The 104415-nt window shown below is 42.3% G+C and overlaps 5 protein-coding genes across 5 annotated transcripts; 4 read left to right on the top strand and 1 right to left on the bottom strand.

The window, feature by feature from the left end:
* Positions 1 to 32097: 32097 nt before the first annotated feature.
* On the top strand, positions 32098 to 71750 carry SMG1 (SMG1 nonsense mediated mRNA decay associated PI3K related kinase). Its single transcript, XM_053470643.1, has 63 exons — positions 32098 to 32292; positions 37240 to 37403; positions 38321 to 38473; positions 38950 to 39086; positions 39577 to 39635; positions 40281 to 40494; positions 40855 to 40980; positions 41350 to 41422; positions 41885 to 41982; positions 42368 to 42541; positions 42820 to 43044; positions 43291 to 43392; positions 43743 to 44012; positions 44218 to 44348; positions 44941 to 45102; positions 45494 to 45612; positions 45989 to 46076; positions 46288 to 46389; positions 46939 to 47079; positions 47514 to 47713; positions 47987 to 48183; positions 48302 to 48463; positions 48889 to 49043; positions 49465 to 49604; positions 49686 to 49884; positions 50162 to 50271; positions 50576 to 50723; positions 51275 to 51434; positions 51754 to 51874; positions 51974 to 52222; positions 52355 to 52639; positions 53002 to 53146; positions 53359 to 53497; positions 53843 to 54073; positions 54694 to 54871; positions 55019 to 55180; positions 55380 to 55600; positions 55921 to 56075; positions 56590 to 56812; positions 57120 to 57366; positions 57491 to 57720; positions 58086 to 58334; positions 58439 to 58577; positions 58698 to 58807; positions 59178 to 59396; positions 60013 to 60203; positions 60446 to 60618; positions 60973 to 61252; positions 61544 to 61816; positions 62179 to 62413; positions 62545 to 62771; positions 63101 to 63251; positions 63470 to 63659; positions 63846 to 64315; positions 64450 to 64587; positions 65081 to 65233; positions 65323 to 65502; positions 66298 to 66522; positions 67373 to 67584; positions 67677 to 67783; positions 68385 to 68564; positions 69034 to 69140; positions 69545 to 71750. Exons 1-63 carry the CDS (start codon positions 32213 to 32215, stop codon positions 69620 to 69622), a joined length of 10962 nt encoding a protein of 3653 aa, XP_053326618.1. The 5' UTR covers positions 32098 to 32212; the 3' UTR covers positions 69623 to 71750.
* A 6763-nt stretch (positions 71751 to 78513) lies between these two features.
* On the top strand, positions 78514 to 84011 carry ARL6IP1 (ADP ribosylation factor like GTPase 6 interacting protein 1). The gene is made up of 6 exons (XM_053470473.1): positions 78514 to 78630; positions 80903 to 81036; positions 81732 to 81851; positions 81934 to 82051; positions 82388 to 82472; positions 83451 to 84011. The coding sequence occupies exons 1-6, from the start codon at positions 78517 to 78519 to the stop codon at positions 83567 to 83569; spliced, it is 690 nt and encodes a 229-aa protein (XP_053326448.1). The 5' UTR covers positions 78514 to 78516; the 3' UTR covers positions 83570 to 84011.
* Positions 84012 to 86100: 2089 nt separating this feature from the next.
* On the top strand, positions 86101 to 87205 carry LOC128502235 (uncharacterized). The gene is made up of 2 exons (XM_053471992.1): positions 86101 to 86216; positions 86308 to 87205. Exons 1-2 carry the CDS (start codon positions 86101 to 86103, stop codon positions 87203 to 87205), a joined length of 1014 nt encoding a protein of 337 aa, XP_053327967.1.
* Positions 87206 to 88347: 1142 nt separating this feature from the next.
* LOC128502234 (transcription factor Adf-1-like) lies at positions 88348 to 95031 on the bottom strand. Its single transcript, XM_053471991.1, has 4 exons — positions 94895 to 95031; positions 89668 to 89809; positions 89002 to 89155; positions 88348 to 88885 (listed from the first exon to the last, which is right to left on the bottom strand). Exons 1-4 carry the CDS (start codon positions 94937 to 94939, stop codon positions 88348 to 88350), a joined length of 879 nt encoding a protein of 292 aa, XP_053327966.1. The 5' UTR covers positions 94940 to 95031.
* Positions 95032 to 98540: 3509 nt separating this feature from the next.
* On the top strand, positions 98541 to 103649 carry RPS15A (ribosomal protein S15a). The gene is made up of 5 exons (XM_053471179.1): positions 98541 to 98669; positions 99975 to 100112; positions 100213 to 100292; positions 100654 to 100739; positions 103192 to 103649. The coding sequence occupies exons 2-5, from the start codon at positions 99980 to 99982 to the stop codon at positions 103283 to 103285; spliced, it is 393 nt and encodes a 130-aa protein (XP_053327154.1). The 5' UTR covers positions 98541 to 98669; positions 99975 to 99979; the 3' UTR covers positions 103286 to 103649.
* Positions 103650 to 104415: the final 766 nt, after the last annotated feature.

The raw sequence follows: 104415 nt of genomic DNA, 5'->3' as shown, positions 1-104415 counted from the left end.
AAAACTTTATTCAGCTCCCACTAGGAGCAGACAGCGTCCGCTTGCTTTGCGGCCGGGGAGTAATACTAAAGTACAGGTCGGACCGGAGGCTGCCTGATGGTCCTGACAGCCTGTGGCTCGCGGATTGCCGCTAGAATGTGTAGAATTTTCCAGGGCCCTGACCCTCCGCGACCCACTGAAGGCAGGGTCGCGACCCACTTTTGGGTCGCGACCAGTGTTCCCTCTAAGCTGTGTGGTTGTGTGCGCGCGCACATAGCTTTTTAAGAGAGCGCACACTTCCAAATATTGTGCGCACAACAATTTTTATATGAAATAAGAAATATGCTTCTGATTTGGGGGTGGACATAGGCACAGTGGAAAGGAAGACAGACGAGGTTGAAGGAACCAGGGGTACAGTAGAGTGGCAAACAGGCATGGTGGCAGAGGATAATCCCCAGGGTGTCAGAGATACAAAGATATAGACATGGTGTGGTAATATGGAAGTAGTCAACTCAACATGGGCATTTGTAGGAGAGAAAGAGCCAATTGCTGCTCAGTTGGATTTATTTATCAAAGTTTTGTCCAGAGGTTCCTGAAAGCAAGTACAAAGTTTGATTTATTCCTTTAATTTTTGGCATTTTCTGCATCTGGAAACATTTTCTGTGGCCCTTGGTGGATAGACAGATTATAGCCGTACATTCTGAATTAGATTCCAGACTGGTTGGTTCATCTACAAAAGGACACGTCAATTTTAGGGGGTGCAGTTTTGCTTAAGAACAATTTAAATGAGAATAGTAGTATGGTGCCTCAGAAACTTCATATGTCATAACAAAGTTAATTTCTTCTGCCTCAAAGCACCCAGCCCAGTCCCTACACACGGTATGAATTTACTCACTAAAAAGTCAAGTAGTCAGTCACGTTAAAGCACTCGCATGCTAACATTTACTAATAATTTATTTGTTTGCATGGGGGCCTTCAACTTTTGCGAGTTTCAGGCAAGGGCATACAAGTTCAAAGGTTTAAGGTTCGCGCTGTCACCATGGCTCAATGATTTGCATTTTGTGTCATTCACCAACATCATCTTTCGGATTCCTAAGTAGCTTTGACTCACAAGCAAGGAAAATGCATTGACACACACTTGTTCACACGGTTGCTTTCAGGTATGTAGGTGCATGTAAGTACTACACTCTACAGCAGAAACAACTATTTATGTGATGTATAGAGGCTAATTGTCCATGAGCTGTGGTCTATGTAAACCTAATAAAACTGTTGTAAAAGTGACTGTAACTACTGGGGCAACTTCCATGCCTTCATTCCTACGTGTTCAAAATTGCTACTCCTTGCAAGAAAACTTACATCGACATATCCTGCTATCAGGTCAACTCACCCTTCACCCCCACTGTCAATTCCAACGTCCATGTGTTTAGGAACAAAAAAATACAAACTAGGGTACAAATTTCAGAACACTTCCAATTACTTCTAACGTTAATAACGTAATGTCTAACGTAGGATGTTGTCCGCTCCAGCATAGTAGAAGGACTACCTTGTAACAGTAGATGTTGTTTGAAAATGTTCTTGTACAAATTGATGTGCTTTTTGGGCACCAGCTGTCTTTAATAAAACAGTAACAAGAGCACTCTCAATTCCTAGAAAACACGATTGCTCAGTAATAAGTAATTCCAACTTGAAAAGGACACTTGATTTCTCATTGGGTATTAGACAGTATCTTCAGTATACCTACCTGCGTAAGAGATGCAAACATACACTAAACTGGTACATGTTTTTGAGGTCTAGATGTTACATATAGGGAGTTTTTCCACTTAAATTTAAAGTAGATCTGCAAAATCTGCCATTTTACAGTTCTGTAGAGTAAACAAACCTATGTAATAGCATTCACAAGCTGAAGTAAGACTGAAACACATATGTACTAGAAAGTAGAAACCCGATGTGCATATCATGGAATATACCGTCTTACCTTAGCCTCATGTTTTTGCATGCATTATTATATCTTGTCATTACGATCTCCAACCTGTTGCTGATTCTGTCTGGCTTAAGCCATGTATAGCAGCAAGGATACCCCCAAGATACCGGAAAGAAGAGTAGAGTGCACAGGACCTGCTCAGAGAATGGGCATGACCTGCATAGGGAGTGGACAGGGCCAAACACTGTTCCCCACCAAAAGATTAAATACAATGACCTGGAAGCCTAGAGTTTCAAGGAATGCTTATAATTATAGTTGCAAGGGCGCCCAACAGACTATCACGTTCCATCAACGCCTTTAAATATGGGCTGGATTTTTTTGTAAAGAAAAATATACAGGGATATAAATTATACAGATTCTTTATAAATTGTTAATCCAGTGAAATATCAAATTGGAATTTTGGAGTCAGGTTTTGTTCCTCTTTTTAAGGACACTCAAATGATATTTTTTATATATTAATATTCATACACAAGGTATTATTTCTAATGTATTTTTTAGATCCCAAGACCTATCGATAGGTTGACTTATTTCTAGGTGCTCCAAAAACATGATGATAGAGTAAAGGAAGAAGAAGTCTGACCTCATTTGTTAAAATGTCCTGTCCTTCATCTCTTCAGAGGGACTTCCAAAGAATTTATATGGATCAGACAATAGTTTTCTCCACAGGGGGTAAAACTCAGCATATGCTGGTAAATTCTGGGATAGTGAATACTGGTCATTTAAATATGTAGGTGGTTATGGAACCCCAGCATAATTTATTGTCCATGGATACTGAAAATCAAGGCCCTAAGTTAACACAGGTTCATTGCAAACACCCAAAGAATGATTAAAAAAAATCTTTGGGTGTGACAATTTGAAATTAGACATGACACCGGTATGTTACTATGGTACTTTCTAGAGACATCTGGAGTTTGGCTCATGCTGTAGTAGGAATTTCCAGGTCACTGAAAAAAAAGTTTTTTAAGGACCTCTCCCATCTCTCGAGTGAAAACAAGAAATAGCCATTATTTTTGCATTGAAGAATAACATGTTTCTCGGACTGTCAACCTCCAGATGTTTTCTGGGTCTAGTTGGACATTCTGCAGCTAGGAATGTCAGTCTGTAATACTAGTAGGCATCCTGTTCAGATCCATCTATTATTTGCATCATCATGCATACATTCCAAATGGAACTAAAAAAAATCCAGTAAAGCACATTGTCGCACGCTAGACCTGTTTTGAAAATTAGAAAACAAAAAAATATACTTTGTATATAGTTTGTTTTACCTTGGATGGAAACCAGAAGGGTATGAAAATAAAATTGTTTAGTCAATTGACCATAAAGTCCACAATTATATCAATTAGTTTTCTTCTCATGACATTCGTTGTCAGAGTATTTCTTGTTCTCATTTTTGGTCTTTATTCTTCTAGTATTCATCTTTTATCTTGGCCTATAAGTGCATTTTTTATTTAAAGCCCTTAGTATAGGCATATTGACATTGGCATAAGTGTACTTTATTTTGTTTGCTAATTCTTCATTACCCCTGAGTTATAGTCCACTTTCTGTTTCCTGACTGTTGGGTCTTGCCTATAACTGGTTTTGGTACCTGCCTCTGGACACTGCCTCGGGGCAAGAAAGCCGGTGGCCTAACAGTTGACAGAGTGTAGGGCAGGTGGCCACCGTAACAACTCGGACTTCTAACCTGTCTGTTTACTTATGTCTGTTTACTTATTCTTAGTGTTGAGGTCTTCCAGTTAAGGTTATAGTACTTCTGACTTTTGACTATTGACTAATGCTGTGAAATAAGAGAACTATATGCTTTTTAGGCAGCCTGACGGGGTGTACAAGAGGGGTTTGTTATTTGATTTTCGAGCAAATACTTATGGAATTACCTTCTATGACTGATAACGTTGTATTATGACTAGTTTCTGTTATATGTACTCCCTTAGCTACTGATTGTCAATGGCTTTACATATGTGATTATCATACGATGAGCTCCCCATGGTTTTGTACTACTCAGGGAATCGTGTACTATTGCTATAATGGTTGAGCTTGGTTTCCATTTCCCATCGATATCTATATACGTGTATATAGTTTATGTTCATGAGCATACATCTACACAAAATCAAGAGATCAGAACTTTGAACTAATTTTGAAGGCTCATCTGGTCCTCTATTTTTATGACAATTTTCTTTTGATGAAGCCGTGACCTGATCCATAAAAATGCGTTAAGAGGCTGTGAATATACTTATCCAATTCTTTTATATGCCGTTTTGTTGCTTTCTATTGCTAGATTCTACTACTTTTGATATTGAAGTGACTCCAATATTGGCAAGGACTTTTCATGTATAATTGATCCTGCACTAAATGTGCACTTTTGTTTTTAATATATTTTTGGAGACTTTTTATAAGAAGATTTGACCCTCATCTGCGGTTTGAGAAGCTTCCTTATCACATTCTGTTTGTGAGTGCATTACAGATAATTCATATTTATTGTTTTATTTGATCAATATACTACACTATGATGGTTTTAGGTTTTATTTGGGTATTTCAGTGATTCTGCACTATTCTGATTGTATACTTTTTTACACAGAATGCAAGTGATGAGTACCTAATACCGATAAGCTTCAAAGCCATGATGTTAAACTTTATCATTAAAAAAACCACTTAATATATTTAGAACTTATGAACATGTTATATAGATAGTTTTTAATGTTCCAGTAATTGCATCTTAACGGGGTTCTCCTTAAAATATAAAATCTGATACAAGGTGTAATTGCAATATTAATTGACGAGGTCAATCTTTAAACCTTCTTAATGATCGTGGTAGGTTACCATAGCAATGTCAAGAACCTGAGATTAGAAAAACAATTATTGAAACACATCAATTACTGTCTTTCACCCATTGTGTTTGGTATCATGATGCAAGCACATAATCTAAAATCAATTAGACCAAAAATACGCTATTTTTTATGATACTTATGGAACAACAAGAACACACTTTATGTCTAGATACCAAAAACATTAAGTAATTCTGCTAGTACCCCAATTCAATCAATCAATATATCAATTATTCATTCGCATTAAGTTTATCTGTTTCTAATCTAATAACGTGAGTCAGAGATTGGCTTAATTTAAATATTCCATTTTAGTTTGGTATACACGGTGTTGTGAGCTTTTTGATCATTGTTTTTGGCCACATTTCTTATAGCTCCATTTGTGAATAATCACCAGGGCTGGGATGCTCATGAGAGACAACTTGTAGACACGCTTGTGAATCATTAGGTACATGAATGATATATTACACATACGATAACACCAGCACTTTCACTGGGTCATCAACTGCGGTAAATCAGAAACCATTCTACCGACCTGGTTCCTTACATTACATTTATTTATATAGCGCCAGCAGATTCAAAATTTAAAATCATGCACAATAACAAACTGATACAAAAAGAAAGGAGGGCCCTGCCCTTGCGAGCTTACACTCTGGTCGTTGGTTGAGGGGGCAGTGAAACAGTAGGAAAGGCCTTTCACCATCGCTACAGACTTCATTAAGATCCTAGGGGTCTGGTTTGGCAGAGATGGCGTGGCCAAGACTGAAAATTCTGTGCAACAACTGTGTGCGTAGGACCATGAGAGACACTACAAAGGGCGCTTTCACTTACTGACCCTCTGGATGAAGTTTGCTTGCTCAGAGGCTAATTCATCATTGACAGTCTTGAGGAAGATCAATACCTAGTCCTCGCTCTCCTGGTCCCCCCAGCCTTTGGACTTCTGTCATTTCCCCTTCCCCATCCACACTCTCACCCCCGGGTGTTATTTCTCCGACAATGCCACTATATCTGCGCACCTGCTACTGTTAAATGTTTTTGTTTTTTTATGATGTGACATCTGTTGCTTCTTCGTATTTTGCGTGATTGTCTTTTTCAGTTGCACTGTTTTGTTAGCGACTGTACACAAATACCCGCAGTTTATGTACTTGGTTAAGCTGTTGACGGTTGTGTTCTGCGCCGTGTCGCAGCTTGCCTTTTATGTAATGTATGTATGGTACTTGAATAAGACATCCCTGATAGAAAAATAATAATGTAAAATACATTTTTCTTTGAGAAATTTAACATTAATATCAGTCATTCTGTCTTCTCAATAGAAGGCAAGGAACATATTCAGTAAAATACACAGAAATATCACACAAAAGTAAACATTTTGCTATGGAAAGTCACTGGTATGCGGCCCTCATGAGAGATTACAGTCTAAAATTATGAACTAGAATAAGATGAATTACCTACGTTTTTTGGATAAGTGGCCTCTGTTGGAGAGCAGACTTGATCAACATTTTCTTAAATTTCTGTTCAGAAATTCCATAGGTGACACATGACGATTGCCGTTCCATTTCAAACATGTGCTGTAAAGAATGCTTCCTAAAAAATAATAAAAAAAAAAAGTATGTTTGGTTAATTTAAAGCAAGGAATGCACAAAACACATGCCTACTGCAATAAATGTGGATACCGGCTACTGCATTCTGCACTACTCTATAAATAATAAATAGCACAAAATATACTCTCATAACGTTCCTCTTCTAGAATTATCAATGATGATCTGTTTCTCGAATGATGAGGAACACTTAAACCTGTGGTGTTTACAACTACTATGCATCCAGGAAGTGATTTATTTGGACAGTTAACATATGACATCACACAAATGGTATCTTAGTGGGGGCCTCCAAACTACAGTTGCTATAGAAGTAGTTCGTTCTGTTTACAAGACATGTCTCCTAAGGCTACTCTGTGCCAAAAGTTATGTTATATAGTAATGAAATCCTGAAATAATTTTAGGAATGATCTCCCTGGTTGCTGAACAACTTTACAATGTCTTAGTCAACACATAAAATACACTTAGACACTGAATAAACATTATTTTCCATTGGAAAGAAAATACACAATGTGTAGTTCTTTTCACTAGTATTTTTATGGCTTGGTATGTATTCAACTTGGCAGTTATTCCAGCTTTACACGTTTCTAACATACAAGCAGCATAGTATGAGGTGGAGCATGAGTGTAGCTGAGTATTTAAGGAGATGTGTCACTAGCACATATTCTGGCATAACTAAATACAATACAACACAATGCCTAGCTCGTTTTTGTGTAATTGTGTAATGTTTAGAATTTTTAGTCTAAACATTAAGTGCAAGGACACTTGGGTCTATGGCAAAAGGTGGCAAAACCAGCATTATCTTATCAACATCCAGACTTGATGTTCTCTCTTTACTTCTCATCCCACCCTTACAACGGGTACCTAAACCAATCAGCGACAATCTGTAATTTAACAATCTGAGATTATTTAACGGGGAAGAATAATGCGGATGCTGAGAACAGGAAGATAAAATGGCAGCTCTTGTGGAATACATGTATGGAGTTTTTTAGCAAATACTATAAGTTGTACTGAACCGAACTGAACTGTAAAAATGAAACACAACTACTTCATAGAATTAATGGTAACAATGGAGCGCACGGCATTCGCTGACCCCAAATTCTTATCATATCCCGCCATGCCTGCCTGCACCACAACGATATAAACACACACCGCTGATAACTGATTAGAACGTAAACTGAGCCTATCATGCAGATATAAAAGAAAAGAAACTATGGCACTTTGTTGATAGACAACGTAGGCCTTTATTTTGAGGAGGAGGAGGTCTTGTGCTTTCAATGGCAAAGATCTATCTCCCACCTCCTTCAGTTCTTTACATTAGTGAATCAAGGCTTTGGAGTATGAGAGCTCTGTGCTACTGGTGACCCCCTTGTGGCCACTCACTGCAAACCCACATGAAGAGATGATCTACAGGCACCAAATCCTTTGGGGTTCAACACCCAGCCAAAGGTGAACTTCACACCACCATTCCTGGGAACTCTCAGGGTGAAGCACCGCTTCTCCGGGTCAACACCCGAATCCTCCTGTTGGCGGGAGCACGGTCTAGACACACCCCACTCCGAGTCCATTTCCCCATTAAAATGCGAGACCACCTACCGACGTCAGTGGTACCACCGACCAACATCAGTGGGCAGTCCTGGCCGTGTCCCGCAAGGGAAGGCTCCGGGTACCTGGAGCTAAGAAGTTCCCAGGTATGCTCATAACTACTGAAGGTGAATTATTAACCACAGCATAACGTGAATTGGGGTTTATAGTCAACCAATGCAAACGATTCTTTGATGAGAGCAATAAGACAATTTGCTCTGCAGTTGACAGAGAAGAAACTAAACATTTCCCAAATTCATTCTTAATAATAATTTGTGCCAACAGGATGCTTGCTTTGATTTTATTTCTGATCCATATCAAATCTATATCGCACTTAACAGATTATCGCCCATTTCAAAACACTGTACCTTCCAAAGCTCTCTTTTTGGGGGGATAAATCTTTCTAATGGCATTCTGTGCTTTTGGCTAATCAATAACATGAACACAATAAAAACTGACACTCAGTGTGGGTGGTAAAAGTACGCAACTGTTCGAGAATTGGGACATGAATAATTTATGAAGCGAAGGCATCTGAAGACGAAGAACAGGAGACCGGCAATACCAACCGCTAAAACAATAATATGTTATTGGATTGAACTGGTGTGTCAGGCTGGATATATTTTTTCTTCGCCTTTTTCAAATCGTTTGGTTTCAAAATGCAATATCTGGAATAAATCACCCACGGAGAACATAATTTAAGAGCATTATTTTTTCATTTTGGGGATATTCCCTGTAGTTTGCTCTTTTGCTCTTGTGCTAAAATTATAATATCCTGTCTGTGTAGTAATGGAAATTACATAGAAGTCGTCTTCAGTTGACCTTTTTTGTCATATAGGTTAAAACAAAACAAATTCCGCTTCTTTTTACCTTTACGAGACACCAATGAAAAGAATGTGTGTTCGTTGGATTAAGGGCTGAATGAGGACTATTCACAGGCCTACCTTCATAGCGCTATTGCATTCCTGACAAATTCAACAAGGTTGGATAATACAGATCCTTCAGGATTAGGTTGACTGAGATAGCATCAGAGGTTGTACATAGTCCCTGTACCAGGGGGTATTACATTTATAGGAAGAACTACTATGTTGTCAATTAACCAATTCAGTAATATTTTAGGGTTTTCATGTTTCTCATCTCATAGGACTTTGTTTCTCCAAATCCAGAGGCGACCACACCAAGGCTGCCGAGGTGCATTGCATGAAAAAGACCAAAGTATGGAGTTACCAAAGTCAACTTATGCAGCTACGTTCCTCGGTGAGGGTACAACCTGCTTTAACTTGGCAAGTTTGAAATTCAAATGAAGACATGTAGCAGGTGAGTTACTTTAGAGTTTATGCACTAAACTGGAAGACAGCAGGAGAACTGTAGTTTTATATCATTAACTTTACTTTATATTACAAAGGGCCAATCTCTGTGTCTGTTCCAAGAATAGCTTGGAAGGCCCTTTCCAATGTATATTTAAATCAGTGAGATTTCATGAAAGTCCACTCACTGATGGAACTATGCGTTACACAGGGCATAATGTAATTTGCCGGGGATGGCATTGCTATAATGTCTAGTGAATTCACCACTAAACAAAAACCCACTACTCTCTTGCAAAGCTTCCTACCACCTAGTTAAAAAAATAACTCCGTTGTATCACAGCTGCCAATAAAAGGTTAGAGCTGACATTTTTATCTTGTGATCTCAGACCTTATCGATTAATATTCATCTCATATTGTGGCGTGGGTATTGTCCTCTAGCCAAACACATCAACTGTCTAATCATTTTTGGCCTTCTGTTTCAAATTGCAAAACGTTATGCACCAGAATATCCCCCCCCCCCAGGAGAACAAGATTTTAATTCTGAGTCTGCAGCTGCAATGACATAAGCAAATAATATCTCAGCGTTAGGTTTGACAATTCTAACATCATTTTCAAGTTTATTCATGTGTTAATCTTATTAAGACAAAGCCAGTCTTCAAACTTAAGAATTGAAGCAAAAGTGGCAAAGCTTCTTAATTCGGGTATAAAAATCAGATAATGCTTAGTATTACTTTTACAAATCTCCCTTTCACAATATATATATATATATATATATATATATATTATGTTTTTTATTTTTCTTTATTATGTTGTTTTAGACCCACAACATCCTCTCGTAAGACACCACGGTAAACAGTTGCAGCTGGCTTTAATATCCCAATGCTTATCTAAGAGTTTTGGTAACTGTCGGATCCGCTCTTTGCGCCAAGTCGTGCAGCTGTTCTGGTTGGATCGATCAAGTTATTGGAGTGACTTAAAAAAAATGATAAAACCAATTTGGAATTCTTGATGTTTCTATGGTACACAGTTAGATAATATCCATTAAGGACCTTAGGGGGTTATTCATCAAGACAAAACCTAGAGACTTAGCGAATAAACGCGATAACAACAAGTAGATTTTACCGGGAACCACCCATGGCTTCATTGTAATGATACCACTGGTGGGGTGACAATAGGAATTGGGTTTCTAAACTCTTAAATCAAACCAACCAAAATATCACTGAGAAAATATTTACAAGTGACTTGAATCAGAAGAAACGGACTTTATTTATAAAGCTGTAATAATCTCATTGTATTCGTGTGACCAGTTCTAATATTTTATTCTTCAAGGGTCAATAAACTGCAGTTAAAGCAGCTTTGTGTTACGACAATAATACTTTGCCAACAGCAGCTGGAAAACCCAGCTGCACCCATTCTTCTGCACGCTGACAGTCTGTCCTCCTCTTGCTTCTTGCTTGGAAATGTCAACAGCAAAAATATACCATGAGTGACACCAGCTTGCTGGCCATCGTTCCAATTAACACCATTTCAGTGAAGTACCACACCAGAAATTAACATTTATTACTTTAGCAACTTAAAACGTGTTTCATGCATCATATCTTCCATGCGTCCAGCCTTTGGTAGAAAGTGCATATTTGGGACCATATTTCCTTAAAATTCCCTAGTGTCTGTGATTTCTAGTTGTTCAGAAATTCATATCAGAGCAGTAATAGAATTCACAACTTTGTTTAAACTAAATAGGTTTTTGTTCTACCACCAACAGTGTCTCCACATTTTACAAATGGGCAAAATGTAAAAATGAATGTTTGGACCCTTTATAGCAGATTTTAGGCTATTTACACAGATCAGTGATGGCATAGCTGTGGCATACAAGCTGTGGCATACAAGCTGTGGCATACATGCTGTGGCATACAACGGTTACCAGGATACAATTATCTTGACACTGTTTTAGCTTGACTTCCTCAAACCTATCTTCAATGCTGCTGCAGGCCTAAGCTTTTCTACCTTTTACTCTACTAATCCCTTTCCCACCTGTGATTCTCTTTACCGGATGTCTGTGCTCTTCAGGAATCCGTTTAGAATGCTGAAGCTCATCTACAAAGATCTTTGTAGTGGTTCCCTAACTACATATCCTGACTTAGTAGATCATACTTACTTAATCACTCAGCTCATTTGATGATCTTTGCCTGTCCTTTGCTGTGATCTCCATCTCTCATGCTCAACTTCTGCCCAATGAAATGCCCCTCCCTGGCTTACCTGACTCTCCACTAGTCTCCAGCCCTTAAGTAAATCCACTCCATTATGAAAGCTTATCAACTAAGCCATTAACCCTTACTTACTACTGCCTCATCTTTCCAGGCCTCACACTTGCTGTTAGGGTGTCTTCCATCATATCATCTTACTCTTCAATCAGTCTATTCATAAATCTGTTTCTGCAATGCTTACATTGAGATTGTGTGGTTGGGTTCACCTCAGATGTCCGCGCTGTCACCTTTTGTGATATTCCCAACCTCCTTCTAAATTGTAAGCTCATTTTGTTTCTTAGGTTTTGCCATGTACAGAGGTGCAGATGATAGTACATTTCTGAAAGAATCTTCCTTCTCAGGGCCTGAGGACAGACTGTTCATGAGATCGAGTATTTTGTTTTCGTGGGAGCCCTACCTGGTAGTCGCTGTTAACTTTTCATTTGTATCTGTTCTTCTCCTATATCTTCACTATGGACCTGTCAGTTTTTAAGCTATATCCTTGTGTTAGTTAGAGGAACAACAGCCAGCTCCCAAGGTGTTGATTGTTACTTCACACTATTCAGAGATGAAACTATGCCAGAAAAACAATATTCCTTGTATACCTTATATCTACATTTGGAAGGATTACTGCATAAGTATGTGAACATTACCAAGCGCGCTGTATTTCAGTGATGGCTTCTGTTTATAGCATTGGTAATAAAAGACTCGGAAAGCATGACAATTGGATTTGTCACTTACATCCACGCGGTTAGAAGCTGTTTGTTCTGGCGATGCTTTCGGGCTTCTTAATGTGTCACATTTAAGCAGCACGAAACACAGTCACTGGTAATTGTTCCACATTAACTAATAAGTGAACAGCCATGAAAGTGCACCAACCCTGCCGATCATTAGTGCGACAAAACCAAAGACAGCAATGAGCATTAATGGAGCTACATGAAGAAATAATAGCCTTATTTTAATCAGAGCTGCGCAAGACTTGGTCGGCTTAGCTTGCAATTTAATAAGGTTACTTATAAATGCCTCCAAGATAGAAAATTAGAGCAAAAGTAATGCAGACAGATCTAACCCAGAATCACTCTATTGTAAAGACCTAATCATTTTTAAATAAGAGCATTTTTCTCTATTTTTTGTCAGAGATACTGTTAAGGAATCTTAAAAATATAAATTTAGAGTTGCTAATCTACAATTCATTTTCCCCAATTTGACCTTAAGTTGACTTCCATACCTGGGAACTCTCCGGGTTTGACCCAGAGAACTCCAGGAGAAGCACTCTGGATCTTGACAGGCCCATTTCCCCTTTTAAATAGGGGTGTTTCCCGCAATGTCAATGGGACCACCCACTGATGTCAGCGGGACTGCCCACCTATGTCAGCAGGACCGCCCACCGGCGTCGGCGAGCAGTCCTAGCCAGAGCCCAGAAGTTCCCAGGTATTGAACCAACACAAAATGTGTTTATACAATAAATGAAATTATTATTCTTATAAATGGCAGCTCAAAACACAAAAAGCTATTTCAATAGGATGAGAATTTTACAAACTGACTTGGTAACTTAAGTAAGGTAGACAAAAAAATAGTCTTGGCTACTGCTCTTGTTGGGTCAAGTTTAAAGGTACCAAAGGAGCTGCCAGAGCTTGAAGAAATTCTGGAAGTTGTTTACCCCATGCAAACCATATAATTATATGTTTCTCCTCTCATAAAACACATTCTCTTGCAACATTTTTACCCTTCATGCTGCTCTCCCTTCATTGTCCGCTTCATGTTAAAGATTTTCCATGGTATACACATTAACAACATGTTCTCGGTATTTGCATTCCTGTAAGGGTTTGTATCTAGCAAATAAGAATATATCTGACATCACAAACGATAACGGGACACCTCTTTGCTAAGGCGAAACAGATGAGGAGCGGGTAGGACCCCTTCTGCTCCATGGACGTATGAAACAAAAAATGCTCTCCTATAAAGCTCAGACAATCCGATAAGAGAATCAGTTAACGGACCCCTGCAAAGATGATTTTCCCAATTAAAGCGTGGACTTCAAAAACAAGACATGGTTTAAAGGTAAAAGTCACCGAGGGACACGGAATATTAATGTTACTGAGATAAGAGTTTCCAGACTTTGTGCTTAGCCTGAAATGATCATAACGCACAGAAGAAGAATCAAGAATGTTCATTTCTACTAACAAACAAAACCAGACTGCCGTTTATGAATAGTTAAAATACAGACCGGCCAAGATCACATAACTGCGAGAACAAACCGACACGGAGAAACATGATCCGAATATTATACACAGCATGTTTGTACCGCCAGGAGCGTGAAAGTAGGAAGCACTAAGTAGCATCATTTATTTTCTTGGACCAGGAGAAAGTCGTAAAGATCTGTGTTTGTTTACACGGCTATAAGCGCTTGAAAATTAAAGGACAATTTCTCTAACAAAATTGCGGCGCCATTCACACCTGGAAGACGTTTTAGTAAATAAGTATGGCTTATTTTTTTTTATTTATATCTCCCCCTCCCCTCCCGGTTTAATTCTATTATGTCATATGTACAGAGCTTGGGTCCAGTTTTTTGGTAGAAGCTGTTGGACAATCTAAAACACTGTGTGATGTCACCGTGATACGGAATGCTTTCAGGCTACCCGGGGCCCTCCCTCTGGAGAGCGGCTCTACTGATGTCAGTAGGGGGTCCCGCTGATCTCGGTGGGCAGAAAAGATGTATGTGGTAGTAGAGGAAGTGGATGGGGAGCGGGGCATGACTCCACGCCGCTCCTGCGACCCGGAGATTCTCCACAGTGACCCGGAGAAGCAGCGCTTCACCTGAAGTCTCCGGGCGAGGGTTCCTCGCTGCGTCAATAAACTCAAGACAGTCTGGCAGTATGCGCTCCATCGGCCGAATGTTCCAATATGTTAAATATATTCAGGTATCAGCTGCTAAATCAAATAAAGATTGAGAGGGATTTTAATTAGCACAGAGTTCTAGCAGTTTCACTTAGAGATTGCTTTCCCAGGAATTTAAATTGATATTTGCGTAGTAAACACCTGCACATTGTACTCCCTGGAACCTTCTTAAGATGTACGGCTCTTTAAAATACGCCTCGGCTCTTCAGTGATATTTGCACCTGCATTTAATTTTGCAATAACGGTTTGGCGTATAATAACCTTCTGAGTGCCAGATGCGTGATCAATACGCCGTAGAAGAGTGCACCTGAGACACCTCAAGCACACGAGAGGTTAAGAATGTTTTTTTACCAGGCCTAGTAGGAAAAATAATTTAAAATACGCGTTTCTCCAATTAGGACTGCAATTCAGAAGTGGAAGGCAGAGACCCACTGGCAGTAAATCGGGTCTGGGGATTAACCCTTTGCAATATACAGCAGCTGTCGGTTATAGGATTAATACACCTCTCACCTTATGTTGGGTTATTATCTCATTTATCTCATGTCATGACTAAGGAAACACGTGATGACTGGATATTTTTCAAAGCTTTGGTAACTATTAATTTTTTTTAAAAAGGGAATTTTCCTTATTTTTAAATACATGAAAAATCACCATTTTAGAAAGCTCAAGGGCATGAAGAGACACACCCAAGAATCTTGTTTCTCTGGTGCCCCCTCCTGGACACAGCATGTATCACACAAGCAGATTTCATGAATTTTGCCTAAAAAGATTGCCTAAATATAAGGCTCACAGAACCAAAGAGGACAAACATTAACATGTAGTGGACCGTCATCATACGAACGTCAGCTTCAATCTTACCGATTACTGACCCAAAAGATAAAGAAAAAGCACAAAGAACTTTTTATAAAAAAATATATTTTAGGGTTCCTTATTTTCGCAGACCCCCACAACAGTGTTTGTCTTAAATGCAACTTGAAAAGTTACTTTTGTATTATTTGGGGGCTACATTTTTAAGCTTTTTGAAGCAAAGAGCACAATATCATAAGATATCGACCCTCACTGCAGTTAAATCATTTAATGATCACCAAAAAAAGACTTCTATCACCACACAGCTGGTTATCCATAGGCAGCCATGTGATGGACCTGCTTTAGTACCTTCTGAGGACCGTACAGAAGCCGTGCACACGCAATAGAGTGAAACCATCTCTGCTGCACATCGACAGCGATAAGTGGCCAGCCTGCTACTGAACCCTCATGCGCACCGTTACAGACAATAAAACCTTACCATCCAGGACAGCATTCATCTAATGCTCAACAGGCTTCTGGTGCTATCGTACATGGACCCAATGGGTACAGTCAGGCATCACCAGGACAGTTTTTGCCTTCATGTGGAGCTCCAAGTTACCAAGTCTGTGAAGAAACTTGGTAGACAGTCAAAAGATGGGTGATCCCACCAGAACCAAGAACTTGGCGCGCCCTAATCGTACAGGAAAACTTGTTTGCCATCAAGCAAGATATCTCATTAACATTAAAACACAGCATTGATGGGACTTAATTTGAAAAATAAAAAAGGGACAGCGATTGTGTTCCTTGTAGGACCAAAGAAGATACTAGGTCCCTAATCTTCCTCCTCTGTGGCTCCTCCAATGGAATATGTAGCCCATTCCCTCCCTGGTATAACCCAGGAGAGGGGCCGCTGATGTCTGGGGACCCGACTCCATTGTAGCATTTCCAGCATATGCAATCAAATGAATAAACACAAACAAGCAGTTAAAAGGTTGATAAACAAGCACAAAAATAAAATGTGCCATTACGGCCCCAGCCCGTGGCTGGTGTTATAGAAATTAAACCACCTAGGACCAGCTATAGGCCAGGCTATTATGGAAAAGCAAAAAGTGCAAATACCAACCAAGTCACAGCGTGTGCAGGTGCAACCCTCACCCAACCACATGCAACAAGTGCCCGGTGGCCTTAAATTGGAGGCTTTATTCCGATACCTCAGGCTTCCATTGGCCCTTAAAGCCAGAGGACCAAGCTTTCACTTGATCTTAACCAAAAGGCCGAGACACAGAAAAAGTTACAAATTTACAGGCCTTTAACAACACACCACTAGTAAATTGCGGGTGCAGTAAGCAAGGACGTCGGTGTCTTGACTCACCTTTACAATTGGGGAGACCCCCAAGTGATTCCTAAAGAGACAAAATACATACAAATGGGTATGAGATTATCTCCGCTAAAAAACGGACAGTGCTCCTGTCATTAAAAAAATGAGCCCCCAGACTTGGTCTGTCCAGGTGGCCATCACAGTGGTGTTTCAATGAGGGGTGCAGTGTGACCTTTCCAAATTGTTGGTGCAGAGGTCACAATCTGGACTGTCCAAAAGAGAAAATGCTGTCTGTATCTGGAATTAATGGCTGTATGGATTTGTGAATCATTCTGTATCTCCTTAAGCTCCAGCAATGCTTTGTACTGCTATGTCCACTCCCAAGACAATTATTTAACTTTCCATCCAAAATAAGGATTCTTATTTAATCATTAACCAAGGCGAACAGGCTCTTTTTATTAGTGTTTCAGGAAACCATTTGAGAAATCTGAAATTGTGCCAAAAGTTTGATGGGTGATGTCAGATTTGCACATGAGGCAATACCACTCAGTAATGCCTTTCATTATTCAGCATGTTCCACGTGCATCACGTAAGAGGAAAACCATGCAATAAATCTAGGCAAGCAATATCAGGGAACTTTAACATTAGTAATATGAAAACGGTCTTAGTCTATTGCTGATAAAAGTGAAAATGATATACAATTGAGGTCTACACATATACGCTATATGGACTAAAGTATTGGGACACCTGAGCATTACACCAACAGGGACTTTTATCACATCACATTCTAAATACATAGACGACAAAATGTAGTTGGCCCCCCCTTTTGCAGCTATAATATTTGGCCATTCATCCAGTAGAGAACCATTTTATGGACTCTAGTCACTGACAAACTTCCCACTCTCATGTATCTAAAGACATTGAGAAAGTTGTTTATAGATTTTGTACATTTAGTAGATTTCACCTATGCTGCTCTGGTCTAATTCATAGAATGGGGGCAGTTTTCAGATGTGATCTTTTAGCCTTTGTAGATAATGACAGCCTACATTCTCCGATACCAGCAGGAGCAAAGATCACTGGCTGTACTATGAAAATGTTTCGTTATCTTTACAAAAAAAATATATAAAAAAAATTAAAACAGAAATACTAATATATATATATATATATATATATATACAGACCCCAGTGATCATGACATCATCAAGTGTGCCGTGTGGTTTCCAAATGGATCTCGACAAAAGTTTAAAAAGATAAAAATATACGAAAAAAACGAAAATATAAAAAGTAATAACAAATTGCCCAAGTATCCTATACCTCTCCCACTAAAACTTTACAATAATAATTAAAAAAAAATCTTTCCTGCCTCCCAACCCAAAAGTTTTAAAAATAGGGATAAAAAAGGTGTAGTATGTAAGGGAGCCATTTGGCCCCTCCAGAACATAAAACAACTAAATACTGTATGTGGTATGACTGTACTATAGGTACACTAACTACGGATAAAAAAGGGAAACTTTGGTTAAAATTGAAATAAAAGGGACCGTCTCTAGACATGAAGGGGTTAAACTACAATGTAATGTTTAAGAAAGCAGCTAAAATATGGTAAATTCATAATAATAACAACAAAAATCAGATTATTTTATCTAATTGGTATATCTAAATGAAAGCTCGGTTTAGTATGACACACAGTGATTACTGAATAGTATAACATTCACCACATTCTTCACAACTAATAAACACAGTTGGAGAAGAACATTTCCAAAACACATTTCCAGCATTAATGAAATAGTTTATGCCGAATTGTTGCTCTTAACACGCACATAAAGAACGACAGGTCTATTCAACATCGTCTATATACGTGCATACATTCACCAACCAGAATTGTTTTTGCTAATTAGGAGGCGCTAATTAATATCTGTTTCATCTACAAAACAATACGGATGAAGAAACATTATTAGGCAAAGATTAGTTCTGCGACCAAACAAACACGAAGAAGCTCTGAACAAACATGGACCAGACAAATGAGCGTTTCATTGTTTCCATAGTTACCCCATAATAAAATGTTGAGTGGTACCATTAATACAGGCCAGCCATCAGTGACCAAAGTTTAAATCCTTAAGTCCTCAGCAGAATGGAACCCACATCACATATTTAGAGAGCATTGCCGGAGGTCAATGGGGGGGGGGTCAATGGTGGGAGGGGGTGAACGAGAAAACAGTTGCCCCTGAAAACCCACCGACTGAATGCTGGCAGAAGACCTCTCCTTCCTGCAAGCGGCCTGTCCATTCTAGAATAAGGTGGAGCACCACATGAATGGATTAGAATATTTTTTTACTGTTTATTTATACAATGGTAGAAAGGGGTAGTTGTGAATTGGCTACCTCCATAACCAATCAATATTTATTTCATAGCTGGGTGAATGGTTACATTTAATTAGTAGACTGAGGTAACTATGGAACCAATGAAACGCTCATTTGTCTGGTCCATGTTTGTTCAGAGCTTCTTTGTGTTTGTTTGGTCGCAGAACTAATCTTATCCCCACTAAAAATACAACATTTGTAGATTTGGGGTCACTCGCACTGAGAGAGCTGCCCATCAATTGTTTTAGGACCCCATATTACAAGACAATTTGGCTGTGCTTGACCCTTCTGGATTAAGAGGTACCAGTTACGCTCTGAACTAGAGGGTTGTAGGCACACCAAGTAATTTCCTAGGGGCAGTGCTAGCCCACCCAATAGATTAGAAAGTTGTTGGATACTGGGAAGGAATCCCATTGGGGATGAAACAGTGACACAAAGGCCACAGCTCGGATTACTGAACGCCAGGAGTTCCCATGCATGGTAGTTGGGTGTCACTCTAGAGGTGGTACAATGAGGCCTACTTATCCCTATGTCCATTTATGCCAGGGGGTCCACAGAGCCCTACGGCTTCTAGCTCTCTAGGTAAACTATGTCTCTGGCAGCACACTCCTGTGTTATTGCTTTCATAGGCTACAACCTCATGGTGGCACCGGCTACTAGCTCAACATTCTAGGGAGTCCCTTAGTACATGGTAGGGCTGGCCATGAAGGCGGTAGCGGGGCAGTGGAGGGACACTGGAGGGACACCGATTACCCCATTCTTTGATTAACTAATGAAGAAGGAAAGAAATGAGCGCTTGTTTGAAATAAGCATTTTGGTTAAAACAATATGAAAGTATGTATCTCTGGCTAGCAGCCATTTTAAGTATGGTATTTAATACCCACACAGCCATAACACCCCATGGTTATATAGCATAGAACTGTGTCATCCATGTTCGGCTTATATACAGAATGTTCTCGAATGTGGACTTGGCAGCAAAGCAGAGCAGATGAAAACAATTACTTTGTTTTCCAATTTTTAGTAAAAATGTACCCCCTGCCTTCAGTAAGCAGTTTCGAAAACTACCGATGCTGTATCTCATATCTTATAACAGCGGTTTACCAGACATCTCATAGATTGTCCCTAGACAAACCCAAATAAAATAATGAGAAAGTCATCCGTTCTGACTGACTCACCTGTGTACAAGCAGGGAAATTCCATGGGCTACATTCTATTACATGGCATAAAATTCATCATCATCATGTTTTGTTTTTTTGAATTTGTACTGCATCGTTAAATTGGTATTCAATTACCAGCCATACATTTATCTCCATTAATAGAATGTGGAATAGATTTGGAATAGAAAATATCTAAAATTTGACACTTTAAAAAGTGATCTATACTAATTTAGTGACTTGCAAGTGTGTGTATGTATTACCGGTACATATGCACTATTTATAAACATTTAAACAATTAAGAAGCATGTCGTGCTTCTCAATTAAAACTCATATTTTAACAAATAATAACATTTAAGGTAACAGAATTCCAGCAATGGAATATATTTGATGTAAAAAATGAATACTGGCCTTTTTCACACGAAATATATTCCTCCTGAATTTTTGTTACGGGAAATAAACTCATAAGATATTCTTACAATAAAACCATAATTGAACCTCCCATCACGTGTATTATTTATTATATTATATTATATTTAGATTTATTTTATTATTCAGATTTATATTTCCAGCTCTAATATCCACCAAAGGCCTGGCCGGGTCATTCAGACAATTTTTCCTCTACTTACTATTCGTTGTGAAGCTTCAGCGTTTGAAACAGATACACATAATACACGGAAATGTGATGGATTATCACGGACCTTCTATTGAAGGCATCTGCGACTTGGGGAGCGGCATTGGATGAGGGCAGGGAGATAGAAGGATAATAGTTCAGCATCTGTCTTTATTAAACAGGCAGCAGGCGATTCTGATGGCAGAAACCAGTCTCTGTTATAGACATTAGGATGTCAGGGCAACCGGTAACATTAATCAGATGTTAGGAAAGCCTCTGCTCACACACCAGCGCACACACACATACATACTCTAGAATTATCAAAACAGTAAATGTAAAGCAATCGGCTGGGACATTTAATTGGTTGCTATAGTTTTTCCATTATTTTTGATGCTGGTTATACACAACCCCCTTAAGCACATACCTCACAGTCCTATTTTTGCAGGACAGTCCCAACTTGCGGGCATTATCCTGCTGTCCCAGGAAGCTACCCTCACTCTTGTGGACAGTGGGGATCATGGGCCGGTTTGGGAGATCTTCTCATCTCCCGCTTTGGACCCCTGTTATGTTGGGGGTATATTAAGAACCTAAGTCTGAGACACCATGTTAGTGTTTAGGAAGAGAAAGCAGTCGGGCCAGCAGCACTATTACTATAGATTATAGACATACCTGGGAACATCCAGGCTCCAGCTACCCGGAACCCCTATTCTTTGTGATGCTGCTGGACAGTCCTGCTGACGTCGATGAGTGGCCCTCTGACATGAGTTGCCTGCTGGCAACTGTTTGCAAACAAATTGTTTAGGATCTCAGATATGGAGAGGCCAATATGATCATTGAAGTGATGTCACATTTTACACCAATCCTACAGACAGGGTAGTCTCTGTAGGCCTGTATGGGAACTGTACTGGTTTCCATAGGTCTAGTGGCACTGGGGTGCGATGTCACATAACAGGACCAAGGAGGGACTTTGCATTGGCATGGAGGAGGGTGGAGTGGAATAGGAATTTCAGTTTCTGTTAAGAGATGTGGGTAGAGGTTCGTTGGAGACATGTGGGTAGGATTAACTATTTTAAGGGGTCAGGGAGGGTACGAACAGATCTGAACCTCTAAACCCAACCACACATCTCTCCAATGAACCTCAGTTTACTTGTAATGAGAACTAAATTTAGCTCAATTACTGTAGATGGAAAACGCATGTAGGGACTAAAAATTAACCCATACATCTACTGCATACCAGACCATAGGTGACATGATTAAATGGATATGGGTTTTTAATGGCTCAACGGGTGCACCAGGAATTTGCCATAAATGCATTATGGTCAATACAACCTAAATCAAGAGACGCACTTCAATTACCTACATACATCCACAATATATGACCAAAACTGCCTGCTGTTGGAACTGTTCTCTCCAGTCATGTGTTTTGGGACTGTTGGCAACTACGCACACAACATTTTTGCAAACCCATGTATAACCACAATAGCATTTCACATTTTTCATTTTATTTCTTCTCTGTATAAAGCATATTTCTATCTACCATATAACTCAATATTTGAGTTACTCTGCGCTTCATTAACATTTGCTTCCATAAATTGTAATAGTTTCATTAATCATATTTAAACACGAGTACAAATAATTTGCAATGACTCCAGCGGCCCCAGCAGACGTACATTCGATTAATATTAAATTGTATTCCAAATAGATTTGGTTCAGCCACTGTCACTTAAAGTTGTCCACGTTATGAAAATTATGATAGAGGATGCAATTCACGATTCAGTCGATTTTAACTCCACCGGAGAAGGGATGCAAAGGAAAATGCAATTTTGAACGGCGACTTCTTGAAAATACTCCAAATCCTATTGGCAATGAGATGATATGCCTCTGAGGCTGATAACTCATACTTGTGTAAATGGCCCTAAATCTCGCAATAGGGCCACCAGGCCCCAATCCCCAGAAAGATGCCATCTGAGCCCCAAATCCCCCCCAAGGGACCAGACCACAAGATTAGAGATCTACTTTGTAATAAGCCCAGTTACCCTATGGAGGTCTTTGCCCAGCCAGCACACCTTCCATAGTTGCCGTATCCCAGAACTACATTTCCCTTGATGCTTTGCCAGCATTATGACTAAGAGCATTATGGGAGATGTAGTCCACAACATCAGGAGTGCCGAAGATTGCCTACCCCTGCCTTATCCAATGCCATGTATTCTTCTGAGATGGAGCATTGAGATAACACATTATATCCCGAGGCTTAGCAGGAAGGACAGCAGCCGCCATGGTAAGTTGCCGTGGACAGCTGGGGCATTGTACAACCAGTCTCGTCAACACTCCATTCTTGTCTACAGACAAGACAAGACAAGATGCGGAGATGGATCCACACACAACGTCAGATGTCGAATGTGATCGGAACCCTAATGTTGGTAAGTAGGAGGATAAGGGGATTACTGACCTAGCCACTAGGTGGCGCAGTGCACAGCACCAGACATACCTGTGTGTAGCCCATACATTTAATACGCACGGCAAACTTTTACAACGTACGTGTTCTAGAACTGAATATTAGTGGTGTGATATATCTGGTGGAAATCATTTAAATTGATCCTGCCATATGTGTACATTTCATAAATAAAGCTGAGATCTGGTTCGCCAATGTAGAACACGGGGTGGTTTCTAGGCATGATGCGTATTGCAAAGTCTTCCAACGTAATGTTGAAATAATAACAGCGCTACATATTCACCGGTAACTCACACCGTATCTCTGTCCCCTTTGATGGCGGATTTAATCTCGTTTGACAGGTATCTATATTTAGCTGTGGCTCAAAAGTGCTTCTCCTCCAGGGTTCGGTTGCTAAGCAGCCATCTCTTGGCTGGTGTGATTAGCGTGGTAGCAGGTGGCTATTAATGTTTTCATACACAGATTACCTGACGTTCTGTAGCAAGTGAGTGTAAGTGTTTCTTCCGTGTCACAGAATAGCGCTGTCTAATAGAGCGGCTGTTCTATTAACCCCCACCTTGCTGGTGCCACCTGTCCAGGTTTAACCCAGAGCGTCCCGGAATAAAGAGGTAAATCCTGCGTCTTAGATGGACCACTTTAGGAAGTGTTGGTTTATTGGCATTGGCCATGTGGGCACGGGGGCAGCAGGGCAATTGCTGAGCTGTTCTGATTTGGGGCCTCTACCTAAAGAATTTAAATGCATCCATTGGGGTACCTAGAGTACCAATGACTTAAGGCAGCCTTTGAATCCTGACTGGATCATTTCTTTGCTCTTTTCATTGACTTTAAATGCAATCCCGTTCTGAAAATGTGTTTTGCACGGGCCTGGGTATTACTCATTCACTTTTTTTTCTGATCTCTCTTCTCTCCTTCCTGTGATCTATACCAAACTAAACAATTTAACTACACCCTTTAAAAACACACCCGTGACCCCAGCCACGCCCTCAGGGGCAACTTCTCAGAGGGTCCAGGAAACGTCTTAGCAAAAGGGTAGCAAACCTAGATCACAAATCACCAAAATAAGATATATGAAATACCACGCTTACCTCTCCAGGTGAAGTATGGCATCTGAAAGGTGTTCCATTTCACTGCTGCAGAGTGTTTGATCTTGCGCGACCACATTAGTACCTTGACTTTCCTATGGAGGGAAGAGACGCACGTACCTCCTATTGGCGGCACTAAGAGAAAGATGAGCAACGGGAAAGAGAGAGAGCTTCAGGACAAGAAATTGGTGATGTTCGTATAATCACTAAACAGTAAGCCTTTAAACTAAATATCTAAAAACTATATGGAAAGGAGAGCACAGCCCAAATAGCATAAAAGGAATACACATTCAGATTCCCGGGTTACTGCTGGCATACCCAGTGAATACCATTCAAAAAACATCTACCTAAGGCATGAATATAGAGGATGCCGTCACACTGTATGGTCATGAATTGCTTAACCCCCAACTACGCCAAAGGAGCTGAATCAGTGGGTCTGCTTCGCATTCAACCCTAATGAGACTCTCACTATTCCATTAATGAGACGCCTGTGTGGCAGGTGGAGCTGCTCAACCCCAAGGTTTGGTCAGAACCTACAAATATACACAAATAATATACAGAAAGGAAAGCCCAGCCCGAATAGCATAAAAGGCGTACAGGTTCAGATTCCCGGGTTACTGCTGGAATAATAATGACCAACGAGTACCCAAAACAATCCAGCGCATACCCAGAGAATACTAGAATTTTTGTGCATATTTGCAGGTTCTGACCAAGCCTTAGGGCTGAGCACCCCACCTGCCACCAGGGGAGGGCTGGCACCTTCTGACTCAAGGGGTAAGTAAAGCCCATCAACCCCTTGCCCCCCCCCATGCACTGGCACACATATGTACACACACTAACACAAACACATGCTAGGACAATCGTATACATGTGATTGTAGGGGATATAACCAAACATTAAGTTTGCCTCAAAAGCAGCTCCACCATGTTCATCCCTTGGCTCTCCTGCTGTGCTGTTGCTTTCCAGACGCTACAAGAGGTCAGTGCAGACAGCTAGCGGTTCGCAGCAGGTAAGTGAAGCGTACCTCAAACAGGTGCTATTTATAGGGCAAATTCCCGCCCTTTGCACAGCGCGAGGCTCCCGTGAGCGCAAGGCACGCAAAAAGGGGGTGGTAACTAAGCGGTGCGCTGCGTCCTCGAGCGCCACTAAAGTAAAAAAGGCGGCACACTAAACAGAGCAAGTGCAACCAGAGGCTTCTGACACCTTTTTTTATTTTATTATATAACCTACCTAACCTATTACTAGAACCCTGATCTCTATTTGACCCCTTATCCCCACAACCACATGCCACCCTGACTGCTAAATAGAGTCAGGGCTATCCAAACATACTCAACACACACACTCATGCTAACACAAACTCCCTCACACAAACTTACACATCCACATACATGCTCACACACACATTCATGCTCGCACACACAGCTAAGTATATATGAGTTGTCATTCTTGTAGCAGCTGCTTCTCTTTACTGAAGATCATAGTTAGAGTAAGTTTGTATCCTACGGGATAAAGTGTTCTGTATTCTTGTTTTTGCAACAAGGTGGCTCATTGGGTAATGCAGGAGGGTGGCCGTGCCTCTAGCCCACCTACTCCCACCTCCAGTCACACCCCCAACATGTGTCTGACACCAAAATTGTTGTAGAGTATGGCATGGGCGCAGGCAAAAGGAGATGTGTTTAACTAAACGAATGTCCTGCAGACCAAGTAGCTGGGGGGACGGGGAAAAAGGCAATTGCATATGAGGGGGAAATTTAAAGGGGCCACAGTTTTAATATGCATTAAATGAATGTAAATGAAGGCTAGTGTGTCCCTTTTAATTAATAGAATTTCTAGAAAAATGACATTTAGAAGAAGGCTTTTCAAGCATCTGATATATTTATATTAAAATATCTGAGCAATGATGGAAATTTCATCTTTCCTGAACAAAAAAAGTAATTCCCTGTTATCAGCGCTGCAGATCTGAGCGCGAGAGAATGGATTACCGTACCTTGAAATCTACACTCACTTCAAATACGACTATATTAAGTAGCGTGAAAAAGACAATTTCAGCAGCGCATTGTAACTGAAAGTAATCCTAGCGCATGATCACGCCTTATTCATTTTTTATTGGAAACATATATTACATATTTAATAAAGTCAAAATGCTAAATATTCTAAAAAATATTAATCATGAGCACTTTGGAGACCCCATACCCATGGATATGTTTGAGTAACTAGATAGCAATGGTTACCGGATACCCCAGAAGATAGAGATCCTCAGGTAGCCTACGCTGGAAAATTCCCAGGTATGACCTTAAGCCTTTTTGTGTATTTAACTTGCAATTCTTCATTTACCCACCAGGGCATCTAGCATAACACTGATGTTTAAGGGCAGCAGTTACATGGTGGCTGGATCCTTTCTGTGCCCCTTCTACTAATTTTCTAAGCATTCCCTTTTGGTAAATCCTTTCGGGACAAGGCTTGCTCATGCAAACTGTTCTAGGTAGAAGGTGCACCCACCATTAGGGGGCAAACAGGGCAACATTTTGTTTGTTTAACCCTTTGTGAGATTATCCTCTTTGCCTTTCCCTGGCACATTGATTGTTTAAACATTATCTTCCATTGAACTGTAGCAATTTGCAAGCCATGCAACCTATGCAGTTATGTTCCCTTCCGTAGGACAATACCAAATAACGTCTATTTCTTATCATGCCGCATTTAGGGACACATAGCAGGTGTTCTAAAAGTAGAACATTGGACAGGGTGTTGTGTAAAATGTAAGCATGTGGAGAGTGAATGCAGACCTGTCTGCCACTCATCGCCCTGTTGACTTGAGACGGAAAGATCTGTATAGAAAGGATTGATAACAGCAGGTCTTTATCCTGCCACCTGCTGTCTGTTAATAAGAACGCTGAGCAAAGGATGTCCACGCGGCCATTATTCTGTTCAACGGCAACAGGTTCAGGGCTTAGAAATACGAGAGGGTGTAGACCAGGCTGTCAGCTCAGAATCAGATGGATCATTTAATACATCGGCTGCAACGTTTTCTGGCTTGGTCTCCTACATGTCGTCGGTGTCGGGTTCTTGCAATAGGCTTTGGTGATGTCTTCAAAAGTCTCTAGGAAATAAATGATCTTATATTTATATAGCGCCAATAATTACGCAGCGCTTCATACACTATATATATATATATTCAAGTGTAAGAGGCTGCTTGGTGTGAAACGCATCAGTCATGAGCCTTTTTTGCCTGCCTATGGTCAATGCGTATGGTAAAAGGCAAACCGATACAATAGGTAAAGGGAGCCCAGCTCACAAGCTTACACTTCAGATGTTCCAACCATAAGGTCAAACCTGGAGAGTTCTCAGGTACGTAGCAAGTAGGTTACATTGTTTATTCTAAATTATATCTTTAACACCACAGAACGTCTTCATTCTTTTCACTCTCCTCTTGGTTTATTCATTTACCCACAATTCCACTCGCTCCACCTTTAAATAAGTTACAAATCATCTTTTGGCTAACATCCACTGATGACCTATGAGAAAGGGAACGCTTGGTCCTCTGGCTGTAAGGCCGAGCAGGCTTCACAGAACCCGGGGTACATTTTGGACACCCCGGTTTGGTTCGCCAGGGCACTCATCACATGTATTTATGGCTGTGCGGGGGCACTTTCACTATACATGATTTCAGTATAGTGGTAAGAGCACCAAAACACACTTGGACCCTTCAAGCTGCATTTCTATTTGCCTCTCTCACTTAAATATGCCCTAGCCATGGGGTGGGGCCAATAAGGCACTGAAATCGCACCTTCCACTGGCACCAATTTTCTTGGTTGTGCCCAGTACCTGAAGATGCGGCTTTTTGGTGGTGGGCCGGGGGGGGGTGTAATTGGCCACCACTTCTCCTTGTAGACTTCCGTTGGACCCCTCTCTGTGTAGGCCCGAGAAGATGCAGCCCTACTTTGACTTTGGTCTGGGAGGGAAGGAATGGGCTCCATGGGGCCCCAGAAGAAGATGATTGGAGACCTGGTTTCCACTGTGACCTTACCATTTGCAGGACTATATCACATTTATTCACCCGAGAAACCAGGAATAGCAGACTTCCCCCCAGGCTTTAAACAAAGGAAAAAAGAATGTGCCTTCATTAATATTACTCATATTATAAAATTGTATATTGTCTACTTAAATATTATTGTTCATCTTTTTTGTCCCCCTATTGTAATAGCGCTACAGTATATGCTGGTGCTCTATTAACCTAAAGAATTTCCCTAAAAAAACTGTAAAAACTTAACTTGGGAGCCATATTTTGTATATTCTAAACCGCAGCATTGCAAGTAAGTACAATTTGTGAAAACCCATAAATATCGTGTATTCTACGCTGCCAAATTCCGACAACTTCCGCACTTAAGCATATGTGAGTTGTAATTCTTGGAGCAGCTGCTTCTCTTTACTGAAGATCGGAGTTAGATTAAGTTTGTATCCTACGGGATAAAGTGTTCTGTAGCTTGATCTTTATTGTTTTTGCATCTTAATTACAAGATTTTTGTACATTCGTTTTATTTGTCTTCCGTCTGGTGAAAATACAACTCAGCTCGGATAGATAGGGCACTCTGCTGGATCTTTCTTGTATTACATCATAGCAGGTCATACGTTGTTCATGCGCTGAAGATAATGAAACAACTCATTATTATATATTTTGAGAATAATTTAACAAAATATTGCTGGATGCTAGCAAAAATGTTTTATATTTTATGATATTTTTTATAATATATTTTTAATTAAATATTTTTAAATTAATGGTATAGAAAAAAGAGGATTAAACAATCCTGACTTTGTAAAGTTGTGAAACAGAAGCAGCCGCTATAGAATTATTTGCCTTGATGCATCCAGACTGCCCCGATTTCTCGAGAATATCATCCTTTACTTGGTCCTAAGCCTCGTCTAATTTAAAGGCTTTCCTATCAAGTTTGAATTCCCGACCGCTCTCAGTAAAATACTTTATAATGTTACTGAGCCAGAGAGCCTTGAATTAAAATTAACCCTTTCATACCCCATTGTGAAGATTCTATATAGCGACTCGCCAAATGCTTTACCCAAGGGACTCTACTCTACCAGTCTTCAAGCAAACTTGACTTATCGTTATTTAAAGATACGCCTTTGTTTAATCCATTTATGTTCCATTTTTCTGAACTATCTATAATTATGTCACATAAATATTATTATTATGTTTTGTCAGTCAAAATACATTGGAAGAGTCACAAAATTGTTATCTAAGGGCATTCTATAATTAGCAAACCTTCGCTTTCTCACAGGGGGCATTACTCAGGGTGTCCTCCGCTTTAAATACATTGGTTCCCTTAGGGCCGAACTGTGGCCCTGGTATTTTAACACTATATGACGTATGTGTGTCCATAGGTATCCAGCCGGCGGCCGTGCACCGCAGGAACCGATTTGGGGCAATATATAGTCCTGCCAGGTATCTGCCATGGCCTGGCTGTGCTTGCGATTAAGTCTTCACTGAGGTCATGAGTTGCGGTGAGTTTACTCCAAATACAGGATGAGTGTAAGGTATTGTGAAGACAGACACTCATTCGCCAACCAAAAAAAAGGGTTAATTCTTTAATGAACAGGGACATTGATTCAAACATTGTTATAATTAATGATAAACTAATGTAACGTTAAGAGGAAAACAGTTATGTGTTAGGTACCTGTGGGTGATTTCACTTTAATGGTAACTCAAGCGCTGATAACCCATGGAATAGCCAAGCGTATGACGTGCCGTATTAGAGCTAAATTACAAGCCGTGGGTCAGACAATTCCAACAGAAGACAGAAACACGTTTTCTTCACGCTGTAAGAATTCAGCATTCTGCATCGTGGCATAATTAGAATTTAGTAGCCATAGCAATAGTCTGTCAAACTAGCCAAGGGCATCACATAAGACATGCATCAGATATGTTTCCCTGACAACAACAACTCGGCGATGGGCGAAAAAATGAAAAAGGTGGAAGCCGGGTGTTTGCCTGGAAAATTGGTAACAATTACTCCATGCAGCCACGTTTGTTTAAATCTCCACCATGACGGCGGTAAGACCACGGCGACCTGGGATTAAAAGCCTTTCTGTGCGGAGGCTCCGCTCAGTTCTCTGCGCTCACAGACCCTGAAGTAAGGCATTAAAACCGCGCATGCATTATCCCGTGCCGGCTTTCACTGCCGTGAAGGGACTGGGGAGGCATTCCAAGGAAGCTTGTTGTTATCTGTGTGTACCCAGAACATGAAGGCTATTGGAAATGAGTTGCATGAGCTTTCAATATTGTTGTCCCAAGGATCTGTTAAGTGTGCTTGTCTGTGTGTGTGTATGTCTGTGTGTGTGTATGTCTGTGTGTGTGTATGTCTGTGTGTGTGTATGTGCGTGTGTGTGTGTCTGTGTGTGTGTATGTGCGTGTGTGTGTGTGTATATGTCTGTGTGTGTATGACAACTATATTATATAGCTGGATAAGCAGCTTGGGCTCTAACCCAACCCCAAATTCGGTCCAGCTTATCAGGAATGGAGGAGTATGGTTCTTCTTCTTCGTGTTATTTTGGTACTTATATGAGAGGTGCGCCATCTGCACACGGGAGCCCCCTGAAACTCTCCCTAGGGCCACACACAGGTAGGACTAGCGGGTATGGGGACAATAAGGCTACCTGTGGTAGATTTAAAGGAGGGGGAGAGGTGGTAAAATCTGCTTGATGAGTGGCAAAAGCCTGGGTAGGAAGTGGATAGGACCAAACATCACTCTCCCCTGCCCAGACTAAACACCGCCCCAGAGGCTCAGTGATCAACTGTGAATTGTGAGGCCTTGGAGGAAAATAAAGAAAGTTTCCAGGGATGCGCATGCACTCAATGCTTTGATGAGGTTTGCGTAGTGTATAGTGGACTGGTTATTGGCCAAATAGTCAAGTAGGACCCATGAGTACTGGAAAGGGCCACTAATACTGACGGGCTGGAAACCACAAGCATCCATGATGACTTTTTATTGCAAACCTCCCAGCCTTACGAAAGAGGTACAAAGGCAAAAAATCCTGACATAGAAACATAGAATTCGATGGCACAGAAGGCCCATTCGGCCCATACAGTCTGCTTGAAATCCAGTAATCAGTCCTTGGTCTTGTCTTAGATTCAGGATAGCTTTATGCCCGTCCTATACATATTTAAATTCTCTTAAAGAGTTAACCTCTAATGCTTCTGCTGGGAAGTTGTTCCACTTATCTTCCACTCTCTTATCTACCATCCAACAATGTGTACAATCATCTGATAAGAATGTTCTCCAATAATAATACCAGTAACCAGTTGTCTAGTTAACAGAAGAAATAAACTTGTCGAACCCAACCTTAGTGGATAAAGGAATGAAAAATGTGGAGGAATTGGGACTCCCAGTATTGAAGAGAGTATTGAGGTGAGAAGGGTGTTATGCGCACTTTTGTGCTGCTTTTTGGAACAAATCAGTTACATTGGAACTGTAAAATTTCTGATTATCGGCAGTATTGGTGTGTGCATTGGCTGAAGTGTTAATGACATGATGTCTGAACGTCAGGGTAACGTTCTGAGCTCCTAGGAAGGAAATTACATCAGGGGTGGAGAGGGACTGTTCCAGTTTAATAGGGACACTTTGGAGGTATAGAACCTTACCTGCTCGTTAAGTTCCTACATGTTTCCACTAGAGGGGGTAAGGAGTCCATGTGTTTGCATCCCCTCAATGAGCAACCAGAGGGCAGCAGCTCCCATAGTGAGAGCGCCCAGGAAAGGGGGCGTGTGCCTTCGCAACATCCAATAGTGGCCAACGTCCGTGGAGAAGGCGGGTATCCGGCAGCCGAGCCAATCATAGCATGAAACTGTAGGCAAGGGGCGGGGTTGTGGCGCCAGACCCTGTGCGAGCAGTTCACACAGAGATCCGGAGCCACCTCCTCCTTCTCCTCAGGAAGCAGGAACCGAAACGAGCACTACCCCCACCTCGGCCTCCCCGCTCACCGTGTGCGCCCCCGCTGTGTGGCCCTGTCTCCCGCTGCTGGCCATGCCGGCTCGGAGAAGGTAATGAGCCGCAGAGCCCCGGGGTCTCGGCTGAGCAGCAGCACCAAGCAATACCAGCGGAGCTGGAATGACTGGCAACCCAGGTCAGTTGGCGGCCTAGGCCTCGGCAACCCCGCTGGGAGGGCACGGGGGTGTGAGAGCTTAACACAGATACCGTGGGGAGAGCGGTCAGCAGGCCTTGGGCTTAGCCGGAGACCTCCCCTCGGCACCTCGCTACCACACAGGCCTCAGCTGTCAGGGGCAGTAGCTGCTTGACATACCCTCCCCCTGCAGGGTGGTGATCAGCAGCGGCTGAGCCCCGGACACTGTCCCTGGGTCATGGCTGCATGTCTCTTTGAGCTCTATACTGAAAGCTGTTGCGTTATCCCATTGTACAGCGCTGCGGAGTATGGTGGCGCTACATAAACCAATAAATAATAATCTACCAAACAGCCGCTCCATGGGCTGCAAAACCCCGCTCACATACTACTGCTCAACGGCACATGCGACTTCTCTGTACATACAATTAACCTGCGTGTGTTTTTATTATAGATTGTTATAGTGTGATCTAATTCACAGGCATAGCAGCCTGATGAGCAGTGTCTGCATACATACGTGTGTGTGTATGTAGTCAATGATGGTGTGTGTGTTGTGTACAGTCAAGGGTGGTATGTGTGTGTGTGTGTGGTGTACAGGCAATGATGGTACATGTGTGTGGTGTATTACACATGTAAGGGATCTCTATGTATAGCTTGAAGGGTAGAATAAAGAGAGATGTGATCGTTTCTATACATTAAGGGATTTATGATGCACGGGGGGGGGGTTATTTTTAAAGCCTGAGAAATGTTAGAATAAGATGTCATAATCTATAACTGGTGAGGTCAGATGTTTAGAGGTAACGAAAGGAAGTGGATAAGTGGAACCGCCTCCTATCAGAGGCTAGTACAGTTCTGGCGTTTACACATACATGGGATAGGCATATGGCTCCTGAATCCAAGACGAGACCGTGGACTGATTAGTGTCTTTAGGAAAATGGTCCGTCCGGGTGGGCCGAATGGGTGTGATCTGCCGTTATGTTCTGTGTTAATGTATTTTTTTCTAGTAGCAGGCCGCTATACGGGGCTCCCGGACATCAATGACCTTCTCTTCGGCTTTTTGAATACATATGTGTTGGCGTTCTATAAACAGAATATGTTCTGTACTAAAAATGCTCCGTCAATACAGCTTGTCACTTTTTGTGACATTCGCAAGTCTGTGAGATTTGGCTAAAAAGCTGTTCCAGCTTCAATAGTTTGAATGGCAAAGAGTGCAAAAACTTGTTCTACGTGATGGATCTGCAGGATAGGTGGATCCAGTCACTGAGCAACCACGTTATCTAAATAGAATTTTATACACCGAAATATAAACCAAAGAAAAAAGCAAAATAAAGGGTCCGGTGCCCCAAATACATGGGGGGATCTCCGGAGTGCGCTCCAGTATATGATTTCATTGTACGAGGAATTGGTCCTTGGTGATTTATAGTGTTGCTATAATGTTTCTTTTTTTAATATTCCTCAATGTAGCCAACAATTTATTGCAACATAGTAATGGGATGTTTTGCCTTATGGGGTCAGCTTGTCCATCACAACGAGAGGACTGGTGTCCGGTGCCAGCGTGGTCTCAAACTGTCGGTTCCAGCGCCGTGTGTGTACTCGGTGCTGCGTGATTTGGGTTTACAATCAAGGCCTGTTTAGCTTCATTTGTATAAGTACTGACGGGGTAGATAAATCTCCCGCTACTACAGCGACTAGGTATTCATTTTTTGCTGCGTGGAATATAAAGTTAACGTTTTCTTCCATGGCAATTGGTTCTCTCTGCATATTAACCCATGCCTAGCCAAGGCCTATCTTTGTTTGATAGAATAGGAGACAGTGAGTGTTGGTGGCCTATGAGTGACGGGTTATTATCAGATTTTCTGCCAATGTCGCCTTTCCACATTCAATGAATAATCTGCAGCATACTCCTTTACGCCGTGGAGCGCAGACTTGGGGACAGATATTTGAGAGGAGAAGAGGTTTTTAGCCATCTCCGCTACGGCTCACTTTCCACCATTCCTGGTCCCGGGTTGCCTTTTTTAAGACTTTCGGTACAAGTGAGAGGGGTATGAGCGCTGGGAATCATGTGATGAGAGCTAGAAGAAAACTGTGGTGGTCTTTAGGCAGATGAGGTATAGCTGTAGGTCGCTATAGGGGGAATCTCATTGATTTAAGCCTAGGTAAAGGTTTGGGGTCATGTAACTCTTAGTGGCAGAGAGGAGGTAAAGCCGTAAGAATCTTTGACTATATATTACCGGTATATATTAAAGAGCCGTGAAAGCCTGGCGCTGGCGTCTCCTTGAGACTTCCCGAGTGATTTGGTTTCCATTGTTGGGAAATGCCGGACAGTTTGGTAAACCCTGAATTCTGTGTTCATGTCGAGGTGAGAAAGGGATGATGCTGGGGTGGGGGGCACTTTTGTGAAGTATTTTGTACACAAAAGGGGGAAATAGCTATTTGTGTTAATTCTTTAATGTTGCTGTGATCCTTATTTGTTTATTTGCTGTAGATACCGGAGAGTATAATGTTTTGTCCAAGTGGAACAGCACCCTTAATGCTAAATGTGCGCAGAGACGTGTAGGGATGTCCAGTGCGGATACCTGTAATCTGTTTGATTCCACGTGATGATGCCGCATGCACCGAAGATGTAGATTGCGGGATAGTTTTTGATCCGGCTGTGTCGTGATAATGGTGAATATGCCGGCGTGGGACAGGGAGATCGCTGCAGAGATCTGATGGCTTCGGCCAGATCATTGTTTGAAGGGGGGGCAAAAGATGTCCCATATTACTGTTCGGTAGTAAGAAAAAACTAGGACTGAGAGACCGACAGACCGATGGGTTGGGTGAAGAGCTCATGTTTTTGGGTATTTGTGTTCAAAGCTTTGCGTGTCGTGAAACGTCGTCTCCGTGTTACACAGGATGGGGGCTGTTAGCTGTTGTATTTTAAACGCCCCTCAGTACTGTCGCATTTACATTTTCTAACCCTTCATTATTGAGACCAAGTGGCGGGTTTCTCGGCTCCTTATTATACCGATAGACAAGCAGGGCCGGCGACTTCCCGGCATGCGCTGGCTGTGGGGAGAGACCTGTCCAGAAACCCTCCCATCCGGCCACCAATAAAAGCGCCTCCGCGGGGAAGGGCTGTCTGTATAGAAATGGCAGCTACCTGTTCTGCAAGAAGAGAATCTGTGGGTATATTGTAGGTGACTTGTCTGTATTATCGTGTTTACGCGTCAGTTTGGAAATTGAAACTGAAAACGTAGATAGTGAGTGCAGAATAAACGACGTGGGCTTTAAATGTATTGTGTGTGTTGGGGTGAATGCGGGCTGCAGTATTATCCTATACCGCGGTACGTTCAATTCTTTTCTAATAAATTGGCCAAACGCGACGGCTTTTATAAACAATAAACATGAGTGGATTTTCCTTTTTCCCCCCGTAGTATGACGGTACACGTGCCAACAGGTTTCAGTAAAATGAGCTTTTTACACTTATAGTTTCCCGGTGGGGGTAAAGACTGCATGTGTTTGATTTACATATTTAGTGTAACGATATTACTTTTAGAATATAACAGTATGTTTGCCAGTAACGGAAAGAGGTTTCAGTAGAAAGTGCTTATTAGGCCCTGGTATGATGCATGGCTGTTTCTCTATGATAGGAAGGTAATAATACTGATCTACCCCTTTAGTAGCTGTTTGGATGAAGCAAGTTGGTCATTTTCTTTCTTTCTCCTTCCAATGTCAGAGGAATATTTCCTTTCTGTGACCCAAATCCCGCTGTCTCTCTTCTTTGAGCTCAGAATGTTTGGTGCCCGGCCAAGGAAACAACTTATAAACATAAGAAAATGTCTAGCTGGGATATTGTAACTGCGATGCATTCTTATGATTACTAATATTACATATAATAGCCGTGCGTGTCACCGGGCCCCTAAACTAAGGGTCCCTCTGCCCATTCAGTAGGCTGTGTGCACGTCTCCACTCCTACAGGAGTTAGTAATATTTTCATTGGAAAAGATTTGTTCCCTGGCTTTGTAAATACAGAATATTGACTTATACACCAACAATAAATCTGCAGATCCCTGCTGTGTACCAGCTGAGTATTTACCAACTTTTAAAGGAAAATACCTGAAGTGTGCACGCCCCGATCCCAGTATATATTGCACACCCTGGTCCCTGTGTATATTGCACACCCTGGTCCCCTATGCTTTATTTCACAGGTGTGTGTTTTTTAGATTGCTAGCTTTGGTTTCTGTACTTAAATCCTTTAAAAAGCTCACACCGCGTCATCTTTCAATCTCTTCTTTGATATTAAACTTGCTTCATATGTCAGGAAATATAGTATTGCCTTGTGAGTGAACCCCCCCCCACCATTGGTTTCACTAGAACGATTCTCCGATATCACACGTTATTGTGAAGTGAAACTCGGTTGTTTCTATGAACCTTTAATAAATCCCCCCCAAGCCTTCACATGTGACAGCGGTTTAATTATTCTGCCACGTCTAATAGATCCACCTTCACCCGTATCTGATTAACACAACGATCCTCCGCTCCAGCTCTGGGACTGTAGTGTTTACAAAGTTGTAAATAAAATGAAGCCTCAACGTACCCTTTAAAGTGTTTCTGTGAGTCGCTCTATGGAGCTGCTTGGCCCTGTCCTCATCGCTGATCGTAGATACCGGCCTGTACAGCAGCGGTTCACCGGTCGCCCCATCTGTCCCGTTGAGTGCCATCTACAGATTATGTCTGGGTTTAGCGCTCTAAGGCTGCTGGTTCACTTTCCTGGAAGCCACTACCTGTCAAGCTGCGCCTTCTGTATGAAATGCCTCATAACACAAAGGAGTTTGAGCTTTGAGTTACTCATGTAAAAAAAATTGCCTACTAGCCCAGGTGTGTCTGTCAGTCGTGGATGTGTTTCTTTATATTTGCCCAGAACTGGAGTGTGATTGTTGATAACTGACTGTTATATTTTACTCCTTGCAGATCGGAAAGTTCTTCAGCCGACCACGACAATTTAAAATATTCTGCTTCCAGAGACCGGGGCAGTACTGCCTCTTATGGATCACATACTTCAGGTACAGCCAGCGTTGCTCGACAAAAGCATGATGATATCCGGGTCCATACTGACGTGCAGAATGAAGAGGAAGGTATGCAGGCCGCTTCTTTCTTGTAGTTTTTGTGCATATAGGGATCTATAGTCCAAGCGCATACAAAAATCCTCCGGTGGCCTAGTTTGATACAGCACCATGTGCACTGTAATGCACCGCTTTGTGCCCCACACACCTTGCAAATGCATGGAAGATGCAAAGTGTTGAAGTTTGGATGGAGGGTTTAACTTCATGGACTTGGGTCGTTTTTCAACCTTCTGTACTATGTTCCCTGCTCAATCAACCCATCTTAGAGATGTGCTCTTTATTCCATTTTTATGCAAACAAATGTGTCCTTGGGCACTTGGGATTCTTTTATTTAATTGTTGAAGCTGGAACCAGAAACATTGACCTGGCACACCTAAGTTTGAAGTTGAATTTATTGAATAAATCTTCCCCGACCTGTTGTACTTGTGTAGGGCTCATAACGTGTTGCCTGGTTTGTACCGAGCAGATTGGAGGTGGGCAGGTTCTTTCTGTGCTTGTTGGATCGCCCTCACCTATAGTACAGGTGACTTGATCTCCAGAAGCATGCGCATCTTCTGAGAGTCCAAAGAAAGGCCACCAAGGGTTGTCAAAATGTATATGTCGGGTTTTACTACAGGAAGGAAGTGTACGTCAGAGGATAAATATATTAGACAAGTTGTCATAATGTAAACGCTTTTTCTGATGCCCGTGGTGTACAGAAATATTTTGCTTGGCGGTGATGGATAAGTGAAATAGCCTCGATAATAGGATGTCCTGATCATAAGACTTGGATCAGGTAGATTTTGATGTCTTAACAGCAGGTAGCAAAATAGGCAATGAACCTTGACAAATAATATTTTTTTCAGTGATTACTGTTTCAGAGTACACTTACCTGTAGGCTTGTGCACTTCTGCTCATCTCTGTAAATTATGTGTTTCCTTTTGATCTAGATAATTACAGCATCAATGGAGGATCTGGAGAAAATGCTTTTGGTCGGAAGTCGTTGGGGCAAGAGCTGAGGGTTAACAATGTGAGTCCTGATTTCACCACTGTCCAGCATGGAAACCGTGCTTTAGGATCTAAAGATATGAGGAAATCCCAGGGTAAGTTGGATTTGTGGGTGCCGTATGTTTATTGTTATAAGTGTTCATGTACGTTATTCGCCTGTCATTGTGTAGGCACTAGAGATAATCATAGAAAAAATGGACTGTACCTTCAAAGTGATTTATTAGAAATGACTGCCAAAATAATGCACACATACAATGGGGGGAGGCATCTTAACATTCTGCCCTTAGGATCTGTGTGATTTATAACGTCTTAAGATCTCTCCGGTATTTAGTCGCTGATTGTGGTTGGTTTGGATCAGGCAACCGTTGTGAGGGTTGGGAGAGGAGTAATGACGGCATTTGATGAGATAACGCTAGAGCCGCCATGTGAGGCCAATGAACGTCTTCAAAACAATTACATTGACAAAAAAGCACAAACTATAGTTCCATTAAATTAATATTTATGCCGAACCGATGGCAACAGTTCCCCTTTAAGCTTTTCATGTTACAGGTTTTTTGTACTCTTCTCACAGAGCGTTCGCTGTCTTATTCTGATGAGTCCCGACTGTCGAATCTTCTTCGGAGGATTACCCGGGAAGACGACAGGGACCGAAGACTAGCAACCGTTAAGCAACTGAAAGAATTTATTCAGCAGCCAGAAAACAAAATGGTAAGAAGCCAACCTTTCTGTATCATCACTGCCCCTGTGGTCATATAGGGGCAGTGGGTAACAATAGGTACGGTTACAGTATGTGGAGCTGTGACTCTGCCCAAGTCCCAGAACTGAAGCCTGTACACATTCGTTCAATATTAAGATGTCTGAACCTTTCTTCACCTGCTGCCAGAGCAGAGATGCTTGGCAATGACTACATTAATGTAATCTTTATCTTAGGACAGCACTTTATAACCTCTACAGGACCATTTGACAGAATTATTAGATGGGCATCAATTGTTCCTCACATAATTACATGAAATAAGCAGATTTTGTTATTGCTAGTAAACCAGAAAACATTTTTAGTGAACATTGTGTTAATCTTAACATTCTAACTTGTTAAAATAGCAACATGATGAAACCTGAATACCAGATTTATGTGTTTTTGTGCTAATGAGTTACTGAAATGCGTAGAGACCATACTTTATTAACAATGCTCTCTTCGTAGGTGCTGGTTAAGCAACTTGACAATATCCTGACGGCTATTAATGATGTGCTCAATGAAAGGTATGTTTTTGTTTTTTTTTGCAGGCAGTAATTGTGACTTTTTGTGTGCCATTAAACAGGTGATGTGCCCCCATCCGAAATCAAAAGTTGTCACTTTCTGGGGAACTTTTAAAAGGGATTTTTCTTTAAAAACAAGACCGATCCTAAAGAAGCTGTAGTATTTTTAAAACTTTACATCACTGATCAGACCGGTTGTTACTGTGGGTCCGTTCCAAGTTCTGGCAGCTGCTATTAATCAAAAGGCTGGGTAGCCCTACCTAATGCACGTTTCCCACGTGTGACGTGTGTATAAGCCCTGCCAATAAACCTCAACGTGCTCTCGATGGTGGTGTGATTACAGGAGGTGGCCGTGTGTTTTGGTAGCCAGCCTGAATACTGAATAAACGCCTTAGAGGCTTCTTGGGACTTGGCTTAGTGCCTGATTTACCGTAAGGTTGTCAGCTGACTCCTGGGCTTTCTTTCAGAGAATCGGCTTCAAAATACTTGCTTTGTTGATGGACATTAATATAAATATTAAAGGTGGGATTCAGGAGAGTGTTTTCCTATAATTTGTTTTGCGTCCATATGATTTTTTTGCTTGCTAATATTTGTTTTATCCAATGGATGCGCCTGATTCTGATTATCTCTTTGCCATTCTTTCTGCAGTAGCAAGCTGCTTCAGGAATTGAGACAAGAGGGGGCGCAGTGCCTCGGCCTGCTCTGCGCTTCCCTGAGCTATGAAGCGGAGAAGATCTTTAAGTGGGTTTTTAACAAATTTAGTTCATCGTCCAAGGATGAAGTCAAACTTCTCTTCTTATGTGCCACCTACAAAGCTCTGGAAACTGTGGGTGAAAAGAAGGCATTTTCATCAGTAATGCAGGTGGGGGCGTTATGCATCTAACAGCACATTTCTTAAAGCGTCCTTTTTATTTTTGTGTTCTCTAAGCCGGCACATGATGTGATTTCCTGGAACTGGCCCCTAGGCAGTGTGTAGAGATGGTTGATATACATATGAACAGCATCTGATCTGTTCCCTAAATGTGGAGATGGTTGAATCTATTGCGTTTTGACCAGTTCACGATAAAGTATTAATTGAGCCCTTCGCTGTCCCTTTTAATAATTGATCAGCTGTACCAGTCTGAAGTATGCCAAGTATGAGCAGCGTCTGAGGATGTAATTAAACGAACAATTCTTGTATTTTCTTTCTTTTTAAAAATGTTTAAAATTGCTTGGTTTTCAGTTGGTTATGACCAGTCTGCAGTCTATATTGGAAAACGTGGATACTCCTGAACTGCTGTGCCAATGTGTGAAGTGCATCTTGCTTGTGTCCCGATGTTACCCACATATTTTCAGCACTAATTTTAGGGTAAGCATTAAGAGCCACATATATAAGGAGCTTGTAGCAGAGTTCTTCTCGTATCACTAGACACATGCATTTTATGGCTACTATATTCAGTTGAGGGGCAAACGTATAAACCTGGGGTGTGTATGCTATCATAAATTATACTTTATAGAGTGATTGGAAAAGGGAAGACTAAATGAGCTAATTGATTATTTTATGCCGGCACTATGTAACAAGAAGTTTTACTATTTAGCATTTCTTAAAGGGATAGGATCTATAGAACTGCATAAAGTTGGTTAATGAAGAAAGTCTCTGCTACCATTATGATATTAAGGGGGGGGGTGATACGTTTATCCAGTAGGCACACCAGAGTTCTATTTTTGTTTGTTGTAGGATACCGTTGATATTTTGGTTGGTTGGCACATAGATCATACTCAGAAACCATCACTAACACAGCAAGTGTCAGGTAAGATTCATATTGGTAATAGATTTTCTAGGCCCAGAAAACAGATTAGTATAATAAAGTGGCATATTTCAAAAGAAACATTTTTGTTAGAACTTGTTACTCAAATGTTCATTGATTCCGGATACTTGGGCCATTGTGAAGGCCGGTGTCCGTGCCTTTTCTGATTAATTATCCATGCCTTAATTTGTGATACATCAATCATCGCTTTGTAACAATAATTTATGTATCTTCTCTCTGGCAACTAATTTGCTGTATCTTCAGAACTGAAGTCTAAAGTATGAAGATCTCTTAATGTGTGTGGGGGGTGTTTGTATGAATTCAGACAGCCACCACAAAAATCCACATATGTATTTATTGATTTCATTGCTTGCGTCTATGATGTTGGTACATTGAAAATGTCTCCACAAATTTTGTATTTTTTATAAAGGCTCTAAAAGTTTCAAACTTCTGTTTTGTTTGTAGGGTGGCTACAAAGCTTGGAGCCCTTTTGGGTCGCAGATCTAGCTTTCTCCACTACTCTCTTGGGACAGTTCTTGGAAGACATGGAAGCTTATGCAGAGGTAATAGATTTGTGTTGTCTGTACATACAATGTGTGTTTTCCATCCATAAAATAAAAAGATTGTTGCTTCAAAATATCTATATTCTAAATCAGACAAAAAATGGTCATTGTGCTTTCTGACACTTGTCTTTTTTCCATCAGTCTCTTATGTGATGACCTTGGTGTCTAATATAGATGTTCTTTTGCCTCCGAATCATATGAAACACATCAGAAAATGTTTTTTTTTCTCTTAATGGATTTAACAATTATGATATGCCCCTGACACCTGCTGATTTTTTTTTCATGCAGTATAAATTAATCAATTTTTTTTTATACCAGGGTACTAACATGGCTGAAATTCTTTGAAAAATATCTTGCTAACATATCTTTTCAATTCCCTCCTTAGGACCTGGGCAATGTGGCCTCAGGAGAGTCAGTTGATGAAGATATTCCTCCTCCATCTGTTTCTTTACCAAAGCTGGCAGCTTTGCTTAGAGTTTTTAGTACTGTTGTACGTAGTATTGGGGAGCGTTTCAGCCCAATCAGAGGACCCCCCATCACCGAAGCTTACGTTACAGATGTAAGTTGTTTTTGTTCTTCATTGTTGTCCTTTGTCACACTAGTTGGGAATCTCTCTAGATGCAAGCTCAGTTAATGCCATATAGGTCTAAATTAAGTAGCCTACTAGTAAATTTTATAAAGCATCTCTGTCCTTTGTAGATCAGCGCATGCAGTGTTAGATTAATCTATCGGTGAAAATTGTTCAGTCTCAAACACTGACAGAAAGTGATGTTTTGCACAATAGGTGTCGCAACGAGTTCTTGAAAGTTGAAATGTGGGCAAATTCTATTTCTGCAGATCCTTTATCGTGTAATGAGATGTGTGACCGCTGCCAACCAGGTGTTCTCTTCAGAAACTGTGCTAACGGCTGCCAATGAGTGTGTTGGTGTTCTGCTGGGCAGCATGGACCCCAGCATGGCGATTCACTGTGAGATGGTCATTACGTATGGCTTGGATCAGCTGGAGAACTGCCACATGTCCTGCACCGATTACATCATCTCGGTGCTGCACCTGCTTACCTTGGTAAGCCCCCAGCAGTACTTTCATGGGTTAATTAATTGTACAATTATGTTTTACAAGAATGAGGATACAGAATATATTTGCTCCATGTTGTGTTAAAAAAAGTTGAATAAAAAAAAAAGAAAAAAATCCCACAAATATAATAACTGTACTTTGCCAGATCCTAATAAACAGATATCAGAATGTCTCTGCGGAGTTAAACTGTGATGTTCGAGGTGCAGGTCTCTCTAACAACTTTCTCATCCTCAGATCGTTGAACAGATTAACACAAAACTACCAGCAACGTTTGTGGAGAGGCTTTTTGTCCCAGACTCCAAACTGCTTGCACTACGGTATCATAAAGAGAAAGAGGTAAGGAATCAGTAGCCATTTTGTTTTTTCTATCATGCCCAAGAACCTTCTTGCCGTTTTATTTCATTATTCTTGAAATTACAACCTTTGGCTAAAATTATGTAATGCATTTTCACAATTTGCTAGGTAGGAAATCTTTGTAAAGACTTTTGTTTAAGCTGCATTTTTGTTAAATTGGTGAGATTGTCACTATGCCCCAAATGAAGTTTTTTTTTTTTTTTTTTTTTTTTTTTTTTTAATAGTATGATAGGCAGAGATTTCTACTATCGTTGGGCATTATATCACTCTTGTCCAACCACAACATTTCATTGTCCTTAAATGTAACTGTATCCATATTATTTGTTTTGAAGGTTATTGGAGCAGCACAAACCGTATATCAAGCAGTATTGTCTCTCAAGAACATCCCTGTCCTGGAAACCGCATACAAACTGATTTTGGGAGAAATGACATGCGCTTTGAACAACCTTTTGAATTGCTTACAACTTCCCGAGGCATGTTGCGAAATCCAACACGACGCTTTCAAGAACCATACCTTCAGCGTGGACAATGCAAAGTTTGTTTTTATATATGACCTTAGTGTCTTGACAACCATTGGAAATGCAAAAAATTCACTGATTGGCGTAAGTATTTCTTCTTTTCAGTCTTTCTCTATATTTAAAAAGTAGATATTGAGGCAAATAAATCTATAGTTATTTATCGTCCATGCAGATCAACAGATCTGCATAAAGTATGTCTTCTTAACTTGGCTGTTTTCAGATTATTATTTTTTTTTTTAATTTAACCTTTTTCTATAATTAACAGAATTTTCTCATTATTGTGTTTCAGATGTGGGCGCTTTCTCCCACTGTGTTTGCATTGCTGAGTAAGAACTTAATGATTGTCCATGATGACATAGCCATCCACTATCCAGCTGTACAGTATGCAGTTCTCTACACATTATATTCTCACTGTACTAGGTAAGGAAAATCTATGTATAGTACATGTTACATATAGTACTTATGTTATATCCATGTTATGACCAACATAGAACAGAAATGCACTGTTGTGTGAAGAGGTATTTAAATAGTTATATGAATCGTTGTTTGATCGCTAAACATTTTGTAACCGTTTCTAAGAAACACCTTATAGTAAAATGCCTATTACCCCCCCACACACGCCTACCTTTAAATATCTGACAGTTATCTTACATGTCCTTTCAAATTAAATAAAGCCATCTTTTGAAGACATGGTAAAATGTAAGCTCCTAGGTACAACTTATCAGTATTATATGCATGTGCATATAATAATATATTATGTGTGTGTGAACTGATCATTGCTGCCATTTGACCTGTCCCTTTGACTACGGCAGTTGAGTGCTGGCGACATGATGGCCGTGAATTTATTCTGTGTCTTACATCCTGAGCAAGAAACCTGATATTGTTAAGCAGCACCAAGTATAGAACTCCTCAGTTTCCATCAGTAAAAGCATACTTTTCTGAGTGTGTTTCTCATTTTTTATCTTTTATTATTTATATGATGCCATCGTATTCTGATTTCTCTTTCCTGCAGACATGATCACTTCATTTCCAGCAGCCTCAGTTCCTCGTCACCCTCATTATTTGATGGAGCCGTGATAAGTACAGTTACCACTGCTACAAAGAAACATTTCTCGGTCATCCTAAACCTTGTGGGGATACTGCTCAAGAAAGATAACCTCAGCCAAGATGCAAGGTAAGAGTGTTCTCAAATCGTGTTTTGTTAGTTAACCCTTTATTTATTACACCACTTTGTCATGGGTGGGGGAGGAGGTTGTCATAAAGATCATGGAGAACAACTCATATCACTGCAAGGGCTACTTCTTAATTTAAGCTTCATTTGGTTGGTTGGGGTTCTTTATAATAGAATATACCCAGTAACACTCTGCATTCTAAGATGATACTGGTTGGGGGCATAAAGATCCTAGTGGTCCCAGCAGTGGGGGCATACGTCTATATATAAATCTATCACAAAGTTTGTGAATAGCTTGGCCTTCAAAGCATCTGTTACTACATTTAACTGCTCACTATTATAATATAGATTTGATGAGCTAAGGTATTTTTGTTAAAAACATATTTGTCTCCAGGAAACTCCTAATGACATGGGCTTTGGAAGTTGCTACCTTGATGAAGAAATCCGACACGTATGCACCATTATTCGCCTTGTCGCCTTTCTACACATTCTGCAAGGGACTCCTGGCAAATAGTAAGGCACACTTGTGTTTTTTTGCTTTTAATTAATCTACTTGGCAATTAAAACATTTTAAATCTTGAAATGTGAAGCTTTATTTTTCTCTCGTTACTCTTAATATAATACTGCAGCCAAATAACTTGAATCATTGAGTAAATTTGTCGTTTTAGTATGTGTAAGGCTTGTTACTCAATCTATTGCCAATAAACTCTCTTAAAGATGCACACATTGTTGAAAACTCTTGATAAAGCTTTGTAGAAATGGGGTTATATGGATACGTGTGAATTTGTCTTCTCTAAAGAAAGTCCCAAAAGTTATCCTTGGGTTGCTGTTGAGATCTGTAACTCATTGCAGTATAATGTAGAACCCATACTTGTTTGTTTCCTAATAGCGCTTTCTGAAGATGTGGCCATCAGCCTCCAGGCTTGTAACAGCCTCTATATGTTGTCCTCTTCTTTACCAGAAGACCTTTTGAAGCGGTAAGCTGAAATTATCTGAATGTGCAGCTTAAAGCAATAAATACTCATTTTATGAAAATTAGATGGGGGGGGTCCGAGAGATGTTTCGTTTTTGTATATATTTTTAGGGTTTTTTTTTCCCATCTAATTTGTCACCAATGTGCCTCATATTACACAAAGATTACCTATGTCAACATCAGAAACATATTAACCTGTACGTTTCCAAACCCAGCTGCGTGGACGTGTGTCGTGTTCAGCTTGTGTCCATCAGCACAAGAGTCAGACAAGCTTTTGGAAAACTTCTGAAGTCGATCCCCCTCGATATTGTCTTGAGGTACAGCTTTTCTTTTTGTTGTAGCTGTGTTATTCTGGCTTGTGTTTCAGAGACCCTTAGGTAAGGTGGCTTGAGACTACATGTCAACCCTGCCTATGCAGACAGCCCATTGATTCCATAAATTCTATATAGCAGCGGATGCGACTTTCTCTCTTTCAGCACCTTTCCTTTTCCATTAAAGCATAACCATATCACATTGTAACCCTGCAGTATGTGTGATGTATGAATAAGCAATGAATTCCCTTTACAGCTATACGTTCCACATGCTGCATGACATTGCTTTATGCCTAGTGTTCCTGCTGCCTGTGGTTATGCTCTGGATTGCGATTCCTTTAGTATACTGTATGGTAAAACATATTGAGTGGCCGCGTGGGAGCTGCTGCTCCGCAGTCTACATTTATCGGATGATGTAATTATGTGACTCTTTCAAACACCACCTGTGTTTATGCTGTTCGTTTTATTTTGGAATTTGACAAATGTAACGTGATAAAACTGATAGCTGTACACTTCTTACAATTAATAGCATTTATTTTCTAAATGTTAACATAGCAACACCGACCACACAGAAATGCAAGAAATCTCCTCTGCCATAAGAAACCATATGAGCAAATCTCCCAGCAACACTTTCCATCAACAAGACTTCTCTGATGTCATGAGTTTTATTCTGTATGGGAGCTCTCATAGAACTGGGTATGTGTTTATTCCTCTCTTTGTTTAAAGACCAACTTATGTTTTAACCGGCTCTCACAAAAGGATGTCATAGGCCTTTCATACAAAACTGATTGCGTCCTTTGCGTAACATTGTACCAGAATTCCCCCCTTGAGTTGGTTCCCCTAGAGTAAGATGGCATATTACAGAGCATGCTATGAAAAATATTAGCATATAAGTCTTGAAGAAGCTTTTAAATGAAAAGGAAACATTGAGCCACATTTTCTGTGCTGCAACCTTGTTATGAAAAGTAAACAGAATATAAGCTTCATGTCTCTAACTTTTCTCCTACTAAATTTGAGTCATGCTCTTGGGGCAAATTACTAGCCTTTTTTCCTCACTGTTTTCAGAAATACCAAAAATGTTTCTTTAAGTTGTCGACTGTCATGATTTCATCTACCCATCTAATTTCTAGAAAGGATAATTGGTTGGAGAGGTTGTTCTATAGCTGCCAACGATTGGATAAACGTGACGCTTCGCCCGTCCCTCGCAACCTGCTAAGGACAGAAGCTCTGCTGTGGCAGTGGGCAGCGTGGGAAGCGGCTCAGTTCACGGTACTATCCAAGCTGAGGACACCCCTTGGAAGAGCCCAAGACACGTTCCAAACAATTGAAGGTACTAATGGTATAACCGGCATATGATTGAACGTAATGAAGGCGCAGCTATTCGGTTGGGTTGTGGAATACTTGGTGGCATTGTGTTGATGTACATTTTTAGGTAATGGTAGATAATAAGACAAATACATTAAAATCAGAATGTTTTACATATGCAGAATTGAGATGCAAGAGTCCTTAGCCTACATGCATTTCTTCCACTTTTAGTTACGTTATTAAGCTTTCTTATTGATAAAGACCCAATATCTGCATCATTTACATTTTTTGTCTGAAGGCATTATCCGAAGCCTGGCAGCGCACACTTTGAATCCAGATCAAGATGTTGCTCAGTGGACTACTGCAGACAACGATGAGGGGCATGGGAATAACCAGATGAGGCTAGTCCTTCTCCTGCAGTACCTGGAGAACTTGGACAAGTTGATGTACAATGCTTATGAAGGATGTGCCAATGCATTAACCTCGCCACCCAAGGTTGGTACCGCTTGATAAAACCTCAAATTTGGGTAGACTCTTTTCAAGCAATACATTAACTGCACAGGAATGTGTAGGATTCTGTGCATCTTTAACATGTTTTTTTATTGTGTTAAAGGTAATCAGAACGTTTTTCTACACCAACCGTCAAACGTGCCAGGACTGGCTGACGCGGATAAGAATTGCCATCATGCGTGTAGGGCTACTGGCTGGCCAACCTGCCGTAACAGTCCGACATGGCTTCGACTTGCTTTCTGAAATGAAGAACAGCGCAAATCAGGTAATGCTCTTCAACGTATGAATTTCACTGTGTCAGTCTTCAAATGAAGTATTAATACATTCGTACTGCAACTTGGGCTGGCGCACATACAGTTTAAAAGCATGTTTGAGGCATGCTCTTTCTGCCTCAATCTGCAGTAATGCACGATCTGATTTGCATTACTGTTGTATGGAACCATACTCGGCTTGTGTGATTAGATTATGTTAATTTACCATTATTAGTCTAATGGTTCTGTAAGAATAAAACAATGCATTAATTTGTATAGCATGAAAAATTGTTTCATGTTATGCCTCCCTCCCCTCTGTGTATACAATAGCAGCAGCCACCTTAATATGTTTGTGGGTTATTCCTCTATTATTGCACCTTAAGGATCAGTTCAGTTCCTATTGCTATTGTACACAATAAATCTATTGTCTTATTTCTAGGGAACTGAATTTGAGTTGACTGTGATGATGGTGGTTGAAGCCCTGTGTGAACTTCAGTGCCCAGAAGCTATTCAGGGACTTGCTGTGTGGTCATCAGCTGTTGTTGGAAGAAGCCTCTCATGGATCAGTTCTGTTGCTTTGCAAGCTGATGGGAGGTAGGTTTTCTGGTAGCTTTCATTAAATTACATATTAAAGGTATTTTGCAAGCCTGTTTATTGTATTAACATAAGAAACAGAGAGCCCACAAGGGGGGCTATGATGGCTGAATTAAAGAGCTTGGACGTAACTTAAGATACAGCAATATACAAAGCCCTGTGGCGGTAGCGCTTATATAACTACTAAATCTAAAATTCTAAATCTTGGTGTGAGCCACTTAGTTTTTCCATCTTCTGTGTTTCAATGGGTTTAGTACATTGCAAATAGTGCAGCCAGCATTTTGTATTAAAAAGCAGGCAATTGTCTGCAGTTAACGGACATTTCTTCTATAAAATTTGATGTGTAAAGTTTTTTACTTCTTGTGTAACTATTTTCTGTAATAGGCTTGTGCTTTATCATTTTTTTTTCTTTCTTTCTTAGATTTGAGAAGGCAGCGATTGAGTATCAGGAACACTTGTGTGCCATGACCGGTGCAGACTGCAGCACCCCGGGGTTTGATAAATCGGTTTTGAAGCTGGCAAATTCCAGCGGTAACTCTGCGAGCCCAAAACATTTGAATGGTGCGTATCCAGTTCTGTGCACTTGGGAAGGTCCAGACGACTGAGGTTGATTATTGATATGATCTTTATATATATTTATAGGTGATTCTCGGAAAACTGTTCTAACCAAACCCTGTGATGCTCTGCCGGAAGTGGTCAGCTTCCTGGGTAACAAAGCCTGTGAATGCTACATTTCTATTGCCGACTGGGCTTCTGTTCAGGAGTGGCAGAACACCATGCAGAACTTGAAAGGTTCATCAGGCACCTCTATAAACCTAAAGGCAGACTTTAACTACATAAAGTGAGTCTTGTTTCAAGCATAGAAATTGTAGCACATTTAATCACATCTCCCCCAAACCCTACCTTGGGGCAGAGGAGCCTAGCATAGCATTGTGTATTATGCTAAGTGACAGCAAGTCATTTCATTATAGCTTCCCAAAAGCACGTAGCCCCACAGTTTTCACCTAGAACTAGTTTACATCAAAATGTTGTAAATTGGCTTTTTTAATAGTGGCGTCAATGGCTTCCTGTGAAATTTCTTTTTTCTTTATACATATTCCATTCTTGTCTCTTATTAGAGCTCTAAGCAGTTTTGAGTCTGTAGAGTTCCTAGAATGCACCGAGCAACTGGAATTACTACCAGGTGAAAACTTAAATTTTGTTTCTGGAGGATCGAAAGAAAAAATAGGTAAATATCTTCAACACAACGATATTAATAATTTCAAAATGCTTTAACTTACTTTAAGCACAGCTGTCACGAGGGGTTAAAAATTCAGCATGCATTGGCACTTTTCAGCAGGTCTTTGGACAGAATTTGGACTAGTTGTAGCCAAATTGAACTTACTGATGTTGTAGATCTATAGACACCTGTCCTTACTATGCTGCCTGTAAACGATGGGAATCGTAAGCTTCCAATAGCTGTACAGACACAGATTTGAACTAACAGTTATGCGGTCCTTATTAATTGTTGGCCTTTTTTTTTTATTTTACAGATATGAAGAAGCTTCTCCCCAGTTTCCTTAGCCCTGATCCCAGGGAACTCCAGAAATGTATCGAGGTTCAGCTGCTGAGAAGTTCAGTGTATTTGAATTTTGCCGTCGGTGAAGAGGATCAAGAACAAAAATGGCACCTCACAGTGGAGTATGTGAAAGATTCCACTCTATTTTGAGCATGAACCCCATAAGGATGGGAGGACGCAATACTACGCCTCGGCAAAACCGGCCTTTAAGGCCAAAGACCCAGGCAGACCAGCAGCAAAAAATAGGAGGCACTTTTGCCTTTGGCATTGCTGCCGCCATCTGCTTCACATTGATTTTGTGCTAAATTATGTTTTATATACATAGGGGTTATAAAAAAAAAAAAAACAGCCCTATTTATCCTGCAAGCCCTTTAGTTCTTGCATGAGTTAAAAGCCTATCTTTCCTCCATTGTCTGCACGTACCTTAACCCCAATCCTGGACAAGTCATAACTTAAAGCTACTGGTCCAATGTCTTCAGTGACCTTGCGGCAGCTGATATTGTGATTGACGATTTAAACGGCTCCCCAACTGTGCAGCACCAATCTGGCAATGCTTTAGTTTACCAGACAACTGGGTTAATGTTTGTCGGGAACGCTTGAAAGAGGCATAGTGTATAAAGGGATGCTAGAAAGCACGAAATGACGCATACTTGATGCAAGCCTTTTGTTGCAGACATCTTGCAAAGTACCTGAAGCAGACAGCACGGATAGCGATGGGACCCATCAGGCTTTCTACAGTGACCATATCCCAATGTTTGCCATTACTGGGAGCGCTGCAGTTATACTGCTCGTCTGCGTTAGAGAGCACGGTGTCCAGTAAGCTGTCATCAGAGGTATGTGGTTATGTAGTGAGGGATGTGTGTGTATGTATGTATGTATGTATGTATGTATATATATATATATATATATATATATATATATATATATATATATATAATATTCAAACAAGCTGAGTGTCAGAGACCTCTGAGGGCCAGATTCCACCCACAGCTAGAGTACAGTATGGGACTATATGTCATATCTATTTAGAAGTAAACCTAAAACTTTCTCTAAATGTTGGATATGTTGAGAATAATTTTAGTTCAGATGTATAAATCTCTAAACCTCAACTCTTAGTTTATTTGCTTTAACCGTCTACCCCTTCTTTCACAGGATTGTCTGATCCCCCTTTACAGTGAAGCTTTGCGTTCCTGCAAACAGCAGGATGTGAGACCGTGGATTCATGCCCTGAGATACACCGCGTTCCAGAACCATCTGACCGATAAACTCAAAGGTAGTTTTGTGTGACTCGTCTGGTGCTTTTTTTTTTTTTTAATTTAATAGAGCTTCTAAGCATTGACTTTATTTTTATTTGATTTTTTTTTCTCTCCAGATCAAACCTTGTCAGTAAAAAGTCACCTAATGGAGTTGGGGTTAACAGCGGCCAAGTGTGCCCGCAAGTGTGGAAATGTAACCCTTGCTGCCAGATTACTAGCCCAGTGCAGCGACATCCACCTTACGCAAGTTACCGGCGCGCAGGATTTAGTCAATCACTTCAAAAAGCTTTCTCTCCATGGACAAATGGATGAGAAATGGGGGCCCGAACTTGATATTGAAAAGGCTAAACTGCTCTATGCAGCAGGTCAGTGTATACCAATATAATATATAACTAATAAGTGTATATTAATGATATTTTGAGTTTAAATCAGTTGTGTTCTCAGTTTCTGGTTGAACTTTGTCTTATTTGCATATTTTTTTTATTCCTTCCGACCAGGCCAGTCTACCCACGCCATGGAAATGTTGAGTTCTTGCGCCATTTCCTTTTGTAAATCGGCAAAAGCGGAGTACGCCGTGGCAAAGTCCATCCTTACGCTTTCCAAATGGATCCAAGCTGACTGGAAAGAGATTTCCGGGCAGATGAAGCAAGTCTACCGAGCACGACAGCAATCCAATATCACCGGACTTTCTACGTTAGCTAAAAACGTGCACGTGTTGATCGACCTACCTCCTGTAAATGCCACGGAAGAGGAGTATCCGCGGATCGAAAGTGAATCTACAGGTGAATCCATCGCTTTCTGACCTCTTGGTTTGAATGCACACTGTGGTGTAGGTGTTTTGCCATCACACTTCATTCTGACCATAGAAAAGGTTTGACCGTTCATCCACCAATCATCACTTTAACGGTCATATAATTCCACAAATACTGTTATTGTGCAGGATTTCTAACCTTTTTAAATAAGCTTAAATATTTCAGTTGTAGGGACCGCTGCTGAGTGTTCTGAGTGCACTTTAAATTAGTAACTTGGCATGGGTGTGTGTTCAACTCAAAAGCCTTGTCTTTATAGTTTAATGTGTGTTTACCATCAGTTTAAACATCTTGTGATGTGTTAAACATTTCCACTGTATTTTCTTTGTATTTAGTGAGCATCGGTGTGGGAGAGCCTGACTTTGTACTGGGCCAACTGTATCACTTATCTTCTGTACAAGCCCCCGATGTAGCCAAGTCCTGGGCGTCTCTGGCTAGTTGGGCTTACAGATGGGGAAGGAAAGTGGTGGATAATGCTAGGTAAGTATTCCAACACCAGGCCTAAATTCTCAAAAAAAATGGTCCTTGTGGTCGATACTCTGAACATCATGAATAAATCGTGATCCTGGTGCAAGGCTTGAAAGGTTTTCTTTGTCATGGCAGGCACCAAAGGCACACACAAGAAAATTGGGCTTTGTATAAAATATAAAATATATAATGTATTGTATTAAAACACCCTTTCTATTGTTTAGTCAAGGGGAAGGTGTGAAATTATTACTGAGGGAGAAAGCTGAAGTACAGAGCCTGCTACCAGACAATGTTTCCGAAGAAGACAAGGAAAAAATATACAGTATTCTTGGGCAAGCGATGTGCCGGCCTGCTGGAATCCAGGTGTGTTAAGCGTTGAATAGTTAAAATAAATAAATGGGAGTATCAAAGCATTCCGAGAATTTTCTTTTTGTTATGAAAATGTATTTTAACTAATTAATAGGAACCACTTTGTGAGCCAGATATGCTTGTATAATATGTTGATGTCCGGTGGAGTTTCTAGAACAATTCTTATGCAAGGAACTCTTCATTTGTATGAAGGTGGTTACCCTGTTAAAGCCGCTACGTTCTTTTTCCAATTGTGAATTGCACTAATTTGGCTCCTGTCAAATCCATAAGCCTGCCTTGTATACGGGCTGTTTTCTGATGCGTATCTCCACATAATAAGGCTGTGTTTGCTGTTGACAGGATGAAGATATGTCCCTTCAAATCGCCGAGAATGAGGATAGTGATGAAAACGACACTGTAGATGTCATCTGGAGACAGCTGTTGTCAAGCTGCCCGTGGCTGGTAGACCTGGATGAAGCCGCTTCAGATGGACTCATCAGACTGTGGCGGAAAGTTGTGGACAGAATCTTCAGCCTGTACAAATTATCCTGCAGCGCGTATTTCACCTTCCTGAAACTGAACGCTGGACGGGTGTGTAGAATAAGCAATGGGTCAGAATGTGTCTGTGTTAGAAAATTAGAAAATGTGCATTTAAAAACATTGTGAAGGGCAGTTTTTTTTAATAGGTTTTTTTAATTTGTATTTTTTAGGGGAGGGGTACATGGTGGTACAGTTGACCCCATGGATCTCTTGAAATGGGAGAATGGCTTGTGATATTATGACGGAGCTCTGCTCTCATCACACAAACAGGTTGGATCAGAAGCAGGGAAACCTGCTTGGAGACCCAATCTGCTCTGTATGGACACCTCAGGGTCTCCATGACTGCGAGGGGATCCCATGTGACAGCAGCGATGATGTCACTGCAAGGGGATGCCTGAACGGAATTTCAGGAATTTAAATCCCCATAATGTGAAAGCTCTTACATTAAATCGCTAAACTTGTGGCCATCAATTTGGCCCTAGCTAGAAGGGGGACCCAGGCTAAATCCCTGCCAATGCTTAAAGCAAAAGGACGTAGTAGTACGTCTTTCGGTGCAAACTTATGAGATTTGAGGGCGTATTGCATCCTTTCTCATGAAGGGGTGCGAGTTGAGATTTACATTATCCTGTAGAGGCAGTCATTCAGGTTGCTCATAAATGTATTACGTGCAGGTTTGTCTTGATGAAGATGACCCCAGAATACACTTGAATAACTCTTCCAAGCAAAGCAGTGATGATGTCATTGTGATGGCGACGTTACGGCTGCTAAGGCTCCTCGTCAAACATGCTGGAGAACTTCGGCAGTATCTGGAGCAGGGTCTGGAGACCACGCCCACCGCTCCATGGAGAGGTAAACCAAGACCCCCCTATGCTTGCAAATCCAGATTCTCTATTTCTCATACAGGGCATGCATTTTCCTAATGTTGCCAAAATCTGAATATCTATGTAAATATAGCAGTACAATAATTTCAGTTGCTGGTTATTTTCTGTCTCCTAGGTATAATCCCTCAGCTGTTCTCTCGTCTCAATCATCCCGAAGTATACGTTCGCCAGAGCATCTGTAACTTACTGTGTCGTGTGGCCCATGACTCTCCGTATCTCATCCTGTATCCTGCTATTGTTGGGAGCATCTCCCTTAGCAACGAGTCGCAGTCCTCAGGTGAGTGGCCAGCTCAACAACAAACACCTTGAACTACCATGTAACAGTCTGTGACATTATCATGGACCATTATCAGGGGATATTTTGAAAATAGATGTATGTAGATAGGCAAAGTACCATTCTTCTACCTTTCATATAGCATCACCTTTGTATGTCCATGGCAGCTGTGTAATTTCTGACACTTTTGTTTGGAACACAGGAACCAAGTTGTCCTCGGCAATCCCCACGTTATTTGGTAATATTCAGGATGATGAGTTGATGGGAGGTGAATGTGACGATGGAAGCCTTCCAGCTTCACAAGAGAGCAACAGGGATGAACAACCAAAAAATGCTCTCAATGAGAACCAAGCTATGATGCAGGATTGTTACAGCAAAATTGTGGACAAGCTGTCTTCTGCCAACCCCACAATGGTGCTGCAGGTCAGTTGGGATAAGACATCGGTCCATAACTATGGTACCGAGTATTATCTACCTCTGATGGTAGTGAAGTTTTCGACAGCAAAGGAAAAATCTTCTAGCGTGCTTTTTATTAAGTATGGGGAACTAGGTTTGATACCCATGTCCTGTTTGTTGAAAATACAGCATATGGATACATTAAAGTTCTAATGTAAGGGGAAGAATAACTAGATTCCAAGGAGCCAATCAGTTTTTTTTTTTTTTCATGAAAAAACCTTTGATTTAAAGTTTTGTTACTGTAGGAACCGTGTGACCGTTTTATTGACACATTGTGTGTTATACAGGTTCAGATGCTGGTGGCTGAGCTGAGACGGGTCACTGTACTTTGGGATGAGCTGTGGCTTGGGGTCTTATTACAACAGCACATGTATGTTCTCCGGCGTATACAGCAACTGGAAGACGAAGTCAAGAGAGTGCAGAGCAACAACACCCTTCGCAAGTATGTGCTTAAAAGTTTGATATAAAAAAACAGACATTTTCAGATCCTGTACCTAAACCTCCAAAACTGCCACAAATCTATTCATTTTACATATGTAAATGTTGTGACATTCAGGAAAATTTAGGGATATAGCATCGAGGGTTTGCCGATATGCATCTTTTAAGATGATTATACACTTGTGATTTGCAGCCATTGCATAAACATGAATGTTTTACATTTTGGGATAAATTTCCCTGGTGCTGAGAGCAATCCTCCCGTTTTGGGGCACATATTTGCAAAGGAGGATGTCTCAGATTATGCTTTGCAATACTTGATTAGACATTTTGTCCTGGGGAAAAAAAATCTACACAAATTCTAGATCCATATATTTTTAAAGGGAAAAAACAAATCGGAATACCTTAGACATGAAAACGATTCAGGCAATTCACACCAAACGATTTGCTTTTTTGAGTTGTTGGTTACTTGTGTTGTGTGTGTGTGTGACTATAAGTCTAATACTATGTTCCCTAACCAGAGAGGAAAAGACGGCAATTATGCGTGAGAAGCACACGGCACTGATGAAGCCCATCGTGTTTGCCCTGGAGCATGTCTGTAGCATCACTTCCGCTCCTGCAGAAACTCCGCACGAAAAGTGGTTTCAAGACAACTATGGAGAGGCCATTGAAAATGCCTTGGAAAAACTCAGAAATCCATCAAACCCTGCCAATCCTGGGAATAGCTGGATGCCATTCAAACAGGTATGTTAAGGCGTTACTGTATAAACGGTGTAGATTTTGGTGTCTAAACACTGAACTTTTAGTTAATACGGACATGAGCTTTAAATGCAACGCTTTTCTGATTATTATGATAAACGCTTTGTCATTTTGATATTTTTGTAAGTGGCATTACTCCTGGCAGAAATTATGAATAGGGCAAACTTTTGCTTCCAGGAAGGGTTAGAGTATTCAGCAGTACTATGGATTATACAGTGGAAAGCCTCTTTAGTTTATAAAATACTACCTTTTAAACGTCTATCTCGATTCATGTTTGTGTTTTTTTATTCAGGTTATGTTAAGCCTACAACAGCGAGCGCAGAAGCGAGCCAGTTACTTGCTACGCCTGGAAGAAATCAGTCCGTGCCTTGCCACCATGACCAACACGGAAATTGCTCTTCCGGGGGAGGTATCTGACAGAGACACCGTGACAATTCACAGCGTGGGGAGTACTATAACTATACTGCCTACCAAAACAAAACCCAAAAAGTTCATCTTCATGGGCTCTGACGGCAAAAGCTACCCCTATCTGTTCAAAGGTAAAAAGTCACCTGTAAATCCATAAAAAGTGTCTAATTCTGTCTTGTTTCGTCATCAAAAACACTGTCCGTGATCTCAGCACTTTATTAATGCTTAATGTCCGGTTGTGCTTTCCTTGTTTAGGATTAGAAGACTTGCACCTTGATGAAAGGATTATGCAGTTTCTGTCTATCGTGAACACCATGTTTGCCACCATAAACTGCCAAGAGTCGCCACATTTTCACGCCAGGCACTATTCGGTCACGCCGCTGGGCACTCGCTCTGGGCTTATTCAGTGGGTTGATGGAGCCACTCCTCTGTTCGGCCTTTACAAACGGTGGCAGCAAAGGGAGGCAGCGTTGCAAGCACAGAAGGTAACTTGATCATTCCACTTGCCTAGAGCGCCGTTTTCAGGGGAGATCTTTCCAGATCTGTGCATCTTTACTTAGATAAAAGTGCAAGCAGACAGGCATGGATACGGGGGTACTCGAGTGAAGCTCTAAAAGCAGCACCTAGTGTCCAAAACGCAAATAGACATTAATACCATTAGTACATCTACAGTTCTATGCTTAAAATGATTTTTACTATACCTACTTGGAGCTTTTAACCCAACTATTTCACTTTGTTATACTTTTTTATTTAAGATAGCTTCGTTTTTTTTTATTATTCATTTGCTTTCTGATTAGATAATCTTATGGAGAATTTGTATGGGTTTACAGCTTCATGGGTTTCTTTGCAGGCTCAAGATTCGTACCAGACCCCCCAGAATCCAGCAATGGTGCCTCGTCCCAGCGAGCTTTATTACAGTAAAATCAGTCCTGCTCTAAAGGCAGTAGGGCTGAGTCTGGATGTATCGCGTCGGGACTGGCCTCTTAACGTCATGAAATCGGTGCTGGAAGAGCTGATGGAAGCCACACCACCAAACCTTCTCGCCAAAGAGCTGTGGTGTTCATGCGCCACCCCAGATGAGTGGTGGAGAGTGACGCAGGTATGTATTCAGAATTTTCATGGAATTGCAGCTGTATACATAAATTACAAATATATTATTGTAACAAAAGTATGGCAGCGCTTAACTTGCTTTCTGTTTTACAGTCCTATGCCAGATCCACAGCTGTGATGTCAATGGTTGGCTATATCATTGGTCTTGGAGATAGGCACTTGGACAATGTTCTCATTGATATGACAACAGGAGAGGTGGTCCACATAGATTACAATGTCTGTTTTGAAAAGGGTAAGATAATGTATTACAAGCTTCGTGCCCTGAGTTAGTTGTAGATTTTTTTATTGTCTATATTAAAGCAAAGATATTCTCCCATCATGCATCTTATAAACTCACTGCTGATTTCTGTAGGCAAGAGTCTCCGTGTTCCAGAGAAGGTCCCATTTCGAATGACGCAAAATATTGAGAGTGCATTAGGAGTGACTGGAGTGGAAGGAGTTTTCCGTCTGTCTTGTGAGCAGGTAACTGGGGTTTTGATGGCCATTCAGTTTGATCTGTAAAACATATTAGATTTCTGTTTATTATAAAGCACTATTCAGTAACGCAGTGCACTCTGCTGGGGATCTCCCGTGGATCTGCCTGTTAGGTTCTGAGTGTTACACTTACTGGGTCTGGATTGTTGGTCTTTGATTACTGGTCTCTACACCTGTACTTCCTCCCTGTTCTTATCCACTTGGCCAGGTTTCTCTCCGCTTGCCTCTCATATATTGAAAGAGTTTGAGATCTCCAGACCACCGTTCCAGTACCCTTTCATTGTGACGTCTCCCTTGACTTCTATATGCGCTAAATGCTTTGGATCTTTTTAAAGCAGGGTTCTTTTTTCAAATGCAGGTTCTTCATATTATGAGACGTGGTAGAGAAACCCTGCTTACATTGCTGGAGGCCTTTGTATATGATCCCCTTGTGGACTGGACGGCTGGTGGAGAGGCTGGCTTTGCGGGCGCTGTCTATGGTGGAGGTGGCCAGCAAGCCGAAAACAAACAAAGCAAACGAGAGATGGAGAGAGAGATCACCCAGAGCCTCTTTTCTTCCAGAGTAGCAGAAATAAAGGTAACAGCTGATCGTTCAGGATTGGTGTATTTTAGATACAAGTGTGTATTTTGATCAGCATTTTATGTTTGCTTTACTGTGACCTAAATGTGCTGCATAAAATATTTTGTTAGAATCAATCACAGAATCCTTTATCCAAACTTTGGTCTGTTTTAGGTTTCATTTTTTTCTGGCTCAGAATTTCTGCTCTGTTTGATCTTAGCTTTGAACATTTGGTATATCGCACAAAAGTCCTAGCTGTGTGTATTATGTCGATATCCAAATGCTTTCAAAATCATTCCCTCTTGTATAAAAGCAGTTTCACATAGAAATGGTAAACCACAAACCTGTCTGTTGCTTTTGATCGCCACTTATAAGAAGCCACTTACGAATTACGAATCAAGATGCATGTGGGAGATACATTTAGCACAGCAATTATCTTAAGCTGTTGAACCATGAAAAATTGCTGGTTTTAGGCTTCATTGATTTACCATGAATGTCTTTTGTGTGACTTGGTTACATGTCCGTGTTCGTTAGCGGCAATCTTCAAATCACACAGGGTCTTAGTGTAAAGCATTGTTGCTTTCTTATCAGAGTCTAGTACCCAGAATGCGCTGACCTCTTAATTACTTGACAGGTGAACTGGTTCAAGAACAAGGATGAGATGCTCAATGTTCTTCCTAAGCTGGACGGCAATTTAGAAGAATATCTTAACTTGCATGAGGAGCTGACTGATGTGGAGAAGCTGCAGACAAAGCTCGTTGAAGAGATGGGCTTCTTGGAAGAGGCTGAAGTCCCAGACCATCCTGCACATACGCTGCAACACAGGTTAGTTATTACATACCCCGCAGGGCAGGTTATACCAAAACTGATTAGAGGGAATGAATAAGAGCAATGCTCAGATATTAATACACCTTACTCACTTAAAAAGTGCGAGTGAATCTCTAACTGTTGTACCATTAAATTGAGCCACCTTACGGTCTATGGTAATGATTTCGCTAAATAGAACTGTAATTCTTGGTTCAAAGCGGTTTGTTGTACAGTCTTTTTTTTTTTCTTTCTTATTTTAGATATTCTGAGCACACTCAGTTGCAGACTCAGCAGAGAGCAGTCCAGGAAGCCATCCAAGTGAAGCTGAATGAGTTTGAGCAATGGATGACTCAGTATCAGGCGGCCTTCAGTAACTTAGAAGCAACTCAACTGGCTGGCCTGCTTCAGGAGATAAGCAGCCAAATGGACTTGGGTATTTCAGATTATTTGCATAACGCAATGAATCCCTTTCATCCCACATTTCTTAGACTTGCTAAATCTGAATTCCAAGAGATTAAAGCAGATTTGTCACTTACCAAAAATTCTGCGTTTTACTGTGCAATACACTAAATAAGCATATATAATTGTGTTTAAAGAGGGGAAAATGCAATTGTTTTAGAAATGTCTTGTTTATACTATGGGGCATCCATTGTCTAAGATGCCTTTTTGTAATGATGCAGTATAAATATTCCCCCACTTAGTTCAGTGTTCCTTTTTTAAAATATTTTTTCTTTAATGTGATTGTCTGTCAAGTACTTAATTTGTCTTTTTTCTTCTCATTAATAAGGTCCTCCTAGCTATGTCCCAGCCACAGCGTTTCTCCAGAATGCTGGCCAGGCGCACCTCATCGCACAGTGTGAGCAGTACGAAGGAGAGGTGGGTGCCTTATTGCAGCAAAGGAGATCCATTCTGCGGGGCTGTCTTGAGCACCTGCACAATTACGCGACCGTGGCCCTTCTCTACCCAAAAGCCGTGTTCCAGAAGCATAGAATCGAGCAGTGGAAGACCTGGATGGAGGAGCTTATTTGCAATATGACAGTCGAGCAGTGCCAGGACTTGTACAGAAAGTGAGTTGTAAATTAGTTTTGGCGTATCATTTAAGAAGGGCTTTTATTCGTTTGAGCCAGGCGCATGACTTCTAAGTATAGAAAGCGGTATTTTGGGTATAGTAAGGATAATTTTGTCTTATTGGTAATAATCTTAAAGGTTTTTTATTTTAAATATAGGTTTATAACATAAATTGGTAAAAGTGACAACATAGGTTAGTAATAACTCTTCTCTTGGCTCAAGGCAAAGAGGTTGCTAGTATTGAAGTATCAGTAACGTGTACATGAGGGTAATAAATTGTGTCCTTGCAGGTATGAAATGCAGTATGCCCCCCAGCCGCCTCAAACTGTGTGTCAGTTCATATCAGCGACAGAGATGGCGCTGCAGCGTTATGCTGCGGACACCAATAACCGCCTGCTGAGGCAGGTAGAACGGCTGAAACAAGAAGCCGTCTCGGTGCCGGTGTGCGAGGAGCAGTTAAAAGAAATTGAGCGTTGCATCAAAGTGTTTCTCCATGAAAACGGGGAGGAGGGTTCCTTGAGTCTGGCCTGTGTTGTCATCTCTGCTCTGTGCACTTTAACAAGGTGGGTCCTGATTTCATTCAATGATCGTATGGTGAAAGTCACACAGCCTTACATAAGCCCTTAAATACCCAATTTATTTCAGTGTTTGCAAATCAAATTACCTTTAAGCACTTGAGGGACTGGCAAGGAATACAAATATCATCATTTGAGTGTGAAAAAATTACCTTTATTAGATTATTCATTGTACGTCAAATACATGCTTTGACAGATTGTAATGTAAATTTTATGTGAAGTAGTTTTTAAGTTGTAGACTTTAGAGCATCATGGGAAGTGGCGTCCGTAGTTAGTGGTAAAATGTTAGCCATTTCTACACTGATGCTTTATTGTTCATTTAACACCAAGCTCTTATTCTTTGTATGAAGGCGCAATCTGATGATGGAGGGGGCAGCATCCAGTGCCGGGGAGCAGCTGGTGGATCTTACGTCTAGAGATGGAGCCTGGTTCTTGGAGGAGCTTTGTAGCATGAGTGGAAACGTCACGTGTCTGGTACAGCTGCTGATGCAGTGCCAGCTTATTCCTCAGGATCTGGATATCCCCAATCCCATGGAGGCATCTGAAGCTGTACATCTGGCTAATGCCGTGTACACCTCTCTTCAGGTAAACACTGCCAGATATTTAATGTTTGTGATGAGAGACATGCAACATAGTCTTGTTAACACATCTGGTTAATTCCGGTGGCACGTTTAATAAATGGAATTTCTGAAACCTCTTTCTATTCTCTTTTAAAGGAATTAAACTCCAATTTCCGTCAGATCATTTTTCCTGAGGCCATTCGCTGTTTGATGAAAGCAGAGCAGACTCTGGAAAACATGTTGCAGGAACTGGACAATCTCATTGAGCAAACCACAGACGGGACCCCGCTGCAGACGCTAATTGATTCACTCCAGGCTTATCTGCGCAACACCGCCATGGGTGTGGAAGATGAGGCCAATGTTCATTACATTGATGTTGCGAGGTAGGCGTTCTACAATGAAGTCGTTCTTGTCCCTCATATTTCTATCAGATTATTCATTAATTCATACTAGGGAAAAAAGTTAGGCATAAAGCTGCTCCAGAGTGCCTGAGTCCTTTAGGACAGTTGGAAGATTGGGTTTCTCTTTTAACCATCACATTCACAGTATGGAGACCCCCAGCACCCCATGTTACCCCATGCTAGAAGTCCTGATCAAGTAGCTGGATTTTGGAGGATGCCCTTATTAAAAAATTCTTACGTGATGTTACACTTTTCCACGGTGTGATTACTACAGGCACAGTTTTTGAATGTATCAACCCACTGTTTTGCAGGTCGCTTCACTCTCAGTATGGGGATTTAATCCAACCCAGGAATGGTTCAATTGACGATACTCCAAAAATGACAGCTGGCCAGATGTTGCTGGTTGCGTTTGATGGGATGTTTGCTCAAGTTGAAACAGCGTTTGGCTTACTAATTGAAAAGGTATGGCAGAAGTTGGTTGTGCATGTTGCACTGTGGCCCGTAGACTTTTCCGCCATTGTACATCACTGCAGATAGAACTATATCAATTTATGATGAATGGAAAGGTTGTGCGAGGGATACGATTTAATATTGTAGCACAATTTAACCAGAACACAGACAAAGAGCTTGCAACCCTTACATCGTATTTCTTTCTTTTTTTCTTATTTTATTTCCAAAAGTTAAAAAAGATGGAGGTCCCTCCGGCCTGGAGAAAAGTTGACATTATCCGGGAAGCTCGCAGTACTCAAGTTAACTTCTTTGCGGATGATGAGCTTCAGCGGGTTTTGGATGAAATATTTTTCCTGAAGAGACTGCAGACTATTCGAGAATTCTTCAGACTGTGTGGCATATTTTCTCAGACTTTGTCTGGTAAAAGAGCATTTTATTTGTTTTCAGCTATACTATTAGGAACTAGTTGTGCAAACCTTTCACTATAAGGCTCGCATAATCACTTTAAAGTATAATGCCGCTTTGTAATGTGGCTATTTTGAGTCTTGTGTGAATTGTGTTGATTTTCAGAAGCACACGTTAATGCGGATTTGTTTCTTTCCGCAGGAAAATGTCCGGTCGATGATCAAAATGCCGCCAATGGTCCAGTGCAGTTGATGAATGTTAAAACAATGTATAGAAACTCTTGTTTCAGCGAAGACCAAATGTCAAAACCGATCAAGGCTTTCACTGCTGACTTTGTTAGGCAGCTGCTAATTGGTCTTCCAACACAGGCTTTGGGATTAACCCTTTGCAGCTTCATCAGTGCCCTAGGGGTAGATGTTATCGCCCAAGTCGAAGCCAAGGACTTTGGGGCAGAAAGCAAGGTGTCTGTTGACGATCTCTGCAAAAAGGCCGTGGAGCATAACATTCAGACGACCAGGTTTTCCCAGCTAGTAATGAACAGGGCTACGGTCCTTGCCAGTTCTTACGACACTGCGTGGAAGAAGCAAGACTTGGTCCGCCGTCTTGAAACGAACATTGCGTCTTGCAAAACCAGCCTGCAGCGAGTGCAGCTGCATATTGCTATGTTTCAGGTAAAAATAATTCACGTTGAAATTGTTAGCATTGTTTTAATAGGTGCCAGTATATTTTATGCCTTTTTAGAGGTTTTAAAATCCATTATGAACTATAATCCAATCTTTTTGAACGTTCTGTGTTTATTTTTCAGTGGCAGCACGAAGACTTCCTTATCAGCCGACCCCCAACAATATCTGTTACTCCTCCGCCTCGCTCTGCCATACTAGCGAGCATGAAGAAAAAGCTGCATACGCTCGGGCAAATCGACTCTTCTATTGCAGCAGTGCAGGTATCAATGTTTTTATCAGGCTCTTAAAATTCAATCCATTGTTTAAAAAAAAAAAAGTTATTCCTACCATATTTTAAAAATAATCCTTAAAGTCCCTGTGTTAACTGACCTTGCATTCATTGCACATTGTTTTTAAACACTGTGCACCTTGCTGTATTGAGAGAGATGCTTTCTAAGTACCAGTTGACTTTTCTGCCTATATACTGGCCAGGAGGTGAAACGGCAGGCACCAGTGGGATATAAAAACATCATTTCATAAGATATTATTTTCCTGCTATGAAGACCTCAACTTCTTTCAACACTTTGCCAACTTTTACAGGCAGCCCGAACCTTAAATTCCAATTTTGGTCCCAAAAATGGGATGCAGCAATGGGAAGGGAATAATAATATATTATTTTTGTTTTATATATATATATTTATATATATATATATTGAGACATGTTAAACTGTGGATAGAATATTTTTGCATCATTTACATGTTATTTCTGTGTAGGACAAACTAGCCACTTTAGAGGCGAGCATTGAGCAACGTTTGAAATGGGCTGGAGGTGCGAATCCTGCTTTGACGCCGGTCCTCCAAGATTTTGAGACCACTATTGCCGAGAGACGGAGTTTTATATTAAAGGAAAGCCAAAGAACAAACCAGGTAAACAATCCTGTAATCATCGTGTAGCCTATTATTGTAGGGATTATGAAGCGATGCATGTGTCAACCTTGTCTATCGCTACTTTTTAGGTCACTTTCCTGTGCAGCACCATCATTCACTTTGAAAGCCTGCGCACCCGTACAGCCGAGGCCATCAGCCTGGATTCTGGGTTATTCGAACTGATCAAGAGATGCCAGCAGATGTGCTCCTTTGCCTCCCAGTTCAACAGCTCTGTCTCGGAACTTGAGCTACGTTTACTGTCAAGAGTGGTTAGTCTCAAATTAAACTTGCTTATGTTCCACTTCATTTTACCTTCGTTTTCACTGAGGTCTTCCTATGTGGTTCTGTTATTGCACGTTTTCACCAACACTAGCAAGTCGCGGGGGCAGTATTTATGAGAGGTGCCGTGGTCTGGGGCCGCAGGTCACCCAGAAAGTCCTCTTTGCTGTGCACAGCTACTGAAAAGGTTAATGTCGGAATAATCTGTCGCACTTCTCTGTTTAAAGTGCTGTTTTACATTAGTGGTTTGGCATCAATGCTTTAATTCTGAAATGGATGCAAATCAGAATAAACTCTAGTGAAGCATTAAGCATTCATTTATAACACTACTTATAAATATGCCCTGGAGTTAAAGAAATAGGACATTTCTATTAAAAAATGATTATACACACACGTGTTGTAGGACTGGCAGAGCCGCAGGTACTAGAAACATTGTTGGATAACGCTGTCTGTTGGGTCACCGATCCCATCCACGGTCCGGCAGTACCTTCGTGCCTCTCGGTATGTTGGTCAGGAGGAAGACAGACGTGTTATTAATGGAAAACCACAGACTTGCTAACAGAACATGGCTCTCAAAAACACCCCAAGAAAAGGGGGATGGAAAGGATTTTACTTTTATCGTAAGGTTGTAGATGCTAAATGACCAGATGAATATTGGGCTTCAGTCTTCTCATTGATAGCAAGGCCTTCCAATGTACTGATATCTTCTGTTATTTTGAACGTCATAAAATTAAGGGGAGAGGAAAGTATTTGGCACTTGTTAGAAACGGACTTGTTTTTTCCAGGGGCACAGCGAGAACGCCATTGGGACCCCCGAATGGTTGGTTTCTGCACACAAGCAGCTCAGTCAGGAGATGTCAAATCAAAGGATCCTCCAGGGTGAGAAGGAGCAGCAGATCGAAGCCGTGTGCGAAACCATACAGAACCTGGTGGACTGCATCAAGACCGTGTTAACTGGTCACAACAGGCAGCTTGGGGATGTCAAGCATCTTCTTAAAGCCATGGCAAAGGTTTGATTAGTAGTTTACTCTATTTTATTTGAAATATCGTTTGTATGGCAGAGATATGGAGAGAACATTAATTGTCGGGGATCCTTGCCCTTTACTCCCCGCATCTGCTGCTGATAACATTTCAAACCCCATGTTTTTTGCTACTTCTGAGTTTGGAACAGCAATGTTAAGATGGCAAAGCATGTAGGAGTTCCCAAGCGATCTGTGACTGTTTACATGTGTACACAACCGCATGTCAAAAGGTTACATATTGCTGTTGCTATGTAAGAAATCCCCGGGTAATGTTGAGGAACTAGTTTGGCAGGATTGGCTCTTAAACGGCTCTGTGCCGTAACTAAATGTTTGCAGTGAGTTTACTGGGCAGGCGTTGCAGCCCTTCTCCTACACCGTCAGACTGTTTCAGCAGCCGGTCAGTGGCTCTGATTAAAATAAACCGCCACATTTTCCACACATGCGAGCCGAGGTGTGAACGGACCCTGCACGCTGCGCTCACTCGAGCTGAGTGGAGGCGGGGGGGATATCCCGCACATGGAGATGGCCGAACACGTGTCCTGCATGGCATTTAGCTGGTGGCTGGGGAAAGAAATGCATTTTGGGGCTTCTGCAGAATCCCCTCATACATTTGTCACACAGCTATCATACATAAAGTAATTTGATGTGTACTCTCTACTGGCGCTATCGGGGGCATTTAATGGTCCCTTTAATACTTCCTGCGTTGTAGGTATGCCTACCACTTGAGGATATTAAAATATTTTTTTTCCTTTGTGAATTTCAAAATATTTAATGCATTTCTGCTTCCTGTTATGAATATCGCAGATTCAAGTTGCCATTTTTTTCCCCCCAATTTCAGGATGAAGAAGCAGCCATGGCTGACGGTGAAGATGTGCCCTACGAGAACAGCGTCAGGCAGTTTTTGGGCGAGTACAAATCATGGCAGGACAACATTCAGACCGTTCTGTTTACTTTAGTTCAGGTGCTGGGTCAGGTACGCAGCCAGGAGCACATCGAAATGCTGCATGAGATCACACCTACCCTGAAAGAGCTCAAAACACAAAGCCAGAGGTAAAGTGTCCTTCCAGTCACTGTCTTCCTAAATACAATACAAATCCTTTAATTACTAATATTACCGGCATTTCACATTTCTCTTTCTGCAGCATTTATAACAACCTGGTGGGGTTCGCATCACCTTTGGTAACCGACGCAACAAATGAGTGTTCAAGTCCAACAACATCATCTACGTATCTGCCGAGTTTTGCAGCAGGTAACCATTGATCAGGCTTTTGTGTGCCTTTTTCTTTCTAATAGTTCCTCGGCTTCATGCAGAATCTAATTAGTCATGTCTCTGTAAGTCATCTCAAGATGTATGTTCCCCGCTGTGTGCTTGCTGTGTCTGCAGTTGTCGTTTAAATTCTTTGCATGATACCGCGGTTTGCATTCATGCGCCATGTGTGCAGTGCTTAGTCGCACATGACTTTTAGATCTCCGTTCACCCGTAAGTTAATGATTAAAAGATAGACAAATGGTGATTTCTGTGTAACATTTCGTGTTGTTGGTAAGGCTTTTTGTTCTGTTTTGGAGTGGAGTAATGGCATTTGGTTTTCATTGTTATGGTGCTTCATTATTGTATATAGAGCGCTGCTCCACTCTTTAGGGGCAGTAAACAGGCCTGTTAATCTTTGCCTGTAGTTACATTTGAGACGCCCTTGTTCAAGCTTGTATATTTAAAAACCGTGGCCTATTTGTGGATCTCGAGAACCATTGATGTATATAAATACTTGAGAGCGTTAAGTGAAAACGAATCACCTCTCAACCCATATCTTAAGAATGTCTGTTTATCATTCTCCTTTTCTTTTTCTCCGAAGCGGTACGTAGCAATGCTGTTCAGAAGCCCCAGACAGAGGGCATGTCTCAGAACACAAAAAAGCCGATTCAGAAGAACCTGGCACCGTCGGCAGATACACCCCCCAGCACAGTCTCCACGATTGGCAAGAGCGTCGTTTCCAGCCCGAAAAAGGCTGTCCGGGATCCTAAAACTGGAAAAGGTAAATGACATGTAGCAACGAATGTTTTGTACAAAGCTTTGTTTTATTAAAGCTTGCACGTACATTGAAGATTTGCGAACGGCATGAACTCTGTAACCACGTCTTTATGCAGAAATATTTTTAAGCATTTATTAAAGTGTTGAAATCAGTAGATTTATATTCATTTTGGACCTTGTGCGCTGTACAGGAATTTCGATAATAAGCCCCCAATATATTTACAGACGTTTATATTACCGGATTAAATTAAGTATGTTTTACATTTAACTGAGACCCCGGTTTAAATGATGTTGGTACACCCCCCCCCCATTCCTGGCTGGCTGTGCTCCACGTGACTTGGGGGGATCTAATTGTTTTTGCTGCCAAGCATTTGCTTTTCACAATTCATTCATGATTTATTGTACAATGTTTTTTTTTTTTTTGTTTTTTTCTTAAACCAATTACAATCTGGGCTTTTTCCTCCCCTTCACAGCTGTGCAGGAGAGAAATTCATACGCAGTCAGTGTGTGGAAACGTGTCAAAGCAAAACTGGAGGGTAGAGATGTGGACCCCAACAGAAGGATGTCTGTTGCAGAGCAGGTACGTTTTATATTCCAGGGTGTCTGTCAGATGTCAGATGTCCGTAACATGTTTACTTTACATGTTTACTTTAACTCATTTATTTAGGACTTTTTGCGTTATTACTTCTCTGCACTTTGATAGGCGAGTAAATGTAACAATTGCTAATATCAAGACATTTAAACGTCTGAGTCTGCGATGGGAATATGGGCCAACCTTGATTTTGGTAAATCCTTTGTGATAAAGCAAATAAAAGCAAATAAATGTTGTGTTGCGAAGTGCGTGACCCCTTGCTTCCTAGCTGGGAAGAGATCATGGATGTGTACGTTTAGAGGATGCTGGGGTTATTTTAATGTTAAACCTGTCGTATGTTGTCGGCCTTGATTGGAAAAGCTTGTGTTTAAACGGTCTGCTCGTTTCACTAGGTGGACTTTGTGATCAAGGAAGCAACAAACCTAGATAACCTGGCTCAGCTGTATGAGGGTTGGACAGCCTGGGTGTGAGAAAGAAGACGGCGTACCAGCCTGGTTCAGCGAAGTCAGATATACACCGGTATCAACAACGTCTCAGGCATCCATGGCCGGGCCAAGGCCGGTGGCGATGTATACTGGGGCTTAATATGAGGTAACCTAGGAAATCCTGGTGCGATGGGCCAGGAATCCCACCGGAAAGCTGCACTCAGAGGAATGTTAAAACACCAATGGGCAGCAGTCCCCGGGGCACAGAGTCAAATGTTCACACGATTGTCTTTCTGCTACGGAAGAACGGACAATGCATCCGAGAGGCAGCTGCAGAAAGAAATTGGCATCCTACAGACCGCAGAGTGACCTAGAACTCTACCATGTGACCCTGCCAACCATTGAGGAAATGCAAGACCCTGTTCGAAGGGGGGGTGGGATCTGGGGCCATCACGAATTTGGAGTGGAGAAGATGCCTTCGGTTTCTTGGGGTTACTCTTATTGCTCGGCAGCAGCGCTGGTTGAGTAGACCAGAAAACGCAAAAAAGAGGCAAAAGGGATGAAGCATGGCCTTTGCAATTAGCTGAAAACAAGCGGCCAAAGAACAGAAGTGCAAAGTTGGATGGACTTCTGAAAAGAAGAAGAATAAAGCCTTGTTCTCCGTTCTTTCTTTTTCTTTCCTTAAATTCTTGTAGTTTTAGAAATACTTGTTTGTTTTTCAGTTTTCGTACTTCATGCTGTAGGCATTCTTTGCAGCTTCGTTTCTGTTTGATAGTTCAGTATCTGAGTACATTAAAACCCCCGACGCATTCACCGGCCACCTTGAAACCTTTTGGTAACCAACACGGCATTGTTGCGTTGGGTAAGGTTCCGGCGTCTCTTCGCACCGTGCATTTAGCCGAACCGTACCAAGCAGCTAGTTTTAGTAAGCCGCCACAAATCACATCTAACGGAAGTCCTTCCTCTACTTCTTATTTTTGGTCAAAAGTAACTAACCTGTTGTAAGCAAACCATTTTTCCCCTCTCTTTGACCAATATGGATTAACTAGTGGAGTTTTACATTGTTGCTGACAAACAATAAAGTGATGTTCTGGTGGAGGTTGAGTGAAATAGTGTTTAATTCACGTTTTGAATGAAATGCTTTGTTTTACACTAGTGATTTTTTTTTCTTCAGCTGGATTTTAAATACACACACCCCATATAAATCTGAAATGTTTATTTTATTATTATTTTTGAGGCCTTGCAGTAATAATCTCTTGTGAATAAGGGAGTATTTAGCAGGGGTTTCTTTAAAAAAAATAAAACCCCTCGCTGTAAGAGTTCAAAAACCGTAAATTTAAGATTTCCAAATTCTAGATTTTTTTTTTCTGTTTGTTCCATACATTCTCATTTATGTAAATGCTTATCACTGTGTTGGCCTCTGACGATACGTACTTTCTCGTAAACGTCGTATGTAACGTATCCTTTACCGCAAAGTTAGGTCATACCAAGAGCACATATCGTCTGATAAATAAAATTTGTAATTCAACCAGCATTCGACATTAGAACGATTTTAACCCGAACTTATACCAGCAATGTTTTGAATGAGCAAAAAAAAAAACCTTAATGTGCTTGCTGCTTCTTAATCCTTCTGATGGTGCGAGGGCCGCCAGCGGCTCTCTCTCTGGCAATAGAAGGGCTTAAGAGTCGTAAATGAATGCGTAAAACGTTTTGAAATGTAAAAGTATTAAAACTGCAATTAGTACAAAATTCTGAAAGTGTACTATTTGCAACCGGAGTGTATTTTGGGTTTGTATTAGAATGGGTCTCGTTAACTCTGATTGGCTGGCTAAGAGTCTTTAAGTATTGAGCTATGCATGCCTGTTTTGTGTATTAATGAACAGACAATGCTAAAAAAAAAAAAGTTATGTTGATGGTAAAGCTTTGTATATCAGAACTTAATGTGAAGGAATTACACTTTTTTTGTCCCAAATTTTACTTATAACTAATTCTTATGAAGAGGTTAAAAAAAAAGTTAGAAAAAGTCTGCGTTATACAACCATTTCTTATAAAAAAATGTTTAAATGAATGCACTTCACAGAAACACCTGTAATTATATTTCTGCTTTCAAATACAAAGGTCTATAAGAAATCAAATTCTTAATTGTTTCAATAAAATGACATACTTTACTGTATCTGGATGTGTATTTCTGTGTTTAGCGGCCCGTTATTGAGATAAGGGAGTAATACTGGACTGGGGGGGGTTGCGTTTCAGATGGGGTGGGTGCTGTGTAATGATACCCGAGCTGTGTTTCTCTGGGAAACCGAGGGACTCAGAGTATAACAGCTGATCGGGGTTGAGGGGTCCACGTCCTATAATTGGAGCCAAATCCCCATCCACGTGCGGCACATGGCATTGGCCGCTATGACCTGGATCCTCTACTGTATGTTAGTCGCTGTCAGTCAACTGCAACATTTAGAGATGCCAGTTTCCCAGTAAGCCAAGTCACCACTTGTCTGCCGCCATCCTAATGTTAAAAATAAAAAATAAGTATTTGGGGAAATGCCTGCCGATTACTCCATTCCCGTCACTGAGGTTGTACCGGATGAGGTGCGCGGTATTTTGCATGCTGCTGCCTCCGAGATGCAGTTTAGGAGCCATGCAGCATTGCATTTACTTATCGTAGTGTTTGGTGCAGCATAAAGTAAGGGATATGTAACATTTTAAGCATTAATGAATGATTGTGTCCGTAGCAAGGCTTGTGGAAGTCATTGTTGCTTACTGACATTTAGTCAAATAGTCATATTCGAAGTAATTTACACTCATGTCCCTTAGTTACTCCAGTGTAGGTTTGGATTGTTGTCATCCTGAAGCCATGCTTACGGGTTCTTACAAAGCTTTAGACGTTTTCACTCCTATATATTTTCCTGCTAATCAGAATATTTACCTCCAGTACTGGATAGTTCTAGAACCATATTTTTTCACAAAACCCTGCCACTACAAATCTGTATCTGGAAAATATCTCAAAATGTATGGAGCAACCCAATAAAGGTCAATATCAACGCAGCTTGTCTGGTCGGCATCCAGCGATGATCACTTTTGGTGTGAAGCTGGGCAGCTCAGATGTTCATGGAATTCAGTTCCTCATCTAGCCTGATAATTCCAGAAATAAATGGAAAGAAACTAAACACAAAGCTGCAATGTATGGAATGGATCACTCATGAACCCATAGGTCATCCATTAAGCCTATCCTGTAGAGAGAGCCTTCACTTAGGAGACACAGTGCTGACCAGCTGTAGGACCCCTGTGTGCATTAGTCTAGTAATACCCTTTATATATATTGATCCATGGTACTCCAAGGCTGTCTCCATGACTCTTCTTTCCGTACGATTTATCATTTGTGTTTTACTGTAACCAGCAGCTTAATTCATCTCTCCAGTACATTTGCATGTTTCCCTTTCAGAACTTCCCTTGCGCATGTTTTTGTCTCTGTTACACAGATCAATGATTGAAATATCCACACGCAGATATATATTGTAGAAAAAGTACGAAGTATCGTTTTATATAGCGCCATCATATTCTGTAGCGCTGCACAATGGGTAAGAAGGACATAACAAGTAGTGCATCCCGTAATCTGATTTACAGAAAGAAGGCGTGGAGAAGTCCCTGGTCGCGCAAGCTTACAATCTAAAGTTTCTATGTTTCAAGCTGAAGTAACGCTTGCTTTTTGCCCACTTGAGTCTCGTGACTGCTGTGTATAATTGCCATGAATATCGCCGAGTATTTATAAGAGGAAGAATGACTCCGTCATCGGCACAAGACTCAACTTCTCTATTTGATAACTTATTTAACCCTTCAAGAACATTAAAAGTATTGAAATTTGTTTTTTTTGCCCTTTTTACCTATGATATTTACAAATAACGATAAATATATATTGGTAATTCAAGAAAGGGTGTTATTCAGGGAAGGGACATTTGTAACAGCGATTACAGTGCTTTTGACTTCACTATATATATATTTCTAATTGTTCAACCCCAGTGAGTGTCTGCTGCAGGGAGAACTTGGCTGGCCCTGTCCAATGTATAGTTCAATCAAGAAGGATTCCTCACCCATTGAATTATGCATAATTAGGGACCAACTCAACCCTTCATGCTGGAGAAATTTGCTTGCGTTTGGCCCCTCCGTGATGCATAGTGACGTGATAGAGTTAAATCCTCAATTGTTGATAACTTTTATTGGGCTCACAGGAAAAAGTTGTAGTTACCCATTATTTGGGCTAAAGTTCTGCTAAGTACGGTCTTTAGCATGCCATGACTGTACCCCCTTGGTGGAGAATGTTTGCATAGTTGAAATCTCCGATAGTTACAGGTTTGCATATCTGCTCGAACCTTTCTGAATTTGCCTGTCTTCATATCCCTCGCTATTCATATATTATAACGTTTTATCATATATAATATATATATACCGTGTATTGTTTTGGGTCCTCAGCAGAATGCAAAGTGGAAGAAATACTACAACGAGAGGACATAGTCTTAAGCTCGAGGGGCAAAGGTTAAAAAGGCCAATTCAGGATATCGGTGTATTCTCTGTCTCTCGGAGAAGTGGGACAGGGGAGGGGGATTAGGGCAGATAACGTCCCATCAAAGTCCTGACGTTACGAGAGAATGTCTCTCCGAACACTTCGCATCTGATCCACGCAACGTGAACTGTTATGAAGCTAGGAAGTCTTTCTCTTTCTTCTTCATCCTCTACGTGTCCACCTGCCGGCGGTCATAGAACCTGCCCTAGGATGCCTGCCCTAGGATGCCTGCCCTAGGATGCCTGCCCTAGGATGCCTGCCCTAGGATGCCTGCCCTAGGATGCCTGCCCTAGGATGCCTGCTCAGCTGTTTGTTGTGTCGTCTGTCAAAGCGTCAATCTCTCTCGCAGAGGGAATTCGGTTCTTTACAGCTGATACGGTGGCTTGGATTTCATCTTCTGCCATTTGACTTGGGGATACTAATACTGAGTAAGTTAAATGTCTCAGTCAGAGCGGATCCGCCATCCACACATGTATGACAAGGTCCAGAACGCAAACCTATGACCACATGTCAGGGCCGTTGCTCCAAATAGACTGGGGAGTAGCCCCATGCCCAACAACTGCTGCAAGGAAAGTGTTAAGTGCTTCCCCTGATGGGGCCGGAGGTTTTATGAGACTGAACCACACTCAGCCCCACCAACCCTAACCTCATCCTGACTGCTCTTCAACCACAAACTCAGCCAAACCTGACGCAAATCCAATCACACCGACCACACTCGGCCTCACTAATGCACACTTGTACTGCCCACTATTCTCCATACTTCCCACTTTCAGCCAACCGTAAGCATGCAGTACCAAGTGACGGCACACACTCACACACACACACACACACACACACACACACACACACACACACACACACACACACACACACACACACTCACTCACTCACACACATACATACTCACAAACACACTCATCATATTTAACTTCCCTCTCTGCCTGGGTCTGGTATACTCGCTGGCGGTGCGAGCTGCTGTGCTAGTAATATGAGGGTCACAAGACATAGCATTATGTGACCCCTCTTACCATCCTGCCCCCTCCATATTGATTGGCAGCCTCCCATTTAAGACATCATTTCGCCTCTACATTTATAGGTCACCCATACACACGCAGGTGAAATTAAATGTTGGACTCCGTGACTTTTTGTTTTTGAAGGCAGGTCTGTACTATGAATTATTTATAAGCATTCCTGTTTGCACAAAAGGTTTGACAACAGGGCAGATACACAAGTGACTGAGATAACTGAAATATTTATTGCCTTTTGTAAATTTGGATTTGCTAAATTGTAGTGTTTTAATTTTTAATTGTAAAATTTCCGCCATGCCGCCTGCACGCCGGTTCAGTTGGGTTTTACGAGTGACATGTAGTGACATCCGGGAACTTCTCCGGCTACAATGCCAGGAGCTCCTTTTATATGTGAAGGTGGGACTGGCTGCGCATGGGTCAGGGCTAACCCCAGTCGGTCCTAGGTGGGCAGGGGGTAGGAGGGAAGTGGGTGAGACAGGGCACGACCAAACAGCTCTCCACTCAGCTCAGAGGAGAGCGACACAGAGCATCGGGGAAGCCGTGCTTTACCCGGAGTCTCCAGGTTGTACCCGGAGAGATCCCAGATACGCAGGTAAATCCAGAGAGAAAACATTTGCAAAACCACTCCCCTTATTTGATTAGTAAATGAATGAATTAAAATGCTCTTACTCCATTAGTAAATTAATTAATTAAGTGAATGAATTAAAATGCTCTTTAGCATTTACACCCAGAACGTAAAGTTAAAGCGTATCCGACATTTTTGTTTTAGAAGCAGAGGAAGGCTGGCCCCTTCTGGCATGGGAGCAGCAGGGGATGATTGACAATGGGGCAGATGAGATATTTGCCCCAAGGGCAATGGTAGCAAGGGGCTCCCAGTTGCTAAGTGTCTGGGTAGATGTGTGGTAATGCGTGTGTTCAGTGGTGTCTCTCCACCCAATTTTCTATTTTGTGTATTTCTTCTTTTTTGCTTATCCCACCCCTCTCTCCCTTTTCTCTTCTTCCCTTTCCTCTTTTGTTTCGCGTTTCTTCCATCTCCTTTCTCTCTTCTCCCTCTTTTCTCTTGTGCCTCTCCTTTTCTTTCCCTCTTCCCTTTTTTTATCTCCTGTTTTGTATTGCCTCTCTCACCCGTTACTTTCTCGTTTCTCTTTCATGAACAAAATATATTAAAACAAATTCTCTAAATTGTAAAACCACAGCCTCTCGGGGTCACACCGTGTTGCGTGGCGGCTGTGTTAAGGAAAGGCTGAGGCTTCACAATGGTAAGTAGGCTAGTTTGTTGACAGTGTGTGTTTTAGCGTGAGTGTCTGGCTGTGTGTGAGAGCGTGAGTGTCTGGCTGTGTGTGTTAGCGTGAGTGTCTGGCTGTGTGTGTTAGCATGAGTGTCTGGCTGTGTGTGTTAGCGTGAGTGTCTGGCTGTGTGTTTTAGCGTGAGTGTCTGGCTGTGTGTGTTAGCGTGAGTGTCTGGCTGTGTGTTTTAGCGTGAGTGTCTGGCTGTGTGTGTTAGCGTGAGTGTCTGGCTGTGTGTGTTAGCGTGAGTGTCTGGCTGTGTGTGTTAGCATGAGTGTCTGGCTGTGTGTGTTAGCGTGAGTGTCTGGCTGTGTGTGTTAGCATGAGTGTCTGGCTGTGTGTGTTAGCGTGAGTGTCTGGCTGTGTATGTTAGCGTGAGTGTCTGGCTGTGTGTGTTAGCATGAGTGTCTGGCTGTGTGTGTTAGCGTGAGTGTCTGGCTGTGTGTGTGTTAGCGTGAGTGTCTGGCTGTGTGTTAGCATGAGTGTCTGGCTGTGTATGTTAGTGTGAGTGTCTGGCTGTGTGTGTGTTAGCGTGAGTGTCTGGCTGTGTGTTAGCATGAGTGTATGGCTGTGTATGTTAGTGTGAGCGTCTGGCTGTGTGTGTTAGTGTGAGTGTCTGGCTGTGTGTGTTAGCGTGAGTGGCTGGCTGTGTATGTTAGTGTGAGTGTCTGGCTGTGTATGTTAGTGTGAGTGTCTGGCTGTGTGTGAGAGCGTAAGTGTCTGGCTGTGTGTGTTAGCGTGAGTGGCTGGCTGTGTGTGAGAGCGTGAGTGTCTGGCTGTGTATGAGAGCGTGAGTGTCTGGCTGTGTGTGAGAGCGTGAGTGTCTGGCTGTGTATGAGAGCGTGAGTGTCTGGCTGTGTGTGTTAATGTGAGTGTCTGGCTGTGCATGTTAGTGTGAGTGTCTGGCTGTGTGTGTTAGCGTGAGTGTCTGGCTGTGTGTGTTAGCATGAGTGTCTGGCTGTGTGTGTTAGTGTGAGTGTCTGGCTGTGTGTGTTAGTGTGAGTGTCTGGCTGTGTGTGTTAGTGTGAGTGTCTGGCTGTGTGTGTTAATGTGAGTGTCTGGCTGTGCATGTTAGCGTGAGTGTCTGGCTGTGTGTGTTAGCGCAAGTGTCTGGCTGTGTGTGTTAGCGTGAGTGTCTGGCTGTGTGTGTGTTAGCATGAGTGTCTGGCTGTGTGTGTTAGTGTGAGTGTCTGGCTGTGTGTGTTAGTGTGAGTGTCTGGCTGTGTGTGTTAGCGCGAGTGTCTGGCTGTGTGTGTTAGCGCAAGTGTCTGGCTGTGTGTGTTAGCGTGAGTGTCTGGCTGTGTGTGTTAGCGTGACTGTCTGGCTGTGTATGAGAGCGTGAGTGTCTGGCTGTGTGTGTTAGCGCGAGTGTCTGGCTGTGTGTGTTAGCGTGAGTGTCTGGCTGTGTGTGTGTTAGCTTGAGTGTCTGGCTGTGTGTGTTAGCGTGAGTTTCTGTGTGTGTTAATGTCACATGAGACAGAAGAGACACATGAGAGGGTGGGCATGTGCTATATGGGGGCTCTCATGTGACTTATTAACATATCCGTGTCACACAGAGTCATTTATTTCATGTATCATTTATTTCCAGCTGTTTCTATCCGCGTCATTGTGATTTTAGGCTGTAGGAAACATTCTGAGAAAACAGGGGCCTGAGGGGAACGAAGAGGGACTGCCCATCCTAAAGAGGGACAGTTTGGGGGTACAGATGACATAGCTAAAGCCGAAAATGAAACGCGTTATAGCCGATCTGCTGCGGTATTCGGGAAACACCAGCCAAGTGTCCGGGAATTATATACAGCAGTCCCGGCGTCACTACAGCAGATGGAGGACTCACTGATACCAATAGAGAAAACAGAATAATATCAATCAATCCACATAATCGGGCTGAGCCAGAGCGATCGGTATTCGGTACCCCCGGCTCGGCGATTCAAACGGTAACCGTCATCCTGCCAGCCCCATGTCGGACCGAGCCCTGTGATTCGCCGGCCTGAGACGTTTGTGCTTGATTCCACCAACCAGCGATTCGATGCGCGTGCGTAGCCGCACCTTTTCTGCATGCCGCGGAGGATGCTGGGAGCTGCTATTTATGCAGAAAGCAGCCGATCGCGGCAGGTACTTGTGCGTTCGTCGGGAGAGGCAGAGATAATGGCAGAGGGGGATAACCGGAGCACGAACCAGCTGGTGGGTATGATCCGCACGGGTAGTTAGCGCTACCGATACGCCCCGTATGTCTTGTGTCAGGGCCCTGTCAGTGCATAGAGGGCCCCGGCCCTGCACCCACGGCACCGTATTGTGTGGCCTGTCATCTGTGTACAGACCTGTCACCTGCCGCAGCTGTGAGCCGGCCATTAAATCCCTCCTCCAGCCATTTATACCAACAGTCATAACTATCCCAGTAGCCAGGCGGCCCTGTATCGGGACTATTATCATAATTATCCTAGTTGCTAGGCAGCCCTCTATCGGGGCTGTTATCACCCCTGGCCTAATAGCCAGGCAGCCCTGTACCGGGGCTTATATCATAATTATGCTAGTAGCCAGGCCGCCCAGTGTTCGGGCTGCTATCATAATTATCCTAGTAGCCAGGCAGGCCTTTATCAGGACTGTTATCCTTAACCTAGTAGCCAGGCAGCTATGTACTGGGACTATTATCATTATTAGCCAGGCAGCCCTGTATTGGAACTGTTATCGTAATTATCCTAGTAGCCATGCAGCCATGTATCGGGATTATTATTTTGGCTCCTTCCCTTTTGTTCTGTTTCGCTATGATCTCTGTTAGTGTATCAGATTGCGAGCCGTAGATTGTAAGCTCTTCTGAGCAGGGCCCTCCTAATCATTTGTTTTTGTAAATCCAAATTGTAATGGTGGTGCAGTGCTTGGTACATCCTGGTTGCCCATTGTACATCACCATGGAACACGATGGTGCTACGTGACTCAAAGTATGATTATAAAGCTTGGTGTACGTTTTCTCCAACCATTATTATGACTTTTTATTATTTTATATAAAATATATAACTTTTATTATATTTATTTACATAACCCATATAGCTGTGCCATGGGTTATAATGGCCTATATAAAGAGGAGTTTATAGACCGGATTGTATGACTGACAAATAACTGGTTTATTCTATTAATATATATATAAAATGTATGTATGATATACTCATGCTCTGTAATGAATCCAAAATCCGCGACTGCCATGTGAAGAATGCTTTTCCCCTGTGTCACGGGCGGCCATGTCCACTTAATGACAGGCCTCCGATAGGGAGGCGTCTCGTGCCGGGTTGATTAATGAGTTGCTAGTATCTGCTCTGCATGCGGTGCCATCTAACACTAACGGGATGAGTACATTACAAACAAATGATTATGACAAATCAATAGGATGCTAGACTTCGGGGTTAATTTATTATTATGTCTGGAAATATGTTCTGAATGCAGGAAATATGTTCTGAATGTAGTAAACATGTAAGAATGAGACATCAGAGCTCGTGTCTCTGCGCATGCACAGTATTGCAGGCACCACGCAGGAATTATTTAAACGTTTTTAAAACGTCTTATTTATTCCAGCCTGGTGCAGAACCCATATTACCCGGCTTGGCTGTATTACCCGGCATGGCCACGCTTACTTTGTGGAGGGTAGTAGGGACTTAACTCCTTGAGTATCAGAGGACTAACTTCTCTGGCCCTGCATCGCTGGAGTCCCCATGTCTCAAAGGGCCAGTCTGTTGGCGTGCTCGCGGAAGGGTTTGTTATGAGCTGTCATGGCGAGTAAACAAATGCCCTTTCCAACTGAGAAGGACACCGCTGAAAAAAGCCTTGTGTTTGGGTGGCTGTAGACTCGGGTGCTCCTGGACCATACCATTCTCAAACAATTAACAATATGTTAATTATCTGTATTTGCTGGTTTTTCTGAAGTGTCTACTCTGCTGTAACACTTGCTGAGTCATCTATTAAGTAATGACATCACCCACTTTCTCTAAGTGTGGACCACGCTAAATTGACATCAACCCCATGATTCATGATAGGTGACAAGGAATTGCCGCAGATAGTCCAGTTGGAGACGGGAGATATTCTATTACTATTATTATTTACTGTTTTTTTTTTATTTGTAGCAAGTTAGGGATAAATAAAGAATTAAAAGTGGTTGTGATTCAGAGTTTAGTGATCTTATCTAATGGTATGTTCCTGCTGATGAGACTGATTGTTGGGGCATTACAGCTGCATTCAAAGGGTCAGTGATGCCCACGCTCCTTTTCCACAAGTATCCGCAAACTGTTTTGCAGATGCCAGTCTCTGAGGAAAGCATTGAGTTGCCCCTTTCATGCTCTGGTCTTCAGGACACGTGTTCACTTGGTCCTGCTGCTTTCTCCACTAGTGGCCATTTGCCCGGTTCCTACATACATGGGTACTTCTGGAATTTCTGTTTCCGTAGTTTAACGTGTGATTATATTTGCAGGCTGCAGAGACTGCCAGCCTCGAGGAACATTTCAGAGGATGGGGTGACGTCATTCTGGTCATTGATCGTGTTCTTCGTTGGGAGAAGCCATGGTTTCCAGCCGTTGTGATGGGAGCGGTGTCTTTTGTGTTTTTGTAAGTAAATCCGACCCTAAAAATCTCAATATGAGCTTCTAATACCTGCATGCGTTCAAAGACACGAGTGGGCTGGGGTGAGTGAGTTTGCACGCTCCGAGTGCTTTCTCCCTAAGAGAAGGCTTCTGGATAAAGTGCTACCAAGTAGGAATGGGAAAACATTAGATGTTTTATTATTATTATAGAATATTAACTGTTGCTTAAATCTGCCTGCCAGGTTTTACCAGATTTAGCATTTTTCACAGTTCAGTAATGCTAAAGGTGTTGACAAATAAAAATAACTAATACATGCGCATCAAAATCCCGTTGGAAGCGCCATCTTCCTGCTCTCGGGATCACTGAGCCATAGGTTTTTGCTCCCCTGTCGGTTTAGATATTAGATCTAGCCAATCCCGAGGTACGTTTCTTAGAACTGAGTGTTCCCCTTTAAACTGCAAACCACACCAGGATGTGTTCATTTGTGGGCGAAAAGGTTTTTCATTTTATGGAGATTGGCTAACGTTATTGTAACATCTTCTTGGCGTTTAAGACCAAAGAACCGCCTTCTAAGATTTTTTTTTATCTTAGAAGGTCCACCCTTCAATGCATCGATATCATTTAAAGCAGAGTGTTGCTGTCGCTAAAAGGGTTCAAATATTTGGAACGTGCCCTTTAAACTGGTATCAGACCTATTATACATAAAGCTCTTCTTGCAGGCTGATTTACTACTTGGACCCTTCTGTCCTCTCCGGGGTGTCCTGCTTTGTCATGCTCCTGTGCCTGGCGGACTACCTGGTCCCAACTCTTGCTCCCAGGGTTTTTGGCTTCAAAGAGTGGTGAGTAGAAGTTTAAATACGCTTCTAGTGATCTGTTTGACACCCGTCTGCATTTAGTTCTTCTCCACCCGCTCTATTTTAGGACCACTGAGCAGCAACAAAGATTTCACGAGATCTGCAGCAACCTGGTGAAAACTCGCAGAAGGCTCATCGGTTGGTGGAAACGTCTCTTTGTCCTGAAAGAGGAAAAACCCAAAATGGTAGGATAGTTTGGGGCGAGCAGAACTGATACTATGTTTCTCACTTCATATTATTATATATCTATGCACAAACACAGATGAATGTCTTTACACCATACTAAGGGTTTGTGTACATGTAAGAAAGTTCTTCTGGGCTCTTATAATTTCACAGAACCAGCTTTCCTGCTCTGGATTTCTGTGATTTCCAAAAAGAACAGTAAGGGTGGGAATGGAGTGCTATCCCCGAGATCTCGGCTAACCTAAAGATATTTCTCACTGCCGATGGAAGTGGTTGAAATGAAACGTTCAGGTGGCAGGATAGCCGTAACTTTGTTTTTGCCTCTTTTGTCCCGTCAGTACTTCATGTCTATGATATCTGCTCTTGCTGCGGTTGCTTGGATTGGACAACAGGTTCATAACCTTTTCCTCACATACCTTATCGGTAAGATGGTTTATTTATTTTTTCCCCTTGTCTTCTCTCCATTTTTTCGCCTGTCTTGTTCTCTGCATTAAACACCTTGATCTTCTCCGTCTGATGTATGAACTAATGTTTTTATTGCGGCGGCTGTGTGCGGTAATAATGCCAACTTGCCTCTCCTGCTGTTTATTTATAAAATGCCAACATATTGAGCACTGCTGTAAAATGGGTAGTTTGTAAGCCTTTTAGGTTTATTAGAAGAAACTATACTGAGGCTACTACTCATGTGGGGTTACACGCGCATGTGATCAGAAAGGTATACGGATACATTGGTTCAACAAAACATGATCGCTGTTAACCATAGTAGATCAAAAGCAGAAAGAAAGAAGAATTTTTACCTTCAGCTTACATTGTGTGCAGTCAGTGTCAAATATATTAATAATAAATAATATTATTATTGGTGTGTATTGGGTCTGCCTTATTTGTATACCGAGTAGCCAGCCTAATTCCCTGTTGTCAGAATTTGCATAGTTATTTTCTCCCTTTTGGGTAAGATATCGTCCCTCTTTAGTGGAAGCTAATTTGGTTCTTCCGGTGATTGTAAGGGTTGTGGACGGGTGAAGGGGAAGTAAATTGTTCTGAAAGTAGTACCTTTTTTAAGACAAAGGGATTACACTAGTAGGCAAAAAAATGTATCCAGAATTACCCTAATATCCGAGCCAAAGCAGTGCCAGGTATTCTGCAACCCGAACTAAAAAGACAGATAAAGGTAATTTAATTGCTTGGTTTTGCTGAATTACTTACAGGAAAAAGCTTTCCCGAGTGATATTGCTGACTTTTTTATTGCTGTATACATGAAATGAGCTATGAATATCCAAAATAGCCAATTTTGTATGCTGTCTGACACCACTGTAATTGGGTAGAATAGTTGTTTTTGTTTTGGTTTTTTTTCTTCTCTGCCATAGTGATGTTAATAAGGTTTTTCTGTCGTTTTTTTTTCAGCGAGCTTCTTGCTGTTGCTTCCCGGTCTCAACAAACATGGAATAATCACGAAATATGTCGGAATGGGAAAGCGAGAAATCAACAAACTCCTGAAACTCAAGGAAAAGAAGAACGAATGAGCTGCTCGGCAAATGCAAAAAATGGCAACTTCTATGACAGCGTTTTTTTTTATAATTTTATTTTTGTCAATATTTGTGTTTTTGGGGAGGGGAAAAAAACCCATCAGTTTTCATGCTACCGTTCGCTTCCCCAATAACTGCCGATGCTGTGTCTTTTTAAACTGGTTGCACTGAAACCGTTCCCGTTTCTTTGGCGTACAGAGTATCGCTATTCCTTGGAGAGTGTGTTTTAAAAACTGCTGTATTGTTTCATCTCCGAACCAACGTCCTGACCGCGACACCTGCGTACCTTTACCACTTTTATCCTTTTTCTGATTTTTGTAAATATACTTTTTTTTAATGTTTGTCTCGATGTAGAATGCTTTTTATTTGTTGGAGGAATCTAAATGTTTGTCTTCCTAACGCCCGTGGATGTAGTAAAAAAAAAAAAAAAAAAAAAAAAGTCAAATGTTCCTCTGTTGTGTTTAATTGCGCCTGTGTGAAGATCTCAATCCACCCGATCATTGCTGATACACAATCAGACCCGCCATAATGATACATTGTTATTTACACAGTCAGTTGACCTAAATGGTGACCACAAGTCTGTATATCATGTATATTATGTGTCTTAAATCTTACACAAGTGATGGCGTGAGGCAGCACTCACACTCAGTAGGTGCCAAGTATCGCTTCACCCTCACCGAGTCTTGTCTGCCCAGCGCTTGGGATTTTGTCTAGTCGGACTAAAGGCGCCCACATGCAATAAAAGCTGAAAATGTATTTATTATAGATATAGAGATATGACTGAGGGTCTTCCGGGTTTCTCGTTTATGTGCCCCCCCCCCCCCCCAGTGTTCTTGCTTCACCCCGTAGTGTTAACGCTGCCTTTAACTGCTCTGGTGTATGATACGCGGTGTAATGGAATGAAAGGACTGAAGCTTTTTTTTTCTTTTTCAATTCTCCCTTTTTTGCATGTATGGTAAAATAAACACATCACAGAATATCGGACACAAAGGCACATTATCCGACCAATATGCAAATACAGTACAGGTATAAACATCAGACGAGCGAAATGCAGGTCAGATAAGAAGTGCGCGGCGCGACTACAGCAAATGAAGTGGGGGAAGCAGTAACATCGTGGAAACCAAGACCGCTGGCTGTCGCAGTGTTAGCCCACGGGTAACGACCACCAATAGAGATAGTATGGACGAGGCAGCAGAAGGAAATAACCAGCACCGACAGTAGGTGCAGTAGAGCGAAGCGGTCCATACGGCATATAAACAGGAGACAGTGAGAGCTAATGAATAAGAAACCAGGTACCCCCTGAGAGCAAAGAGATCCCGCCAAGGGGGGGGGCGAAGGGAAACCAAATAGCAGCAGGGGTACCCAGCATAATGGTATCATAACAACTATATGTGGAACATAACAAAAATGAGGCATGTCCGTCCCAGGGTCCAGCAGATAATATGGCTATATAGGCGTTGAATAAGGGACTCCAACATCGAAGTGAAAACGGAGAGATGCGATAACAGAACCATCTCAAGGGTCAAACAACCAATAAGCCACATATCTCATAAGCCTAAATAGAAACTGGCAAAAGGCGTTGCTCGAGAGAAGTGACATAGGACCTCCAGTGAAACCATTTAAGCTCCACTTTCTGACCCCCCCCCTGAAGTATTTCTTATACTGTTACTCGACCCCTTCACTATTAGGCTAGGTTTCCACTTGGGTTTTTGTCCTGCGTTTTTTTTCTTGATGAAAAACGCCAGTAAAAAAGCCAAGAAAACTGCCAAAGCATTTACCTGCGTTTTGGCGTTTTTTCTGCAGTTTTTTCTGGCGTTTTAGCCTTTCTGTGGAAATCGCTTTTTTTGACCTTAGGCAGTTTTTCCAGCCTTTACAAGTTAGAATGTTCACCCAGCTAAAAGGGATTAGGATAAATGGCAAGTATTTGCCCTCTCCTGATGTCATTTACTTGGTAGAGTTCTACTTAAACACACCCCGGCGGACCCTTTTCCCCCATTTCTGTGGTTTCTAAGGTATACTTTATTCCGAATGTCTGCTCCTCAAGGACGATTGGGCCCAGATGGTGGTGCAAATTGTTTGCTGTTGCTTTTGGCACGCAGGATCCAGTTGATGCGTCGGGTATGTTTGTTTGTAATGGCATGTTTGTTCCAAATGGTGTAAAATTCAATATGAACTTTGTTTGTGTGAAACCGTTTGTTTCCAGTCTATTTCTCGTAGGACACACAGATACTGGGTCCATCCTCTGCATTGGCGTATGGCTCAGCATGGCACTTTTTCACTTTGGTACCGGACTTTGAGACGGTATATCCAGCTTTTAATTCCTATTTACATATTCCTCCCTGTTTTGTTGTGTTGCTAGTTTTGCTATAGTGTTCTTTGTTTGTTTTAAGGCTGTGTATTATGTATTAATGTGTTCAGATCCAATTATCGTTTTTCCTTTGTGCTTTTTATCAGCATATGTTCTTGACTTAATATATATATATATATTTTATCCTAGGTACCCTCGTAAATTCTTTAATTTCACACGTATGTCTATGTCTTCCTTTGACTATTTGCTGCACCTCTTGAGGCCCTCATTGACTCTTCAGGAGACCCACATGAGGAAACCTATTAAACCTGTGGTTAGGCTTCTGATCACATTAAGGTACATGATATTTAAACCCCTTTAGTGTCTTGCCTCAATGTTAGATGAAGCGATTTTGATAATTGTTTTTCTTTTCTCCTTTCTCATTCAGATTCCTGGCAACTGGAGATTCATTTTCCTCTCTGCAGTTCCAGTTTTATGTGGGCAAAACTACTATAGCCAATATAGTGAAGGAGACATGTACTCTGATTTGGGAGCAGTTGGGCCCATCTGTGATGCCTGCTCCTACTGTTGAAACCTGGCTCCAAGTAGCTGCTGGTTTTGGCCAGGTAGCAGATTTCCCCAACTGTCTAGGTGCAGTTGATGGGAAACATATCCGCGTAAAGAAGCCGCCACATTCTGGATCTTTATATTTTAATTATAAACGATATTTTTCCATTATTCTTATGGCTGTTGCTGACATTAATTTTAAATTTGTGGCGGTGGATGTAGGTGGATATGGGAGCTCATCAGATTCAAGAGTGTTGCAGGCCTCAAAGCTTGGGCATCAACTTCTCCTGAACCAGATTTCTTTGCCCCCTCCCAGACCTCTTCCTGGAACCTCTGATGCAGCTCCTTTTGTAATGGTGTCAGATGAGGCTTTTCCGCTTTCCACCAACCTCTTGAGACCATTTCCAAAGCGAGGCCTGGATTCACGGAAGAGGATCTTTAATTACCGTCTAAGCAGAGCCCGAAAGGTAGTAGAATGTGCCTTTGGCATAATGGCAAACAAGTGGAGAGTTCTTCATACTGTAATCCACTTAAATGTTGAGACCGTTGATCAAGTAGTGAAAGCATGCTGTGTTCTTCATAATTATGTCCGAGACCGTGATGGCTTGGAGGTAGATTTTGAGCAACACCTTGCATCCTTTCCTACCTCGATCAGCTGGAATACATCTAGGCCCTATTTCAGTGGGATACGTGTGCGAGATCGTTTTGCAGATTATTTCCTATCTCCTGAAGGTTTGGTGCCCTGGCAACTGACGTGTATTTCTGGGAGTTCAACTTAATGTGTAGTTTGTTTTCATGTTAAACATTGTTTGCTATGACGGAATACTGTCTTTAGTTAGGGATGTTAGGGACCCGCTGTATACAGGTGACCGTAACGTGGCTAGCGGACTTGTACTTTATGATCATAATGTACACTAACGACCTGTTATTTACCTAGATTTATGTTGAGAAGCAAGGATGTTTGTGCATAATGTCAATGTAACACTATGTGTAATATTTGTAATTCATGTATGAATAATGTTGACTTGTAAGGATTTGTGGACATTAAACAATCATGTTTTGGTATACTGAATAAATACTGGACAGTTGTATGTTTTACAATGTTTGTACAAAGAAACGAATGCCCACAATGATCAGTATTCCACAATATATTGTTAAGCAACAATACCAAAAGCCATTGTTGTGGTCATTAGTACAACTAACATAAACCACAAACAGAACATTACGTGTGTTACATTCACACACAACATAACTTTACATAAATAACATTAAGACAACATACACATAATAAATCAATATCGTGGGGAACGGAGGGAAGCAGTAAAATCTGAATACACTTCAGTGTGAGACTGGTGAGAAGCAATTGGAGTGTTTGGATGATAATGCTGGGGTTGGTTATGCATATGTGAATATGCACCATAATATGTAGACAAATCTCTGCTCCCATATTGTGTGGGCTGAGGACCATAAGAAGTAGGGGGCCTACTACTTTGATAAGGACTGGGCTCAAACAGCTGCCACTCTGTTTGAGTGCTGGTCTCAAACAGCACAATGTGGAGCGCATGTACATGAGGGAAAAGACAAAAATAAAACACAATAGTGCAGTATGTAAAAAACAAAGTGCAAAGTGTGAATATAAGTACCACTCACAAGTGGACTGCAAATGATGTGCTCATCAAAATTCCAATATTCAGGTCTTGAATACTATTTCTATTGTGTTTTATTTTTGTCTTTTCCCTCATGTACATGTGCTCCACATTGTGCTGTTTGGTCATTTATACACTTTAAGGAAGAGTGGTTTTTGGAAGCTGCAGTCTTGAGGGAAGTACTATTATTTATTTGTTATATTACACGTGAGATTTTGGGTTTTTTTCTTGTTTCTTGTTGAGTGCTGGTCTCAAACATTTGAGGAGCAGGAGTCCTACTGGTGGGTGCCATTTGATAGAGTACAGCGTTCAACAATATGCCCTATTAATGTGTGTACTGGAGGTGTCTGGAATGGTGGCTCAAAACAATCTATGCACCCCAGAATAAATGTCATACAACGATTGCGTGTAGCTATATCCATTGACCTTAGCCGCTGTGCTAGGGTCCTCCCAAATGCATCACTGTCATCCTCTGCTCTTTGCCTGTGAACCAGCGAAATAATTTTCTGGTTTAATTCCTGCTCCGGTCTCAACCTGCGGCGGATTGGCCTCCTGGCTGAGGCCGACATGCCTCTACCCTGAGTGCGAGGTGACCTCATGGCTTGTAGGCCACTTGGCCCTGGGACCTCAACATCTTCCACCATGTTGCTAGATTCCCCCATAGATAGTTGGGGAGCCGAAGCAACCTGACCAAAAACTAAACCTGGTTCTTCATCCTCACTGAACAATGCATCATCAGTGGTTGTCTGTGTAGCTTGTTCCTCTGGGGTGTGTCCCTCTTCATCTGACAGTAGGTCAAGGTTACTCTCAGCTCTACAAATGAAAGGAACAACAACAATTAGCGTCTGAAACATTTTTATGCATCAAACGGTTCCATTAAAAAGCTCTGGTTAGCATGGATTCCGAATTAAAGTGTTGGTGAAACTTACTCTCTCAGTTGTCTTCCTGGTGCTAGAAACAGTAACTGGTCGTAGTATTTATACTTCCTGCTAGAAGTAGCAGCTCTCCCACTAGCTCCCTTTTTCGAATGTACCTTGCGGAACCTGTCTCGCAGTGACCTCCAGCGTTTCGTAACTGCCGCCTCTAACATAAATATTAAAACAATACATTAGTTGTTTCTCCAAACACACATTTGGCCCTGATTTATCAAACTGTGTGAGAGGAAATGTTGAGGGATTTCCCACAGCAACCAATCGCAGCTCAGCTTCTACTTTACCAGAGCTCGTTAGCTGAGCTGTGATTGGTTTCTGTGGGATAATCCCTCCACATTTTCTCTCACACAGGTTCCAAAATCATGCCTATATGCAGTAAGAAGATTCCTGATTACATTTAATACTCCCTTATGGGGACTAAACTATATGTAAAACACTTTGGGGGAGAATTATGAATCTCTGTGTAGGATATATTGACCAGTTGGCCATAGCAACCAAGAAGATCACTTATTTAATATATATATAAAGAGGCCTGGGAACATATGAATAGGTAATCTGATTGGTTGCTATGGGCAATCTTTCCTCTGCACAGGTGTATATAAATTGCCCCCTTTATGTGACATAAATCTAACAAAGAAACCTGGAAAACACAGAGTATATTACCTATTGCCCCCTGCTCCCGGGCACTCTTGCTATACCAATTGAGAAACAGGGACCTGAAGATCTCTGTCCAGGCCTCCTCCTTCGCCATAAGGTCCTTATTTGCCTCCAGAGATTGGTCCCATAATAAAGGACGTGCTTCTACCTATCATTTTGAAGGCAGGGAATTGATGAGTAAAACCACAGTCAAATAATAATGTGAACGGTAAAACACCTTGACAACAACGTTAGGTTGTGACATTCATAAAGATAAATCGACATTTGCTGATGTTACGTAAAGGAAAACAAACCCCACTATTCAGATGTAGGGTGAGACTTCTGTGTGTGGATACAGGGGTTCAGTCTGCTGATGTACCCCATGCTGTAGCGCATAATTGATAATTAGGTATGCAGCAGTGACACCTAGTCATACCTACAGGGGGTCTTAAGACAAGGGCTAACGCACAATAACAGGGGAAACACTTCACACCTATACAATTAACAATGCTAAGACAATCAGCCTTCTTCCTACCACAGGATGTCCAGCAGACGTTACAGTTCTGAGACTCTGAGTGCTAAAACATGGGGTACATCAGCAGACTGAACCCCTGTATCCACACACAGAAGTCTCTACAAGGCCTGGGCCCATAGTCGATAGGGAGGAGGCTGGCTCTCAGGCCTCTCCAGGGGCCCCAGTGATGGAGGGTTCTGTCACATAGGGTAACAGTCTATATCAATTGTGGTTTGATATCAGTGATATGGCCTTTGGGTTTCATTACGTGCAACATATTGTGATAGGTATCGCAGGGAGGTTTAATTATTAGAGGCATGTAAGATAAAACACGGTTGAGACTAGTTCCTATCCGGTAGAAGGACCATGTCCTTTACAGGGATAGGAAATAGCTTGCTCAGTGTGTGTGAGTTATTTTCTATCCAGCGAAATTACCTTTTGCCCCCTAGTGGTCAGGTCCTGTACAGGGATAGGAACTATCCAACTCTTAGAAAGAGAGCTGGTTTCTATCCCTGTAAAGGACCTTTTGCTCCATCGTGGCCGGGTCCCGTTAAAGGATAGGAACTAGATGGTTCATGGTGAGAAATCTAGTTACCATCCAGCTTAAGGACCCTTATCTCTCCAGCTCACACAGGTCCCTTACAGGGATAGGAACTAGACGATTCATACTGAAAAATCTAGTTTCCATCCAGCTAAAGGACTTTTACACCATCAGGTAACAATGGTAGTTTACAAGGATAACAATCCCTAGTTCCTATACTGCAAAGGGACTCATATCTCCAGCTTATGCAGGTCCCTTACATGGATAGGAACTAGACGGTTCATAGTGAGCAATGTAGTTTCCATCCAGCTAAAGAGAGAGAGAGAGAGAGAGAGAGAGAGAGAGAGAGAGAGAGAGAGAGAGAGAGAGAGAGAGAGAGAGAGAGAGAGAGAGAGAGAGAGAGAGAGAGAGAGAGAGAGAGAGAGAGAGAGAGAGAGAGAGAGAGAGAGAGAGAGAGAGAGAGAGAGAGAGAGAGAGAGAGAGAGAGAGAGAGAGAGAGAGAGAGAGAGAGAGAGAGAGAGAGAGAGAGAGAGAGAGAGAGAGAGAGAGAGAGAGAGAGAGAGAGAGAGAGAGAGAGAGAGAGAGAGAGACTCGCTGGCGCACAGGGAGAGAGAGACACTCGCTGGCGCACAGGGAGGAGAGAGAGAGACACTCGCTGGCGCACAGGGAGAGAGAGAGAGAGAGACACTCGCTGGCGCACAGGGAGAGAGAGAGAGAGAGACACTCGCTGGCGCACAGAGAGAGAGAGAGACACTCGCTGGCACACAGAGAGAGAGAGACACTCGCTGGCACACACAGAGAGAGAGAGAGAGAGAGAGAGAGAGAGAGAGAGAGAGACACTCGCTGGCACACACAGAGAGAGAGACACTCGCTGGCACACACAGAGAGAGAGACTCGCTGGCACACACAGAGAGAGAGACTCGCTGGCACACACAGAGAGAGAGACACTCGCTGGCACACACAGAGAGAGAGACACTCGCTGGCACACACAGAGAGAGAGACACTCGCTGGCACACACAGAGAGAGAGACACTCGCTGGCACACACAGAGAGAGAGACACTCGCTGGCACACAGAGAGAGAGAGAGAGAGAGAGACACTCGCTGGCACACACAGAGAGAGAGAGAGAGAGACACTCGCTGGCACACACAGAGAGAGAGAGAGAGAGAGAGAGACACTCGCTGGCACACACAGAGAGAGAGAGAGAGAGAGAGAGAGACACTCGCTGGCACACACAGAGAGAGAGAGAGAGAGAGAGACACTCGCTGGCACACACAGAGAGAGAGAGAGAGAGAGAGACACTCGCTGGCACACACAGAGAGAGAGAGAGAGACACTCGCTGGCACACACAGAGAGAGAGAGAGAGAGAGAGAGACACTCGCTGGCACACAGAGAGAGAGAGAGAGACACTCGCTGGCACACACAGAGAGAGACACTCGCTGGCACACACAGAGAGAGACACTCGCTGGCACACACAGAGAGAGACACTCGCTGGCACACACAGAGAGAGACACTCGCTGGCACACACAGAGAGAGACACTCGCTGGCACACACAGAGAGAGACACTCGCTGGCACACACAGAGAGAGACACTCGCTGGCACACACAGAGAGAGACACTCGCTGGCACACACAGAGAGAGACACTCGACGGCACAGAGAGAGAGAGAGAGAGACACTCGACGGCACAGAGAGAGAGAGAGAGAGACACTCGACGGCACAGAGAGAGAGAGAGAGAGACACTCGACGGCACAGAGAGAGAGAGACACTCGACGGCACAGAGAGAGAGAGACACTCGACGGCACAGAGAGAGAGAGACACTCGACGGCACAGAGAGAGAGAGACACTCGACGGCACAGAGAGAGAGAGACACTCGACGGCACAGAGAGAGAGAGACACTCGACGGCACAGAGAGAGAGAGACACTCGACGGCACAGAGAGAGAGAGACACTCGACGGCACAGAGAGAGAGAGACACTCGACGGCACAGAGAGAGAGAGACACTCGACGGCACAGAGAGAGAGAGACACTCGACGGCACAGAGAGAGAGAGAGAGACACTCGACGGCACAGAGAGAGAGAGAGAGACACTCGACGGCACAGAGAGAGAGAGAGAGACACTCGACGGCACAGAGAGAGAGAGAGAGACACTCGACGGCACAGAGAGAGAGAGAGAGACACTCGACGGCACAGAGAGAGAGAGAGACACTCGACGGCACAGAGAGAGAGAGAGACACTCGACGGCACAGAGAGAGAGAGAGACACTCGACGGCACAGAGAGAGAGAGAGACACTCGACGGCACAGAGAGAGAGAGAGACACTCGACGGCACAGAGAGAGAGAGAGACACTCGACGGCACAGAGAGAGAGAGAGACACTCGACGGCACAGAGAGAGAGAGAGACACTCGACGGCACAGAGAGAGAGAGAGACACTCGACGGCACAGAGAGAGAGAGAGACACTCGACGGCACAGAGAGAGAGAGAGACACTCGACGGCACAGAGAGAGAGAGAGACACTCGACGGCACAGAGAGAGAGAGAGACACTCGACGGCACAGAGAGAGAGAGACACTCGACGGCACAGAGAGAGAGAGAGAGACACTCGACGGCACAGAGAGAGAGAGAGACACTCGACGGCACAGAGAGAGAGAGAGACACTCGACGGCACAGAGAGAGAGAGAGACACTCGACGGCACAGAGAGAGAGAGAGACACTCGACGGCACAGAGAGAGAGAGACACTCGACGGCACAGAGAGAGAGAGACACTCGACGGCACAGAGAGAGAGAGACACTCGACGGCACAGAGAGAGAGAGACACTCGACGGCACAGAGAGAGAGACACTCGACGGCACAGAGAGAGAGAGACACTCGACGGCACAGAGAGAGAGAGAGACACTCGACGGCACAGAGAGAGAGACACTCGACGGCACAGAGAGAGAGACACTCGACGGCACAGAGAGAGAGACACTCGACGGCACAGAGAGAGAGACACTCGACGGCACAGAGAGAGAGAGAGACACTCGACGGCACAGAGAGAGAGAGAGACACTCGACGGCACAGAGAGAGAGAGAGACACTCGACGGCACAGAGAGAGAGAGAGACACTCGACGGCACAGAGAGAGAGAGACACTCGACGGCACAGAGAGAGAGAGAGACACTCGACGGCACAGAGAGAGAGAGAGACACTCGACGGCACAGAGAGAGAGAGAGACACTCGACGGCACAGAGAGAGAGAGAGACACTCGACGGCACAGAGAGAGAGAGAGACACTCGACGGCACAGAGAGAGAGAGAGACACTCGACGGCACAGAGAGAGAGAGAGACACTCGACGGCACAGAGAGAGAGAGAGACACTCGACGGCACAGAGAGAGAGAGAGACACTCGACGGCACAGAGAGAGAGACACTCGACGGCACAGAGAGAGAGACACTCGACGGCACAGAGAGAGAGACACTCGACGGCACAGAGAGAGAGACACTCGACGGCACAGAGAGAGAGACACTCGACGGCACAGAGAGAGAGACACTCGACGGCACAGAGAGAGAGACACTCGACGGCACAGAGAGAGAGACACTCGATGGCACAGAGAGAGAGACACTCGATGGCACAGAGAGAGAGACACTCGATGGCACAGAGAGAGAGACACTCGATGGCACAGAGAGAGAGAGAATCACTGGCACAGAGAGAGAGAATCACTGGCACAGAGAGAGAGAGACTCACTGTGAATTATCTCACAGATTCAAGTTTCCTTCTGCCTCCATGATATTCTGTATTTTTAGTAATTCTGTTAAAACTTCATCCTCACATCCCACGTTATTGAAAAAGAAACAGCAGCCCAGCACAGCCCATTTGCAGTCTTTGCACTTCCCGCGCTGTTACTGCTTCTTCTTCTTGTAGTTCTTTGTACCATGTGACCAAACAGTCACATGGGCTGCTGACATCACCAGAGTCCTTCTACTGGGTAGGAACTAGCCGCTACCGATAAAACACAGACAAAGCAAATGCACAGAAATGTACTCTCCTCTGGGGCTTTGCTTGGCCAAATCTCCTGGGTGTTAAAAAAAATGTGCTTTGCTGCCCCAGCAACATTTCATGTGCTAATGTTAACCAAATGATACCCTAGAAAGACAATAATGAAGGTGCCCCCCCCAATTACCCTCCCCCTACAAATAAAATTAAACATACATACACAGCAAGGGATACTCACTAGTCGAATAAGCTTGGACACATCAAAGACAATTCTGGGTGCCATGCTCCTAATAAATTACACAGAGACAGCACACAGTATACAAGCAGATAAAAGTTTTTCCACAATACCGGGAAAATGGCAGCTCCTCCTCTTTCTGGGTCCTGCCCCTTTTATGTAACTGTGGTAAAAACGTCATAAAAAAACGCCAAGGCAAAAACCACATGGCTTTTTCAGGCTAGGTTTCGGCTAGATTTCCATTGGGTTTTTTTTTGCTAAAAACGCCAATAGCGCCACCTGGCGTTTTTTTGTGAAAAACGCATGCAGCCAGATGTTAGCTGTAATTCAATAGGAAATCGCAAAATGCCATTTACACTTGGTGTTTTTCTGTTTGGCGTTTTTTCAGTCCTCTTTGGCGTTTTTCTGCTTTTTTGGGCTCTGTGGCAGTTTTTCAAAATCGCAGCATGTTGACACTCTGGCGTTTTTTGCAAGAAATCTTGGCTTTTTTTCTCCAACAGAAGTCTATGGGAGAGAAAAAACGCCATGAAAAAGCCATGTGGGTTTATTGCCTTGGCGTTTTTTCCACAGTTACAATGCAGAGGATGGACCCAGTATCTGTGTGTCCTACGAGAAATAGGCTGGAAACAAACAGTTTCACACAAAACAAAGTTCATATTGAATTTTACACCATTTGGAACAAACATGCCATTACAAACAAACATACCCGACGCATCAACTGGATCCTGCGTGCCAAAAGCAACAGCTAACAATTTGCACCATCATTTGGGGCAAATCTTAGAGGAGCAGGCATTCGGAATAAAGCATGCCTTACAAACCACAGAAAAGAGACAAAAGGCTCCGCCGGGGCGTTTAAGTAGAACTCTACCAAGCAAATTACATCAGGAGAGGGCAAATACTTGCCATTTATCCTAATCCCTTTTAGCTGGGTGAAACATCTAACTTGTAAAGGCTGGAAAAACTGCCTAAGGTCAAAAAAAGCAATTTCCACAGAAAGGCTAAAACGCCAGAAAAAACTCCATAAAAAACGCCAAAACGCAGGAAAATGCAGTGGCAGTTTTCTTGGCTAACGTTTGCAGCGGCTCTTCATCCATGCTTCTGACCTTCGCTTCCCGATGACCTGCTGATCTGTACCGGGCGTCACCTGTATGCGTGCGATGGGATGATTTCAGCTTTATATTCGCAAAGAAAGTTTCCAATCGTGGTCTTTATGAAGCCAGCACTTAACTCCTCGGGCTCCTCCATGTACACGTTCCCCCCCCCCCGACAGCCGGCTCCGGCACTCGTTCCCCTGAAACTAGCAGTATACGTATAGGTGACTCTGTGTATACGGGAAACACTTGTGAGGAGTGCGTTTTACTGGGAGCTGCAGATCGTGTAGGATATATATTTATACACTTGATCGGTGGAAGTCTTTTGTCTTTCCATTCCCCAGTAATGTAAGATGAGAAGCACGCTAGCCACAAAAAACAACTTTCCTCCCCAGTACATCCCGAGTAAACCATTGACTAGATGGAGCACAGCAAGATCCAGTCAGGGGGTTCTGCCACTTCACAGAACCCTCATCTAACGCTCTACATCATGACGGCTGAATTGTTCTCATCCGCTATCACGTTCTATGTTTGGTTAATACGACAACCTATATAAACAGCTGGTTATGACACTAACCATGTACCAGGGCTGTACTCCCGCGCACACACATACTCTGCGTATCGCCGTTTCGAAAACACGTCCAATCTAGTGATGTCCGGATCATGAACGAATCGTTCATTTGATCCGGTTCTTTTTAGTGATCTGGATGAATCGATTCACTAGACTGAACGATTCATTTGTAGCGGTTCAGTCTGTGAATCATTCAGCTGTAACCTGATCCTAGAGCTGTGAGTCATCTGCAGAGCACTCAGACACAGACTCTGGGGTCAGGTTACAGCTCATTAATTCACACAGGAACGATGACTCATAGAGTCAGAGAGTCGTTCAAAGAGTCGAATGATCCGAAGAGTCGAATGATCCGAAGATTCAAATCATTCAAATCTTACAGGGATCCGGATCTTACAAGGATCCGAATCTTACAGAGATTCGAATCATTCAGAGAATATTACTGATACCATACTTTTATAAATAAATAAATTAATAATGTTCACACCGCCCCCAGGATTTAGATTCCCCTGAGTTTGCCCCCCTTTAATTAACCCTCAGTCATCAGCATTAAATTAACCCTTATACCCCATCAACCATAACTGCCCCTGAAATTAACCGTAAAGATCCCATTAACCATAACGGCCCCTGAAATTAACCCCTAAAGACCCCATTAACCATAACGGCCCCTGAAAATTACCCTAAATACTCCATTAACCATAACTGCCCCTAAATTAATTGCATGTACTCCAGATAAATTACCTAATAAATTGGTATGGTTGATGGGGTCTTTAGTGTTAATTTAGGGGCAGTTATGCTTAATGGGGTGTTTAGGGAAAATTTAGGGGCAGTTATGCTTAATGGGGTCTTTAGTGTTAATTTAGGGGCAGTTATGCTTAATGAGGTGTTTAGGGTTAATTTGGGGGCAGTTATGCTTAATGGGGTGTTTAGGGTTAATTTGGGGGCAGTTATGCTTAATGGGGTCTTTAGTGTTAATTTGGGGGCAGTTATGCTTAACGGGGTGTTTAGGTTTAATTTAGGGGCAGTTATGCTTAATGGGGTGTTTAGGGTTAATTTGGGGGCAGTTATGGTTAATGGGGTGTTAAGGGTTAATTTTAGGGGCAGTCATGGTTGATGGGGTGTTTAGGGTTAATTTAATGGTAAGGGTTAATTTAATTAATTTAATAAAGTTAGCTTAAGGTGCAGTTGCAGGTAAAGGGGAATGTAAATCCTGGGGGCGGTGATTATTAGTGTATTTATTTATTTATAACAGTATGGTGATGTTATCTGAATGATTAGAATACCAATGAAGGCAGAGAGTCGTTCAAAGATCCGGATCTTACAATGATCCGGATCTTACAGTGATCACTTTAATGATCCGAACTTCCCATCACTAGTCCAATCTGTCCAAACTGGGATATCTGGCCCTCAAGGACAAAGACCTCCCAGCCTCCCCGTCACCAACAGAGCGCTAAGCGAGTGATGTATATACTATAATAACGGGAAGCGCGAGATGCGATGTTTGTGATGATGAAAAACCTCCCACCCAGCAAACACTCTTAGTGCCTGGAAAAGAGGGACTGCCCATCCTAAAGAGGGACAGTTTGGTGGTCTAGATATACATATATACAGTGAAGAAAAGCTTTATAACCTATAGCTGTAGAGACATACAGGGAAATAGGGACTGTGCTTCTTAAACGGGGACGCTTGGGAGGTATGAGTTTATATTTCACAAAAAGCAGATGTTTGGCGCTCGGCGGGTTAATCCCGAGCCTGCGGTGCAATGTGAATGAATTAACGCTTCCGTGGCTGGGCTGCCGTTTATTTGTTCTCCAGCAGCCGCTGCTCTCTCCGGTTTGTATCAGATATAGTACGGCCGTGCCGGTAGCTGTAACCGAGGCTCTCACACCGGGGACGCAAAACGCAACTCCGCATCACCCATAACACTACTGCGAAAGGCAAAGTAATCGATAACAGACAAACATTAGCGAGCGCTGGGAATGGATTAGCTTGGCGATGGATTAGTCACGACTGGAGAGGGTTTTTTTCTGTCATTCGCTTCTTCTCGCGAGACCTTAAAAGTTCCCATATCGCCCCGCGAACTCTTCCTCCTCCCTCTTTCCGCCATACTGCAGACCCGGTGAGTAATGTAGCACTCCGGGCCTGTCTAGAATCTGTTCTTTATCCCGGCCATCCCTCCTCTGAGCGTTACCTAATCATGGTATCCATAAAGCACAGCGCGGGCGCTGTCGGTAAAGCTGTGTATGGGTAACGTTTAGCCGGTACGTGACCGTAAAGTTGGACATTGACGCTGGCCCGGCGCCGTGCAACCTTCTGCCTTACTGCTGGCTTTGGGGACTCTGCTGCCTCTCTCTGAAGCCGATTTACCTATTAAAGCTTCCGGCGTTGGGCTCCAGCCCGTATCTGTCTTATAAGGGGTTATAGGTTCTGGTGGAGTTGTGAAGACAGCCGGGGGGTGCCTGGCAGCCTGTGTTGGGGGTTCTGGTGCTTGGGGCTGTGGCGCTTAGGGCTGGGGCTCTGAGGGCTGGGACCCTGTGTTGGGGGGCTTGGGGCAGGGACCCTGTGTTGGGCGCTTCTGATGCCTGGGGCTGGGACCCTCTGGGGGGCTGTGGTGTCTGGGGTTGGGGCCCTGATGGCTGGGACCCTGTTTTGGGGGGCTTTGGTGCCTGTGACCCTTTTTTGGGGGTGGCTGTAATCGTGTTCTGTGAACGGGTTGTTAGGATTGTGTTCCTTTTTTGTTGAGATCTTTTATAAGCTCCTTTAGACTGCTTGGGGGTAATGTGGGAAACACTTTCTGGCCTGAAGCGTTTCTTTACCTTGTTGGACTGTAATGGGCCCCGTAGAATGTAATGGGCTGCCGTCTCTAGGGGTCTTCTGTATGGTGAGTTTTTATGAATGAAATCTGTCTGGGCTGTTCAGTGATTTGGCAGCTTGTGTGTGGGGTTAGGGGTTTGCTGCTGAATCTTTTGTTGGCTCTCCGGAGCTGTTGTGTAGATCTGGTTTGTGAATGAATAGTCATTGATAATTCTGCCATTACTCGTACAGACTAAGGTGCTGAATCCATGCCTGTTCCGCATCTATTTACTACAATGGGTCTGTTTTTTGATTCAGGGCCTTGTCGTGGGAGGTGTTTGCGTTTCTCTTGTTTGTAGGTAATATAGGAATGCTGCAAATTCACAACTCCAGGGTTTTAGTCATTAAATGCTGGCTCTTTCCAGTATGTATTTAATGGCCATGCCTGATGGGCTGTATGGCTCTTATCTGCCGTCAGTTGTCATGTTTCTGTAGTATTTCCTCACTGTTTCTTGATCATTAGGTTCATTTAAGTGTGATTGGGGTTCTAATCCCGATGCAGTTGCGAGTCTCCTGAAAGTGTAGCGGTTACTGACATCTGTATAATGACACTTCTGTTTTGCTTCCTTAGGCACCATGGTGCGCATGAACGTTCTTGCAGATGCCCTTAAAAGCATCAACAATGCAGAGAAGCGTGGCAAGCGGCAGGTTCTCATCAGACCGTGCTCAAAAGTGATTGTGCGCTTTCTTACGGTGATGATGAAGCATGGTAAGCGCGCTTTCAGTGTTTCCCTTTGAAGTTGATCTTGGTCTATTTGTATCTTTATTATGTGGAAATCATAATTTTAACTTGTCCCTTTTCTATTCAGGTTACATTGGTGAGTTTGAAATTATTGATGATCATAGAGCCGGAAAAATAGTCGTCAACCTCACAGGCAGACTCAACAAGGTAAGAGTTATGACTGGGGGTCTAGTGTTATGATTTTCTTTTCAACCCTGCCAGCTGACTGTTGGGCCCCATCATATAATAATCGTCACTTCTAGAATTGTGAACGATCCTTTTCTGGCTGTCTATATACCTGGTTCTATATTAAGCCTTGCCTTAAATACTTTATTTGAGAACCATCCTGGTAATTATAATGGAAATTGTAGCATTTCTCTACTTGCCATTGGCCATCAATAAGGCTCCTTGGTAAAGTTTGAAATATGTCAGAAGTCAGTTTTATTTTGATGGTGGAATAAACCAGATAACTAGATTTCAGACCTCAGCAAATTCAGCACAACATCTTCTAATGACGTTTCCTTTTCAGTGTGGCGTCATCAGCCCCAGATTCGATGTTCAGATGAAAGATCTGGAGAAGTGGCAGAACAACCTGCTCCCTTCACGTCAGTTTGGGTAGGTTCCTTAAGATCTTTGGCTACCTTAAATTTTAATAGTCGGGTTAATTGACCCCTGTGTATGGTCCATAGCCCTGTGGCTTTCAAAGTGGCGTGGTTCACTCTTTTAGTGATGCTAGATTACATTTGTAACTTCCCCAGAGGGAAGGAATGGAGGTCTTGGTGTGATTTGTGATGGTGTTGATAGTTTCCGTTATAGTGATACTTGATACAGTACTTTTATTGGGGATATAAACACGCAGACCCTAATCAGTCCTTAATCTTGCCTTAGATTCAACATAGATTTATGTCTGTCCTATTCATGTTTAAATTCCCTCATTGTGTTGGCCTCTACCACTTCTGCTGGGTGTCAGCTCTGTACATGCACCACCCTCATTAAGCCTCTAGGTTATAGATTGGCATCTTAACATAGAAACATAGAAAGTGATGGCAGATAAGAACCAGTAGGCCCATCCAGTCTGCCCAACATCCGAGTGCTTTCCTTTAGTACCTTCCCTTATCCTGTATCTAGCTTGGTCTTATGCCTATCCCATGCTTGCTTAAATGCCCCTACTGTATTAACATCTACCACTTCTGCTGGAAGGCTATTCCATACGTCCACTACCCTTTCCGTAAAGTAATATTTTCTGATGTTACCATTAAACCTTTGCCCCTCTAGTTTATGGTTATGTCCTTGTTATGGTAGTATTTCTCCTTTTAAATAAACTCTCTTCCTTTATCTTGTTGATTCCCTTTAAGTATTTAAATGTTTCTATCATATCCCCCCTGTCACGTCTTTCTTCCAGGCTATATAGTTTAAGATCCTTTAACCTGTCCTGGTAAGGTTTATCCTGTAATCCATAAACCATTTTAGTAGCCCTTCTCTGAACTTTCTCCAACATTTCTATATCCTTCTGGAGATACGGTCTCCAGTACTGTACACAATACTCCAAGTGAGGTCTCACCAGTGATCTGTACAACGGCATAAGCTCTTCCCTCTTTCTACTGCTAATACCTCTCCCTATACAACCAAGCATTCTGCTAGCATTACCTGCTGCTCTACTGCATTGTCTGCCTACCTTTAAATCCTCAGAAATAATTACCCCTAAATCCCTTTCCTCACACATTGAGGTTAGGACAGTACCAAATATTCTATACTCTGCCCTTGGGTTTTTACTTTGCATTTATCCACATAAAATCTTCTATGTGGGACAGTGTCAAAGGCCTTACTGAAATCAATAAGATTTGTTTGGCATGATCTTCCTGAGGAAAACCCATGTTTTTGATCTTAAAACCCATGTGACTTCAGATGTTCAACAATCCTTTCCTTTAACATAGTTTCCATTAATTTTCCCACTACAGATGTAAGACTAACTGGCCTGTAGTTGCCAGACTCCTCCCTACTGCCTTTTTTTGTGAATCCCCAATCCCCTGGGACAACTCCCGTTACCAATGATTTGTTAAATATCGGTTAACGGTTTTGCTAGTACACCCCCAAGCTCTTTTAATAACTTGGGGTGTATCCCATCAGGCCACATCGACTTATTTGTCTTTACCTTAGACAACCGAAGTAGAACCTCTGCCTCGATAAACTCACATTTCAAATCTTGATCTAGGTTTCTCCTAAAATAAACATTCCTCCTGTACTAGATCCCCTCTTACAAGCTATACATTGACAAGTGTCCCATGATATAATTGGGCGTTGGAGGTTGATCTCTGGTTTGGATTACAATGTGCAATAAGTCTAGGAATTTTTAGTTCACTGTTGAAGTGTCAGAACAGTTTTGTGCAGAGTGTAAGAATAAGGTACATGTTCACTAAATAGGGAGTAAAAAGTATAGCTTAACATTTGAGCTTCCGGCTGCCATATGAAGGGCCTCTTCCTTTTTCCTTAGTAAATGCTTTGTTGCTCTGTATAACGGGGGATTTAATGGCCGTGAGCAGTTTTCAGGAGAAGCTCACAGATGGGGACGTCATAAGGTCAACTTAACTTGCAGCTCTTGTAAAGTTGAATCTCATCTGGAGTTTAATGCCTATGCTAGCTGAGGTACCTACATATGGATAGAGGGGTTCATCTGTCCCAAGCCCCCCCCCCCCGAGGCCGTTGGCTGTATCATGATGGATCTCTTCCTGAATTCTGCTCACGGCTGCTGATCCATTTATTATGGATTTGTTCCTTTTGAATATGGACGGCTGAAATAACTGCTTCCTATTGTACAAATCCCAAAGTGCATGCAGTTGTCCGGGTGCCATGCTTCAGGAACGTGTGACTACGTTATGCTGTAATCTGTTGCTATAAAAGCATATCGTATTAATGTATTTGCACCCAAAGCTGTACAGCGTTACGTGTTACCACACGATATGAGCTGCTTTTCACTGTTTTTATGGCACTCTTGCGGCCCGGTTAGTATATTGTATCAGCCGTGCTTGTAATTTCCCCCCCTTGACTAACCGTGATGTGCTTCTTTCAGATACATTGTGCTAACCACTTCAGCTGGCATCATGGACCATGAAGAAGCGAGGCGAAAACACACAGGAGGCAAAATCCTGGGATTCTTTTTCTAAATCTGTACAACAGGCAGGACAATAAACTGGTATCAAAAAACTTGTCTGTGTTCTTGTACTGCATTGACTGCCCCTTACCATGAATATTTAAGTTTGGGTCCTATAAGCCGCTTGCCCTGTGTACATTTTGATCGTATGGCAGGAGTTTGCAATATTCCTTGCTTTGGACTGAGGAACATGACATAGAAACGCATCATTAGACGGCAGAGTTAGAAACACTAGGTCCTGAACAGTTCTTAATACATGACACAGCCCGGCAAGGCTGACCTGCATTACAAAGTCGCCCTTTACCCTTAATTGTACTTTATATTTGGTAAGGCTTTGCAGTCGGCATAGCATGATATTAAAAATTGCCTTTTCCTTCGTTTAGTTGGGCTTTCAGGGCTATGGATAAGGAAATGTGTAAATGCTGCGCAACTTCTATTTGAATGAATTACAGGGAGTCGTGGATTGGCTACATCCCCAACCTGTTAATGATAAAGGGCTGAATCATTAAATACACTCCAGATGTTTAATAAACGGGGTGGGGGTCCTCTGTAGACGAAGGGCCTGGCTGAGCTCACACTGCCTGTTTGTTGGCACCTTCAATGGGAACTCTTACCGAAATGTTTTTACTTATGAACAGTTCTTGGTTTTTTTTGTTTTTTTTTTTACTGAAAGCAAAGTGTGGAATTGTTTGTAGTGTGATGTATTTGGACTGGCTGGGCTTCCTTAGCATCGCCATACCCCATTTATTTTTTTGGAAGTCTCCCAAGATCACGCTTTCTACATAGTGTCTGGGTCTCCAGATAAAGGCAAAAGTAGACAAAACCACACTTTCTTCAATACTAATCTATGCTGTCTTACGCTCAGACAAATTTTTTCTCTGGGCTGTGGCTTTTTTGGCAAAGCCTACCTTAACACAACCGTTAAATGTACTCAATAGCACGTTAAAGAAACATGAACTGATAAGCCGTTGACTTCTTTAATCGTATGGTTTAATCACATTAAATACAGAAAAATGTAGCAATGTCCCACTCGTGATTAACTGGGGGGGCGCTTAAAGAGATTTCTGCAGCGAGTATTTATAGGGTGCCAGCATTACAGTAGGGGGCAGTTCACATGATATGGTATGGCTACCAATGATAGTG

This window comes from Spea bombifrons, chromosome 7 (assembly GCF_027358695.1).
Source record: "Spea bombifrons isolate aSpeBom1 chromosome 7, aSpeBom1.2.pri, whole genome shotgun sequence".
Lineage (NCBI taxonomy): Eukaryota > Metazoa > Chordata > Amphibia > Anura > Pelobatidae > Spea > Spea bombifrons.
This window is presented reverse-complemented; position numbering and strand designations above follow the sequence as displayed.

Excerpts from the sequence above, each read along its gene's own strand:
- SMG1 (XM_053470643.1), top strand. The coding sequence starts at position 32,213 with ATGAGCCGCAGAGCCCCGGGGTCTCGGCTGAGCAGCAGCACCAAGCAA. Across the intron at positions 56,813-57,119 it reads GCTGGATGCCATTCAAACAG|GTTATGTTAAGCCTACAACA; the intron begins GTATGTTAAGGC and ends TTTTTTATTCAG. Across the intron at positions 62,772-63,100 it reads CATTACATTGATGTTGCGAG|GTCGCTTCACTCTCAGTATG; the intron begins GTAGGCGTTCTA and ends ACTGTTTTGCAG.
- ARL6IP1 (XM_053470473.1), top strand. The coding sequence starts at position 78,517 with ATGCTGGGAGCTGCTATTTATGCAGAAAGCAGCCGATCGCGGCAGGTA. Across the intron at positions 78,631-80,902 it reads ACCGGAGCACGAACCAGCTG|GCTGCAGAGACTGCCAGCCT; the intron begins GTGGGTATGATC and ends TTATATTTGCAG. Across the intron at positions 82,473-83,450 it reads TTTCCTCACATACCTTATCG|CGAGCTTCTTGCTGTTGCTT; the intron begins GTAAGATGGTTT and ends TTTTTTTTTCAG.
- LOC128502235 (XM_053471992.1), top strand. The coding sequence starts at position 86,101 with ATGTCTATGTCTTCCTTTGACTATTTGCTGCACCTCTTGAGGCCCTCA. Across the intron at positions 86,217-86,307 it reads AGGCTTCTGATCACATTAAG|ATTCCTGGCAACTGGAGATT; the intron begins GTACATGATATT and ends TTTCTCATTCAG.
- LOC128502234 (XM_053471991.1), bottom strand. The coding sequence starts at position 94,939 with ATGGCACCCAGAATTGTCTTTGATGTGTCCAAGCTTATTCGACTA. Across the intron at positions 89,810-94,894 it reads TGTCCAAGCTTATTCGACTA|GTAGAAGCACGTCCTTTATT; the intron begins GTGAGTATCCCT and ends TCAAAATGATAG. Across the intron at positions 89,156-89,667 it reads CCGGGAGCAGGGGGCAATAG|AGGCGGCAGTTACGAAACGC; the intron begins GTAATATACTCT and ends TATTTATGTTAG.
- RPS15A (XM_053471179.1), top strand. The coding sequence starts at position 99,980 with ATGGTGCGCATGAACGTTCTTGCAGATGCCCTTAAAAGCATCAACAAT. Across the intron at positions 100,293-100,653 it reads TCACAGGCAGACTCAACAAG|TGTGGCGTCATCAGCCCCAG; the intron begins GTAAGAGTTATG and ends TTTCCTTTTCAG. Across the intron at positions 100,740-103,191 it reads CTCCCTTCACGTCAGTTTGG|ATACATTGTGCTAACCACTT; the intron begins GTAGGTTCCTTA and ends TGCTTCTTTCAG.